General features: G+C 36.5%; 7 protein-coding genes, 3 long non-coding RNA genes and 4 pseudogenes across 48 annotated transcripts in view; 7 read left to right on the plus strand and 7 right to left on the minus strand.

Moving 5' to 3' along the window:
- Positions 1 to 1,056: 1,056 nt before the first annotated feature.
- Positions 1,057 to 4,133, minus strand: LOC137733903 (aquaporin PIP1-3). The gene is made up of 4 exons (XM_068473121.2): positions 3,705 to 4,133; positions 1,954 to 2,249; positions 1,449 to 1,589; positions 1,057 to 1,344 (listed from the first exon to the last, which is right to left on the minus strand). Exons 1-4 carry the CDS (start codon positions 4,030 to 4,032, stop codon positions 1,249 to 1,251), a joined length of 861 nt encoding a protein of 286 aa, XP_068329222.2. The 5' UTR covers positions 4,033 to 4,133; the 3' UTR covers positions 1,057 to 1,248.
- A 2,845-nt stretch (positions 4,134 to 6,978) lies between these two features.
- On the plus strand, positions 6,979 to 19,468 carry LOC137733905 (uncharacterized). Of its 32 annotated transcripts, XM_088696389.1 has the most exons (19): positions 6,979 to 7,367; positions 7,414 to 7,479; positions 7,703 to 7,826; positions 8,513 to 8,575; positions 8,725 to 8,795; positions 9,133 to 9,199; positions 9,308 to 9,366; positions 9,682 to 9,877; positions 10,207 to 10,256; positions 10,469 to 10,584; positions 10,679 to 10,763; positions 11,964 to 12,058; positions 13,676 to 15,908; positions 15,995 to 16,391; positions 16,496 to 17,368; positions 17,517 to 17,550; positions 17,676 to 17,844; positions 18,033 to 18,243; positions 19,232 to 19,468. In XM_088696389.1, exons 13-15 carry the CDS (start codon positions 13,681 to 13,683, stop codon positions 17,246 to 17,248), a joined length of 3,378 nt encoding a protein of 1,125 aa, XP_088552515.1. In that variant the 5' UTR covers positions 6,979 to 7,367; positions 7,414 to 7,479; positions 7,703 to 7,826; positions 8,513 to 8,575; positions 8,725 to 8,795; positions 9,133 to 9,199; positions 9,308 to 9,366; positions 9,682 to 9,877; positions 10,207 to 10,256; positions 10,469 to 10,584; positions 10,679 to 10,763; positions 11,964 to 12,058; positions 13,676 to 13,680; the 3' UTR covers positions 17,249 to 17,368; positions 17,517 to 17,550; positions 17,676 to 17,844; positions 18,033 to 18,243; positions 19,232 to 19,468. The 32 variants fall into 32 exon arrangements, with proteins under 32 accessions (XP_088552515.1, XP_088552503.1, XP_088552504.1 ...); XM_088696377.1 differs by having other exon boundaries at positions 6,979 to 7,479; XM_088696378.1 differs by lacking the exon at positions 7,703 to 7,826.
- Positions 19,469 to 22,201: 2,733 nt separating this feature from the next.
- On the plus strand, positions 22,202 to 26,112 carry LOC137733239 (uncharacterized). Of its 2 annotated transcripts, XR_015963961.1 has the most exons (5): positions 22,202 to 22,608; positions 22,789 to 22,849; positions 24,254 to 24,534; positions 24,765 to 25,003; positions 25,131 to 26,112. It is a non-coding gene; the product is annotated as an uncharacterized LOC137733239 (long non-coding RNA). The 2 variants fall into 2 exon arrangements; XR_015963960.1 differs by lacking the exon at positions 22,789 to 22,849 and having other exon boundaries at positions 22,205 to 22,608.
- Positions 26,113 to 27,268: 1,156 nt separating this feature from the next.
- On the minus strand, positions 27,269 to 28,644 carry LOC148695814 (uncharacterized). The gene is made up of 4 exons (XR_015964109.1): positions 28,490 to 28,644; positions 27,969 to 28,076; positions 27,745 to 27,858; positions 27,269 to 27,647 (listed from the first exon to the last, which is right to left on the minus strand). It is a non-coding gene; the product is annotated as an uncharacterized LOC148695814 (long non-coding RNA).
- Positions 28,645 to 38,464: 9,820 nt separating this feature from the next.
- Positions 38,465 to 40,250, minus strand: LOC148695815 (uncharacterized; annotated as a pseudogene).
- LOC137735819 (small nucleolar RNA R71) lies at positions 39,757 to 39,856 on the plus strand (annotated as a pseudogene).
- Positions 40,251 to 47,127: 6,877 nt separating the features above from the next.
- LOC137734325 (receptor-like protein EIX2) lies at positions 47,128 to 51,804 on the minus strand (annotated as a pseudogene).
- A 3,043-nt stretch (positions 51,805 to 54,847) lies between these two features.
- LOC137734617 (signal peptide peptidase-like 4) lies at positions 54,848 to 61,723 on the minus strand. The gene is made up of 14 exons (XM_068473860.2): positions 61,293 to 61,723; positions 59,520 to 59,678; positions 59,263 to 59,374; positions 58,929 to 59,048; positions 58,558 to 58,709; positions 58,251 to 58,433; positions 58,080 to 58,114; positions 57,722 to 57,884; positions 56,800 to 56,853; positions 56,378 to 56,470; positions 56,110 to 56,252; positions 55,691 to 55,761; positions 55,384 to 55,467; positions 54,848 to 55,242 (listed from the first exon to the last, which is right to left on the minus strand). Exons 1-14 carry the CDS (start codon positions 61,425 to 61,427, stop codon positions 55,133 to 55,135), a joined length of 1,614 nt encoding a protein of 537 aa, XP_068329961.2. The 5' UTR covers positions 61,428 to 61,723; the 3' UTR covers positions 54,848 to 55,132.
- A 3,387-nt stretch (positions 61,724 to 65,110) lies between these two features.
- Positions 65,111 to 72,219, minus strand: LOC137733461 (U-box domain-containing protein 33). 2 transcript variants are annotated; one of them, XM_088696399.1, is made up of 9 exons: positions 71,076 to 72,219; positions 70,585 to 70,706; positions 70,223 to 70,344; positions 69,908 to 70,012; positions 69,192 to 69,648; positions 68,903 to 69,040; positions 67,921 to 68,448; positions 65,735 to 66,499; positions 65,111 to 65,525 (listed from the first exon to the last, which is right to left on the minus strand). In XM_088696399.1, exons 1-9 carry the CDS (start codon positions 71,263 to 71,265, stop codon positions 65,343 to 65,345), a joined length of 2,610 nt encoding a protein of 869 aa, XP_088552525.1. In that variant the 5' UTR covers positions 71,266 to 72,219; the 3' UTR covers positions 65,111 to 65,342. The 2 variants fall into 2 exon arrangements, with proteins under 2 accessions (XP_088552525.1, XP_068328715.2); XM_068472614.2 differs by having other exon boundaries at positions 68,903 to 69,043; positions 71,076 to 72,142.
- A 10,731-nt stretch (positions 72,220 to 82,950) lies between these two features.
- Positions 82,951 to 83,991, plus strand: LOC148695816 (uncharacterized). The gene has a single exon (XM_088697404.1). It carries the CDS (start codon positions 82,951 to 82,953, stop codon positions 83,989 to 83,991), a length of 1,041 nt encoding a protein of 346 aa, XP_088553530.1.
- An 11,375-nt stretch (positions 83,992 to 95,366) lies between these two features.
- Positions 95,367 to 99,666, plus strand: LOC137734326 (putative recombination initiation defects 3). Of its 5 annotated transcripts, none has more exons than XM_088696653.1 (12): positions 95,367 to 95,521; positions 96,391 to 96,538; positions 96,770 to 96,923; positions 97,130 to 97,264; positions 97,544 to 97,596; positions 97,686 to 97,889; positions 98,156 to 98,227; positions 98,323 to 98,372; positions 98,547 to 98,700; positions 98,975 to 99,056; positions 99,187 to 99,289; positions 99,491 to 99,666. In XM_088696653.1, the coding sequence occupies exons 1-11, from the start codon at positions 95,457 to 95,459 to the stop codon at positions 99,285 to 99,287; spliced, it is 1,218 nt and encodes a 405-aa protein (XP_088552779.1). In that variant the 5' UTR covers positions 95,367 to 95,456; the 3' UTR covers positions 99,288 to 99,289; positions 99,491 to 99,666. The 5 variants fall into 5 exon arrangements, with proteins under 5 accessions (XP_088552779.1, XP_088552776.1, XP_088552777.1 ...); XM_088696650.1 differs by having other exon boundaries at positions 95,377 to 95,521; positions 97,683 to 97,889; positions 98,502 to 98,700; XM_088696651.1 differs by having other exon boundaries at positions 95,377 to 95,521; positions 97,683 to 97,889; positions 98,502 to 98,700; positions 99,193 to 99,289.
- LOC148695817 (uncharacterized) lies at positions 97,949 to 99,230 on the minus strand. Its single transcript, XR_015964085.1, has 2 exons — positions 99,090 to 99,230; positions 97,949 to 98,617 (listed from the first exon to the last, which is right to left on the minus strand). It is a non-coding gene; the product is annotated as an uncharacterized LOC148695817 (long non-coding RNA).
- A 10,139-nt stretch (positions 99,667 to 109,805) lies between the features above and the next one.
- On the plus strand, positions 109,806 to 111,192 carry LOC148695818 (uncharacterized; annotated as a pseudogene).
- A 14,634-nt stretch (positions 111,193 to 125,826) lies between these two features.
- Positions 125,827 to 128,323, plus strand: part of LOC137734046 (uncharacterized) — a 5,846-nt gene continuing 3,349 nt past the window's right edge. The window contains exons 1-4 of one of the 2 annotated variants that reach the window (XM_068473302.2): positions 125,827 to 126,900; positions 127,086 to 127,299; positions 127,570 to 127,637; positions 127,816 to 128,323. The exon at positions 127,816 to 128,323 is cut by the window's right edge and continues 1,155 nt beyond it. In XM_068473302.2, the coding sequence (XP_068329403.2) occupies positions 127,149 to 127,299; positions 127,570 to 127,637; positions 127,816 to 128,323 (727 nt within the window). In that variant the 5' untranslated portion in view covers positions 125,827 to 126,900; positions 127,086 to 127,148. Of the gene's footprint in view, positions 126,901 to 127,075; positions 127,300 to 127,569; positions 127,638 to 127,815 lie in introns of both variants that reach the window. The other variant, XM_068473303.2, reaches the window with a different exon arrangement.

Below are 128,323 nucleotides of genomic sequence, written 5' to 3' on the forward strand. Positions count from 1 at the left end.
GTTCATCATTCCTTAAAAATTAATAGGTAAGTCATAAGCTCCAAATATGTCAAAATCACTTTCATTGCAAACTCGGTGAGTCAGCACCAAATGTTTGTTTGCTACCTAGTCATTGTGAGTAGGATCTCCCTTGTGGGCTAGAACCGGACTCAATCTTTTCATACATCTAACTACCTTAATATCCAGCTTAGTTGTAACTTTCATTGCAAACTCAATTTGAATACAATCGATAGTACTACTCCTCTAATTAGAGGGAAGATTTAAATAAATCCGGGAACGCAGTCAAGTGAAGATAAAGCTCTTACCACTAGGACTAACCACCAATTAGCACAAACTCAATCCGAATTACCTAAAATTTTGGAAGTGCAACTCACTCTACACTATTAACCCCTCTTCATTTGTTCTCACTTGGAATTTGGACTGCTGATAGCAGAGGCATAGCTAAGATTTTCAAATAATGGGGTCATAATATCAACCAAAAAGCTTCATTGGGTCATTTTGTCGAGCACCTAGTAGGCACTTGTCAATTTCTGCCAACATATGCCTAAATTTTATGTCAACATATGTCGACGACTACTATTACTTGTACATGCTTGTTGAGGGTGAATGCAAGATATTGTGGAGTAATGTTGAAGTCTTTCAAGGCTTTTCAACTAAAACATTTCACACAAGAAGAGAGAAAATGAAGACAAATATGATAGAAGAAAATAGAAGAAGTAGGATAAGGATGTCGTAATTTAGTTTGCCTTATCTGTTTGTAGGGGTCAAATACAATATACAAGTAAATATACATAGAGTTTTTATAGTTATTGGGGTCAATGACAACCAATGACCTCATACTGACTCCGCCACTGGACTGATAGTCATCCTGTCAAGAACATCTTGTTGTCGAGTGTCGACTAACAGTCGTAAACGAAAGAAATTGAGTAAAGTGACCTTTTTAGCATACCTACATCTTGTATTATTATTTACTTGATTATCAAGCATGCTAATTTTGTTGATTAAACAATTTAAAGTGGGGTTTGCAGCTAAAGATTTCCAATGCAATAACGAGGATTAACATAATTACAAAGTATACATTAATTAAATAAAGCTTTCCATTAATGTAACAGGATAAATAACTTATATGCACATTAGCACCCCAAATACTCCACTCTCGACATTAAAACACTATGAACGAAATACACACAATCGCAGCATTTAGACAGGATCAGGCTCGATGGAGAGACACCGAAAGGGATTAATATGTCAATCCCTGGTCTTGAATGGGATGGCTCGGATGACTAGCTGATGGTAGAGTGCAGCAAGTGCAGCTCCGATGAATGGTCCAACCCAGAAGATCCACTGCAAACACACAACAAAATCATAGAAGATGTAAGACATATGTATTCTCGTCTGCAAATTTAGATCGATGCAACTTAATGACGTAACAGTTTAATTTTACTCACATGATCATCCCATGCATGGTCCTTGTTGTAGATGATGGCAGCCCCAAGGCTCCTAGCAGGGTTTATGCCGGTTCCAGTGATGGGGATGGTTGCCAAATGAACCAAAAACACTGCAAACCCAATGGGGAGTGGAGCCAAGATCTGCATTTCCATTCGTACGTAGAAACTTGTTTAATAACCGGCGGAAATGGAGGCTATAGACATAGCTGCTGCAGTAAGGATACCACTTGCTACTTCACGGAAGAATTTCGTGTGCCACTTAAATAATGTAGACAATGTTCTAATAAAGTACTCTGTGATTATCTTTAAGAATTTCATTAAGATCCAAAAATCACAGCGAGAAGATTGACTAATCAGAATGGTAAGTTTGGCACAAGGAAAAAGTTGGTAACCATGGCATTACGACGATCATACAAGTAGACATGCATATATACGGCATTTACAGAAAAATCCTTAAGAGAACAGCGTGTAAACAAGTACTCAATCAAAGGTGAGATACACTTACAGGGACATGAGAGTCTCTGGCATTTCTCTTGGCATCAGTGGCAGAGAAAACAGTGTACACAAGAACAAAAGTGCCAACAATCTCAGCACCAAGGCCGTCACCCTTAGTGTAGCCATGGTTCACCACATTAGCTCCACCACCGAGCAACTCATACTGGCTCTTTTGGAACCCCTTCACCACCCCGGCACCAGCAATTGCCCCAAGGCTTTGCATTACAATGTAGAACACAGCTCTGGTCAGGGAGAGCTTCCTTGCTAGGAAGAGACCAAATGTCACGGCTGGGTTTATGTGACCACCTGTCGAAATTATCAATAAATCGACGATTAATATAACAAATATGAAAATTAGTAGGGAAACAAGAGTCAGAATTGACAGAGAAAACTGGTAACAAACAAGAGTGAGAATTGACAAAGAAAACTGGTAACTAAAATGAACACACTTTCAAAATTTTAGTGCAAAGCAATTCATTTTTCCAGAAATTTGGATTTGTAAGGTAAAGTTATAACAGGCCAGTAAATCCAATAAGAAAGATGAGGAACAAAGTTTGCACCTTCAAATCCAAATTTTTTTACTCTACTATTCTGATTTTCTGCTGTAAAATCGTTAACCAAACAAGAATTGAAGAAAAATAATCCTATGAAATTTCAGTTAATCCGAATAATATAAAGTTCTAAACCTAAGCTCACTTTTTTCTTCTTTCTTTTGGTAAGTGGTTTCTTTATTTTTCACAAACCCTAGTAAAAAGAAAATCCACCAATCCTCCAGTAGGTTCTCTCAGAAAGCTAAAGTAAAAGAAAAAGAAACTTTCTTTCCCTCATTTTCCTGGGAACCAAACATCAACTTAAGAAACAACTCAAATATTCTTGTACATATCTGCACATATTTAACTCTACCCAGGAAGAAATTAGGTTTCCATCCCTATTTTTGCTACTCTATTGATTAAAACCTTATTCATTTTCAATTTTTTATCAATGTCCTTAGGTTTTAATAAACGTCATTAATTATTTTAATAATAAAATATTTTTTTATTTCTAAATATATTCATTTAGTATTATAAATGTTACATTTGGTATATTTATATTTATGGCTAAATTTTTTATCATATATTTTTATTTTTAGTTTGTACCCATTTTTAATTTGCAACCCATTTTTAATTTGTACCAATTTTCTTTTTAGTTTTAATTTGTACCCATATATTAATTTCTTTTTGTGCCCATATTTTTTTAAAGTTTTATTTGTATTTGTACCCATATTTTTCTAATTTATTGGTACCCATTTTCAATTGTGCTAAATGTACCGATGCTAATTATATGTATTTATTTTATGTTTCAAAATATATCAATAGTTATTTTTTTAAATATGTTAATAATTATGTGGGTACATTATTTTCTTGCTATAATTTTGTGAAGGACAATATTACTCTAATATTTATTTTTAAGTATTTATTACATTTTGAAAATATTATTTGAATTTGTTTAAATTTCATAATTTGTGGGACATTAAATGCATAATGCATGAGTTAAATATCTTAAATGATGTTAAGGACCTAATCAAAATATTTAAATAAACAAAATTTTAATCTAACAATTAAGTTGATTAAGGACCGCAACCAAAATGACCATTTAACCAAAAACTTACCAAAAAACACCACAGTAAAAGGAAGCATGCCAAGCAACAGATATAAACAAAGAACAAAACACGAAACGAGAGAGAGAGAGAGAGAGAGAGAGAGAGAGAGAGAGAGAGTATACCAGAGATACCAGCAGTGCAGTAAACAAGGGCAAAGATAGTCCCACCAAAGGCCCATGCAATGCCCTGACTACCCACAGAGGCGCACTTGTTGCGTGCTCTGGAAACCCCCATGACTGTGAGGACAGTGATGTACAGGAAGAGGAAGGTGGCTATGAACTCAGCAACCCCAGCCCTCCAGAAAGACCAGGACTTGAGCTCGCCGGGATCGAACAGAGGGGCCGGCGGTGGCTCCTTGTAGTCCTTGTCTGTCTGTGCGGAGGTCCCTATGGGCTGCCTCTCTAAGAATTTGTTGGCTCCCAGCTTCACATCTTCTTCTTTCCCCTCCATTTCTCTGGTTTTGGGTTTCTCTCTCTAGAACTCTCTGGTTTGGGGTTTCTCTCTCTAAAAAGGTTGGAAGGGTTTAGCTTTTGAAGTGAGGTTATGATGGTTGTGTAAGAAATGGAGTGAGATTTATAAAGGGAAACTGTATGTCTTTGTGTGAGCTGTTAAAAGTATGTTTGAAATGATGAAAAGACATTTTATTCCCTTCTTTTCTTTTCTTTTTATTAAAAAACATTCAATTCCACAATACCTTCACGTTTTATCTTCTACTCTTGTTATTCTTTTTTATGATCACTGACTAATTTTTAGGTCCTTCTTTAAAACTTAACTCTAAGAAAAATTAATATTGTCAAAATTTTATGTTAATTAAAAAATATCATTCGTCTATTTATTAAATTATTGTAAAATGACTAAACAATTTTGAACATAGCTATTTTTTCTTTTTTATTTTTTTTACAGATGATATAAATTGTCAATCATTGTGCAATATTGTAGAATGAAAATGAGTTTCAAAATATAGCCAAGAATGTTCAAATAAAAAAAAATTGCTTGTGTGTGAAATAAATTCATTTTCCCTCCTCCACCTAAAACATTTGCAATTTTTTGTTTTCGAATTGTGTTGCTAATTGATGAATAGAATCAACACCTTCCAGAGCAGAAAACAACATATGACTCAGTCTGACACCCTTTTTGGCATTTTAGTTGGTGAATTTTTTGGAACCATTCCTAAAATGTGTGCGCTTAATTTTTATTCTTAACCTTAAACTTTCTGCCCTTTTCTAGTATATACAAGTATTTAGTGATAATGGAATGTTTTCTGTGGATTTAATCAATCGGAGGAGGATTCTTTCTCTTCCGAATTTCTTTTACATTTTTTCTCCTTCTATTTGAACAGTTATAATTAAGTCACGTTAATATCTTATATTAATTTTTTTTACAAGGACAAAACGGTAAAAAACAAAGTATGAGAGTAAGATAAAGAATTGATGAGAATAGAAGAGGAGATAATCCTACTTCTAATCAAGAGATGTTTCTGGAAAGTGAAGAAAAAGGAGAGCTTTGCTGTCACCAATCCATGTTATGAATGGTGGGTGGGGTGTTTCCTTATCATTCTGCAGACCCGTTTGGAGTCTGGACAATTTTATCTTATCTTCCTCCACCTTTTCTTCTTCACTTTTATTTTTTCCTTCGCTTTTAATCCACTTTTCCAATATCTTAAAGCTACGTTTCCCTTGTATACAGTCTATTTACAATCTGTTTCATTTGTTAGTAGGAAAATTTAGGTTTGATTCTCATGTTCTAATATTAAGATTTTGCGTATACTCGGTTGTACATGTATTTGCATGTTATTATGTAAATCGACAATACATAATTTCACCATAATATACTACTTTTTTTTAGTAATCTGAACTATTAAGTATTACAGAAATAGACAGTCAAAATTAAATTTAGAATATACTATTTTTCTTACCGGTCAATCGTAAAATCTATTATCTAATAGTACAAACTACTGAGATAAACACATAGTATAGCACCAAATAAACTAAAAAAAAAGTGTAGAATGATACCGATAAGAGTAAAAAGAGGCAAAAGAAAGACCCGATTACCAAGGCATTTGTTTATAAAGTGATGAACAAATTATATTTCTTGCAAGTGCACGAATCGATATGATAGTATAACAAGCAAATACGAGTGTCGTACCCACATAGATTTGTAAAGTCACCTAACTAAATTCAATTTTATAGTACCCACTAGAATTAAAATAACGAAAACAATTAAACTACGAAATTCAAATAATTAATCAAAGAGAGGTTGATCAAGTAATATTAAGTGCAGTAAATTAAAGAGAATTTATGTAAATAATTTCTAAAACAATGGTTGAAACGCTAGGTATCCGACTTCATATCAATCCAATTCTATGTCATTAGATAACTTAGTAAGAGCAATTCAATTCAGGTTCTAGGGTTCATTCTCTCTTTATTTTGATTATCCGTTAGGAGTCCGGGTGTAACCAAGTATTCTCACTAGTAGAAAAACATGTTTGCACGACGGAATCTTGCGCGACGGAGAAAATTTTGTAGCGCAAAGTCAGTTTGCGCGACGGCACTTTGCACGACAAAGGAAGCGTTGCGCAAAACGCCTTTGCGCGACATAGGTGAACATACGTCGCGCAAAGCAGTTTTGCGCGACGCCGTCTTTCGTCGCCAAACTTTTGGCGCCAAACGAAAAAGGATTTACCACTTTTTTCGTTGACTTTGCGCGACGCAGGTGGGCATGCGTCGCACAAAACAGCTTTGCGTGACTCAGGTGGTCATGCGTCGCGCAAAACAACTTTGCGCGACGCCAGTATTCGTCGCTCAAAGATGTTTTGCACGACGCATGCCCACATGCGTCGCGCAAAGCTGTTTTGCGCGACGCATGCTCACCTGCGTCGCGCAAAGTCAACGACTTTTTTTATTTCATTTGATTAGTTTGGGAGGCAGAAACTGCAAACCCAGTTGCACCAGCTACCTCCATCTTCCATCTCTCTCTTCAAAATCGTCTACCAGATCAGGTTTGAATTGATATTAATTCTTTATGTTTTTTGGATTGCAATCCTTCCCTTGCTCTTAAACATGATGTAAACTGAATTAATAATATGTAGATCATTCATGTGATTCATTTACGAAATTGAAATTGTAAAATCAAGGGAGATAACTATCTTGTTGATTTTCTTTTTCTCTATACACCAGGTAGTTCTAACAATACTTTAACTAGTAAATGTGCTTTGAAAAATATTGTGTTACTAACCTTGTTTCTACTAGTGCTCTTAGCATATGAGTATTTCTAGGATCCTTTCCATGCTGTTACTACCAAAAATTAAGGAAATTATCTACCAGAAAGTAGTCATAGTATATGAGATAGACATTCATTTGATGCTTATCATATATACTAAAATCCGTAGGAGTTGGGTACTGTGGATGACCAGTGTCCGGACGGAACTGCCCTCGCTTCTCTGTTTTCTTTCCGTTTGTGTCCCTGTTTTACACGAGGCTGCTGGAAGCATCTTCCGTTTCTCTCTTTTCTGCTTTTTGTTTGTCTGAGTTCCATCTCTCTTCTCTCTCTCGCCATTCTTATTGTGCAAGCTGCATCTCACTCCCTTTTTTCCTTCTCCAGCATATTTTTGGTCTCCGTTATCAACGTCCGTTTGCTAAATTTTGTCAATCCGGCGAATCTATTCGTAGTGTTTGTCCTTTTTTCCATCTGGGATATTCGGTTGTGGCTGGAATTTTGGCCGATTTCCATCCCTTTGGGCGCGGCCTATCTTCAGATCTCTGCAGAATCAATCTTATTTAGCTAAGGTGTGTTTTATAATGATTGTTTAGGATTTTTTTCTAAATTTCCTAGAAACTCCAGACTTAGAGAGAGCAGTTGCAGTAGCTGTGACTACTATTTGTTTCTCTCTTGAAAAAGGTATGAACTCTGATTACTCTGTCCCGATCAAATCTTACAAAGTTTTCGGCTTTTTCCGATTTTAACTTCTGGGTTACTGTTCTTTCATAATTTCGTCATCTGGGCAATCTCCAATTTACGTATTTTTATGTGGTCGTTTGGTTTCCGTTTTCGGTCTGAAATATTCAAAATTTTATTTGAGTTTGCTGCGATTTATTCAATTGAACTGGGGTGGGTTTTTCAGAGATGGGAAAGAAGATATGAACAGAGAAAAAAAGGAGTTGAAAGGGAAAGAGAGGGGAGACAGAGATGGGGAAGTTGGAAAGAAGAAAAATGTTTTCGAAATAGGCGGAGAGGGTGAGGAAAACGTGGGTTCCTCCTAGCCTAACCTTTTATTTTGTTGGGAAATTGATTGAGATGATTCATTTTTCACGATTCGGTTTCACCCCTTTTTATTTTTTTTTCAATTATTATTATTATTATTATTTTTTATTTTATGAAATCCTGTTCAGTGAACTTATTTTCTAGGCGATTCAATTACCCAGATTGCCCAAATATAGATATACTGTTTGAGAAGGCAATTAAAAATTTACCCATTTCTAGAATACTTCTCAATTAAAAATTTACCCATTTCTAAAATATGACGAAAAATAGATTGTATATGGTTTGTTTTATAAGAAAGTATATTACCATCATCATGTCATTGCCTACTCTTTGGAAAATTTAATTGCAAGCTAAGTGTGAGATTAGGTATTCGGAATAGCAATGTTGTATAAAGAAGTCACTTATCCATAGAATTTTTGTAAGGTAAAAGATGCTTATTGGGGTCAAGAGATTTTAATAGTTCTCTTTACAGATTATTTGTGGTAGATATATTGTATTGTTATAGTTTAAGTAGAACTAAAATGTGTTAGATCATTTGGTTCTTGATAGTTTAATTTAAGTTTTCATTTCTTTTCCCAATTATGCAATGCTTTCAACGAAAAAAAGAAAGATCATTATAATACTATTTCTGTTTTGTGTATCTCATTTGTGACTGCATTTTCCATTGTAGATCATTATCAAAGCAATTTATATAAGGTACAAAGTGCTTTTGCTGAAATTGAAAAAAAAAAAGGTTGGCCAACTTACTAAGTAGTGTTCAGTTCACAATTTATAAATTTTTATTAATCGTATTGATAATTATTGATTTAAATAAAATAAAAAAAGGATTATTACAATGCTATTGTTTTGTATAACTTATTTATACTATGTTATCTATTGCAGATTATTGGCACAACAATTTATATAAGCTACACAGTGCTTTTGCTCAAATTGGAAAGAAAAAAAGAGAAAGTGTAAGTGATTGACAAGTAGTGTAAATTTTAGAATTTACAAATTTTTGTTAATCATGTTGATAACTGTTTGTACATATATATATATATATAAATATGTTCTGGTATTTGTATCACCTTTTAAAAATTTATGTATATCAAATATCATCATGTGTTAAAGTTGTCTTTGTATTTATGTCTTTTATACTATGATTAAGTCGGTTCTTTCTTTTTTACAATGAGATGTGATATTTTTTTTCTGTGATTTTGCGGGTTTTAGAGCCTTGAATTATGCATCCTAAACTGATACTACATATTGAATTGTTTACATTATACTAAATATTTTGTTTTTTAATATCAGGTTTGGGTGCCCTTCTCAATGTAGCAACACGAAAAATTATCTTCAATCGCTGTTTATTGGCCTCGCTGTAAGTTTATTGATCCCAAATTCTTTAGTCTAATAAATTGCATTTATCTTCTTTTATGTATTTATAAACATGCATGATCAAGGCTACTAAAGTTGCAAGAATTTCTAGGGCACCACTTAGTATGGGGGTGGAGTCAGTCGACTTGAATCCCAAGAGGTTTGACAAAGGTAGTTAAATTTTTTTTTTTTTCCCGTTTTGTTATTGTGTTATTCGGTTGCTCTTAATCTTGACAATGAATTTGGTTTTATAATAATATGTGAATTCTTGAGATTTTTCAAATTGATTAGATCACGCCTTTTACTTTTGTTTCAATACGCCAAAAAACGAAAAATTTCGGAATTAACAAGTGTAGAATTTGGCTGTGTAAATCCATAATATTTTATACTTTCACCAGGTTAACACTTTGGTAATGAATACAGTGCAATCTTTAATAAGATTTGTTATCATCCCTTCATCGTTAATATCCTTTTGCTATCTTGCAGATAGAAGCAAAGTGAAAAGTTTCGACTGCGGATTCCATGAGCATTTTGAAAGTAGTATGCTTTTCCATATGTGCTTTTTCTCTGATCGTGTTCTAACTGATCATTGCAGTTGAAAGATTTGACGGCTAAGTTACTAACAAAGCAAAGACCGAGCCATGGTGAGACACAAGCTTTCGGCACACCTTGCAGACTGGTGGTAAGATTTGAAAATTAATATGGTATTCCTATATTTTTGTTTCTTTTTCATTTCAGTTATTATTCTAGCTGATTTCAGTAGAGTTTGATTACTGGTTGGAGCTATAAGCTCTTTGTCCTGTTGTACCAATTAAAATTCGGGGCTTTTTAGACATGTTCCAAGTCATGGTTTAACCAAAGATTAGAGATAGTCTCGAGATATTCTTAATTGAAGTGATGTACTTTTGAGTTTTAAGTAGATGTTCCAAGTCATTGTCTAATTTAAGCATGCATGCTTAGCGTCATCCAATATACCTTATTCAAGGATTAAAATGTTCTGATTTGGTATAGGTAGTCTTGGTTTAGCAAATTGGCAGCAAAATTGCACTCCTCACTATGTTGTAAGTTCGACTGACTCATTCTATAAGAATTGTTTCAATTTATGTTTACGGTTTCCATTTAGTGTAATCCCGCTGCTCAGTTTCTGTTCAGAATTGATTTCTATTCCAATTTCGCAATGTTTATATTTTTCACCATGTTGGAAGTTTTAGGGTCTATGATTTTCATTTTTAGTGATGAATGTCCATTTATAGCTATTATTTTTTTAATTTAGATCATTCAAGTACGAAGCATTGGTGATGGAAATAAATTTGTTGCAATGAATTACAACTCATAAACAAACGTTTCCTGATGTGGTAAAATGGTTTTACCAAGTCTTTTTCCTTATAGGTAATAGATCATCTATTATTTATAATATGGACTGAATTTGTTTCCTTCATAAACAATTTCTGAAATTCTTTTTCTGTTTCTCTAATAATTTCAGTCAACGATGCTAAGCAAAATGAAAACAAGCCCATCAGATTAAGGAAGTTCAATCCTACTTATTGTTCCTTATTGTAGATAGTGTTGTAAGTACATTTTCCACATGTATGTAAATAGTATGGCATATCATATATACATTTAAAACTTTCTACATGTTTTGTACAGTTTGAAAACCCGCAGCACCGCGTGGGCACTCTTGCTAGTAAAAACTATGAACTTAATACAAATATTGTGTTCTTATATTAAATAAAAATGCTGAAAAAATGAATTTAAGGAGGAAACATGTAACATTATATATTATCAATCGTGTGTGGCTTAGAAGCTTCTTTAGCTTACATACAGAAAGTTGAGCTAAAACATTATCACCTAACTAACATTGTTGTTGATTTTTGCTATATATCTTGCTATTTGCAAGTGTTAGTGTTGTGGTGGGAAAAGATATGAGAGTTGATTGGACAAAACCAACGAATTTAAATTTGAATGCAAATATAATTGCTTAACCCGGATTGAACATTGGACAAATACATATGACGACTGGAGAAGTTTGAACTCTAGCAACCAAAGGCGCTACAAGAATCTTATGCATACGTTATATTTTTGGAAAGTGATTTCTACGCACATTATAAACTCCTATTAATTTATGGCCAATTATAAATTGAATAAATTAGAAAATTTTCAAACTAATCATATAATACTCAATTGTAAACCATATTTGTACTTCGGTTAGCTTTCTCGAAATACCATGATTAAGTGACAATTAATAAAACAAAGGAAATATTTCTATAAACATAGGAAACTAGCTCTCCATGGATATCACAGACAAATTAAGCCCTCCAAACCCCCTTATCCATGCATGTTCAACCCTTTTTCAATTATTATTAAGAGGAGGGGAGGGTACGAAACTATTACAATAATTTAGGGGAGGGGGGAGTTTGTATTAACAGTAGGTGAAGGAAGAAGAAAGAGATGAGCGGGACAAGAGAGAGAATGGGGATTTCAATTGTATTGCTTATTACATGATAAGGGTCAATGAGTCATACAATATGTTGTACAGCAACCCTACTTTACAACGAACTTGATCAATACAATCATAACAACTAGCATATGATTATTAGTTTCAAACCCGAGACGTATGGTAGTTCAAACACCTTGGGTGCACCAATAACATATGGCCTTGATTCTATCACATTTTCATGGGGTCTAATATTTTTTTGATAATGTCATGTTTCTGCAATACATAAGAACAATTAAATTTTACACAAGTGTCTTGTATATGTCATTTTCAGGGCAGTGTGGAGAGAAGGCCATTTAGTGGCTAATTGTTACAAGCAATTTTTTCGAATGCTACTTTGAAGTGGCAGCAAAGATTCGAACTCTGGAGGTAAACCATTTACTGGATGATTATTGGTACTGTAATTCTTCTGCAATTCTGGTGTCATAAAAGAGGTCAAACACACATTCATCATTTTCCCATTCCTAAGCATAATTATTATTTGGTGCTCTGGTCTAAAGTAGTCTCAAATATAGAGCAGTAGGTTGTTCGAAATACTATGCAACCATAAGGCACATAGTTCTACTTCCTCATGATTGAGAGTTGAGATACATATAAACACTAACTCATCTTTTAAACTTCCATTTCCAATTTGTTAATTTATGTATACGTTCATATATGTGTCCAGTTATACATGGTTTTCAAATTAGCAACTGTATACACACGACCCATCTTTTCATTAGAACCACATATATACTTCATATCAACTAAGACATGCAAAATCACAAATCCTATAAATTGACAAGATTAGGTAGTGAAAGCAACTAAGACGACAAAATTCATACAAGCTCTTCATCTAGTTGAAAAGTAAACTGTCTGCAAGTAAAACGGGACCAGGTTCCAGTATGTAACCTTCCTATTATAAATTTTTGATTTTAGGTGGAGAAAGGAAACCATCCAAATTTTCTGTTGTAAATAAGTTTTTCAACTTGATTTGAATCTTTTTATGAAACAAAGAACTTGGACCTTTTGGCTTTTGCAAAGGCATGCCACATCATGTTAAAGACATAAATTCCTCAAACCTCTCTCTATCTCTCCCTCAAAACCTTCTCTTAAATTATTAGTTCTTTCTTTTCACTTGTTACTGCCTTTTGTAATCAACTTTTTCACTGTCATTATTTACTCTGATTGGTGATGACAGAGGCATAGCTACTGTATCTCATATAAGAGTTTACCAGAAGCCGTGAAGCGAGGGAAAAATAATTTTCCCCATATATTTTTTATTTAGTTATTGGATTAAACAAAATAAAGGAGAACTAAGGACAAAATTAAGAGGTAGATGCGTAAAGTGAAATAAAAGGTGCATAAATCACTTATATTAAATGAAGTCTAAGAGAAATTTGACTACATTTGAGATGTCACAGTGTACATAAATCATTTTATTTTCTTCGCTAAATTAATTTTATCTATTTTATTTAGTTTTAGTAATTATCGTAATTTAGTTTATTTGTATGCACATATTTTTGTACATCACCTACAAAATTGTTTTGTGTTGTACGAAGTTAATACTACTTAACTTCGTACACTTTTTTCAAGAAAAGCTTAGTTTCCCATTTGAGAATTAGTTGGATTTCATGTATGGATGCGAAAGCATGACTACGGTCCAATTAATTCTTGAATTGTCCCATTTTTTGGACAGTTTGGGAATGCAAAGTTATGTGTTGTAGTTTGCGGTTCACGGATTAAGTTTCGATAGTGGAAATTTTGGTAACATTTCTTGATGTTCTTCGAGTACACGGTGGATATTATGTATCTACAGCGTGCACTTGAAGAACTGTAAGGAGATGCTGTCGAAATTAGCCCACGTCAAAATTTAATCCATTGGAATCGTAAATTACGGCACATAACTGTGCATTCTTGAATGGGATAGGGCCCTTACTGGAGGAATAAGATGACAAAATAATAGTTAAAGTTGTTGTAACTCTTGTACTTTTATTGGGATTGCAGACAAAATGGACAGACAGTGGATACATAATCATAATAGATGTGCTATTCAGTACTTGGATGGAATAGATGAGTTCATTAAATTCGCCACTAGACACAACCTAGCTTCAACTCATATCCGATGTCCGTGTAGGAGGTGTAACAACTCAATGTGGGAGACATTCGAAAATGTTCGATTTCATTTAATAAGAAATGGGATGATGGAGACCTATACTACTTGGTATCATCATGGAGAACGATTAGACCAAGCTTCGTCTTCATACGTGACACGAGTGGAGACTGTTGAATCTAATGTGGATCCTAGTGAACAAGTTATGAATATTCTAAATGACGTTGATCCATATGCCTCGAGCAACACCAATCAGGAAGGGGGAGATGACGGTCGTCCAACCATGGACAATGAGGCATTCAAAAGCTATGAAAAACTATTGAAAAATGCGAAGCAAGAATTATATCCGGGTTGCGATAACTTTTCGGTGCTCACAGCAATTGTGGAGTTGATGCATGGTAAGATCAAGTTTCATTTGTCAAACAAGTGCTTTGATTACTTTTTGGGAGTTATCAAGAGGATGCTCCCAAAGGAGAATTGTTTACCTGAAGATCATAAAAGTGCCCAAAAAGTGTTGAAGGGTCTCGGATTGGGATATGAAAAAATTCACGCATGTGTAAATAATTGCATATTGTTCTATAAAGAGAACAAACAGTTGGATAAATGCTCTGTCTGCAGTGAGCCGAGGTTTAAAATGACATCACAGAATAGAAAGACCAAGATTCCACAAAAAGTAATGCGTTATCTTCCATTGAAGCCTAGGTTGCAGCGATTGTACATGTCGATACATACCGCAACCAACATGAGATGGCATAAAGAAGGACGGGTAAATGACGATGTTATGAGGCATCCTGCAGATGGAGAGGCATGGAAAGAATTTGATCGGATGTACCCTGATTTTGCAGCTGACCCGCGCAACGTCAGATTGGGACTTGCCACCGACGGATTTAATCCGTTCGGGGTTTTAAACCAAATCCACAGCACTTGGGCGGTCGTTGTTTTTCCTTATAATCTGCCGCCTTGGAAGTGCATGAAAAAAGAATACATGATGTTGACTCTATTAATTACCGAAGATCCAGGAAAGTCCATTGATGTTTATTTGCGGCCATTGGTTGATGAGCTAAAAGATTTATGGGAAAACGGTGTTCCTACGTACGATAAGTATACTGGGCAGATGTTCACCATGCGAGCGGCAGTGATGTGGACAGTAAACGATTTTCCCGCGTATGCAATGGTTTCTGGGTGGATGACTAAGGGTTATTTGGCATGTCCAATATGCAAAGAGAACGTAACATCGTCTTGGCATGCGAGAAAAGTTTGTTATCTTGGTCATCGTAGATGGCTCCCTTGGGATAATGAGTGGCGTCATAATGATAAAGCCTTCCATGGCACAAAAGAGACTCGGCCAAGGCCAAGAGAGTGGTCCGGAGATGAGATTTTGGATCAATTAAATCGATTGGAATTCGGTCATTTCGGCAAAGGGGTCAGTAAGCCCAGACCAACTACACATCTGAACTGGACGCACAAAAGTATGTTATTTGAGCTCCCGTACTGGTCAAAGTTAAAATTGAGACACAACCTCGATGTTATGCATATTGAGAAAAATGTGTTTGATACTTTGGTCGGGACAATTCTAGACATTGAAGGAAAAACGAAGGACACGATCGAAGCCCGCCTCGATTTGGAACGAATGGGCATTAGATCACCCTTGTGGATGAAGAAAGTCGGTGGTACATTGAAAAAAAGGCATCCATTTTTTACAGTTAAGCCGAATGGGAAGAAAGAGTTTTTCAACTTTATTTCTTCTGTAAAGTTTCCAGATGGGTATGCTTCCAATATCTCGCATTGCGTGAACGTGAGGGGGTGTAAATTTTCAAACATGAAGAGTCATGACTGTCATGTGATACTCCAACGCCTTCTTCCGGTTGGTATTCGACACTTATTGCCTCTTGATGTGGTGAAATCAATCGTATTGTTGTCGAGATTTTTTTCGCAGTTGACTGCAAGGTGTTTGCGGAAATCGGATGTTAAACAATTGCAGGACGACATTGTAAACGTCTTATGCAAGTTCGAACAGATATTTCCCCCAGCTTTCTTTACAAGTATGATTCACGTGATGATTCACTTGCCAGATGAGGCATTGCTTGCAGGACCAGTGAACTGTCGATGGATGTATCCAATAGAAAGGTACTTACTTAAGCGTCTATATATATAACAGATTCATGATCAACGAACGCTTTGAATAATTTGTTGCATACCCTTTATTTGTGCAGATATCTTGGTGAGTTGAAAAAGTGCGTTCGAAACAGGGCAAAGCCCGAAGGATCACTGGTGGAGGCATGGGTTGCATATGAGTCACTTACTTTTTGTGCAATGTATCTTGAAGATGTTGAGACAACTTTCAATCGTCCTCAACGCAATAATGACGGTGATGTCAGAAAAGAGAAACTGTTTGTTTTTGCCCAAATTGCGCGACCATTTGGCGATCCTGTAAATGGCGAATCGTTTACCAAAAATGACATGGAGGTAGCGCATTGGTTCATACTCAACAATTGTGACGAGGCTTTGCCATACCTTGAAGAGCATGAACAATTGATGAAGCGGGAACATCCTTCACATTTATATGCCAAGAAGCACCGTGACTTGTTTCCTTCGTGGTTTCACGCACATGTAAGTTGTATGTGGTTTGAATTGAGCATATTTTCCAACTTGTTCATGCCTTTCTTTAAATTTGGTTACACTAATATGTTAACTTTTTGTATATGTCATATTAGATGAACAAATTGAAGGAATTGAATTCACCCTCATACGATGAAGAATTATATAACTTGGCGAGAGGACCGCTTCACGTTGAATTGTTCTCGGGTTGTCATGTAAACGGGATCAAGTTCTTGGGGGCAACACGTGATGACAAGTCGTCTACTCAAAATAGTGGTGTTCATGTCCCGCGTGCGGGCGACAGTGAAGACATTGATTTTTATGGCAAACTAACTAGTGTAGTACAATTGCTTTACAAAGACAGGTGTCAAGTGATACTGTTTAAGTGCCTTTGGTTTGATACAAACCCACATAACCGAACGAGTGTTAAGCGAGATCAGGGTTTACTATCAGTAAACACTACGACACATTGGTACGATGAAGACCCATACATTTTGGCAACTATGGCGAAACAAATATTCTATCTAGATGACCCTAAAGCCGGCAATGGTTGGAAAGTTGTTCAGAAGATTGAGCGAAGAGGGCTATATGATATTCCGGAACTAGATCATGATGGCAACGACGACATCGCTGACCAACAGTTATCATCTTCGATAGAAATTGGTGAAGAAACACTCCGAGATACTAATATTGTCCAAGAACCGTTTGACATACCTGGAGTACCCGAATTCAAAATATCAATTGACCTTGGTGATTTGCCTCAATACAATGCACCAGAAGAGGCAAATGAAGATGAGGATGAATGGGAATCCGAAAATGATAGTAGTGAGGATAGCGAGAGTTATTATTGTAGTTCGAATGAAGATTAATATAAACTTGTAAAGGCAAAAGCAGGTGGCTGGGGGTTTAACACCGCTTCTCATCTACCCACATTAATATTCCCAACAAATCGTCTGATCGTCTCCATTCTATAAAGATAAAGATATCATGTAAGTTTTATGTTTTATGTTAGTCTCATGGAAGGTTGTGATGTCTTTTCATTTGAGTTGTCTTTATTATATCTTTAATTACCTACTACCAAAGGTCTATTTACCTCTATGTCCGAATTATTGAAATTTATGGATGACCTCTTTGCAGGTTGTGGCCCAAACCATCCGATCATGCTTTGAAGGTATGTGTTTTCTGTTATCACTGTTAAGTGTTAACATAATTTGTTATTTTCTTTTTTTTTTTGTCCGACTACCAACATTTGTGCTGAGATCCTGTGAGTTTTATGTGCATTCATCTTTGACTCAGCCTCAAATGATGGTCTCAGATCTGGATGATGTATTTGTTCCATTGCCTGATGATCTTCTTGTTAATCTATCTGAATCAAGAAGTGTTGTGGAGTCTATGTTTCAAGACAACGTGAATGTGGAGTCTGCTTTTGGTCCAGCTCTTAAAGCCTCGCTTATGCTTATGGAGTGTGAGCTTCTTCACAAATAACAATTTTAATTTTACCTTTGGATAAAATTTATCACCAATTATAAAAGAAGTGTGTTAAGTTATGTATTCCTTGAGTAATTGACCATTAAGTACTTCATTATGCAGTTCCAAAAGTCTGGTTGTTCATTCACTTTGCATTATCTTATGTCCACGCGTGTGCTTTTATAGAGTAACCTTGGGGGAAAATTGTTAATTTTTCAAAATACACTGCCATCTCATGGTGGTGGTCGCTTAAAGTTGCGTGGAGATGATCTTCGTGTCTATGGCTCTGATACAGAGGATCCTTTCTACAAGCAGATGGTTGCGGAATTTACCAAGTTCCAAATAGGGGTGGATGTGTATGCCTTCAGTGACAAGTACACGGATATAGCTTCATTAGGTACATGTTTATAGTTTAATCATATTCTGTTTCACTTTCATAGAACCAAAGATCAAGATGATGTTTCTAGTTTAAATTATGGGAAGAAAATTTAAATTTTGTGCACTGGAGAAGCACGCTACTTTAATTAATTTGGCTAAACCTAATTCTAAATAACAGTGTCAACTTAAAACTCGAGTTCGTGTCTCATTTATCTCTCATAAACCCAGATAGAATCCCACTTACCCAATAAAGAGAAGTACGAAGCTGGTTTGGGGGATAATTGTTTCTACTGACCTATATATGCTACTAAATAAAATGTTAATTGACATATGTTTGAAATAAGAATTTATTCATTGGCCTAAACCAAATTTTCTAAAGTTATATTATGAAAAAATATTGAAAAGAAACTCAACCCTTTGTTCTTGAGGGGATTAGTGATTAGTGTTTAGGCTTAAGTATGTAATATGTATGTGACTACCTGCCCGTGCATTCCTAGTTGAATTCATTAACGCAGTATTTTGGGGTCGTTTGTTGCATTCGATCGTGACATGCACGTACTAGACATTCCTTTAATGGTTGACTTATCTTAATCCTCTAAAAGAAAATGAAACAGAAAATGAAATGGGTTAGTTTCCTGTACTGAACATTTTTTAAGAAAGACTCTGAATTTACATATTTGAAACTTTTACTATCTTGTTTGTAGTTCTTGTTTATCAGGGTGTAATGGTTGTTTGAAATGTGTTCAAAAAACTTTTATTGTCTTGTTTGAATTTACATATGTTCGTCAAGTGATTTATGGTGATGATCGATTGCTTGTTATGTAGTCTGAAGATACTGATGAACTTAAAATGCTACTTCTTAACCTTCCAGTTATGTCTTTACATCACATACTTGATATGTTATTCTCATATGATGTTTTGTAAGTTGGATTGAATTTTATGTCTCTAAAGTTGTTTATGATGAGTGTTTAATTTTCTTTTTTCGTCTCTTTTAAATTTTGGTTCAGGTTTCTTATATCTCCCAAAATTGGCCAGTTCAACATGTAGTTGCTAGCAAGCATGGAATGTACTTGGAAGTTACATACTTGCCACATATCGCCCATTTGATGTACACAGTCAAGTTATTTGGTGAATTCACTACTCCAAATTTACAGGTAATGGAATGTTTGCTAGCTTGTTTTGTAATGATTCTAATTTTATAGAATATGGTACTATTTACAGATAGTTGAGCACTTGTGATTTCATTTGCACGCTAAATGAGAATAATTTAGTGAAAATTATTCTCCATACGTTTTAAGTGATAAAATGACAAACAACTTTCTACAGTACGAGAACTCTCAATTATGATTGCAAATAGCCATCCCGCAGCAATGCGTTTTGTACTTGATTAGCTTCCGAGGGCATTTTAAACAATCACATTTCTTATTTATCAGGGTGTAATGAATTTACATATTTTTTAATTATATGAGTCGAGCTTGAGTGAGCTTAAAATGTACAAGCTTGGTAGATAACTTGAGTCGTTTTGAGTATACAATAAATAGCTCAAGTTAACTTGGTAGATAACTTGAGCTATTTTGCGTGACGCACGTGTGCCTAAGTCGTGCAAGTTTTTTTTTTCTTTCATTACATTTTTCTTTTTTAAGTAAGATGTGTTAAACTCGACTCTTGTAGATGACCAATTGGAACTTTTTCATGTCATCGAAATGTTACTCTTTCAAGTAACATCTTCTCAAATCTTAGCCTCTCCTCTATTTCCTCGCCCAAGAGGTTCTTATTCCATGCCTTTGTTTGACCGGCCTTCACAAACCTCCTGACATTCCACTCCAAGCACCAAACAGTATTGCTGTAATAACGAAAACTTGAATCAGACACACTACTAATTAAGGCAATCTCCAACTATGGAGGGCTACATAGGCCTCAAAAATATAATTTTTTAAGGAATAATAACAAACTAATTTTTTAAATTTTGAAACACAAAATATATTCAACTTAAAGTATATAACACAAAACCTTCAAAAACAAAATTAAGTATTTATTTTGTACTCAAAAGGAAAAAAAAAAAAAAAAAAAAAAAAAACTTGCGCGACGCATGTACCTACGTCGCGCAAGTTTTTTTTTTTTTTTTTTTCCTTTTTCTTTTTTTCCTTTTGAGTACAAAATAAATACTTTATTTTGTTTTTGAAGATTTTGTGTTATATACTTTATGTTGAATATGTTCTGGTATATGAAATCTACTTTCAAAGATTGGTAAATTATAAGATGTGTAAGGCTCGACTCTTGCAGATGACCAATTGGAACTTTTTCACGTCTTCGAAATGTTACTCTTTCAAGTAGCATCATCTCAAATCTCTTAGCCTCTCCTCTATTTCCTCCTTCAAGAGGTTTTTTTTCCATGCCTTTGTTTGACTAGCCTTCACAAACCTCCTGACATTCCACTCCAAGCACCAAACAGTATTACTAATAATGAAAACTTGAATCGGATACACTACTAATTAAGGCAATCTCCAACTATGGAGGGCTACATAGGCCTCAAAAATATAATTTTTTAAGGAATAATAACAAACTAATTTTTTAAATTTTCAAACACAAAATATATTCAACATAAAGTATATAACACAAAATCTTCAAACACAAAATCTTTAAATTTTCCGTCTTCAATCTTATTGGCTAAATCTTACTCTCTCTATATTTTTATTACGTACTTTTTAGTATACCCAAGTACCTTTTCACCATGTCAATAACTAACAAGCTCAAAAAGAAATGCCTAACTGCTTGGGGGTGGCACTTTTTAGGCCTTCTAGAGGCTGATTCGAGCCCCAAATACACCCATTTGTAAATGCTCTTTGGCAGGAGATTATTTTGTTCAATTTCAAGGTTAATATTGACCAAATTCCTTTTGATTGGAGATGGTCTAATTAACATCCCAAACACACAATATCACTACAAGTATAGCATAGACGTCTTTGGTATCCACTTGTGTAAATGTTTTAAATTGACGATCGAATTAATTCATTGTGTTCATATAGGGTTAAAGAGTGGAGCTGTAAAAAAACATCAAAATCAGAGTTACAATAACTGTTAAATCGTGATTTTTTCGATTATTGCCATCGAAAAGGTTTGTCCCGTTACTTGATATCTGAATGTTTTTTTTTTGCGATTTTTGGTGTACACGATCTCGAAGCATATACAAACAACTTTGACGGTTGGATCGTTAAAACTAGTTTCGTACAATGCGTATCACATCAAAACATTAGATTCACTAACATTTGGAGTTTATTTATACTTTCATCAAGTATAACATAAGATTTTGTGATATCCACTTGTGTAAACATTTTAAATTGACGATCAAATTTTTTTATTGTATTCATATAGGATCAAGGAGTGTAGCTGTAAAAAATCATCAAAATTGGAGTTAAAATAACCGTTAAATCGTGCTTTTTCGTTTATAATCGTCGAAAAGTTTTGTCCCGTTACTTGATCTCTGCATGTTTTTTTTTTTGCGATTTTTGGCTTATGCGATCTCGAAGCATATAGAAACAAGTTTGACGGTTGGATCTTTGAAACTAGTTTCATACGATGCTTTTCTTATGAAGTTCAACCGTATATATATTTACTAAGTAGATTTTAATTTATTTATTTATTTCGTACTTATAATACTTAAGAAATTGACTGATATATATGAAAAAAAAACATTATTGTGGGTTTTTGTTAGAAAAATATATTATTGTGGGGTTTATGTTTAAAAAAAATTGAATTTGAAAGGAGGAAAGTCACATTTTCGGTAATTTTTATAATACTTTTTTTTTCCAATTAAATACTTTGCGTGACGCCTTAGTATGATCGTCGTGCAAAACAACTTTGCGCGACGTCTAATTAAACACCTACGTCACGCAAGGTGTGATAATTTTGGCGGTATAATAGTGAAAAATAGGCGTTTTTTTTCAATTTTTCCAAAATTTTCCACTTTGCCCTCTTTATCTCCCTCAATTCGAACCCAAATGACAGCCCTTCTTTATCTCCCTCTCCTTCTTCTATTCGAACCCTCCTCCTTCTATTCAAACCTAACCCAACTGAACCCTCCTCCTTCTATTCGAACATAACCCAGAAATCTTGAACCATCCCTCTTTATCTCCCTCTTTCCTCTTCACAAATCTTGAATCCAGAATCCTGTCCCCTTTCTTTTCCCGTAGACCCCATATCTCCTTTTCTCCTCTTCACAAATCTTGAACCCCAAATCTTTCCTCTTCACAAATCTTGAACCCCAAATCTTTCCTCTTCACAATCTTGAACCCAAACCTGTCTTTCCTCTTAACAAATCTTGAACCCAAACGACAGACCTTCACGCAAATCTCGAAGCCGACGCGAATCAAGTCCCAAAATCAAGGTAAGGGTTTCTGATTTTCAATGGGTTTTGTTATTTAGGGTTTAGGCTCAAATTGCAAGTTGATTTCTGAGTATTTTGTTGATGTATGTGTGTTTTGTGTATGAACATGAAATTGGCTTTTATTAATCTGATTTTAATTAAGGATGCATATGCAGTGTTAATTAAGGACCTTTTTAACAGGCCGGCGGCTGATGAACTTAAAATGCCTTCAATGACAAGTACATGGATATAGCTTCATTAGGTACATGTTTATAGTTTTATCATATTCTGTTTCACTTTCATAGAACCAAAGATCAAGATGATGTTGACAGATAGCTTGGTTTTGACGAGTGTCCCTTTGGTTTTGGAATTGCTTGCCATCCGTTTTCTTTTTCTTTTTTAGACGATACCTTGACTGCATAAGCGGCAACAACTTCACTGGTATTTTTCCTTGATGGTTTTTACCTTATTAAGTGTTCTGTGTCTGTGGTATAGAACTCTCACTGTTTTCGATCAGGATTTTGCTTACTTTCTTGCTTTTTATCTTCATAATTTCAGAAAAAAGACTAATTATTTGGAAAAATTAGAGGCAGTCACCTCATACAGAATTTTGATTCCTTTAATGATTTATTTGGAAAATTTTCAGAACTAAAATGTATAAACTTTTGGTTCAGGGCTGAAAAGTTTCTAACAATGTTCTAAAATCCAACTAAGACCAGCCATGTGATACCCTGGCTTTTCCTATATAAATGGAGTATCCACCTACATGCACAGGGTGACCTAATTTATTAAGTTTTGGTCAGTTATATAAAGTCAATAACATTTATAAGGAAATATGGCTAATAACGTAGCCATATCATAATAAGCTTCATGGTCAAAATTTTCTCCAATGTTTTGTAATGATATATATATATATATATATATATATATCTAGTTGTTCTGTATTTATGTAGTTGTGACAAGATTGGGGCTTGTTGATGGTGTTATGTGTTCTGTAAGTTGGTTAACCCATGTTGCGTAGAAGTAAAAGCTTGAAACTTTTAAAATGTCGAACTATCATATGTGTTTTCTCTTCATAACCGTTTGTACATTTAAACTGAAATATTGTGTTCATCGAAACTAATGGTGCTTTCTACCTTCATTTACCTTCATTTGGGGAAATAAGGTTAGTTTAGTTGATTAAACGCCATTGAGATTGAAAGTAATGGTGATTTCTACTTTTATTTGGGGAAAATAAGGTAATTTATATTAATTTGAACATTATTGAGAATAAATTGTTTGAAAAAGTTTAGTGGAATCAGGATGGGTTTTTTTTTTTTCTTTTTTCCTTTTGGGTTTTTTTTTGGGGGGGGGGGGGGGTGGTGAACACATGTTTTTCCATTCTCTATCTAGTGGGGAGGTGTAAGGAGGACATGATTAAGTATGAAGAGAGTTGAATAATTTCATTCATAAGTTCTGGATTAAACGCCATTTAGATGACTTGATATAGCTCTCATACGTGAACTTCAAAGTGATGAAGTCCAACATGTGTTTCTGTACATTTGGTTTTCTTGTGTCCTTACTTCATGCTGCAAGAATGTATTCACTTTTATTAGTCCAAGTGGTGATTGGTTTCAAATGCAAGAAAGGATTAGTTTCTGATGTTATATTTTTATGGTTCAAAAAGTGTATAGATGTCGCAGTTGATCACTCGTCGTCGGAGTGTGACCAATGCGCCTCCCGCATTATCAGCATCTACTGCTCCACCCGTGAGTGCTCCATTGATTCAAGAACCTACACCCCTTGTTGAGGCTACTTCTACGACGTCTCAGGTGCCCGTCTCATCGACGTCATCAGTGTCGGTTCAGCCGCTCAGTGCACGGCGGCTTCACCGACGCCGCCGCGAGCCAGAGCCTTCTGATCACACTTCCTCGGCATCCAGAGTCGAGGGTGAGGCCTCCCAGCCAGGTACCTTTTTTCTAATTCTCACTACGTTGCATTTTTTTTTTCATTTTAAAATTATTATTTTTATGATGGTGAAAATATGTTGGATTGTAAAAATGTGTTGCAAGTTGTGAATTACTGTTATTTTATTATTTTAAGATTTTGGGAAATGCTATACTATTAGGGGAGGTTGTGTTGAATTTTTATTACAAATTTAAGCTTAAGGTTTTCACCATTTAAGTATTTTTGGCCAGCTAAAAAAAATACCAGGGGGCCTAGTCGAATGTTGAAGCAGAAATAAAACGTACGTTAGACCGCCTCCAAGATCAAGATTGTGTATGACCAGCGACATCGTGGAGCGGCTACCTCACAGCAGCATAGCTTCATCGCTAGTAGCTGTGGTGTTGTTATTCGAGACAATTGTCCTTTTCAGTGGGAGTCTTGGGCAGAAATTCCCGAGGACACAAAGGAACTGGTGCGACACGAGTTGTCGGTTAGTATATTAATTTTTAGCCTTTATCATTTTTTTAATTTTGTTTACAAATATTAAAAACCAAAATATATTATCTTTAATATTATTAAATTTCTTACTATTATTTTATTATTTTTCATATTCGTAGTTCATTTATGATCTTGATGACATATCCCTCGAGGCCATGGCCTACTTAGAGAAGACCTTATCAATCTGGTACAAACATTGGAAGAACAATTTTCACAATTATTTTAAGAAATGGGATAATCTGGAGATTGCTCGCTTACATGTTCCAAGCGAGTTGAAGGACCGGCCAGAGGATTGGGAGTGGCTCTGCAAGCATTTTACGGACCCAAATTTTGTGGTATGTACATAATATTTTAATAATAAGAGCAACTCCAGCGTTGGAGCCCTCCCCCTGGCAATGCATTATTCAATCCACCTAATGAACAGTAACTGCCCTTAATGAACAGTAAATAGCCCTGGTAATAGAATTTACATCTTCATCGTTACACTTCAATAGTCCTGGCAATAGGCAATAAAATATTAGTATTTTTATTATTTATAAAATAATACAAAATAATTTTAATTGTAATATCGGATAAGATTTTTAATCGTTCTCGTTGCGCCACGTGTCATTATCCGAAGTATTATTAAATAATACAAAATAATACAAAATAATTATTGGTGATGGAATTTTTTTATGTTTATGTTTATGTAATTCTTAGTATATGTAATTTTTTTATGTTTATGTTTTATGTAATTCTTAGTTTATGTATTATAAGAAGAAAACAGAGTCACACTTCGTGTGGGTTTTAATCTATGTAAAGGACTTTTAATTAGAACGTTGGACTTTTAATTATTTTATACAAGGACTTTTAATTAGAACGATGGACTTTTAATTATTTTATACAAGGACTTTTGTACGAGCCATACAGACAGCCGGCCTACAAGTCTCGCTACCAATACCTCATCTTGATCCACCTTCGACCTCAGAGCCACCTCACCCTCTCGATACTCAGTAGCCTGATGTTTTATACCTAGTTCACTTGTAGTTTTTTCTTTTTTGTTTGGACATCTTGTACGTACATTTTTATATATTTTATAATTAAATACTTTTGCTTGGTTAATCAATTATTCTTTACTATTTAATTGTAATATATTTATCAAAAAAATTTTTAAAAAAATTAGTTTTGAATAAAACATAAAAAAAAAAAAAAGGGTTTGCACGATGTAGGTCGCGTCACGCAAGGCAACTTTGCAAGACGTAGGCCTTGAGTTGCGCAAAGATCCTTTGCTCGACGTATGTCATGCATCGCGCAAGGCCACTTTGCACGACGTAGGTTATACGTCGCACAAGGCCACTTTGCACGACGTAGGTTATACGTCGCACAAGGCCACTTTGCTCGACGTAGGTCATGCGTCGTGCAAGGCCACTTTGCACGACTTAGGTCGTGTGTCGCGCAAAGACTCTTTGCTCGACGTAGGCCATGCGTCGCGCAAGGACACTTTGCATGACGTAGGTCCTGCCTCGCGCAAGTCCACTTTGCACGACGTAGGTCCTATGTCGCACAAAGACTCTTTGCTCGACGTAGGCCATGCGTCGCACAAGGACTCTTTGCTCAACGTAGGTTCTGTGTTGCGCAAAGTGGCCTTGCTCGACGTAGGCCATACGTCGCGCAAAGCATCTTTGCGCGACGCAGGTTATATCTTCATCGCGCAAACTCTACTGTCACCGCCTTGGCGCGACGGTTTTTGCACGACGAAGGTTGCGTTGCGCAAACCCTTAGGTACCGTTTGGTACGCAGACGGGACGGGACGGAACGGGACGGAACAGAACGGATGTTCCGTGTTATGTTTGGTACGTGCAAGACGGAACGGGACGATTGTTCCGTTCTGCGTTTGGTAGCGCATGGACGGAACGGAACCAAAAGATAAAAATGACTAAAATACCCATGTTCCGTTTGTTGTTTGGTACAATATTTATACGTGGAAAGGAATGAGACTTTTTTTTTTTTTTTAACTTGTTCAAATTTTAACACTATATGCTTATCCATTATTTGTTTTTCTTGGTCCAAATTTTATTAGGTATATGTTGTGTTCCACTTGCAAACCCCTTTAAAATTTGTAATTCTTCTATGATTTAGGTTGATGAAGTCAGACTTCCTTGAGCCAGTAAATATTGGAAGTGATGAGATGGTTAGCATGAATGAGATGGCTGGTTCTGTCTATATGGTCATGGTTGCCATGCAATGTTGAAAAATATATAAGTTTAATGATCATGCATGACCAGAACAAACAAGCATATAATTGCACCATAAGTTAACATACATCGTCATATAGGGCGGTAAAGGTAAACAATGCCTAAAAAATTACTAATTCTACCTCAAAGTAGTGCCTCTTGATCTCAATCTCAACATCAAGGCCAGTGAACTCACACAAATGCCTATGGGTAAAGGAGTCCTCAGCTCTAAAAACAGGACCAATCTCAAAAATACGACCGAAGTCACCACGTATAGCCATTTGCTTGTGAAGCTGCGGTGACTGGGCAAGGCAGGCATCTTGACCCTTGTAGTTGAGTCTAAAAACAGCAGCTCCACCTTCACTTGAACCAGCAATCAGCTTTGGCAAAAGAGCCTTCGAATATCAAGAACTGCCCAAAGATCTACACAACAATGCAACCGACATACAGAACTAAACTCTTAACGATTTTCTCTAGCTTTAAAAAGATAAATACTGCAAATGGTGGAAAGACTACTTACATTGCCAACTTGACTCTGAATGCGGAATATCCCCTGATTCGCAGGTGTTCGCAAATCAAGAACTCGGTTATTCAAGCAGGTATCCTGATTAACTCGAACAAGTGTTTCTCCGGCCTATAAACCCATCATACCACCCAACGAATATACATGTACTAAGAGAGAAAGTCCCAGAAAGCTTAACAAAGCTTCAATAATCCATTTCAAAATAAATCATCTAAATGTACCTGCAAAGCCTTTTCGATTTCGACATCACTCCGAGCAGCATCCTCAATGTTAATAGGTAAAACAGCAGCCTTACTCACACAATACAACTTCCCCACTTGAACCTCCACCTAATTAAGATCAACATCTCAATTATTTCAATCAAAACCCAATACAATCATAGGAACTTTCAATCCATTTCTTTCTTGTTTTTTTTTTTTTCCATTTTTTTTTTGAAGAACCTAATTAATAATATTATTTATTCATCAATTTCTTCTGAAAATCCATGGATATCATCACCATCAATCGCCCCAAAATCCCCAGCAGAAAAACAACCTTGTTTCCGCCCAAACCCCATCCACGGTTTTCATTGCCTAAACCCCAGCATGGCCCGTCCAACCTAAAACCCAGTGAAGAATGCACTCGCACTCCCAGTTGTACAAATCTTAACAAAACCCAGTAATTAACAAATCAAATCTGATAATTAACAAAACCCCGTAATTAACACAACCCAAATCAGCAACAAAAGACATTAATCGCATACTTGGGTCAATCTGCAGTGCGACGGTAGTGGCTCCGTGCTGCTGCGTGCTGGCTGGGTGCAGTCGACGGCTATGGGAGAGGATGAAGAAGAAGGATGAGGAGGAAGTCTACGGGAAGAGAGAGCAACAACAGAGAATGGATTTAGGATTTGGATGGTGTAAATATTGAAAAAGACGAGGGGTATTTTTGTCTTAAAATGTTATAAATTTGTGTCCCACGAACGTGGAACAAGTCGTTCCAGGGGCGAGAGGTGGAATAAAAAATCACCCAAAACTTGTCCCGTGGAACAGCATGTTCCACCCATTTTAGGCTCACCAAACGTGGTACGAAACGTCTCGTCTCACTCCGTTCCGTCCCGTCCCGCGTACCAAACGCTACCTTAGGCAACGATTTTCGACTTTGCACGACGAAGGTACCTACGTCACGCAAAGTGTTTTTTCTACTAGTGTCTTAATCATCAACTTAACCATGGTATCTAGTCTAAATCAATAATCAAAAATCCATTAAGTGCAAGAAGAACAAAGAAAACCAAAAAGTGTCTTAGCATGGCGTCTGCATCAACTACAACTCATTCATCCAAGAGAGCTATCTCAAGACTAAGCATATGGCGTCTACTATAACCTTGTCTCATACATCTAAAAATTCATATTAAAGGTAGCTAATCAATAACATAAACATAAAGAATGATTTAAGCATAATGAATGAAACTAGAAACCCTTGAATTGATAAAAGAGTAAAGTTAACTAAGACATAGAATTATCATGAAGGCTACATCGGATCCCTAATAAAGAAATTATTTCATCACGACCATAAAAAAAGTAAAGTTAACTAAGACATAGAATTATCATGAAGGCTACATCGAATCCCTAATAAAGAAATTAGTTCATCACGACCATAAAATTATAGCAAAACATAATCATGACCATCATAATCACAAAGTCTGAAAAGATGTAAAAGAAAACCCTTGCAGGACCGCTTGCGTTTGGCTTCCCCTTAGGTCAGTTGTCCAACAATATGATGAAGTGCGTCTCTTTCTTCCTTTCCATGTTGTTGCTCCCCTTTTTACAACCATCCAAGGAATATATAGTTAGGTTTAGGTTAGGCTTTTCTTTGCCACAATTATTGAATCCCAGCCCAAACAAGAATCCCAACATGTTTCCTGATTCAAACTGGACTCCACTTCCGCGTAGAATTCTTGAACTGGCCTTCTCGTATTAAAACGGGTATAACTTCTTCTAGAAGCATCCAAATCATGATCTGTAAACTTCTGCCGAAACTAGACATCCAGAGCTTTCCATGTATATGTGACACAACACCCAGTTCATCCTGATGAATTTTTTACGTCCCAACGAAAATGACAGTTCTGCGCAACACCTTCCAGCTCCAGTTATAATTTTCACACAGCAGCCATTAAGTTGTGGATTGAACAATTTAACATTTGATGATCGTTGCAATGCTTCTTGACTTCAATTCTTCTCAGTTTTGATCCTTTTTAGTCTTGAAATCACCAAAAGACTCCAAAGTCTTCTCCACGGTCCATTATCTACAAAATATGCACTAAATACATCAAACAACCAATTTCACAAGAAAACATAGCATAAAACATAGAAAATATGGGTAATATAAATGTATAAATATTGTGTTATCAATAAGGCCAAAGGTGACTTTGGGTAATGAGACATCCAACGGTATAGAACTTTCCCATCAGGTAAATGTAGGTGGAATTATTTCAAGAACAAGGCCCACAGGAAAAAAAAAAAAAAAGTTGTGAAATTTCTAATAGGAGAAATGTCATCAAATTTCATGTAAATATTATATAATATCACACATAAAACACAATGCGGCTAGTTTTACGTTTGAAAGATTTTCTGTAATATTTCTTGAAGTGGAATATTTTGCAACATAGAACACAACGGCTAGTAGGCTACATTCATACTTTAATTTTTATGAGAATTTTATTTTATTTTTTCCGTTTCCAAATTTAATTAACTATTTTTTTTTTTTAAAGGAATCAGCTAGTGGCTTCATCATGGCAATTCTTTTTCAAAGTCTAAAAAGACTTACGGTGGCATTTCAGCCTCCCCTGACCAATAATTTTTTTTTTTTTAGTACATCATTTTACACTAAGGAGAGGGCAGTTTGGCAAAGCCACGCAATGAAATCCTAATTTGGTATCAAATTCGCCATCCACGAGATTCGAACCTAAAACCTCTCACTTTCAACTGAAAAGAAATACCACCAGACTATAGTACTGAGTAGCCCCCGACCAATATTTAATAATTTCTATTTGATGAAGTTGGCAATTCTATAAAGCTAACAATTTGGACTACCTGCTCTAAAACTTGAACTCCAAGGCCACTCAGTACTACGGTTTAGTGGTATTTCTCTTCACTTGAAAGTGAGAGGTCTTGGGTTCGAATCTCTTAGATGGTGAATTCAATACTAAATTAGGTTGCCCATTGTATGACTTAGCCGAACTTCCCCTCCCCCTAATATAAACATATCGATGTACTAAAAAAAAGCAAAAAAATAAGAACTTAGAACTCCAAGTCTCCAAGAAGATGATTGCATTCTCAAAGTAATGGGCCCATCATATTAAGGAGAATTTTATAATGCTGCACCAATACACATATTTATATATGGATATGTAACATATTTTGTTTGCACCTGGAAAGTCTCGTTATATTACAATTGAAATTTAAGAAGTAGTGATTTTTTCACTTCCGTTTTTTCTTTAAAGCATGATTTGAAAAGTCCCTCATGCTAGAAAAACAAAGACCGCATGCATTTTGCAAAAGTCATTACACTATAGAAACACAATTTATGTACAAAATATGTTCAAATTACTCAAGGACGAAGTTCGAATAACATCACTTAGCAAATCTTGTGCACATTTTTTATTTTACAGTCTCTTATCAAACAGAAAATGTCACCGTTTGATAAGACAATGATATATGCTTTTTTTTTTTTTTTTGTTCATGCCATTGCATTATTAGTTAAGAATATCATAATAATTACAAATTTTTAATCTAAAACGCCACGATAAAGATAAGTCTGTTTTCATAAAATTGCTCAGCACACTGATATGCTTGTATACTCAGCATGTACATATAAATGAACCAAGATGCTTAGAAAAATTAAATTATTTTTATTTTATTCCTGTCGGGATTATTTTGTGGAATATTGTGAACTGTTCAATTTAAAATTGGCATGCCTTATCAATATATAATCATGACCAAACATTGATTAATTAATGAAAAAAAAATGCTCGTTGTGGTTATATTTAAAACTTTTAATCTTTTAGCCTGGAACATTTGATGACTTCTTTATGTAAGGAATGCAGCAGGAGAGAAACTCCATGTCTCACAAACCGAGTTGGTTATATTTTTCGATTTACATCCCTAAATCAACCAAGGAAGCGGAGTTGGTTTCAGAGTTATTATGCGAGTGAAAATTAAGTCCTTAAATAGTTATAAAAATATAAAATATAAAAAGTCCATATACTCATTAAAAATTGTTAGATTTTCATTCTACTATAAGATTCGAAGTTATTCTATTAAAATTTATGTCAATTTAAGTCACATGACTAACATGAGGTAGACTTTGAAGGGTAGATTGACAATTTTTATGAGTTTAAGATTTCTCTTTTCGAAAAAATAGTGTTAAAGGCATATAAGTTAGAAAATGACAAGATTACACTTTAAAGTTTCTCATGTAAATCACGTAACTTAAATTAATGAAAATATGAATACAGTAGCTTCAAAGCTTATAGTATGAATGCAATTGGCAATTTTTAATGAGTTTTAATGACTTATTTTTCAGGAAAAAGAAAAAAAAAAGAAAAAAGAAAAAAGAAGGTTTGGAGGCTTAATTTGCACCCATGTAATAATTCATAGACCAACTTGGTACATCAATCTATATATAAACACAAAAAGGCCTTATTGTCTTAGCAAATGAAGTAAAATGTTGCAGTGTGCAAGTAAAGTATGCAACCCTTAGCTAATTAAAAAATTACATACAACAGGAAGTATATTGTTCTGGTAAATAAAGTATTCAGTTTCAAGTAGTAAATAAAAACCTAATCAGAGAACTTGAGCATGAACTCATGCATGACCAAACCCCACACCGCGGCAAGGTAGTTGGTTGAGGCCCAACAAGTGATCAGCAATATCAAGTCTAAAAGAATCCGAGAATGGCAGGCCGAATGGGCGTAAATGATTAGCAATTGTTACAAAGTAGAACTCATATTAAAGGCCACCTCAATCAATATACGTAATATGAGCCGTCGTACGATATCATTATAACCACTATCGATCGATGGTTGAAGATCACCTTTTTATTAGATTTGGATTATGATTAAATTAGGTCAAATGTTTCGTTTTCATCTATTGTAACTAAGAAAAACACATTTTCTAATCCTAAGAGTGCTTGGATTGAAAAATTGTGAATCGATATAGGTTTTTATACTAGTTTGATCAATTTGTAGGGTCTAACTTCACTGCTATGTTAGCATTCAATGTTACTTTTTCTAGATTTTTTTATCACAAATGATCCCTGAAATTGACCAATCTCATCAAGATGGTCCCTAAAATTGAAAATCGATCAATGTCGTCCTTAAATATGGCGTCGCAAATCAATGGTATCCAAACACTCCTTTTTACTTCTTACATGTTCCTTGTTAATTTATGTTATTTGATCTTCTTTAACGACCACAAATTAAGAGTGTATGAAGTAAAAAGGGGTGTGCTATATATTTAATTTCCATAATTGTTTGATCTTCTATTCTAATTTTAGTCATTCCTTTTTTTGTCGCACTTAGTACTACGGCGCATTGGGAAAAAATTGCAACTTGTAATATCATGATTTTTTGGGGGTCATAATGTATCAAAATTGGTTCTCTTACTGATTTAAATCAATTCGCCGATTAATATCCACCCTACTTAGCACGAATAAGAGTTTCAATGAGATTTTCTCGTTCAACCAAAATTTAGTCTCAATGAATATAACTAGTAGAAAATTTTCATATGTTTTAAAAGTGCATCATCCATCTGATCAACAATAGTCATGTGATGAATTAGCAGGGAGAATCTGTCATATGCAAGCTCTAACTTAATATTATGGGTCCATTTGTTTGGCTTCACTAATTTTTCTTGCACAAGACTGGGCTAACCCTGAGTGTAGCCTTGTGTTTGTTTCACAAGGGAATGTGTTGAACTAGACTAGACTAATCTATCACACTATTACTTTGTTTCCTAGTTTCGTTTATTGAGAGGAGGGTTGCAGATGGACGTGCGGACATGGCCTCTTCGATTCACCTCTTGTCCACAGAACTTCGAGATCCCCTATCATGTGTCCCAAAGTCAATAAGGTACCTGTAGAAATGCAACTAGCTTTTGTCAATGGATGCTCATGGATTATGTTTCGCAAGGAACGATTAGTGCGAAGCCTAATTCCATTCCAGTAAGCACTAGCAACATAGATGTTAGCGAAGATTAGCCAAGCTTACGTCTTACCAAATGTCAATGGAACTATACACAACAGTGTATTGAAATTTTGATTATATGGATTCAAAGAGAGATGAATGCACTGAATGAATGAAGGAAATGGTTACTGCTACACTCTGCAAGTCACAAAGGAGCACTTCTCTTTTCATTGATTGCTTACACCATTCTCTCTCTCACACAAGTTATGTAGAGGGAATATTACTGTTAGAAACCAACTTGCTGGATCATTCTCACACTAAAACTTAATCTCAACCACATATCTAGCTAATAAGTAGGATCAAACGACACATGGCACTCATGACCTTACATATGAGATTCTTACACTTGTCATTCTTTGACACAAGTGAATACACCATTTAAAATCAAAACTTATTTACTAATACTTTCAGCTCACAACTTATAATTCAACACTCCCCTTTAAGTTTTGAGTTGATTTCACACCAAGCATGTCTCTGAGGTAGTTGGACCGATCCTTGGTTAGAGCCTTAGTGAATATGTCCGCCACCTGCTTATTTGTTGGACAGTACACTAAGTCAATTATCCCTTCTTGCAATGCATATCTTTTGTCAATGTGCTTTGTTTTCTGGAGTTGCCTCAGTTTGTAACTCCCCAAAGTCTTCAAGTACAAACTTGAGCCAAATGGCATGTGCAGTTGCTTCTGTGGCACTTATGTACTCTGCTTCTGCAGTGAAAAGAGCTACATAGTTTTGTTTCACAGAGGCCCACAAAAATACTCCACTGCTAAAGGAGAAAGCATAACCAGAAGTGTTTTTACCGTCATTAACAGATCATCCCCAATCACTATCATAGAATCCGATTAACATTGCACTCTTTCCCTTCACATACTTCAAACCATAATCCAAGGTGCCCTTGATGTATCTTAGCACTCTTTTAGTTGTACCAAAGAGCTTGTTTGAAGGACTGTGCATAAACCTAGCAAGGAGACTAGCAACATACATTATATATGGTCGAGTGGCAGTGAGATATAATAGACTTCCCACAATCCTTTTATAGTGTTCCTCACTTGCAGGTCCATTGCCATCATCCTTGCATAGCTTATCTGATGGAACAAGGGGTGTGAACACAGATTTACACTCACTTAGACCAAACTTATTCAACAAAGAGACTACATACTTCCTCTAGTGAATAAATATGCTTGAGTGAGTTTGCATAACTCCTATGCCAAGAAAATGATGAAGAAGACCCAAGTCAGTCATTTCATACTTAACCAACATATCTTCCTTGAATTCCTTCAACATCTCATTGTTATTACCAGTGTACACTATGTCATCAACATAGATAAAGACAATCATAATTTCTTAATCCCTTGTCTTGATGTAGAAAGTTGCCTCACTTTGACTTTTTACAAATCCAAATTATGCAAAATAAGTGTCAATTTCTCCATACCAAGCTCTAGGTACCTGTTTGAGACCATATAGAGCTTTGTGAAGTTTATACACCTTGTCATCTCTTCCTTTAAACATAAAATCATCAGGTTGTTCTACATAAACCTCATGTTCTAAGACACCATTTAGAAAGGCAGATTTGACATCAAGTTGATTGAGTTTCTAACTCTTTTGAGCAGCCAAATCAATAAGAGTTCTGATTGTGTCCAATCTTGCAACTGGGGCAAAAGTTTCATTATAGTATATTCCTGGTTTTTGAGCGTATCTCTTTGTAACAAGCCTTGCCTTGTTCTTTTGCATAGTTCCATCAAGATTGAGTTTAGTTTTGAACGCCCATTTAACTCCAATTACAGGCTAGTTAGTTAGCCTATCTACCAACTCCCAGGTTGCATTCTTCTCAATCATAGAGAGTTTATCCTTCATGGCTTTCATCCTAGACTCATCCTCAACAACATCTTTATACTTCTCTGATTCCATAATGCATAAGTTGCACTGAGCAAGTGCATAATCCAATTTCCTCCATTTTAAAGGAGTATGATCAATAGCTTGAATGTCTCTCACATCTTCACATATTCTACTAGAAGATTCACATGAATGTGATTGTGAAGTGATCTATGCATCATCAATATCACATGAGGTTTCTCTCTGTGTAGTAGGTGACAAGCTATTGAGATGATTGGCTTCATCTTCTGTGATCTCACTTCTTGCTACATCAACAAATTTCCATTCACAGTTAGGCAATGAAATATACTTCTCTGTGCTTTCTTGCCAATCTCAAGCTGAATTTTCATCAAATATAACATCTCTTGACAAGATCAACTTCTTAAAGATTGGGTCAAAAATTCTATATCCTTTCTCACACTTTGCATATCCAACAAAAACTCCTTTGATATTCTTTGCTTCAAGTTTATACCTTAGCTCAGATGGAATGTGAACATAACAAACTGAGCCAAAAACCTTCAAATGAGCAATACCTGGTTTCCTTCCACTATAGGTTTCAAAGGGGGTTATGTTGTCAAGGGATTTGGTAAGACATCGATTCAATATATAAACTGCAATGTGCATAGCTTCTGCCCACCAAATATTAAGGCATCCCTTTATCATGTAGCATAGACTTAGCCATTTCAACCATTGTTCTATTTTTCCTCTCCACCACTACATTTTGCTGTGGAGTGTGTGCAAGAGAAAGTTGTCTTTGAATGCCCTCTGTGTCACAGAATTGATTGTATTCAGCAGATAAGAACTCACATCCTTTATCACTTCTCAAACACTTCACCTTCAACCCATTTTGTAACTCAGTTGTTGCTTCGAACTTCTTGAAATAGGTGAAAGCATCAGATTTGTATATGAGAAAGTACACCTATATCATTTTAGTTGCATTATCAACAAGCAGCATGAAATACTTATTTCCTCAAGTGGATTCATTTCTCATTGGTCCACTCAAGTCAACATGGACCAATTTAAGTGGAACACTAGCCTTTGTGCTTGACCTCTTAGAAAACTTTCGCTGTGTTGTTTGCCATATTGACAGCCTTCACAGACTCCATCATACTCTTCTAGATATGGTAAACCATGAACCATGTCTTTATCTCTCAACAGTTGATTCCTCCAAAATGCAAATGACCTAATCTTATGTGTCAGGTCCAAGTGCAATGAGTAAGAATGGCTTTTAACATAAGCTATTTCTCTAGCATTAAAGATAGAGGATAACATCTGTTTCCTTTCATTTTCACACTGATAATCTGACAATCAAGTGAGTGACTATCAAACACACTACACAATATCCTACCAAACACAAGATAGTACCCATGTTCATCCATTTGTCCAACACTGAGCAAATTCTTCTTTAAACCAGGTAAATACATGACTTCTCTGATGTATTTCTTCCCTTTATTGGTTTCAATTGCTAGTGATCCTATTCCCGCCACATCTACTAACACACAGGTTGGCATTTGAACTTTCCATGCAACATTTATTTTTACATCAACAAGGAGATCTTGTCATATGATTGTTGCAACCATTATTTTTATACTACTCTCCATTAAACTTTGTTTCAGCAACAACATAATTTGCATAAAACAAGTTTCCTGTCACTTCCATTTGGTTTGCACATTTTGCTTTCTGAACAGCTTTTCCTACAGTGCATTCTTTGGCCCAATGTCCAACGATTGTGACATTTGGATTTTCCTTTAGATCTACATTCACCATAATGGAACTTCGAACACACTTTGCACTAAGGTTTTGCACTCTCTTGACCCAGGTTAGAGAATGAGTACCATTCTGTGCAGCATTAGTGAATGACTTTTGCTGAAACTTGGGATTTGAGTCCCACTTCTTACCCTTTTAATTCCAATTTCTCTATGGCTTGAATGTGCTAAACTGAGCACTACCTCGATTTTTCCTTTTGGATTAACAGTGAGAAAAGCAAATGCTCTTTTAGTTGCATCAATGGAATGCAAATCAAACCTCTGCTCTTGACTCTTCAATATAGCTACAACTTCTTGTAATTCAATAGATTCCAGACTCTTTGTATTTTCTATCACTAAGTATATAGGATCATACACCTTAGTGAGACTAATTAGCTCCTTCTGAACTAATATCTCATTTGAAAGAATCTTGGTCCATCTGGTTGCTCGGATCTGTTTTTGATTTTTGCACTTCAAGTAACTGAACTTTGTGTTGATGTGCTTTACTATCACACTCACGAATCACATTTAGAGTCTTTATAGGCCGATTGTCAGTTGATGATCTGGTCATAAATTTGGCACGAGGCAAACCATCTAATGCATCAACACGCATGCATTCTTGCTTATCACCTGGATGTGTGGTAGCTTCAAACAACCTAAAAACAACTGTTTGATCTTCAACCCGAAATGTTAAAGTTCCAGCTTCAACATTAATAAGAATCCGAGCTGTTGCCAGGAAAGGACGACCCAAAATGATGGGTGTTATCAAATCCTCATCCATGTCCAACACCATAAAATCAGCTGGTAAATATAGATTGTCAACCTTAACAATAACATCTTCAATGACTCCTCTAGGATAGGTAATTGAACGGTCAGCCAATTAAATAATGTTGGAGGTTGGCTTCAGCTCTCTTTCACCTAAACGTTTAAAAACAGAATAAGGCATTAAGTTTACACTAGCACCTAAGTCAATTAAAGCACTACTAAAATCACAATTTCCAATGGTGCAAGAGATAGTAAAACTCCCTGGATCTTTCTTCTTTGGAGGCAATTTATGCAATAAGACCGCACTGCACTGTTCTGTTAGAATCACTTTTTCAAAATCCACGAGCTTCTTTTTCTTTGTACAAACGTCCTTAAAAAACTTGGCATAAGATGAAATGTTTTTTATTGTATCAATTAATGGTAGATTAATCTAAACTTTAGCCAAAGTCTTCATAAAATCTGTCAACTGTTGATTTTTAGCTTTAGGCTTCAACCTTTCAGGATAAGGCATTGGAGGCACATAAACACGTTCTGCAGTTTTTGTGGTATCTTCTGCAGTATTTTCGGATCTGTCTTGTGGCTGCCTGCAAATTTTAAGCGTAGTTTTCATGTCTGTTGTCCTAACTTTTGCCAGACCGTAAAGTCCGTATAATGTTGCATTCTTCTCGTCCTCTTGGATTAGGTACTGTTTGGCTGGGAAAAGTACCTGATGCTCTTTCTGAAACTTGCAATGCAATCTGCTCAATTTGTTTTTCCATATTTTTCATTGATGCATGTAGATTTTGGATTTCTTGACTGGTAGTATTTGCTAACTTTTCAATTGCAATCTCCCAAGTAGCCTTAGGTGCAGCAGGTTGCTGTACCTGTTGTTGAAATTGTGGCTTTACATGCTGATCTCTATCCCACTTTAAATTAGGATGATCTCTCCAACCCGGGTTATAGAAATTTGAATATGGGTTATTTCGGGGACGTTGAAAATTGTTAAATGCCTTAACCTGTTCCGCTACAAACTCCGGATAAGCAGCTTTATGTGGACAGCTAAAAAAATCATGGGTTGTCATGCTACAAATACTGCAGGCAGCTTGTAAAGGCTGTTGTACAGCAACCTGTGAACCTGGAATTCTTTGTAATAACATGTCAAATTTTGCATCAAATCTTTCAAGGTTTTTCTCCATTTTTTCAATTTGTGCCGACACATGTGGAGAACCATTAGACATCTCAAAAACTGACCTAAATTGTGGCTACTCAATTGCCCATTGTTGTGTATCTGTTGCCATTTTTTCAAATAACAAACAAGCTTCTTGTGCATTTTTATCCTTGCACGAACCTTCGCATGAAGCGTTAACAAGAGTTTTTGTTGTCATATTTAATCCTCTGAAAAATATATGCATTTGATCAGTAATGTTAATACCAGAATGCGGACATTTTCTAATCAACTCTTTGAACCGTTCCCACGCCTCATGAAACTCTTCATTTGGTTTTTGGGCAAAAGATAGAATCTGAGTTTTCATGTCAAGAGTCTTTGAAGCTGGATAATACTTGCTTAAGAATTTTTCACTGAGTTGGCTCCAAGTGCTAATGCTTCCAGATGGAAGTGCGAGGAGCCATCTCCTTGCTTGATCTTTCAAAGTGTATGGAAATAAACGGAGCTTAATAGATTCAGATGAAAATCCTCTCACCAAAATATTCTTGCATCCTATTAAAAATTCTGCAATGTGCATGTTAGGATCATGAGTTGAGAACCCATGAAATGTAGGTAGAATATTCAACATGTGTTGCTTTATTTCGAATGTAAACCCTTCCTCCACTTGTGGATAAGTAATGTAACTTGGTATGTTAGTGGCATGAACCGTTAATGAATCCCCTAAAGGTTAACCAGCCTCTGGAATAACAAAAGCCATATTTTTTTCATTGTGCAGATCCTCAGAAAATAAAGACTGCAGAAAAGTCCCCTGCAAAAAAGGAATCCACTACAAAGTTTGTTCCCTTCGTCTCCTCCTTAAAGATTGCTCAGGTTCTGGATCAAATGGAATCAATTTTTGTGCTGCTGATCTAGTTCTGACCATGCACAGATTGTTGTAATCTGCAGTACTGCTGTAATCTATAAAATAAAATAAAATGAAATTTAAATTTTTTATTTTTTATTTTTTTGTGTTTATAGACAGCAATAACTAACTGTAAATCTGATTAGAATGAATTATTTTAAATAATCCCCGGCAGCGGCGCCAATTTCTTGATAGAGATTTTACCACAAACGCAAACGGGTTAAAAACTCCTATATTACTTGCAAGAATGACAAGGTTGTTGTAGTATAAACGGTTCTCGCAAGGTCGTTCTCCACAAGGATTATTAAATAATTTGAAACTAGCCAAATTCCAATTAATTATTATAAAGCAGAAAATTGAGATGATTGGTTTTATAATCTACTTAAATTCAAACGAATTTAATTAATAAAAATAAACTAATCTACAATATTAAAGATGAAAGGGAAAGAAAACTGTTCTGAAAAAAAAATCAAATTAAGAAAGCACTAGGGTTCCACCATCACCTAGCAATCTTATGTATTTTTACCAATTACTTATGATCTACACATGCCACTTTGAAGGTTAGGTTTTCCTAATTTATATTCTACTTGGAACCTCTAACATAGAACGTATATCTAACATGCAACCCGTCCAGACGTTCGGATCAAATCTGAACATGAAAGACTCATTATGTTTTATGAAAACCCTTTGAAAAACCATGCAACCCTTAAGATGTGGTGTTCATATTAAGTGAAATTACAATTATTAATCACTAGAAGCCAACATCAATTTCAGGGAACCTTCCGACCAAAATTGCATCAAATTACTTTTCTAAAGATCCTAATGGTGATCAGGCATTAAGACAATTAGATAGTTTTAATCACGGTGATCAATAATTCAAAGTGCACATGCAAACAATCATAAACAATTGAATAAAAATTACATATTCATGCTAAAGCTCAAGGTTTCGCCCTAGCAAAAGGAATTAGTTACGAATATTCATAATTGAAATCATAGAAAATATTATTAAGAATAAAAGGAATGAAAACACCTTAAAGTAGAAAATCTCCAAAAACCCTAGCCAAGTTCTCTGTCTCTCCAAAGTAGCATAAAAGAAAGCATCCCCCCAAACCTAGAACTGGCCAAAGCCTTTTAATATCTCTCTAAAACCAGCGCACAAACCCTAACAATCAAGTATTTTATTCCCACGAAGAAACTAAATAATAATAAAATAAAATAGAAAATAAAGTCCTAATCAAACTAGGAAAAGTTGCACAAAACTGTTCAGCCACGTTTTAGCCTCAAATCTCCTCTAAATCCGGCCCAAGATAGCTTTTTTTAAAGATAAGAACGTTCTGAACACATCTCCAGAAGGTCACGAACCCATCCGAGGTCATCTTGGTCTCCAAAAACGCAAGTTAAACCCAAAACGTCACTATTCCAGCACTGCGCATTGCTCCTTTATTTTATTGCCAGAAAATCATCGCTTGGTAGAAAAATCTGATATTTTGATACGATTAAGCCAAGTGACTCCTGAACGTCCTCCAATTAGAATTACTCCAAAATTCATCCATTTTGCCATGTTTTGCTTCAGAAGAAGTCAAAAGTCCTATATTAGAAATACAATTCAAAGTATCAAAATTCTTCTAAAATATTAACCAAAGTATACTAATAATAGGATAAAATATATAATATATAATATACTCATCAAATCTCACCAAATATCTTCATTTAACTAATCAGATCATTTAAATGAGTAAGATATCGGGATAAGGATTCATCATCACGCATTCTAGTGTATTCAAATTCTCTCTAAGATTTTGAAGTTTCACAGACCTTACCTGATCACCACCATGGTATTCTCCATATAACAAATCCCATGCCATTTTTACCAAGTATGCGTTTGCAATCCCAGGAAAGATCTGATCGAAAACTGCACTTTGAATGATGCCGAGAGCTTTTGCATCTTTCATGAAGATTGCAACCATTTTCTCATCATTTTCATCATCAATGTATGTGCCTTCCTCAGTCTTCATCTTCTTCTTCTTTGAATCAGGAGTCGTAATACCTTTCTCTACCAGATTCCATAGCCCATGTGACTTGAAAATGGTGATCATTTTAATTCTCCAGAACTCATAGTTCTCATTGAAGAAGATCGGAGTTCGAACTTCAGCACTCCCAGATCCAGCCATCGCGAGCTTAAGTGTACCCCAAAACACGTAGTTCTTAGATCACAAACAGACTCCGGTGAACTTCACTTGACCTTGAGTGAGCCTAGATATAGCTCAGAAAACCCAACGTTGGTGATGATTTAATTCATAATTCACGCGCAATTCTAATTGCAACCTAGCTCTGAGGCCAATAGAGGAGCACTTCTCTTTTCAATGATTGCTTACACCATTCTCTCTCTCACACAAGTTGTGTAGAGGGAATATTACCGTTAGAAACCAACTTGCTAGATCATTCTGACACTAGAACTTGATTTCAGCTACATATCTAGCTAATAACTAGGATCAAATGACACATGACACTCATGGCCTTACATATGAGATTCTTACACTTGTCATTCTTTGACACAAGTGAATACACCATTTAAAATCAAAACTTATTGACTAATACTATCAGCTCACAACTTATAATTCAACAGGTTGGCCATGGCCATCCATCGAGTTCAAAGCCACATATGTGATAAAAAGACCTGGAATTGCAAATCGCCAAGCAACCATTCATAAGTAGGCAATTGTCAGTTATGCTAAACATCATTGAATCCACTGACCTTTATTTTCCACAAGCAAACAGAAAACACCATTCCGATAAAATTTTGAATCTAGCTCAATCTCAATCGGATGCATTTTCTGAATGTCTTGTTTAGTAAAAAGAAAACAAGTGCAAAGTGCCCCAAATTTTAGCACATTTCTATACCTAAACCTTAAGTGGTCATTGCCCACACAAAGTAACCATCTCAGAGATTCTTATTTGCTAACCAATTGTTCCTGCGAAGTCACCCACACAATAATCACATTAATGAACTTTTGAGACAATGTGCAACATAACGAACCCTCATTTTTAGTAAAGGACGACCCCAAGCTAACAAGGCTCTCCGCTTTGCAAGGGTCGGAGGGAAACGTCTTTCGTATTTACAAAGAGACTTTTCCACAACTCGAACCCATGACCTTTTGCTTACGAAGGACCAATATTTGCGTTGCGTCAACTCTCGCCCTCAAACCCTCATTTGTAGGAATTGCTGGAAATTTGCTAGTACTCAGTTGTTGCTACTCTTATGTTGTTAATCATGAGTCCCATGGTTTTCATCGTTAATGATCTAGACTTCGTGATTAACACGAGAACTGAAATGCCTAATCAATCTTAGCATGTTTTCACTTTCCGTTAACGCAATTTAAAAAAAGGACATAATAGAATCGAAACATATTATCTGAAACAGTGGCATTCAAGGTTCAATTCTAGGAATGAAATAGGACATGATTTACAATATACTCTTATGTTTTCAAATTTTAGTGGATGAAAAAAAAAAATCACATAAAGCTGTAAGAAATATTTTGGAATCACAACAACAAGACATTAGGATCACGAATATAATGAATTGAATCCATATAAAATAAGGATGAACTAATTATATTGAACTGATATGTAGAATACATAAGACATGACTCTTCTGGATGACAATGGAATCTGCGTATGCATAACAATGTCTTCTACTCTCTCCAAATTATATGTTCATGCTATGAATGGGGTTTAGCACATAATATAATGATTATTGTAAGAGCAGGGACAATCCTTGTATAGCTGCTAGGATATCTCTCAATTAAGCCTGTTATTAAATGAGAAATACCATAATCACAATTATATGTTATATCCCACCGTAATAAGTCTTTACTAAATAGGGATCATGTAATAGGTTGATCAAAGGTTAAGACTATTGTTCTAACTATATTGGGCCATAAAATCACTTGGATAATGGTCACCTAATAATAAGTTACTCAAGAATCAAGTGATTGATTGACAAGTCATTGATACTCACAATTATGTTTACACGGGCAATATGTGGAAGAAAAAGTACTGGCTTGACCTGAGTGGTAATAACTTTGTCGATGGTGACTTTAGTTATGGAAAGCTCAAGGAAACAGAATGCTGGATCTCATTATGGTGCAACTTCCTTGCATTTTTTATGAACACAGTTCTAAAATTGAAGATGTGCAATGAGAAGATGAAATTTAATTGATACCTGCCAAACAATTCCAATTGTCATATGTTTTTCAATGTTGCAGAGTTTGCTTACAAACCAAATAGCTATAAGTATAGTGGTATTTATCTACTTTCGTTTGAAACTGTCCAAAGTTCAAATCCACTCTTCACTTGGGTAAAAAGATGAAAAAAGTTGCCCAAAAGTGTCGTCTGTGAAAGAAATGGGTAGACTTTGGGACAATGCTTGGCACTTTTCTGGATGTTTGTGTTGGTTCAGAAAAGACCTTGGTTTTTATTTTCTGAGGGTAATAGTTTTTGGCCAGTTTAAGCCATCTTTTTTATGCTTATAAAGAAAAAGAGCTATCGTTTGATCAAGACCATTAAATATCTGTTGTGAAATATGGTTCCGGCCGCCCACTCTTCCGGTTTTGCATGTCTTTGTTCTCTTTAGTCAGTATTATTTTGTTTTCTTAAAATGATGTATCATCTGGAAATTTCAAGTTAAATCTACCACCATGGTTCTACATGTAAATACACAATTGATAGAGATAAACCTTGTTCTTGCTGCTGTTACATATTTTCTTTAATCTTTGTTATGGGAGGTCAAAGATTTTGCTCAGAGGATAAATTCAGACTGGCCTGAAAGGATGCAAGAGATCCTATCTTTAGGTCAGGAAAGGAGCATGTACCATTTTTCATTAATGGAAATGATTCTTTCCAAATATATGCTTGTATGTTTTCTATCTTCTTATTCTTTTGTTCCCTTTTCAAAGCTTGTATCGTTGTTTTTTTTTTTTTTTTTTCCTATACATAATACTCTTGTCACATGAGTAAATCTGTGCTAAGATATTTTCGTTAATTTCTTTTGGTAAGTCTAAGGTTACAAACGCTTTATTTGTGTATATGTATGCGCTTTACATGTTCCTCATTTCAAATAGCTTTTGAACCTAATGACATGACATGTTCCTTATGACCAAGGGTGGAGGGCCAGTGCTAATCCCGCCGTTTCTGTGGAACTTATGTAGGCAACCCCATATGACGTTTGTGTTTTTTAACATTCCTCTTTACGATACGATATTCATATAAGTAGTTAAGAATGAAAGTGAGAACCTGTTTCCATATCTTCTACTTGTGGTTTGCCGAACTACTCATTGTTTCATCGGCCGAAGTATATTATGCATTAATTTTCTTTTTTCATATTTCTGCTTATTCATAATTAGCAGTTTTGTTTCTGTCATTTTATTTTCTTACCGAGAGGATTTGATATTGATATCACCCTCTTCCCTTTTCACTCAAGTTAGCCGTGCATTAGCTATTTGATTACTGATATTCCCTCACTCAGACAAGATTTATTCCACAAGCAATAGTATCATACCAATGCTAAATCTTTGATCTATATTTCAATTTCTTTCATTTTGGAACTCCCGAGTGCATATCTGTTTTATCCGCTCCTGAATCGTATGTTCGTCACGGAAGGATCCAAACCAGCCACAAACAATAAATTTAGAGCACTTACTAATTCTACTTCACGTTGCGTATCACTCATTATTTTCTCTTGTGCATACAGGAGCATATCCAGAGTGGAAACGGCTCAAACAAACCTCTATCGGCCCAAGGCTGGAACAATTTTGACCAGATGCTAACAGGCTTCCATGAGTTGCACTATTCTCTTTTATTAGGACCCAAACATATCTTCTTTTTTTTCTTCATAATTTAATCAACTTCGTTAGTTGGGGTAATTAGCTAGAGTTGGATTTTGAGCAACTGTTTGTATTCTAGGGGAATAAATATATAAAAAAAATTAATAATTTTGCCTTTCTTTTCATGAGCCAAAGTTGAAAGATCATAAAATATAAATTCTTTGTGCTTTTGTTAACAAAGCAGCTATACATAACGAACAACTAGACAGTCACTAGCCGAATCTAATCTTGTCAAGAGTTGGTTTTTAACGAAGATGTGGAAAGGCCAGTTCTGCAATGTTCTCAATGTTAATGTACCAAAGTCTCTGTAACTTGATTGATAAGTTCTTGCATGTTTCTCAAGGAAATTTACTGAATCAGTATAAAATGATACACTTAGTAAAAGGGGATAAAAAGGACCTAACTCATCAAAGATAATCTAAATAACGTCATGCCCCTAAATGAAGCACATTACTTTTCACTAAATCAAAGTCTCTGTAACTTGATTGATAAGTTCTTGCATGTTTCTCAAGGAAATTTACTGAATCAGTATAAAATGATACACTTAGTAAAAGGGGATAAAAAGGACCTAACTCATCAAAGATAATCTAAATAACGTCATGCCCCTAAATGAAGCACATTACTTTTCACTAAATCATAACTTCTAATTGCACTCTTCCATCTCCTTTTTCTCCAGCCGAAAGAGAGCATGGCTTCCGATCGGTAGATGCATGAGCTAAAAAGATTGAAAAAAAACACAGCATGTATTAGTCACAAATTTAAAGACAATGAGATAGACCAAATTGATAATAATCATGATGGTAATGATGCCATATCATTACACTACTTACAGTTTACACATCAACCATTCTTCATTGCGTGATCAACGCCACCTTCACATAAAGCCAATCATTACACAGTTCAAGAATTTGTAGTATGTGTATCTCCATGACCTGACGAATATCAAACTCCCACAAACTCCCCAAAACCCAACAACAAATCCAAGAGCTAAACTCATATAAAATCCCAGTGTTATAAACCCATCATTCTCTTCAACTTGATCCCTGAACACTGGTTGTTCCTCTGGATTTGCTTCCTCAGGAGAGCACAACTGTTAAAGTGGAATTCCACACAACAAAGGAATCCCATCAAAATCAGAGGGCTCATAAGTTTGGAGCTAAGATCCCATTGGATTTTTTTCCAGACAGGTTGTTGTTTGACAAGTCCAAGACACCAAGGTCATAAATTTGAAGAAGACTTGTTGGAATTCTTCCATAAATTTGGTTTCTTGAAAATTTAAGGAATTGTGAAGAAGCCAACTTCCCGATCTTTGGAGTGATTTGACCTGTCAAATTGTTTCTTGATAGGTTTAAAGAAACCAAACCAACAAGATCTGTGATTTCATTAGGAATCTCCCCAGTTAACCGATTGTTGGATAGATGAATACTCTTTACAAGCCCCAGAGTACTTATGTATTTGGACATTATGCCTTTCCATATCAAGGATGTTTCTTCATCATAATTAGTGTTGTAGACAGACACCGCTCCCACATTAACGTCATACGCATGACAGACGATTAGACTTAAATTTCATGTTTCAGCCAAATTAGTTAAATTGTTGAAGCATTTGGGTATACTTTCGAAGTTATTGTTTATCGAAAGTGTAAACACGAAAATCCTGCGACAAGTGACAAGAGAGCACGTGTACAAAGAATATTTGTATTAGTGTAATTTAGGGTTACAATCTCTTTAGAACTTGATCCTCTGATTCAATCTCCGAAATGTAAGGTGTAGTGTTGTTGATCCAAGGGTCACAATGACTTGATCTTGGATGAACGAATGCCGCAAGGTTTTGGCTTTTGGAAATGGAGGAACCAGCACATGTAAGGGTGCTTGGCAGTTCTTCATGGGTTTGACAAAGAACGCATAGGGTTTTCTAAGTCTTCTTGAGTGTTTAAGTGTTTGGGGGGTTTGAGTGCTTTAGAGCTTCAGAGTTTCAAAGCTTCAGCGTCTGGGCGTGAATGATTTTTTGGACCTCTTTCTTTGTCTTGGAGCCTTATATTTATAGACTCTTCAAGCCTTGACTACATATAGATTTGGCCTTGATTGTGGGTTTGATTAATTGACAAAAGAACCATGATTGTGGCCTTGATTAATTAACGAAAGAACCAGGACTCGATTTGTGGGCTAGTTCATGATTTGACTCCATCAATTAACATTTGATTTAATTAAATTAAAATCAAGTAATTCATTTCATGCCAAGTGTTGACAAGTGTCCTTCTTGATGACTCGTCTGATTTTGATGAGTCATATCCATGTGTAAGATTTGTGAGACACATGGTGCATGCCACGTATGCCCTAGCATGTCGAAATTTTAATGTGTTGGTGAACATTTATTTCACCGAAATTTTGATATCTACAAATGCCTTCACTTCAAGGTGCATCGTATGCATGTGCTTATCACATGTAGAATATTTGTTTTGAAGTCCCTCGCATAGTGAATGTATTTGACCACTATGCTTTGAAGTCCTTCAACATAGATGTCAATTCAAGGGCAATCGAGGCTTGATATGGAATTGAGCTAGAAGGTTCTTCAAAGGCCATAGAGGCTTGGTCTTGATTTTGGATGGAAATTTTTTCAAGGATCGTCAAGGCTTGGTCTTAAATGAAACAGGACCACGAGGAGTTTCACGTGGCTGGTGATCCTCATCTTTGGTAGTGGATGAATCAACACATGTTTGTTGTGCTTGTTGATTCTCCATGAGCTTGATGAAGAACAAGTGTTTGTTTTGGCCAGAGAGCTTTCTGAAGTCGAATTTGATTCAAGGGTGGTGCACACTTAATCTTGAAGAGGATTTGTGATTTCTTCCGTTGAAGCTTGTTCTTGAACAATCGAGACCACAAGTAGTGTGACGTGGCTGGTGATCTTCGGCTTTGTTGGGGATAAATCGACACATATTTGTTGTGCTTGTTGATTGTTGATGAAGAACACAAGTGTATGCTTTGGCCATAGAGCTTTTTGGTTTCCTCCAAAAGTTTGGCTTTGCTACATTTCTTTGGAGTCGAATTTCATCCAAGGGTGGTTGACACTTGATCTTGAATCAAACTTGTGATTTTTTCAAAGGTCGTTGAAGCTTGTTCTTGAACAATTGGGACCACGAGTAGTGTCACGTGGTTGATGATATTCGGCTTTGTTGGGGATGAATCGACACGTATTTGTTGCGCTTATTGATTCTCCATGAGCTTGATAGAGAACACGATTGTTTGCTTTGGCCAGAGAGATTTCTGGTTTCCTCCAAAGGTTTGGCTTTGCTACATTTCTTTAGAGTCAAATTTGATCCAAGGGTGGTTGACACTTGATCTTGAATCAGACTTGTCATTTCTTCAAGGGTTGTCGAGGCTTAATCTTGAATGAAATTGGACCAGGAAGAGTTTCACGTGGTGTGTGGTTTTCAGCTTTGTTGGGGATGAACCAGCACGTATTTGTTGTGCTTGTTAATTCTCCACGAGTTTGATGAAGAGCATGATTGTTTGGATGCTTGAGAGAGTTCTGGATGTTCAAGTTTCGACTTGCTTCCTTTTGCTCTCCCGCTCATGAATAAGTGCCTATTATTTATAGAAAAAGAATTGGGCTCAATTTGAAAGACCTAATTGGAGCATTAGGCTCACCATGCTTCTTTGTGCCATCGGGCATACATACATATGTACACACACGGGGCACCATCACCATTTTCCCCTTCTTTTTTTTTTCATATCTTCTTCCTTTTTGGAAATTATGTATCGTCTCTTATTTTATTTCTTTCTTTTCTTGCTTTACACACTCCATTGTCACTCAATTTTCTTCTTTACTTTTTATTACCATATTTGCCTCCACGCGGACTGCACGGATCTTCCTTCTTTATTCTTGATTTTAGACGGAAAGATTCACGCTCTTTGTTCCTGATTTTGAACAAGAAATCACGCCGCCTTTTGATCTTCTTTTCCTAATTTGGAGGATTTGATTAGGGTTTGACTTGTGAGGATTTTTTTTATTATATTGGGCATAACCTTAACAAACTCTTCACAGTCGTATCCATGGCTTCAAAAGTTGTTGCCGTATCCATGGCTTCGGGGAAGAAATCGCGCACCGTGTCGAAATTTCATCATCTTCAACATTTTTACGTTGCTTTGGAGGTTGATGAGAGCTTCTTTGCCTCCTCTTTGATTGATCAACTTGCAGATGAGGCGTATGTCTTTTGTGTCGCTTCTTTAGAGTGACCTTGATCCATCCTTCAACTTTATTTGGCTTGACTTACACGGTTTTAGAGCATGCCCCCAGCAATCGAGGTGATGATATTGAGTTAAAAGAGCCAAAAGTGACGGTGGTAATGTTTGACTCCACCACATCGTTTAGATCTAGCTCGATGATTCTTTCTTGGGCCAGCTTCATGATAAGATCTTTCAACACGAAGCACTTTTCCACTAGATGACTGATGAATAGTATCTTGGGTTGTCAGTGCGATTCATCTCTCCAGGCCGTTTGCACTCTAGAAACTCGATCAACTTCTTTTGGAGCAAATCTTCCAACATAGGAACGACGTCTAAGTCGGGAAAATGATTTTTTTTTCCTCTTCTACTCTTTTAAGTGTGTGTCGTGGCCTTTCTTGGACTTGACTTGACTCAGCCTTCTTCACACCCTTCTTGTCTTATATCGATGGCTCGAATGGACCAACACTTATCTCCATAGACTCCGTGATGGGTTTCTTTGAAAATGACATCTTGTGACCAATTGTATCATTCCTTTGATCATGGCTTTCGATGCTTAACTCCATGTCATAAGCTCAAGTGGCTACTTCAAAGGTACGAGGTTTGATCCCTTAAAGGATGTACTACAAACCCCAATGCATTCCTTGTATGCACATCTCTACAAAAGACAACTTCGAGAGATGATCCTTGCAATCAAAGCTTAATTCATGCAATGGCTGATGTAGTCAACCACTCGCTTATCCCTTTGTTGCTTTCTGTTAGCGAGCTCCATCATGCTGATGGTGTGACGTGTGTTGAAGAAGTGGTTGAGAAATTCTTTCTCCATTTGTTCTTAACTGTCAATTAACTTTAGTTCCAGGTCTGTGTACCAGTTGAATGCGGTGCCTCAAAATGAGCGAACAAATTGCTTCACAAGGTAACCGCCATTGCATGTCTCGATGTGTTGTTTAGGGTTGTCTTTTCTATCGAACTGCAGAATTTGGGAGGTTGGTACCTAGTTAGCATTCGAAGAGTATCAAGTTTCTTCGTGTACTGCTTGAAGTACATAAGTGAATTTTGGGAAGCACCTTCATATTGTGCTTTGATAGTGTTGGCAATCATGTCTTGGAGTTGTTGGATTGACAAAGACGCCACTGAAATGGAATCAAGCTTTAACTGCTTCTTCCAGTCAAAGGTGAATTCTTGACACACCTCTTGCTCTAGATGAGGTGTATATTTGCTTGACTCCTCACCATGCCTTTCTTCTAGCTTGCTTATAAGCAACGCTATTTGCATGTCTTTCTCCTCAACAATCTTTGTCAGCATCTCGATTGCTTGAGCTATTTAAGCCATTTGTTCATCAGCATAAATAACTCCCACCATCATCACCTACATGAAGCCTAGGTATGAGCGCGCTTTTAAGCTTACATTGAAGACATGTAATGGTGACCGCTCAGCTGGATTCTTGGATTTTGGCGAGCACATTTCACTACTTCAAGAGACGAGCTTCTTTGCCCCTTGTTAAGTAGTAGAGATGATCGGCTTGTGCTTTTGATGTACTTCACGTGATTTAAATGGATGCACCATGGCAACAATAGCCTTTGACTTGCTTCGGTTGATGAAGTTGATGGCTGGTTAATTCTCACGATGACCTTCATGTGATTTTGGTGGAAACATCATCGGAGTGGTGTATCGTGTTGCATTCATCTTGCCTCGTGAGACGATGCCAACCAAGTCGCGCTTCGTTGCCAAATATGTCATGTTCTTTTCTGCATGCACGGGTGCAACTTGAAGCTTCATTGAGGTCGTCGCTTGGATTAGAGATGAGTCACAACATGATGAAGAAGTATCCAAGCAATGGTTGCTAGTTAGCAATTCGTGGTATAACCCCGTGCTTGAGTTTGCGTCTGAATTCTTTGAAGCTGAAGAAGGCCGCTCATCAATTCGAGAAGTCCTCCTACGTGTTGCAGAAGCAAGCTTTGGTTCCCTGAGAGAAACTAGGCTGATGACAGGCTTGCACCTTTGACACTTCTCTTGCTCCCTTAGCAGCACTAACTTGGAAGTGGCTTGAAGCATGGTCACCGTCTTTGCCTTGCTTCGTGTCGTGATGCCAATAGATTTTTCACTTGTAACAAAAGTGCTAACGCTCATTCCTTTGGTTACGAGAGCAGCTTGTTCCTTTTTTCAAGCCATTGGTTTCAACGGTGTGTGAATTTTGAATGGAGAAAAAGATAAGAGGCAGAGATTGTCCCGCTAAGCATGCCAAATTTGTAAACACGAAAATCCTGCAACAAATGACAAGAGAACATGTGTACAAAGAATATTTGTATTAATGTAATTTAGGGTTACAATCTCTTTACAACTTGATCATCTGATTCAATCTCTGAAATGTAAGCTGTAGTGTTGTTAATCCAAGGGTCACAATGACTTGATCTTGGATGAACGGATGTCACAAGGTTTTGGCTCATGACAATGAAGGAACCGGCACTTGTAGGGGTGTTTGGTGGTTCTTCATGGGTTTGACGAAGAATGCGAAGGGTTTTCCGAGTCTTCTTGAGTGTTTAAGTGTTTAGGGGGTTTGAGTGCTTGAGAGCTTCAGAGTTTCAAAGCTTCAGCGTCTGAGCGTGAATGATTTTCTGGACCTCTTTCTTTTCTTGGATCCTCCTATTTATAGACTCTCCAAGCCTTGACTACATAAAGATTTGGCCTTGATTGTGGGCTTGATTAATTGACGAAAGAACTAGGACTCGATTTACAGGCCGATTCATGATTTGACTCCATTAATTAACATTTGATTTAATTAAATTAAAATCAAATAATTCATTTTTCACCAAGTGTTGACACGTGTCCTTTTTGATGACTCGTCCAATTTTGATGAGTCACATCCATGTGTACGATTTGTGAAACACATGGTGCATGCCATGTATGCCCTGACATGTTGAAATTTTAATGTGTTGGTGAACATTTATTTCACCCAAATTTCGATGTCTACAGTGATATCCATAATTTGAATGTGTTTTAGATCACATAACTGCAAGGGAATGCTTCCATAAAAGTAATTAGAACAAAGGATAAGGATAGCCAAATTTGGAAGTCCAACCCCTAACCATTCAAGTATCATTCCTGATAAGTTATTTTCTCCAACATCAAATACAGTTAGATTTCTACAATTCTTCAAGGATGAAGGCAATTGTCCCACAAATCCAATCTTGTTTAGCTTCAGTGTTTGAATTGAAAATAAAGAGCCCGCTATGGTAGGAATTTTTCCAAAAAGAGCATGTCACTCAAATCTAGAATGACTGGATTTGCAAAATGTGTCCAACAATCTAGAAGTTGTTCATAAAAATTGTTGCTTCAGAGATCAAGAAAGGTTAAATTATTAACACTGTTTGGAAAAGAAAAAAAAAACCCCCATGAAAGCTTATTGTTGGAGAGATCTAGAATTACCGATTTCGAAAGGAATGAAGGGATTGGTTCTTCCAATTATTTCCAACTCAAGTTCACTCGAGTAATGGAATATAAGAGAAACTTAAAACTTGCTTAACTTCAGAGTTCCGATTGAACCTGAAGTCAGTGAGTTCCCTAAAGGTCTTGTGTTATAGGGAGGGAAGCATGTACATTTAAGGCACATCACCCCATCTCCATTGGTTGATGTGGGATCTTACAATCCACCCTACTTAAGGGGAACCCGGCATCTCGCCGGCACATCCGCATCGAAAGGCAACTTCCCAAAAACAAAACTGTGAGGGAATGGTAAGCCTAGAGCAGACAATATCGTGCTACGGCGGAGCCGCTCATGGTTTTGTTTCTGGGAACTCACATGAGAACTTCCCAGTGGGTCACCCAACCTGGGAATACTCTCGCCCGAACTCGTTCAACTTCGGAGTTCCAATGGAATCCGAAGCCAGTGAGTTCCTAAAATGCCTCTTGCTATAGGGAAGGGAGCATGTACATATAAGACACATCATCCCCTCTCTGTTGGTCGATGTGGGATCTTACAATCAACCCCACTTAAGGGGAACCCGGCGTCCTCGCCGGCATATCCGCATCGAACGGCAGAGTGGCTCTGATACCATTCTGTCACATCCCAAACCGGCTCCGCAGTAGCATGATATTGTCCACTTTGGGCTTACCATTCCCTCACGGATTTGTTTCTGGGAACTCAGATGAGAACTTCGTAGTGGGTCACCCATCCTAGGAATGCTCTTGCCCAAACTTGCTTAACTTCGGAGTTCCGATGGAATCCGAAGCCAGTGAGTTCCTAAAAGACCTCCTGCTATAGGGAGGGGAGCATGTACATATAAGGCACATCACCCCTTCTCCGTTGGTCGATGTGGTCGACAACGTTGTAACATAATTAGCACAAGTATTGAAGCATGAAAAAGTTTCCAGCACCTAAAATTGCTTTTCGCAGAGTCACAGTTATGGTAATGAATCTGCGTGGAGTAGTTGGTATCAGACAGTCGTCTCCTAAGCTATAAGATGACACCCACTTACAAGAACAATGAGTCCGGATGTTATAAATGTCTCTATGTTATATCAGTTACAACCTTCGTAAATATTTGCTATCCTCTACAACTATGACAAGCAAAGTGGTTTTCTGAGTTGCTACTGCTCTAATCTGCCACACTACTCCTTTGTTTCCTAGTTTCGTTTATTGAGAGGAGGGTTGCAGATGGACGTGCGGGCATGGCCTCTCCGGTTCACCTCTTGTCCACAGAACTTTGAGATCCCCTCTCATGTGTCCCAAAGTCAAAAAGGTACCTGCAGAAATGCAACTAGCTCATGTCAATGGCTGCTCATGGATTCTGTTTCGCCACAAATATTCAGCGCGAAACCTATTTCCATTCCAGTGAGCACTAGCAATATAGATGTTAGTGCAGATTAGCCAAGCTTGCGTCTTACCAAGTGTGAACGGAACTATATACAACAAAGCTGGTTGGCCATGGCCGTCCATCAAGTTTAAAGCCACATACGTGATAAGGAGACCTGCAATTGCAAATCGCCAACCAGCCATTCATAAATAGGCAATTGTCTGTTACGCTAAACATCATTGAATGCATTGACCTTTATTTTCCATATACAAATAGAAAACACCATGCCGATAAAATTCTGAATCTAGCTCAATCTCAATCAGATGCATTTTCTGAATTTCTTGTTTAGCAAAAAGAAAATGAACACAAAATGCCCCAAATTTTAGCAGATTTCATACCTAAACCATAAGCGGTCATTGCCCACAAAAAGTAACCAGCTCGGAGCTTCTTATTTGCTAACCAATCATACCTGCAAAGTTACCCAACCAATAATCAGATTAATGAACTTTTGAGACAATGTGCAACATTACAAACCCTCATTTGTAGTAATAGCTGAAAATTTGCTAGTATCTTAGATGCTGCTCTCATGTTGTTAATTATGAGTCCCATGGTTTTCATCATTAATTGATCCAGACTTCGTGATTAATGCGAGAACTGAAATGCCTAATCAATCTCAGCATGTTTTCACTTTCCGTTTACGCAATTTAAAAAGGACATAACAGAATCAAAACACAGCATCTGAAACAGTGACATTCAAGGTTCAATTCTAGGGACTTCAAAGGGATGTTGAAGATATATTTGGAATCTCTTTTCAGACCTTAGTGAAAAGGCTACAACCAATCCTGGTAAGATAATATCACCAAATCCAATGATGCTGTAGCCACCCCAGGGATCAAACATCCGTGGGATTTTCAGTAGCATTGGTATACCGTCCTCTCCACTTTTATCACCACGAGCCACCTGTAAAGGAGAAAAGATTAATACTTAAATCTCTATCACTTCCAGGGCAGGTCTCCATAGTCAAAAAAGCAACCTTTATTTAGGGTGGCAGAAAGGAAGGAAGAGAGTTCTTATGATTTACTCACCACTATCATTACGCTCTCATGGAACCACCATTTAGAAACAAATACCCAGAAGATGTCGTATAAAAACGCACAACTCAGAAGAACTGTTCCAACCTGATTAATTAATGAGAGAAAAGTTGTAAAATAATCTAGAAAAGCTAGATATGATTGCCAGATGAATAAATAAAAAAATTCTGGTGCAATCTTTTCTCAACAAAATAAGTATACAATAAGGATTTAAGAGTATTTACTTAACCCAGAAAAAAAAAAATCAATATAGGTTAGTTAAGTACCTCCTTGCATTTCTTACATAAAATCCTCAAAAAAGGCAACAAATAACTGATGAACAACTAAAAATTCATATTATTCTCAACAAGAACCAGAAAAAAAAAAAAAAAAAAAAAAAAAAAAAAAAAAAAACCAACAAGGTTTTGAAATATCACCTTGAGATTCGGTATGCGAACAAGCTGAAGAACTGTGATTATCAGTGCAATACCCTGATTTTGTATGAGCATATGTTAGCGTCTACCAACATTTTAGAGATTACAAACTCACTTTGAAAGTGAAAGATAAATTGCACCTATTAATGTAAAGGATTATGTAAAGACAAAATGGGCAGTCCAAATATAGGATTTCTTTCTTCAGGTACTAAATAGTAATCAACAAGCAGTATATTTGGAGGAAAAAGGAGCCAACCAAATCAGCACATATCACATTTAGACAATTCTAAATACTAAAATTTTTTGCATAAGAAGATAAATCTGAAATTGCTAGCTAAGAGCAGACTAAGTAAGAATAATTAAAAAGGAAAGATGGAAAACAAAAACATGAACAAGCCATGTACAGAAGTAAGAATTCCAAATATCTGCCCACATATGTAGCACAGACAAACTGCAACAAACTTATTAATTTAGGAAACATTCACAGAATCCATCAATCCTTATGGGTCACCAGCTCCACTTGCCTACTTACGGGTTATGGACTTGAAAGGCCTTACAAAATAAAATACAGCGATGCCCGCAACATCAGGACAGGATAGTTCCACTCAGTCAAAGCAGACAAAATATAGCTGTCCAGTTTTGAGAACCCTTAACATACTTTTGCTTCCGTAAAACCTCCATGTGTTTACCATAAGAATATACAACAAAATTATGATACCCCAACCATTTTAAACTTTTTTAAGTATGATTTTAGACCTTGTCAGATACTTTTTTAATCAAAGTATCACCAGCTTGACTTGCTTACTCCAAAAACAAAACAACAGAAGCAAAATTGCCCTTGACAATGTTTGGATGTTCCAATGGAAATATATAACCACAATACCACATCAACACTAAAACCAAGAAAAGAGAATTAATTTCTTACAAGGATATCTTGACCAATCCAAGCAAATGAAATGCGGCGATACACTGCCCACAAAACAGCAAATGCTATGCAGAAGGGAGCAACAGCTAGCGTCAGATATGAAACAGCTCCAAAGATTGGCAGCCTAACATATGATTCTCCAGCACGTTTAAACCGTCTGAAACTATATTGGTTAACTGTCAGCTTCATACTACCAAAAAAAAATCATCTACACACATAAGGAACAGCTCAAAAGTCAAAATTATGCTTTTAACAAATCATTAGATCACATTCTGGAGTAAATAAGGGTCGGAGGGCAAAGACAGCCCTGTAGCTGTAAGGAACAAAAACCTTCAACAAAAGAACAAAAGTAGTATACCATGATAGCAAAGTCACCAAGCAAGTCTGCAGGCCCTGCAAACAGAAGGGACTGCAAGGTTCAGCATTAACCTCAGAGGAGGTGTGCATAATAACTAAAACAATTCATCTACACCTAAATAAAAGTTGTAATCATAGTGACAAAGTCTGTATTATAAAAAAGAGTGTGTACCTCTATCCCGCCAATGCAAAACAAAACCACCAGAATCTCCACAAACCAGAATGACATGAGTTTGTAAAACATAAACAAGAAGCATGAAGCAATCACAACAAAGAGGATTGCTGCTGTGGTGCTAATCTCCACTAAAGCATTGGAACGATCAACTTCGATAGGTAAAGAATCATCAGAAGCATCCTGCACAAAGAGGACCAAACCATATATGATTTGATCAAGGACTTAGTGAATTACCCTGAAAGAGTTCAAGCACCATGTAAAATAACTGCTAAAAATTACATAGCTGCTCTGGAATCAATATAACCTTCAATAGCTTCTCATGCTCAATAGCTGCTTCTCTTGCACTCCACACAGACCAATAAGAAGCAAACAAGATGGTACCAACAGCCATAAGCCACAAAAAAACTTCTGCAATATCAACCAGTGGACGCAAAGGAGAGTACAGCTGCACAGAAACTGAAGAGAGAGATTTCAAAGGCAATGACAGAGACAAAATAAAACTCACTCAGAATAAATAGCTGATAACGATATAAAAAAAACAAGATAACTATTTTTTTTAAACAAGATAAGGCTTGGCCAACTATAAACAGTTACGTGTATAATACAACAACAACAACAAAGCCTTTTCCCACTAAGTGGGGAGTTACGTGTATAATAGCAGAGAGAAAACCATACCCATGGAGCCGTTCTTTAAATCAGTTTCGAAGATTGCACCAACATCTTGGGGGAGCATGACAGCTGGTATGCCTATCTCGACATCAGGTTCATCATTTTCACAAACCATCTTGAAAAGTTCTGTAGGTCAGACAACAGTACTTTATGCAACAGAAACTTAACTTTACAATCAATTTTTACCACCGTTTTTTTCTATAATGGTAAGATCTTATTTTACTGCACTTGATATAATTTTTCCCCTCATAACTCATACGGTTGTATTGGAAATTCTTACCTAGGATTAAAAGGTTTACTCTAGGATTAAAAGGTTTTTATATCAAGAAAAGAAAATTACCTGTGCGGTTGTTTATAATGAGGATGGCTGAAGCATTAGCAGCTTCAGCCATATTTGCCTTGGTTGTGAAACTGCAATTTCCTCGGTGCACCAAAATGACCTCTTTAGCGAGCTACAAAAAATCCACACAACCCCCAATATGAACCCATAAAATGAATTAGCATATCTTACACCTTTAATTAGGAAGATGCTTAACTTTCATGGCTCTGAAACTCTTGTGTAAGTTAAGAAAACTGAAAATTTTGATCGAGTATTACCTTATTCTTGGGTAGGCTACAACAATCAGGGGGGTCTGCAAGAACCACTCTAGTGTTGGTGGCACGTTTTTCCTTCGATTCCAAGGTAGGTCCAAATCGAGCACCAACACCAACATACTCAGCGTCGTCTACGCCGTTGATCCAAGTTGGGACCTTTACCTATAGACCAAAACAGAATTTAAACGTAATGGCAAGGCTGTAGTCACAATATACATAAGTGAAGAAAACAAAGTGCAATGCCTCCCTTACAAGCTTAGGCTACATTTGACTAACTGTAACAGAGCTAGGGTAACAAAAAATAAAACAAATTCAACTATCCCAATATACTATCTTGGACTATCTTGGATCCTTAGCTGAATTGAATTTTCCACTAAACTTGTGGCAGCCAAAGAAATAGAAGCTTAGTTCTTACACGTAACTGTTTATGGTTGGCCAAGATATGTCCAATAAGGTAAAGACATGTCCAGGAAGCATTTGAAATAAAATATTAATAACTGCATCGAAATTCGTTTTCATTTTAGAACAACAAAGCCTTTATCCCACTAAGTGGGGTTGGTTGTATGAATCCTAGAAGACCACTGCACTCGGTTTTCCCCCAAGTCTTCGTTAGCTCCAAGTACTCCATGTGACTTTCTTACAGTCTCTATCCAAGTCTTCCTCTACCCCTTTTGCCTTGAGCCTCTGTTTCATAATTGCATTTTCTAACCGGAGCATTTGTAGGTTCGTTTCACAAATTCTTAATCAAAATCTCTATTTTATGATTGGCTGAGTCTGGTAAAAAATTTCCAACAATTGGCTGAGTAAAAATTATAATTTTCAAGGAACCTAGATGATTATTTTCTTAGAAACCAGATAAAGAATCAAATGAAAACTTGAAAAGATATGTTAAAATTTATTAAGTCAGAGCCTCAGAGGTATTGCCTAAAATCTAACCACCCATCTGGTAACGTTTCTGTTATGTTGTGTTTTCTTTTCCAAATTAAGGATAGCCGGAGAGATGAAAAAGGGAGATGGGAAAGGGAAGAGACTGAGAAATGTCATGAAGACACGAGGAAGACAGCTTAACTGACTTTAATTGTAAACACTAACAATTCTAAGAAAAATCTAATTCTAATTCTATTTGCAGTCTATCGTCACTCGTCCCTCCTCGACATCTCTCCTTTGTTAAGGACACAGAAAACGAGAGATAAAAATGCATCAAAGTAAAAATAACATCAAACAGACATATAAAATTCTGAGCAGAAAAGGATGAAATTTGTCTGCGACAGCTTTGATTGCTTAAACTACCGGATGACCGTGGCATTGAAATCGAAACTAAATTATCATTTCCAACTCCAAAATAGTTGGATATTCACATTTTAATTTTGTATTCACTAATCTGGCTCTATTTTCTCAGCAATCAAACAGCAAGCTCGAAATTCTTGGTCCCGAAAGCATCACAAAATCTTGATACTTAGAAACAGACATTCTAGTTTTTTCTTTCTCTCTCATTACTTACCTAATCAATATCTCCACTAGCAACTACTCGATCCCCACGCCGCTGAAATCAAAACTAAACTCTCACTTTGGAAATTCACAAGAAATTTCCTATCCCCTAATCCTGCTCCATTTTCTCAGCAACCAAACAGCAAGATTGAGCTTCTTGGTCCCCAATGCATCCTTCCCAAACAAAAATCCCATCTTTTCCCTCCCCAGTTTTCTCAGCAACCAACAGAAAATAAAAATTAAACTAAAAAAATAAAAAATTAAACTCAAAAAAGTCAGTGAAATTACCAGAACGAAGTTGTTGTCGCATCCAGGCCTCTTGGGAGCAATATTATCGTGGTGGACAATGTCCCCAGCTGAGCTCAGACTCAGACTAACCACCAGCACTCCCACCACCACCCACACACCTCTGTGTAAATCCATATTTATTCACAGCAACCAAACAGTAACAAATAGTATTTATTAGAACTTAATTTTAATTCTACCACCAAAAATCCAGAAGGGGGTTTAGGGTTTCAGAGCTGCAGAGGAACATGAAGAGGAAGAAGAAGACGAAGAAGATGATGATGGAAAATTGTGGGGGAATGAATGGCAAAAAGAGAGGGGGAGAAATATCGCGGATGGTGTCTGCGTTTTGTGTTTCCACGTTGTCGTTTTTGGGGTTTGGCCGTGTAGGTGGGTAACCGTTGAACAGGTTCGCTTTCGTGCATTGGCGGTGTTGAATGTGGGCTTGCTTACCGGCACTCTGAAGGCGTGCGCTGCACGCGCCGTCTGTGGACTGGGTAACTGTAGTCTGTAGCGGTTTACCGTGGAAATTAGACGAAAGAAAGTTGAAAAGTAATTTTTCTTTCTGGGTTTTGTGCTTTGACTGGGATTTGATTTCATCTTTTTTATTTGGGTTAGCGACCCCTTTAGCTAAGCCAAAGAGTTTTGGTGAGTAATCAATGTCATAAATTTCATTATCTATTTTAAGCAAAAATTTATATATATCTTACTGTTCTAAAAATTTTCGTTTAGTGCTATAAAAAAAAAAAAAAATCTTTTTAGGGCTACCTAGTGGTATTCCTCTTCACCTGTAAGGGAGGGGTCTTAGGTTTGATTCTCACCAAAAGTGAATTTGAACCACATTATTATTGTTAACCCAATATGAGACTTAGCGCACTCCCCCACCTCCTTAGTTTAGATAATATTGTTAGTTAAAAAATAAAAATTCTGCCTAGGCACCAGGCGGCTGGTCACCGCCTCGATTAGTTCCACAACATTTGAAAATTAAAAAAGTGCGCCTCAACCTACTTAAGCACCTGCCTAGCCCGTCTAAGCACCCACCCAACCTACATAAATCCTTCTAGGCACCCGACTAGGTTGCGACTTTCACTTAAACAAAAAATCAATAACTTTCTTTTTTTTGCATTCTAGTTTGTCAATAAAATGTAAAAGACTTGTTGAATACTTGGATGAACACTCATTATATGTTTGTTTCCCATGTTTTCAACATGTCCTAATACTTTATATGGGGTCTATATTTTGGATTGCAGCTTGTGATTGCAAAAGGTGTTACTACTCTCATTACTGAGATGGACTCTCTGTCTGCTGTTACTTTGCTTAAGCAGAATTCATCGGATAACTTCCATCCTCTTCATACAATTGTGACCAGTTGTTGGACAATGATGGATGGTTTGGCCAGATGTCAGTTGAACAAAATTTTTAGGGAGTCAAATAGAGTTGCTAATCAGATGGCGATGTGGAGTTTCAATACTGATTTGGGCAGCCTTGTTTTCCATGATCCTCCTGCTAGGATTGCTTCTGCTCCTATGGATGATGTACTTGGTATTTGTAAAACAAGATATGTTTGTTCTGATGGTTTGAGTCAATTTGTCTTTGGGTGTTTTTCCTCCTTATTTTACCAAAAAAAACACGTCCTAATACTTTATAATTTACATATCATTTTATTTTGCAATTTATGTATGTTGATATAATTATGTGTTTTTTTAAGTATAAGTAGACACTTATTTATACAATATATAATAAATTTACTTAAATCTGCCTAGTGCGCCTAGGCACCCGTCTAGTCACCTAAACGCTAGGTTCCAACTTACCACCTGACTAACACCTATTTAAAAGCTTGATATATTCCCAAGTTTTCTTTGTCAAAATATCTTAATGGGTGATTAATATTCTGAATTGCACCCATCTTACGTTTAGAGAAAACTTTACTGTACCATTTTCTTATAATACTCATCACGGAACTTCAAAAGAGTTCGCACGCATATCACAATTCACAAATCACCAAGTTATTTTCCTAACTTTAAAAGCGATTATTATCAAGATATGGTAATTTGAAACATAATGTTCATGGTTTGACCAAACAAAAATAAATTAGCTGCGCAGCAATACTTGAATGATTAAAACATAATTTACACTCACCTGTATGGCTTTGGTACTGTTCTCAGCAAAGATCTTAAGATATCAAATTGTGAATTTAACTTTTTAATTGATAATTATCAATATACATCAAGCAACGATCTTATGTTATCAAATTATGAATTTAACTTTTTAATTGATAATTATCAATGTGTATCAAATTAACAATAGTAATACCGTACAAAATGATTATTAATATATGTCAATTGTGTATTTGATTTATCAATTTTATTTTTATTCGATTCAAATTAACATCAAATTTATTTTGATTAGTTTAATGGTGGATTCTTTATTCCACTTTCAACCAATAAAAAAAAAGCAACAATTTTTAAAATAAATACAACCATTCAAAGCTCTACATTAATAAGAAAACAATATTGTACAATTCAGTTGGAGAATCACAAAATTTGACATAAGACTTCATATTGCCACATTAGTCATCAATTATAATTTGACTATTATAATTTGACATTTTTATTGAAGACGATCTTTGTTAATATCTTTATTGATCAAATATTTGGAATATTGTGCTATTAATCAGGTTGCTGCTAAGCCCATTAACAGGCTAAAATTAATAACGAAGGAATGGGTTACGAATTTTGAAGGAGTTTATGTGAACAGGGACTAGTTCTCCGTATGTTCCTTTGGTCATAGTTGTACTTGAGACCTCAAAACTTCTCTATGTTTTCCTCTCCGTATCAGATCTTCTTTCCGTTCGATGGTCGAAGTGTGTGAAATATAAAAATGGGATCGTGATCACCAAGAAAAACTGGACACTAAGAATTCAAAAGGGCGTGAGAGAGCATATGGACTTTTTTAACCGGTTACTGTCCGAACTGGTCTGAAGCCTCCGTAGGACCGTACAAATAAGATGGCTGTATAAATTATTACAGACTAGAGATTCCCTACATGCGTGTGCACCGTAAACGTAGCAACGTGTCAGAACATAAGGGGGCATGTCATCATAGTAAGCGGTAATAATATTATTCCTTCCGTCCTTTCGTCCTACCATCCACTGGCAAGCGAACACGTGTAGCAGTGCGCGGGGTTGCGCCCATCGGAGCACTGATGTTTCGTTAAACATACGGCACTAAAGCCATAATGTGGGGCCCACAAACGTTTTCACTTTTCTATGGTCAGCTCTCCACACATGCCATCGTACTTAATGGTGGGACCACACGTGCGGATGGACTGTTTTTAGTCACATGTAGTGGGCCCAACTCTGTTTTTTGCTGTGTTTGAGATGCGATGGGCCCTAACCTCACTGGGCCTTTGCATTGAGCGGCCCATTTGGTTGTCAAGTTCCTAAAGCACGTTTGCCAGAGCTTTTAAGCTTTATCTGAAACAGCCACTTAATACTACAGTTTAATGGTATTTCTCTTTAGTTGTAAGTAAAAAATATTATGTTCAATTCTCGCCAAATACAAATTTAAATAACATTATTCTTCACTCATTGTGAAGTTTAACCCACATTTTCCTCTGAATGTAGATAATATCGTTTGTAAAAAAATAAAAATAAATATAAAAAAAACCTTTATCCGAAATGAGTAAAGTTAAAAAGTCATTTACGTAAAGCACGTGACCAAAACCATGTTTGCAAGTGTTTTTTTTTTCTTTTTTGGAGTTCTGCAACTGCTTTTAAAATGATAAATAAAACGTTCAACCCAAAAAAAACAAAAAAAGTGTTTCTGTTATAAACATCGTTTTTCCGTAATCATAATCGTAACCAATGTCAAACATACATGATCAAGCAAGAATATGATCATTTTAAATAAGTATCAAAAAGTGTTGGAGCAAATACGTGCAGTCTTCTGTAAGCCACATAATTTATTTACACGTGAATATATATGTATGTATGTATGTTGTCATCAAAATATCTACGTTGAACAAAAATATCCAAAGAAATGGATAAAGAGATCAACGCTGTTGCAGCCACTCCTGAATTGCAGAACGAAGAGCGTGGTTAGGGACGAGATTCTTGTGTTCAAGCTTAAGATTTGTCATGGGCGATGTGTCGTGACCACTGTCCAACCATCCCTTCAAAGCTTCTGCTTCGTAAGTGAAACCGTCCGCTGCAACATGCGGATCCTGCATGACTTCCTGCAAGTTTGCATATAAGAGGAACGCACTTTACTGGACGACATATTCAGTTAATTAATGAAATTCTTCAAACAAATAAGAATGCTCGGAAACTATATTCCTTGTGGATCGATATGCCTGTGTATACATCAAGTATTTCTCAATCAATATAATATAGTCATTATGACAATGTTAATGCAATATATAATCAAATAATGAACAGAGCTTACCTGGAAAATGGGACAAATAAAATATGAAGGAGGTTGGAAATGCTCTTCAGTACCCAACAGGAATGATGATGAGCAACCACATGAAGCCCTCATGGGTTCAAGTACCCTCCAGACATCCGATACAAGGTCCGCCCTGCACTTCCGGCTCATCTCACAACACCTTAATGCCAACCGAGCCAACTGTTCAGCCTGTACAAATGGCCAATCCCCAGCCAAAGGATCTAAGAGCATTTCCAACTTTCCGGAATCTAATGCAGACTGCACTTCCTTTGTTATCCCCAAAGCTTGTTTCCCAGTCAGCAACCGTAGTATTATAATTCCAAATGAGTAAACATCTGACTTTGGCGTAAGCTCTCCTGATGAGAGGAACTCAGGATCCATGTATGCGAAAGTGCCCTTTGGTTGAGTTATGCAACCGAGTATTGTGTTGTTGCTTGAACCCTCCCCACGAGACAACAGACGACAGATTCCAAAGTCACTGAGTTTGCTAACAAAGTTAGCATCTAGGAGAATATTGGACGGTTTTAAATCACCGTGCACTATGCTGTGAGGTTTACTGGAATGGAGAAAGACTAGGACGGAGCACAACTCTGTGGCAATTCGTATTCGAGTCTGCCATGACAAAGGGGAAGTATTGTCCTTGCAGCTGAGTCGATCTTCAAGACTTCCATTTGGGAGATACTCATAGATAAGAGTACAAGCTTCTGGGCAGGCACCAATGAGTGTGACAAGATTGGAGTGTCTTAACTTACTTAATACATCCACCTGAGAAGCATCAACTAAATTTAGTAAATTGGCAAACATGCAAATTAAAGTACTTTCCAAGCAGTTTAATTCTTCCAATTTTAAGTTGTAAAATATATATTTGTAAACAAGACATCAAAGGAAAAAAACTGCCTAACATTGAAAGTTCTGGCATCTGCAAAGCAATAAAATCTAAAACATTTCACATGCTCAATTTTTAACTTCTGAACGGCGATGCCATCACATGCTATTGACTCTAAACTTACATAGTAAAGATAGAAATGCAACAAAGAGAGAGGACAGGTGATAGTATAGTAGAGGAAACTATATGAAAACCATATATAATTAGTGTAGTTTTCAGCTCATTGTATCTCATTCGTTACTTTCTCAACTTCATCTCTCCCTCATTCATCCACATTCCCTGCCCTTAAAGGTAAATAAATATGACATAATCCGACGGTCTCTAAATTATTGCATCAAAGAAACAAGAAATGCATCCTAAAAAAGGTTTAGTTTCTTGGCTAGTCCACTGGATGATCAAGAAATCACTAAGGTAACCTATTAAATGCATCAACCCAGAAACTACCCCAATATGTTCTTAGTACGTGGACAAATCAGGTTTTAAAAAATGCGCCTCGAGGCGGCCCTTGGAGGCAGGCGGCAGCAATTTCGCCTCTGTTTTTTTTTTTTGTGGAGTAGGCGGAAACTCGCCTAGGCTTGGTCGGGGCATGCGTGTTTGACTGAGAATTTTCAGGACCCTTCAGCAATCCAAAATCTTGCTTGAAATTTGAAATTTTCAGGGAAACCTCTGCTCTGGTTCTGTGTTGCAGCGGCGTCTTCATGAAGAAGACAACCGCACAAAGAAGAAGAGGGATTTTTATTTATTTATAAAGACTCGTGAAGATCAGTGCGAAGAAGAAGAGGGATTTTTTTTTTTTTTTATTTATAAATGACCTGGCCTAAAACAATGTCGTTATGGCCAAGTCTAATTTTTATTTTTTTATAATCACAGCAGGTCCCCTCCTTCCCCACCCAATACCCGAGTCTCTCTGCTATATTTCACCCAATACCCATTGCCCAATTCCTCAAACCTTAAATTCTCAATCCCAATCCCATATTTCAAATTTACCCCAATCTCATACCTCAATTTATTTCAAAATTCAAGTAAGCTTTTTAGTAATCTAATCTCAATTGGTACCAGAAAGTTTGATTGTTTGTTTTCTTGTTGGTTAATTTGTTTTACAAAGCATACTATTATATATATATATATATATATATATATATAAATTTGAGGTCCTGTGAGGCTTCGCCTCTCGCCTCAAGGCTTTAGCCTAGGCAGGGCTATCCATAACAATTAGACTCCTGATTATAAAATTTCACTTCGAACCCTAATATAAATTACTGCAAGTAAGGGGGAGCATACAATATTCAGGTTATCGTACCTCTTGCAGAAACTCAGAGGGGCCTTGCATACTCTGAGCATTTAGCATTTTTATAGCAACCTGGGTGTGACGTAGGGAACCTTTAAAAATGCTCCCATATCCCCCTTCTCCGATCTTCAGAGATGGGTTAAAGCCTTGAGTTGCTTCTTCAATCTCTGCAAATGAGAACTCAGAGAAGAACCGAGGCATGTGTGCGCTCGAGGCTTCTCCTTGTTTTTTCCTCAGCTCCTCAGCTTCTCTAAGTGCATTGTCACGCTCCACCTGCAACTCATCCCGTTCTCTTTTGTAATTTTGTAAAAGTTCCACAGCTGAGATAACCTTCTGCTCCAAGCTCATGACCATCTGATTAGACTCTGCAATTTGGCTCTCAAGTACTAATTTCTGATCTAGGGCAGCCCTCAATTCTTCCATGACTTCATCTCGTCGCTTCTTCATCTTTTCAAGTTCTTGTCTCTCTTTTGCCAGTGCTTCTTCCATTTCTTTCCTTTGTCTCAACTCCTCATTATATAAGACCTCTGATGCTTTAGCCTGTGAATACAACAATTCACAAGTTTCTGTTTACGGAGTTTTTGGCTATGAAAAAAGAACAGAGATCATGAAACATATTATGTTTTCTTTTCCAAATTACATGTAACCAATAATTTTATGCAGTTTAATGCAATGCCAAAGCCACTAGCACTTTAAGTGGTACAAGATCAACTAAAAGCATCAGAGAAATATTAGGGGGTTGGGGAAGTGTTGGCACATATGCCTCTGCCTGCAAAGGATCCTGTTCATATTCGCATCTTAGATGATCAAGTTCTATGATAGTCAACTGAACATAGCCAATTCTAGATATAACCTTATTTGATGAACAGTTTAATGTGTATGTTACATCTGTAAGTATTGGAGAACAGAAGAGAGGAAAAGATAACTTTTATGATTTATGTTGGGGGAAAATGGAAAGGGTAGAAGGAAGCACCAAATAGAAAAGAGTCTTTACCCTCCGTATAGCGTCAATGGCATCTTTTTCAGCTTTCACACGCCTAATTCCCTCCTGAAATGCATCTCTCTTTGCATTTTCAGCCTCTGACATCGCTTGTTCAAGATGATCGTACAGAGTATCATCTACATTTCCATCCTGCTAGACCATCAAGGGTTTTAAATTAACTCAGTTGATTCTTTCTAAGGTGACAGTTGAAGTACTAATTCCAGAATTTAAATTCAGCACATGAAACATGCAGATGGTTCATGAAAAATCTATGCACGCCCAAGGGTAGTTTTGCACTTACCAATACACTGGGAGGGGATGAGTGATTAAGATCTTTAAAATGAGAAAGTGAGCGTGAGTCACTTGACCCATTTTCACTTCCCTCAGCTTTCTCATACTCAATCAAAGCTAAATCGCCCAATCCAGCAGAAGAGCCTGTTGAATATCCTGAAACACTCCTACTTGATACCTGATCCCATTCCACAGGACTTGCTCCTGGTTCATAACTACATCTTGGAGTTGAAAACCCGTCAGTACCATCTGTGTAAGTGACATCTGTTGTGCTGCTTCCATTCCCTAAATTTATCGATCTTACCCTGCGGAACAAATCTTGAGCTGGATTGGTGAGTTTTGGTCGATTATTCCGCACGATTGTAACAGATCGTGATCTAAAGTGGTGCGGTGACTGTTCTATATCAGTGTTTGGACTTGGTCGCAGCAATGGAATCTCTGTATCAAGTCCATCTGAATTCCCTTCCCTATTTTATCACAGTATATGCATTAGTATTCATGATCATCAAAATCAAACAACAGTTCATGATTTAGAAGAAAATAGGTGTTGAGAAGAAATTTATTTGTACAGTTATAATTATAATAACCATTACGCAAACAATTAAAAACTATATGGATGTTTTGAAGCTTGGATTTTCTGTATGTAATGATAAATAACAGAAGTATCAAGAAAAAACCTTTTTCTTTAGTATTTTAGTTTTATTTTCTAAGAAGTTTCAAGTAAACCTGGTGTGTATAAGGTGCCCCTTGCAAATAAATTGTATGTGACAGGAAACAGGTGCTTGTTGGCGGACGTATATGGCTTTCTTGGACCTGAGGTCCATCATTTTCCTGCAATGTTAAATTGTGATTGAGCAATCTCAATGTAAAGGATTCATATATAAACTCTTCTGTTGGAAATCCCATCAGAAGGGGAAAGAAAACAAAAATCTCATCTATGCTGGATGTATACAAAATGCATCATTAAAGCACATCCGGGGTAATTAAACATTTGAAAATGTTCATAGGACTAAAAAAATAACAGACAAAAGGCATAAATACCTTGAATGGTGCTTGTCCGCTGCTGCTCCCATAACAAGTTTCCTGATCCCATGCAGAGAGATGAGTTCCACAATTCCCTTCTCAATACAGTCCATTTCAGGATGTATTTTTTCAGCCCGAATCTACATTGGGCAGTCGAAAGCAAAATATGTCATAAAACTTGGCATTTTACAAAGCATTTGAAAGGGATCTCCTAAACTAACAAAATTTTAAGTTTTGCAACATATGACAATACAAGAATACATTCTTTTATCCTACGATGTACTAACTTTGTAACCTGTTATCTTGTTATTCAAACTTCTTTAAGAAAAATTGCTCTATTTTGTACAAGAAAACAAGGGAAGAGGCAGAGGAAAAAATACCCCCATTTGGCGACATATATGAAGGTAATCATCGAGAATCTTATTCATGTGTTGCCTTTCTATTTCCCGATATGCTCGAACTTCCTGGTCCTTCAGTGAGCTTGCTGGGAACCTCGTCCCCACTGCAAATCAAGGAAACAGCAGAAAATTAAATCCAGTCAGAATTCCTAAAACAGAAAGGCAGAATAGAAACTTTGGCATACAAAGTATCTGATTCAAACCCCAGCCAACTCATGAAACATTTGATTGTGCCTAATTTACTTTATATATATATACATATACACACTTCTCTACTTTGCTTTAATTTTTGGCAAATTTCTCGAATTGCTCGTGCTGCCCATCAAACCAAAAACCATGGTCCTCAACAGACAGCGTTATCAAGCTAGTAATTGTGAGTTGAACAAATTATATCAACAGAGTAATTCCAACAAGTTACAAGATTCTTATTACAACATTCACCAAACAAAACATGTGTGTGACTGCAGACTTACTCAAGGGAATCATCTGAGCTGGCTGGTGAACATGAAGTATGCAGATTTTCTTCCCTCCTGAATTATGTACCGCCCACAACAGAGTTGATTTGCTATCTTTCACATCTTTTCCCACTGCAACATAGATCATATCTTCGATTATCTGCGCCACCGCCACCGGCTCCTCCACAATCTCTCCGCCACGAGCCATGTATGCTGAAATATCAGGTTACCTTATCTGTTCTGCTGGTTGAGCAATTGCAGGCACAGAACTCACTACAGCCATGGCCAAAAGCTATTGAAAATCCCAAGCATCAAAGCCTACCTATCTATGAATTTCCCTCTCAATCTTTCTCCAAAACTTTACATTCCTCTAAAACCCCTCTTTTTCCGGGACTTTTAGAACTTGATCATCAATTTCTCACTCTACCCACACAAATTTATCTCTCCACAAATTCAACTCACTCTTGCTCCTCTTCAAACTATATATCAAAATTACACTCTACCCAGAAATTAATACAGCAAGGGCAAGCAAATTCAACTCAGAAAAATAAACCCACTTCTCCAAATCAAGAAATTTACCAAAATCTCACACAACCCAGTCCAGATTTTTCCCTATAAACTCAAAATTTAACCAATTCAGCAAAGAAATCACCACCCAATCTGATAAATTGAACTTATTTCCCAATCCAGAAACTCTATGCCATAAAACTCCCACACCCAGAAAGCGGAATTCAACTCTCCACTCCCTAAAGTGAACCAAAAGGGCTAGTAGAAACAAATGGATGAACGAAGAAATACAAAGGGGGTAATGATTCTTGAAGGTCGCTATCGATATGATTAGGTCGTCTAAATTAGATTGCTTGTCTTAATTGTCCGTTGAAACAGGCTCCTACATTAGAAACAGTATATTAAAGATGGGATTCAAGGAAGTTACTTTAACAATTCCATGGCAGGCTCCAGTTTTGCTCGAGTCCACTCACTGCCTCGGCTCCCGGCGGCTCAACCCCTCTCTCTCCTCTCTCTCTCTCTCTCTCTCTCTCTCTCTGCTGACTCTGCTCGCATAGCTTCTTGAGGTTGAAGAGACCGGATCCACTGTTTGGGAGTGGGACCATAAATGAGGTGTCATTCCCGGTAGGTACTAATTTTTCAGTGTATTTGGACCAAAATACCACTTGATAGTTGAATGCCTATTTTACTATTTTAAGCCACCCTAATTCAGGATGGTATCTCAAAAAAATTTCAGGATGGTATAAGTTAAAAATAAGGGAGTTTTAACGAAAAATCTATAGTATTGTTCACTTTAACGAAAAATTATATTTTTACACTAAAAAGTCAATACTGATACTATTCACTTTACCCTTTATTTTGTCATTCTTATTAAAACTTAAAGTTTTCAAGCTCTGTTTATTAGTTTTCTTTAAAAATAAATGTCTATCCATCAAAGTCATTAGTTTTGTACATGTTTGTAAATTGTTGGGTGATAACTATTACGGAGACTCTCAAAGTGACGTTCACAGTTTAACGTTAATTTAAGTGTCAACGTCATAAAATATTATATCAAAAACATGAGATGACAGAAAATCCATAAAGAGTACTATTTTTTAGATTAACTCCATAGTAGTTCTCATTGTTGAGCTATTCTTGTCAAAGAATCTCCAATTATGTTCTCTGTTTTTAAATCAAATTTAGTTAAAAACTACAAAATTATTTTAGGAGCTCCTTCTAAATTTTACTCCAATCATACTCTCTAATTTAGGAAGTTAATATAATTTTCAACCCATAAAAAATAAGTTTTTCATAAAAGAATAGTTCCAATCATACTCTGTAATTTAGGATCTCAATTACGCAACCTATAGAAGATGTTCTCATTTGATTTTATGGTGAAACCTCAACTGCCTTCCATAGTTAGTAATTATACATGTATGTATTTTTTTTTTAAATACTTTCATTTTCCATACATGTTTTAGTAATTCGTTAAATTGCACAATTTTTTTGTAAATACGAACATATGATGCACGTATGATGCGAGATTTATACGCACACAAATTAAACCCTCTTTTTGTCAAATTGTAGTATATGTATAAGTAGGGATCGTTCTAGACCGGGGATTAGGAGGGATTGCAAAATCACTTGGAAACTGACTCAAAAACGTAAAATAAAGTTTAAAACACTATACTAGACTCAAAGAATGCAAAACTCAAAATAAGAAAGATTGTAATGACTAAACAAAATATGGGGGGGGGGGGGATTGTGTTTGGACGAGATTAAATTAAATGGACAGATTATAAATAAAACAGATTGTAAGACAAGTTGTGATAGAAAATATGGATGATGGAATGGCTAAGGGGTTTTTCTTCACACATGAAATATATGCAACGTCAATCACTTTCCAGTTATCACTTCAATAAGTTATGAACCTCGACACTCCAAGTTAATTAGGTCCGCTTAAATTAACCTTCAGATTTCCCTAGAATCATTGAATTGGATGAATATGCATCGCAAACAAATTATTGGATGAATATGCATCGCAAACAAATTATTCCTAACAAGTTCTCTATATGAACAGCATGATAAAGATACAAGTTAGAATCATTACGTTCTTTGGAAATCATAAGCATCGACAAGGCATTTGTAACTATGAAAAGCATGATACTCTTGCCAGGAATCTACTTAACATGATCGTGACTAGCGACCTTCACTACTTGTGAATATAAATTCATAACGATTAGGTGAAACAAACTTATATCCTAGCACCAAATTCAAGCATGCAAATTAAGCGTGCACTCTCAATCAACATACAAGAATAAGTTCTAAATCAAACGGTTAAGCAATTTGTATTCACGACTTATGCAACGATAACTGGAAGTAATCAACTTATTTCACATATATAATCATGGTTTCGAATACACCCTTAGCCATGGGGGGTTTAGTTCCTCATACGTACAAAACAAAGATAAGTAAATTTAACCATTGAAATCGAGGAAAAGAAACACCTAAACATTCCAACAACTCAAACTTGAATTGTATGAACATTTAGGCACTCTTCTCCTCCTCTTTGTTGTCGCACAAGATCTATGGATAGGTTTTGGGTTGGTGTTTGTATGGAGGAATGGTTGGATAGTGTTTTGGAGGGTTGGGGAGTGGTGGAAATAGAAGAGGGGTTGCTGGAATTGGAAGGGAACCCACGGCAAAGCTTGAATGGATGTGTTTTTGTGTTGGTTTGAGGTGTGTTTTTGTGTATGAATGCATGGGTTTTTATAGGGGGAATGGGAGAATATGTGGATGATTGTTTAAGAGTGAATGTGGCTGTTATGATTGAGAGTGCATGTGGATGAAATAATGATGGAAAAACAGTTAGGAAAAGAGGGAATGCATGTGGAAGTGTGGCTGCAAAGATGAAGAAAAGCTGGAAATGTTAGGGGGGAAAGCTGGAAATGAATGGTTAGGTACGGCTTAGGGTTGTTTGGGGTTGGAAATGCATGTGTTTGCATGTGAATTAAAACTAGAGTGAATGATGATGAATGCATGTGGATTAAAGAGGGAGAATGTGGTGTAATGATGAAGTGGAATGCTGAAAATGTAAGGGGATGCACGGCAATGGGTGTTGTTTGTGTGAAGTGTGTGTGAATGGTGGTTTTGCATGGCTTTGATGGATTGTTTGATTGGGCTAGAGGTTTTGCATGGCTCAAAGGATTGTTTGATTGGGCTAGGCCCTTTGTTTTATGTCCTAAAGTGCACACAAGGCTTCAATTTCGTCCATCCTCTTGGCTCCATGGTTAAGCTATCCAATCCATGCCCAAAAATGCTCCAAATAGCCTCAAAATGCACTTTCTTGCTCCCTTTGCCATTAGGACCTAAAAACAAACGAAAATAGCTTAAACTACTAAAACAACTATGAATTAACAACATAAATGCACGAAAACAAGCTAAGTAAGTTGCCTAAATATGCTCCTATCAACGTACATATGTACTTTTCACATTTAATACACATTATTTAACACGTTTTTAAATAACAAATTTATCAATAATGCACAATTTTTTGTCATGTCTTGTTTTGAAATACTAGCAAACATCATGAAAATGTAACTAGCAGCCCATCGCCCAAATAAAATAGGCTTATTTTTAGCTACACTTGCTGGAACTCAATCTTTAACCCATTTTGCCCTTTGAAATGTCAAAGTCGTCACATTACTCTTTAGAACTCGATTTTGATTTCAATTTGCTTCCTAAAACTCAGAACTCACCAGTTTACTCCTTGAAACTCAAAATTCGCTTTACACTGCCTTGTTTCTATTATTTTTTTAACAAACGATATTGTCTACACTGAGGGGTGAAAGAGTGAGATAAGCCTCATAATGAGCTAGCACTAATGTGGCTCAACTCCACCTTTAGGGATAATTGAACCTCAAACCTGAATACCACTACACCATAGCACTAAGTGACTCATTGTTTCTATTTTTCAATGAAACTAATGATAAGGTGTTGAAGATGGAGGGAGAAGAGATGAATGTATGGGCAACCATTAGAGAGAAATGAGAGAGGGATCGGAGAGATGAAATCTAGAAATTGTTATTGTTATTTTTCTTACTTTTTATTTTTGTTAATATGTTATACAATGTTTGGAAATTAAAATTTTTACAGTATATGTGACACCATTTGATTAGATATGTGAGTTTTATACTTGTGCCATGTCAGTCATAAGTGTGCCTTAATTATGCTACATAAGTAAACTTAACTGTTATTTAACAACATACATAGAAACAAACCAAAATGGAGTTAATATTGAGTTTCAAGGAGTAAAGCGGCAACTTTGGAGAGTCAAGGGCAAAGTGAGATCGAATTCGAAGTTTTTGAGAGTAAAGTGACGACTTTGAAGTTTCATATCATGGGGCAAAATGAGATCAAAATCGAGCTCTAGAGAGCAAAATAAAGACTTTTGAGTTTTGAGTTTCAAAAGACAAAATAAGATCAAAATCAAGTTTCAAATAACGTAGTTAAAAATAAATCAATAAAATAGTCAACGTCAACATATGTATGGACGAAACGTAAGACATATTGCAAAGGTACAAATATGGAATATCCTGTCGCATGTTTGTGATCCCTTCCCTTGAAAACGTCACGGACGGCTTTTGTCCACGCCATTTGGAGCAACAGCTGCCACGCCTTCAGTTTCACCGCCATTTTGACTCTTCTGCTCGACAGTCCCTCCTCCCTAATTATTGTTGAAATATCTCATACCAATTATTTTTATTTTTTAAAGAATAATTTAAATATCTTATTTTTGCTGTAATTAATATCGAGATCTTTTACCACACATGATAAATTGTTTAATTACTAAGTTTAAGACAATATCAATATTGTCGGTCATGAACTTTTGACACGTCTCTCTGATAATTTAATAATTGTTTCTGCACCGTAAGGCCTACGCCGCCCATCTTAAAATATTAGAATAAATTATAATTGAAAAACAATTATTCAACGCTACAAATTAAAAATATTGATCGTGGATTGTCCTTATGCACTTGTGTTTTACTGCGCTAACATCTTCATTATCTTCTTTTGCTTGTTAATTAACAATAAGACAATAATCCATCATTGATCAAGACTGAAGAGATCCATCCATGCCGGGTTCTTCTTCTGCTTCCTCCCATGCCAAAAACTCCAAACTAGAAAGTACATGTTCACCTAGTTTGCGGGTTACTTGATTCTTGACAACACAAAAAACCGAGAACTAAAAGGTACGTAACTATTTAACTAGTTTGCACATTACTTGAGTGTAACAACTAGAACGTTTGATGCCTCCCTGAAGTAAAACATGTTTGAAGGAGGTTTTTCAGGGAAGGGGTTCTCATTTATTTTTAAAAATAAGGATTAGTTGTGGGCTGCCCTCCCCCCACATTGAACCTCAATGATTCAGACTGTATATTTTTCAAGATTCTTGCAAAATATTAGCCAAATCAAAAATATTTGAGATATCTAATTGGGTTTAAAGAAATTAGCGAATACTTTGTTCAATAAGAAATAATGAAATTTCATCGTGATAATTAAATAGGTAAATATTTTCGGATTTAATTGAATTTTTGAAAGATGATCTATGAATCAAGACATACAAAATAGACGGTTCGGATCATTGAAGGTTGATATGGAATGGGTCCCACAAATAATTTGGATCCCTTTGCATAAAGGGCCTGCAAACCTGACCCCTCTAGAAACAAAAATAACAAATGTCGATGCAAATTTCCGCCGTCTCTTGCTTTGATGAAAATGCACCTGCAAAACAATCCACACCCTTTATCAAAGACCTAAGCCTCACAAGCCCACGAGGTGAAGGGTTAGGCCAATGGATCTCCAATGCCTAAGTAGTTTCTCTAAAAAGAGGAAGTGTTTAGGGCTTTTTAGGGGTAGCAAAAGCTTACTGAATTTGGTAGAATTTATGGCTAGAGGGCCGGCCATGGTGTAAGGTTTTTACCATATACATAGCGGCATCTTATTGGCGAATGTGTACGGAGAGATGTATTAAATATAGGACTTAGGTATTTAATTCTTATCTTTAATGTTTTGACTTTTCCTTACCAAGGGCAAGTGAGCTGTGAGCAATCGTATTCAGCTGCATAAACCTTCAGGGGTGTTGAGCTGCGTGTGGGAGTATCTGAGGTGTCTGCCCATTTAATGAAGACAATCTTGTCTTTCTTGAGTAAAAGTTCACATGTCGTCTCTAGAATTTTTGAGATTATTTTAGGCTCCAGAACAAAGATACAAGGAAAAGAGGTGGGGACATGAAACCTAACTTAATTTAAATTACATTACAAGAAATTTTACACTTGGGTACAAAGTGAGAGCACATTATATTGTCTATCTATGATTTTATCTTTTTTTATTTTGTTTATAATAGGGAATTGTTATTGGCACTCAAAAAATCTCATTTTGCACTCCAAATTTTCTATAATTAGAAAGAAAAAAACATTTGTGAGGAGTGTAAAATGAGATTTTATGAGTGCTAATAACACTTCCCTTATAATATGACAGTCTAATTATAAATAGAAATTTCATGAATTGAGCACAAAATGTGTTGAGCAGAATTCCTCATATCCTCGTGCTTGAGGAAAGTTGAACTATTTTAAAGGGAGAATTAGTTTAGGAACTTCTAGTATAAGGGTGCATTGTTGCTTAAAATGTGGTGGAAATAGTTTTATTGATTTGGACCTCATATGTCAAAACCCATTTCATCACGTCAAATGAATCAATTTTCTTTTTTTTCTAACAAATGATATTGCATACACTAAGGGGGTAGAGAAATGCGCTAATGTTCTCAACGAACTAGCAATAACGTGGTTCAAATTCGCCTTTGGCGAAAATTGAACCTAAGACCTCTCAATTACAAGTAAAGAAAAATATTACTAAACCGTAGTATGAGTGGCAGTCAAATGAATCAATTACTTTGGTGAAATAACCAAGAAACTTCATGAAGATTGATCATGATTTTTAATTATTCCTATTTACTAGTAAGTGAGAAGTCTTATGTTCGATTATTATTTAAGACGAGTTTGAACTACATTATTACTAGCCTATGTGAGGTTAAACCCCTCCATCCCTTTAGTATAATATCAGTTTGTTAAAAAAAATAAGAAATGTTTTTGACATGACAAAGTCCGTAGGTATAATAAGAAGGAAAGAAAAAAAAGGAAAAAGAAAAACTCACAGCCGCCAAATTGGATTTTGCTTTCACCTTGTTTGTTTGATGTCATTGAGTGAGTTTGAAATTCATGCACTCGATGGATACCTTCCAATCGGTTTGCTTTCACCTTGTTACGTACTCTTTATTTCACCTTGTTACGTACTCTTTATTTCATAAGTAAAGACATGGACCAATCGGTTTGTGGATAGTATTATGTGTCAATCGTCCTACTAGTATTAAAAGACCAAATCCAATGAACTTGTATACCGTTCAACTGATTATGAAATGTTTTAAGTTTAATTCACTCTTTTATTATCGACTATTTTAGTCGTCGATTAATTTAAGGTTACTTTCGTCTTCACTTGTTTGACATGTGGCTTTAGCATTAGAGACTCTTTTGTTTCTACATTGAATTTTTTTGGACATTCTGGTCTCCATGTTTATCTCCCTTCCTTTGATTTGTAATTTTCTTTTCCTAATCCTTTTGGTCCAAGAGCTTATACCCCTTTCCAACATAGCCTCTCTTTTTTTTTCTTTTTCTCCATGTAGCTAGATAAATTGCATGGTATAATAGAAAAAAATAGACCACTGAAATTGCTTTGGAATACACAAGTGGTGAATTTCTCTGGTGGTTAGAGTCTTCTTTTTCAATTTATTGCGAACAGGTTCAAACCCTCGTTTTGTAGTATAGATTAGTGTACAACATCACTTGTAAATAAAAAATTTGCATAAGATATTACTATAGTCATTAGCCTATTGCATTTTTTTTAAAGCAACGGCAGCAAACTTTCATTGATAATTAGAAGACCAGTACATCTCATGCCGGGAGGGTAAAGCTGCCAGTCATTAGCACAACACAACACAACATTTTTTTTTTTTTTAATTATAAACGATGTCACTACTTTAAGTTACACTAAAAAGAACTAGTAAAGTTTTTCATAATGTAGTGGGTTAAAGAGAAGACCTCATTCACCAACGTAATTACTAATACTAATACTCCACTTATAAATGCAACACAATCTAAGAAAGCATAAATACGCAAAAACAATCAGATACGTCTAGCGAGGTCCTTTACTTCTAACCTGAAAATACTTCATTCTCTGTTAAGAAAAAAATCTTAGATATATGATTTACTCTTTAATCCGAGTTAATCGACTTACTGTATGTTGATACCATTATAATTATTGGTTATGATGAGAAGATTCCACAATTTGTTATCAGTGACTTAGGTGAAGTCTTCGAGATGAAAGACACGGTGCCCCGCTAACGGAAAAAATCTTAGATATATGATTTATTCTTTAATCAGAGTTAATCGACTAAAATATCTTCCAATAAGGGTTTGGATTCCTGTACAAGTTGACTAATTGGTGATAAACTGACTCATGAAGGCAAAAGTAAAGAGAGAAAAGCATAAAAAAAAATATACATAAATAGCCAAAGAAAGGGACATAAGCATTTCCATTTGTTGATCAATGCGTCTGGTGATGAAACTTAATTAATTAATAACCTTAATTCGTCACCATCATTAAGCTTAGAGTAAAGGTTGATAAAAAATAAAAATAACAAAAATAAATAAAAACTGATTTAAGGATAAATTAAACATAAACAAACCGTGGTTTGTGAAATATAAATTATAGTTATAAATCATTAAAATTATTAAAATTATAAGATATTTGATGTTGCAGAAAGTATGTGCAGATTCCAGAACGAGTACATAATCCACATAAAGTACAGTTGGTCCATCACCATGCCCATATGTACATAGAGAGAGTTGCATACGAGTCCCGGATCCGGTTGTGAGGATCCCGAGGATTTATGAATTGTGTCTGTTTATTCTATATTTTGAGATCATAAATTATTTTAAATATTTTTATTTAAAAATAAACATAAATAATACTTGACAAAAATTGACTGCACGATATATGATGAACGGACACGATTCATGGATCTCCACTATCCTTGTGACATCCCGTTCCGAAGATATCAAAACGTACGTGTGAAAAGACACTTTTACCCCTAGTTCGTTCTTTTTACGTTATTGGTTGTTTTGTGTGGTGTTGGCATGTGTTGGGCCACACACACACACTGTCACTCTCCCAACTTCTCTGTCCCTTTCCCTGTCTCTCTCTCGAGTCCCCTCTTCACCCATTTCTCTTGAAAACGTACGGACACACACACAAAACCCCTCAAACCTTTACAGATCGAGGGAACCAAGACCATAGTCGAGCTCGTGAGGCTGAGAGGAGTCCAGTCGTACCATTTTCAGGTAAGGTTATCACCGTTTTCACGTCGATTTCACGAAATCAGTTTTGAGGTACTATTCATGCAAACGTAAATCCTCACGTTTTAGGGAAAATGAAGCTTGTAGGTGGCTTGGTGGAGTCCCCAGGAGTCTCGGAGTAGTTCGTTTGAAGGAATTGGACGACAGGAGCACTGTGTTCGAAGTTGGCCAGATTTGGAGTTTGGTGACAGATGAGATCTCGTGGTTTTTAATCCCTAAAAGTGGTATATTGGTGTTCTCCTAGGTCTAAGCTTTAATTTGGTAGTAAATTTGTGAAATTTGGTTGAGAATTGGAAGAGATATCAACGTTTGAAGTTTTCGCGATTTTCTAGTGCCGGCGACGGCACCGGAGGTTCGCCGAAGAAGGAGACGGAATATTCCGTCAAGTCTGACGGAATATTCCTGACGCCGTTAACGGAATCTGTCAAAACTGACGGAATATTCCTTACGGCGTCAGTTGACGCCGTCAGTGTGCTAGGCATGTGCCTGCGCGTGGCCGGCGCGTGGGGGCCCGTGCGACGGTGGAAAATTTTTCTAAAAATTTGGGTGTGATCCTGAGGTTGTGTAGAGCACGTTGGTATATTTATTTGTCCAATTTGAGCAATGTATGAGAAGTTATTACGAGAAGTTGGTTATGTGCTTTAAAATTAACGTTTTTATAGTTGTTTTGCATATAGGTGATACATATCCCGAGGACGAGCGTGGTCACTCGAGGCAGGGGGGTTACGACCCTTCCACATACCAGTGAGTGGGCTTTTAGTTTTCCGTATATACCTATATACTATATTTTTCCCAGAAATTGATTAAATGGTTATCAGTTATATGCCATGCATTACATTATCGTTAGTCACGCATCGTTGGGTGCATTAGTAGTTGCATATATATACATATGCATATTGGGTGCTGTGGACGCACAGGTAAGTGCCAGGTAAGTGTTATTCATGTTTATATTTCAGTAGTGGTTTGAGATGCTTAGAGAGCTCATAACTTGCACCCCCGGTGTTAGTGCTCCCGCCCAGAGTAGGGCACAGTCCTTCACGTGATGTTCACCTCCCGCACCACACGCTCAGCTTGGATCCAAGTTAGGTGCACAGTCCTGTCGTACATACCACTTTAGGTGGTTCCGACTCGTAGGTGACCCACGATTATTCGCACAACCTTCACGTGATCGTAGCACTCGAGCGTATATATATGTATTACACCCAAGCCTGTCGTACATACCACTTTAGGTGGTTCCGACTCGTGGGCAGGTTCAGTTATTGAGTTTGAGATTTGAGCTCTATATGCAGCCGTACAGGTCACGTTAGGTGACTCCGGCTGCCAGATTATATGTTATTGATATGATTTATACCTGAGCACTTGCATTTCATTCTGAGGTTTCGACATGGCATACTCTTGAGCATGATTGACATATCTATATACATACGCACATATGTTATTTTCTGGGAAGTATACAGGTTTTACGGCGAGGGGTTAGAATGTATTTTTCTAATTGGTTTTTGAAAAGCTTTGTTTTTGCCCACTCACGCTTTTGTTTTGCGCCCCTCCACGTTCTAGTTGCTTAGCAGTTTCGGTGGTTTCCCAGAGGGCTTTCCCGGCATTTCTGACAGACGCTCACCAGCGTAGGGTCACCTTCGGGTGTACTATTGTCGAATCATTTTTCTTTGGACTGCTGTTGACTTAATGCTCTGAACTTAGCGTCTCACTTACGCTAGCACTTGTTTTTAGTACTTTGTATGCTAGTTTTTAATTATTCGTACTTTTTATATTACTATTTTTATTAGCTTCCGCACGTGCACATGGTTACGTCACCTCCGTGTGACGGCCAGCACGCCCTGATCTCGGTCAGGGTGTGTCAGTTTGGTATCAGAGCCTAGGTTTGGCAGTCCTGTGTCTTTGTGAGTATTCTAATGGTTTTGGTGTCTTCTGTCAAAATTATGCCGCCTCGTCGGGAACTACGTCGCTCTGATGAGTCTAGTTTCCCCGATATTGCTCAGTTGGGGGAAGCTATTGCTACCGCCATTCAGTCGGCGATCCGCCCTCCCCAGAGGACTCATCTGGAGACTATGTACAATTTGAAATTGGATAAGTTCGAAGGTAATGAGGGTCACGAGGGCGCAGAGCGATGGTTAGAGCACATAGAGAAGACTTTCCGTGTTTTGCACAATCAGGGGAACCTTCGTGTTGAGAGGTGGGTCGAGACGACCTCGTGGTTTCTGGGTACGGAGTCTGCAGCCTGGTGGGAACAGGAGCTTCGTCGTTTGACTCCAGTGGAGAGGACTGATTGGAACGTTTTCAAAGATTTGTTCAAGAGGAGATTTGTGCCCCCTGAGTACATTGATCGTAAGAAGCAAAAGTTCACCGAGCTGAGACAGCGGAAGATGACGGCTAATGAGTACTATCGCAGGTTTACTGATTTGTCTCGTTACCATCCTGATGTTGCTGGTAATCCGGCGGAGATGCTTCGTCGTTTCCGCCTAGGTACTAAGAAGAAGTGGCGTTCGATGGCGACTACTACCCACTGTGAGACTTACCAGGATTTCTACGAGATATTGTTGAGGATTGAGGATTCTGAGAACATGTCAAGTGAGAGTGAGGAAGAAGAAAAAGATGGCAATCAGAAGAAAGATGACAAGGGTAAAGGTCAAGCGTCGCTCGGGCCTCGTAAAACTCAGAACTTCAAGAGGGGTGGTGCTAGTTCGAGTTCTTCGAGTGGTGGTTTCAGTGCCACTGGACAGGGACGAGGAGGTAGATTTTCTGGTGGTGCTCGAGGCCAGAGGCAGGGTGATGGTGGTCGAGGCAGAGCTCCAGTTTGCCGCAGATGTAACAACCGACATTTCGGCGAGTGCAGGCGTGGCAGCAGTGGTTGCTTCACGTGTGGGCAGATGGGACATAAGGCTGTGAATTGTCCCCATAGTCAACAGCAGAAACCGCAGCAGACTTTCATGCCACCACCTGCACCGATCCAGCAGATTTAGGGTCCGAGTAGTTATGGCCAGGCAGGTCGAGGTGGTGCCTACCACTACCAGGGTGATGCTGTCCCTTATGCTCCGGGACAGTATCAGTATCCCCAGGATCCCTATTCTCAGGGTGGTTATCCTCCGTATTCTGGCGGCTATATGCCGTATCCTCCAGCTTTAGCCGGCGGTTCTCAGTGGTACCAGGGAGGACAATATCAGCAGGGAGAGATTGCCACTAGTAGTGCAGGGTCTTCGAGGCAGTCGGGTCAGCCCAGTCAGGGGCGAGGTACTCAGGGACACGGTGGTCAGGCGAACAGAGGTCGCGGCGGACAACAGCAGGGCCAGGGGCGTATTCACAATATTTCTCTGCAGGATGCTCAGAACAACCCGGACTTGATTATGGGTACGTTAAACATTCTTGGTTATTTTGCTAGAGTCTTAATTGATTGCGGAGCTACACATTCTGTGATTTCTCATACATTTGCTCAAGTGACGCAACCTCGCCCCACACCTCTAGGGTACGATTTAGAGTTCGCTATGCCTAGAGGAGAGAGATGTATTGTAGATCGTGTGTACCCAGGATGTCCAGTGATAGTTGAGGGTGTTGTTTTGCCAGCCGATCTTATCCCGTTAGATATTGTTGACTTTGATGTGATTCTGGGCACTGATTGGTTGCATTTCTATCGTGCTAATATTGATTGTTATGGGAAAATAGTTACATTTCACCGTCTTGGACTACCTGTGGTTACTTTTGTGGGTGAGCAGAGTGGGGTGAGACATGGCGTTATTTTGGCTTTGCGAGCGAAAAAGTTGTTGTCTAAAGGTTGCCAGGGGTACCTAGCTCATGTGGTGTTAGATAAGGCTGTTCCTAGCAGAGTTGAGGATGTGAGAGTGGTCAGGCACTTTCCCGATGTTTTCCCTGAGGATTTACCTGGTTTACCACCAGATCGAGACGGGGAGTTCACTATTGAGTTGCTTCCAGGTACTAATTCTATTTCCTTGACTCCTTATCGTATGGCTCCCGCAGAGTTAAGGGAATTGAAAGTTCAGTTGTAGGAATTAGTGAATAAGGGGTTCATTCAGCCTAGTAATTCGCCTTGGGGCGCTCCATTATTGTTTGTGAGAAAGAAAGACGGAACTTTGAGGCTGTGTATCGACTACAGGCAATTGAATCGGGTGACGATTAAAAACCGTTATCCATTGCCTCGTATTGATGATTTGTTTGATCAGCTTCGAGGTGCTTGTGTGTTCTCCAAGATTGACTTGAGGTCTGGTTATTATCAGCTGAAGATTAGTAGGGATGACGTTCCTAAGACGACGTTCAGGACTCGTTACGGTCATTACGAGTTTCTGGTTATGCCATTTGGGTTGACGAATGCACCAGCTGCTTTTATGGATTTAATGAACCGGATGTTCCAGCCATATTTGGATAGATTTGTTATTGTTTTTATCGACGACATTCTGGTGTATTCTAAGTCGAATGCGGAGCATGTTCGACATCTTACTTTGGTGTTGAAGAGGTTGAGGGAACACCAATTGTATGCTAAGTTTAGCAAGTGCCAGTTTTGGTTAGATCAAGTTGCGTTTTTGGGGCACATCATTTCAGCTCAGGGTATTTTGGTTGACCCTTAGAAGGTCGCAGCTGTGGAAAGTTGGGAGCAACCGCGAACCGTCACTGAGGTGAGAAGTTTCCTTGGTTTGGCGGGGTATTATCGTAGATTCGTTAAGGATTTCTCTGTGATTGCTTTACCACTGACGAGATTAACGAGGAAAGACGTTAAATTTGAGTGGGATGATAAGTGTGAGTAGAGTTTCCAGCAGTTGAAGCATTGTCTCACTCATGCACCGGTTTTGGCACTCCCAGACGATAGTGGTGATTTCGAAGTTTATAGTGATGCTTCCTTGAATGGTCTGGGATGTGTGTTGATGCAGCATGGTAGGGTGATTGCTTATGCTTCACGACAGTTGAAACCTCATGAGTTAAATTACCCTACACATGATTTGGAGTTGGCCGCTATTATCTTTGCGTTGAAGTTGTGGAGACACTATCTTTATGGGGAGAAATGTAGAATCTTTACAGATCATAAGAGTCTTCAGTATCTTTTTACTCAGAAGGAACTTAATCTTCGTCAACGGAGGTGGATGGAGTTGCTCAGCGATTACGACTGCACGATTGATTATCATCCTGGTCGTGCAAACGTAGTGGCTGATGCACTTAGCAGGAAGTCTTAGGGCCGTATCACTGCGTTGTACGATAGTCGTATTCCTCTTTTGGCGGACTTGCGTGCTACGGGGGTGAGGTTAGAAGCAGAAGATCGAGAAGTGGCGTTACTTGCTAATTTCCAAGTTAGACCAATTCTAGTGGATCGGGTGCTTGAAGCTCAGGTAGCTGATAGAGAGACTCAAGAATTAACTCAAGCTCGAGATCAAGGAAGGAGAAGAGACCTCAGAGTTCGTGATTCGGATGGCATGTTGATGCAAGAGGGTAGAATGTTCGTGCCTAATAATTTGGATTTGAAGAAAGAAATTCTCGATGAAGCACATATCTCGGCTTACGCCATGCATCCAGGAGCTACTAAAATGTATCATACCATTCGACCATTTTATTATTGGCCGGGTATGAAGAGGGAGATAGCTGAGTATGTGAGCAGGTGTGCTGTCTGTCAGCAAGTTAAAGCGGAAAGGAAGAAGCCGTTTGGGTTGTTGCAGCCGCTTCCCGTTCGAGAGTGGAAATGGGAAAATATCACTATGGATTTTGTGTACAAGCTACCGCGTACACATAATGGCTTTGATGGCATTTGGGTGATCGTTGATCGGCTCACTAAGTCGGCACATTTTATTCCAGTGAGAGAGAAGTATTCTTTGGGCCGCTTAGCGGAGTTGTTTATCTCGAAGATTGTGAAGTATCATGGTGTCCCTGTGAGTATTGTCTCGAATCATGATCCACGATTTACATCGAAGTTTTGGGTGGCTTTTCAGGAAGCTTTGGGCATGAGACTGCTTTACAGTACGGCGTATCATCCACAGACGGACGGACAGTTAGAGAGAACTATTCAGACTTTGGAGGATATGTTGCGAGCTTCGGTGTTACAGTTTGGTGATGCTTGGCACCAGTGGTTGGATTTGATGGAATTTGCCTACAACAACAGCTTTCATTCGAGTATCGGCATGGCACCATTTGAGGCATTGTATGGTAGATCTTGTCGCACACCGTTGTGTTGGTCAGAGGTTGGAGAAAGAGTTTTAGTGGGTCCGGAGATTGTTGAGGAGACTACTCAGAATGTTCAGGTGATTAAGTCTAACCTGAAAGCAGCCCAGGACAGGCAGAAGAGTTTAGCAGATCAGCATGCTACGGACAGAGTGTACGAGGTCGGAGATTGGGTATTTCTGAAGTTTTCACCGTGGAGAGGAGTTGTGCGGTTTGGAAAGAAGGGGAAGTTGAGTCCCAGGTACATCGGACCATACATGGTCACAGAGCGAGTTGGTGAGGTAGCTTACAGGTTGGAGTTGCCTCCGGAGTTAGCTAGAGTGCATAACGTTTTTCACGTGTCTATGCTTCGACATTATGTTGCTGATCCGTCTCACGTGATACCTCCTCAACCGTTAGAGATTAATCCAGATTTGACTTATGACAAGGAACCGGTGACGATCATCGATTGGAAGGAAAAAGTTCTGAGGAACAAGACAGTGAATTTAGTGAAAGTTTTGTGGAGGAATCATTCAGTCGAGGAAGCTACGTGGGAAACAGAAGATCGGATGAGGGATTTGTATCCTCGGTTGTTCTTTGACCACTAAGGGTTGTTATTTGGTTGTTTTGAATTTCGGGACGAAATTCCTTTAAGGTGGGTAGGTTGTGACATCCTGTTCCGAAGATATCAAAACGTACGTGTGAAAAGACACTTTTACCCCTAGTTCGTTCTTTTTACGTTATTGGTTGTTTTGTGTGTTGTTGGCATGTGTTGGGCCACACACACACACTGTCACTCTCCCAGCTTCTCTGTCCCTTTCCCTGTCTCTTTCCCGAGTCCCCTCTTCACCCATTTCTCTTGAAAACGTACGGACACACACACAAAACCCCTCAAACCTTTACAGATCGAGGGAACCAAGACCATAGTCGAGCTCGTGAGGCTGAGAGGAGTCCAGTCGTACCATTTTTAGGTAAGGTTATCACCGTTTTCACGTTGATTTCACGAAGTCAGTTTTGAGGTACTATTCATGCAAACGTAAATCCTCACGTTTTAGGGAAAATGAAGCTTGTAGGTGGCTTGGTGGAGTCCCCAGGAGTCTCGGAGTAGTTCGTTTGAAGGAATTGGATGACAGGAGCACTGTGTTCGAAGTTGGCCGGACTTGGAGTTTGGTGACAGGTGAGATCTCGTGGTTTTTAATCCCTAAAAGTGGTATATTGGTGTTCTCCTAGGTCTAAGCTTTAATTTGGTAGTAAATTTGTGAAATTTGGTTGAGAATTGGAAGAGATATCAACGTTTGAAGTTTTCGCGATTTTCCGGCGCCGGCGACGGCACCGGAGGTTCGCCAGAGAAGGAGACGGAATATTCCGTCAAGTCTGACGAAATATTCCTGACGCCGTTAACGGAATCTGTCAAAACTGACGGAATATTCCTTACGGCGTCAGTTGACGTCGTCAGCGTGCCAGGCACGTGCCTGCGCGTGGCCGGCGAGTGGGGCCGCGTGCGGCGGTGGAAAATTTTTCTAAAAATTTGGGTGTGATCCTGAGGTTGTGTAGAGCACGGTGGTATATTCATTTGTCCAATTTGAGCAATGTATGAGAAGTTATTACGAGAAGTTGGTTATGTGCTTTAAAATTAACGTTTTTATAGTTGTTTTGCATATAGGTGATACGTATCCCGAGGACGAGCGTGGTCACTCGAGGCAGGGGGGCTACGACCCTTCCACATACCAGTGAGTGGGCTTTTGGTTTTCCGTATATACCTATATACTATATTTTTCCCAGAAATTGATTAAATGGTTATCAGTTATATGCCATGCATTACATTATCGTTATTCATGCATCGTTGGGTGCATTAGTAGTTGCATATATATACATATGCATATTGGGTGCTGTGGACGCACAGGTAAGTGCCAGGTAAGTGTTATTTATGTTTATATTTCAGTAGTGGTTTGAGATGCTTAGAGACCTCATAACCTGCACCCTCGGTGTTAGTGCTCCCGCCCAGAGTAGGGCACAGTCCTTCACGTGATATTCACCTCCCGCACCACACGCTCAGCTTGGATCCAAGTTAGGTGCACAGTCCTGTCGTACAGACCACTTTAGGTGGTTCCGACTCGTAGGTGACCTGCGATTATTCGCACAGCCTTCACGTGATCGTAGCACTCGAGCGTATATATATGTATTACACCTAAGCCTGTCGTACATACTACTTTAGGTGGTTCCGACTCGTGGGCAGGTTCAGTTATTGAGTTTGAGATTTGAGCTCTATATGCAGCCGTACAGGTCACGTTAGGTGACTGCGGCTGCCAGATTATATGTTATTGATATGATTTATACCTGAGGACTTGCATTTCATTCTGAGGTTTCGACATGGCATACTCTTGAGCATGATTGGCATATCTATATACATACACACATATGTTATTTTCTAGGAAGTATACAGGTTTTACGGCGAGGGGTTAGAATGTATTTTTCTAATTGGTTTTTGAAAAGCTTTGTTTTTGCTCACTCACGCTTTTGTTTTGCGCCCTTCCAGGTTCTAGTTGCTTAGCAGTTTCGGTGGTTTCCCAGAGGGCTTTCCCGGCATTTCTAACAGACGCTCACCAGCGTAGGGTCACCTTCGGGTGTACTATTGTCGAATCATTTTTCTTTGGACTGCTGTTGACTTAATGCTCTGAACTTAGCGTCTCACTTATGCTAGCACTTGTTTTTAGTACTTTGTATGCTAGTTTTTAATTATTCGTACTTTTTATATTACTATTTTTATTAGCTTCCGCACGTGCACATGGTTGCGTCACCTCCGTGTGACGGCCAGCATGCCCTGATCTCGGTCGGGGTGTGTCAATCCTCACCAAAAGAATCCGGAGAGGATCTTGTTGGGTTGCATACTGAGGAATTTAAAAGAAAAAGTAGTAAGCTAGTAGCACAGAGAAGGAGCCAAAAATATTTTTCAAAAATTCTGGAGGCGACGCGTGGATTTTATATCAAAAAAGACAGGATTGTCCTCATTGAATGGGCAGGGCTCTCAAATACTCCAATGCCCAGCTCAACATCCTGAAGATTCAAGCAGCTGACTACGACTGCGAGAAAAACTTGTGTGGGGCTTTGCTTGCCACTGGATTTTGCTGAGTGGCACTACAATCCAATTAAAACTTGCCACATGGCAAGTCTTAAATATTATCTTTTATCATTCTTTTATATTTAAAATTCTCATAATTATTTTTCCTACTAATTAATATACATCATGAGATTAATTTGATGTATATTTTTCTTCTCCCCCTCCCTCTTTCTTCCCAAATTTTCCCTTTTGGTACTTTTATGTTTTGCCGTAGAAGTCTTCAGTTTCTTCTCTCTCTCCCACTTCTACCATCATGTTAAAGATGGATAATCAATCAAAATAGTTGTACTTCAACCAAAATAAAGTGAAGGATAACCAATAAATTGTGAAAAGATCAACTCGATTGTATGGAGTGAGTCTGCAAGAATGTATTTAGAGTTTGCTACAAAATATTCTAATCCTTTATAGGAAAAACATAAACACGCAAATTACAACTCAGAGATATATAAAACAGGATGAGCTGTTGGGCAATGAAATTGTGCTTATAATTGAAGAAAAAAAAAAAAAGAAAAAAGAAAAGAAAAGAAAAGAAAAAAAACGAAAAAAAGAAGTATAGGTTTGGAGAAGATGACTTTGTTTTTGCCCCATATTCTTATGAAGAAAGGAAATAAAGAGGGGGAAGGAGACTGCACACGGCAGAGAAAACTGGGGAAGAAAAATAAGCGAGAATGAGAAGAGGAAAAAAAATGAAAAAAAAGGAACAAACAAATTTTGTTAAACATCAAGCCTGTGTTAGAATATATATATATATATCATAGTTTTATTTCATTATAGATGGAGAAGATGGTTTAATTTTTTTTTCCCATTATTCTTATGAAGGAAGGAAATGCACAGAGTGGGGAAGAAGCTGGCACTGGCAGAGAGAAAATTTGAGAAGAAAAAGGGAAGACAGAGGAGATCAGAGGAAAATTGAAATCTTAAATTAATCTTATATCAATTAATAGGAAATATAATTATGAAAGTTTTAAATATTAAAGAAAAATAATAAAAGATAATATTTAAGACTTGTCACGTTGCGAGTTTTGATTGAATTGTAGTGCCACTCAACAAAATCCAGTGGCAAGTAAAGCCCCAGACAAGTTTTTCTCCTACGACTGCTCAAGATTCCTATACTCGTGGCATGGAAAAGTCAAAGACATTAAATATAGGATTAGTCACCAAATCTTATATTTAATACATTCGTGATTAAAGAACAACTCAAATAGGTAAGGAATCCTCATCACCATCAATCAAGGATACTTACCTCATATCCTAAGATATTATCTCCTAATTAAAACACTCACTGTTCTTAGAGAAACTAACTTAGGTATAGAGACCCATTGCCCAAATTCTTGGGCGTGTGAGGCTTTGGTCTTTGATTAAAGAGGTTGATTGTTTTGTAGGTACAAATTCGTCAAGACTGAAAACGGCGGATTTTTGCTACTACACAGATTGATTCCACTTGTATGTATATTGATTAACAAATAAAGCTTACGTTAAAATCTCGTAAATAACAAGTTCAATCATTTTTTTTTTCTTACTCTTTAGTGTAAGTATATGGTTGATTAAAAAAAACACTAAATTCATCAATAATATGTGAAAACAATTTTCTTAGACCATTATACCAATAGTAATACCAACATGCTATGATACCCGCAGACATGAACCTAGCCAAATTGACAATAGTAGTGAGCTCCTTCTTCTACACCCAAATTTGATTCTCATTTTCAGTAGGTTAAATGAATTTAATATTGATTATCTTAATTTTTTGCTAAAACATATGTTTTGATATTTTGCAAAATTTTAATTAGCAGATATAATTGCATATATATACTATATAAATATGGGATAAGATCGAGAGACAAATATTTTTATACTTCTTTTTAGCTATTAGATTTTATAACATTCAAGAGTCTTGATTAAGAGTGATGTGAAGGATTTTGAACATTAAATGACGTGGATTATAATTAATAATATAAATAATAAATAAAACTAAAAATAATAAAAACTGGAAGAAAAAAAATAAGAAAGAACCGTAAGCGTTCGAACTTCAAATTTAAGGGGAGGGTAAGAGACCTCCATTGATTTGCCACATATGGATCTTCAACTGGTCTTTTTTTTCCTGATCTTTGGTAAAAAAAAAAAAAAAAAAAAAACCCTTCCTGATCTCTTTACTCTACAAGCCCATGCGTTATTACCATTTATCGGGGGATATGTTTTCCCGTTCAGATTGTTCTTACACTTGGCCAATGAGGGAAAAAATCGTTTTCCACAATCTAATTTATCACTCAAAGATATCAGGAAAAAAGAATTAGGGTTTCGGGTTTAGTTTTGTTTACCTGTGATTCAAAAGATCGAGTGATAGCTTGATACGCTTTGTGTGATTCTTATTTTTATATCAATTGAATCAAATCAACATAGAGTGAAGACGATGGATTCTCTCTTCTCCTTCTTACGTTCGTAGCCAGCCACTATTCTTGGATTTCAACATTGTTTTGATTTTTGTTTTTTTTTTTTTGAGTTTAAATCTATTAGTTGATTCTTATTCATAATATATAACCCATTGTTTATTTATTAATTATAATCCATGTCGTCATCCATGTCACTTAACGTTTAAAATTTTCAACATTACTCTTAATCAAGACCATTGTGAATGTTATAAAATCTAATGGCTAAAAAGGATTGTAAATATATTTGTCAAATTATTTGTCCCTTAATCCTATCCCTATAAATATATATACACCCCTATGAAATTCTAGCATGCTTGAAACTGCCCAGCCCATGTCTCAACCGAGTCCAGATTTTTCTGTGTTGATGATACAATGTATATGTTCAAAACTAAATCGTTTTAAGTGTTATACAAACGCTTTGAAAATGGATTTAATATATGAAATTAATATACTAATTAGTAATTAGAGCATTAACAATTGAGGATAATAAATGCATAGAAAATGGATTGAGTATTATGTTTGTTTCGTCTTAACCAACTTTTTTATGCCATTTAGTACTACGGTCTAGTGGTATTTCTCTTCTGAAAGATCTTAGGTTCAATTTTCGCTAAAGGCGAATTTGAACCACATTCTTTGGCGAGAATTGAACCACCGTCAAAGGCGAATTTGAACTGCATTATTGTTAGCCTATTGTGAGGCTAAGCTCACCCTCCTCCTCTTTAATGTAGATAACCACAATAAGCTAGTGCTAATTTCAGGGAACCTTCCGACCCAAAATTGCATCAAATTACTTTTTAAATATCATAATGGTCGCAAATCACTAAGACACTTAGATAGTATGGTGATTAATAATTCAAAACATGCATGCATAATATCATAAGTAAATTGGAAAGAAACTACATATTCTCACAAAAAGCTAGTGCCAATTTTAGGGAACCTTCCGACCCAAAATTGCATCAAATTACATTTTAAATATCATAATGGTCGCGAATCACTAAGACACTTAGATAGTTTAAAATGATGATTAATAATTCAAAACATGCATGCATAATATCATAAGTAAATTGAAAAGAAACTACATATTATTGTAAAGGCTCATGGCCTCGCCCTAGTAAAAGAAATTAGTTATGAACAATCATAAAACAAAATATTATTAAAAACAAGGAAAGAAAACACCTTGAAAATAAACTTCAAAAGCTCTCTATAGTAGTGCGTGTGTTCTCCTTCCCTTCTCCCTCTCTAATGGCTAAATAGCCTTATTTATACTATTACAAAATAAAACCCTACCTAGAAAATGTCTTAGAATAAAACTAGGAAACATAATAAATTATAAAAAAGAAAATAAAAGGTTTTCTATTTAAACTAAAATTCGGATTTCTCATAAAATCAGACTTTTGACCGACCAAATCAACTCCGATTTGGTCTCAAAAGGTCTCTTTTGAAAGCTTAAGTCATCCCCTACAAATCCTCAAAAGGAAAATCTTCCTCAAAATATGTCATCTTGATCTCCAAAATATCCAAAACGTCCAAAAACGTTAATATTGGAAAACTGCGCGTTGGGCCTTTATTTCATTGCCACGGTCAAACGGCTAAATAGAAAAATCTGAAACTTTGATACAATCATCTTGAAAGACTCACGAACATCCTCCAATTAGAATCACTCCAAAATTCGTATGTTTGGTTACTTTATGCTTAAGAGGAAGTCGAAAGTCTTACATTAAGAATATAAATTAAAGTATCAAAAATCTTTCAAAATAATAACCAAAATAAACTAAGATTAGGGTAATATATAATATAATATTGACTCATCAGTAACTATTTCAATCAGCCTCACTTCGGCCCTCAAAAATCATAGTCTCACAGTCGGATTACAAATTCAATTTAATTGGCCATGACCAATCACGTCGACCCACCAAACATGCCCTGAAGGAGTGAGGAATCTACTACGATGGATTTTGACATTGTCTCATCCCTTGCTTATGATTCAGTGCAATGCTGTAATGAAATTGAGGCCGCAAAGAAAATGAAAAACTTACACATAATAAATTGTCAAAATGTTCTATTGTCGGACAAACATTTACCTCACTAAATTGTGAATTAGAAAATTTTAAATATCAATCACATTTGAACATGTTGAAGAATTTTACGAGTATCGAGAGAGCTCAACTGCTACTTGAGGTGGGTCAGGAGTGATAACGTTTCAAAATTAACTTATGAATCTAGGAGGTGTTCAAGCACTCATCGAGAGCGTTCAACTGCTACTCGAGGCAGGTCTTGAGTGATATTTCAAAATTCAATTGTGAATCTAGGGGGAGTTCAAGCATGGAATTGGAGGGCTCAAAAGGGATCAAGTGCTACTCATGCCCTAAATTTCACTTGTGAATTAAAATTTTGAATTACATATTCAGAGACTAGAACCAACATAATCAATTGTTCCGATTTGGAAACTTGCAATACAAGCATCTTATGTAGCCAGTCTCCCCCGCTTACACTTAAAAGGCCTCCAAACTCATAAGCCCAAAATATTGGATGAATAATGGGCCTCACTAACAAAATTGTTTACTATAGTCCGGCCCATTAAACCAATCTAAGCAATTCTAAAACCCCTTTCCCGCCAGGCTTCATATATAAAGGATCCCTCGAGTACTTTTTTAAAATCAAAGGTCGATCTCTCTTCTAATCTCGTAGTTTTCCACTCCGCATTTTCCGTAGAGCCCAAACGACCTCAAAGTTGTACTGATTCGAGCAAATGAAGTTGAAGATCAACAAGGTCTGCGATCTCAGCTCCATCTCCGTCCTTCCTCCTCACACAAGGTTCGGTAATTTCTTTCTGAATTTTCATTATTCAATCGCAATGTGCTGTTTGGTTCTCGAGAAAACGCAGGAAAATGATTCACAAAAACGTCGAAGTTGTTGAAATCTCTAATTTCACTGTTTCAGGAAGTTTTCACTTAATCTAGCTTGTTATTTGATTTTTTTCTTTCTACTTCTTGTATTTAGATGACAAATTATCTAGGTTCGATCTCAGTTCTGCATCCTTTCATGCACGAGAGTTATGTTTGGCTCGCGAGAATATAGGAAAAATGCTGAGAAAATCGATTTTTGAATCTGAAGCGTCTTATCATCTCAGATTTTCACTTATTTGAGTAAACTGTGAGCTCGAATTTGATTTTATTCTTATGAAATTCAGGTTCGATTTGAAATTCACAGTATCTTTCGTTTGATTTGTATGGAAGTACGCCTAGGGAAATAAATTTTTGACCTGTGAAGCACATGGATCTCAATCGCTTCCGCCTCTAATTGGTTCTGTTTGATCGCTGAGAAAACATAAAAAAAGAGATTAAAATGATTGGATTCACAGATTTTGTTTCAGTAAGCGTTTTGTAACTCATTGTAGGTACCGATTTCACTTTCTGATAGGAAAAGGAAGTCTTTGCATTTCATTTTCTTTCCATGATACTCACAGCAACTAGCCTGTGGGAATTTGATTGTTCGAATTTGCTTCTGTTTCTTTGTTTCTTGCTCTTTTCAACTTGCGGCTGTTTATGTGAAGTTCTTGCAAAAGCGTAACAAATCAAATATGATTTCAAGTATTAACTGTGATTAGGCTAATACCGTGGATTTTCCTGAAATCTCTTGTTTTCGATATTCTAATATATATTTTCTTTTAAATTGTTATGTAGGAGACCAAATGCTGTACCAAATGGACAAACATCACAGCTTCGATCTCAACCATCAGACCAGTCATACTCTCAGGGACTCTCATCTCAGCATAACATGTTTTCTCAACTGTCTCAGAACTCCCAATGTGACATTCTCACAAACGATCAGGTTAAATCTCGTTTCAGCTTCGAGCCAAGTGTTAAGCTCTTATATGCTTGTTATTGAAGTGGAGAAAAAGAAAGCTTAATTTGTGTCTTCTTCATTTTAATTTGATGAACAGACAAGTCAAAGAAGTAGATAGCATTCGTTGTCATTTCTTTTACTCAGAACTTAGTTGGATTGATTATTAGAATTCGTTCTCATTCAAAGGTTTTGTTTCTGTTTTTATAATCTCTGCAGAGGTTTGGTTCTCAAGAACGAGCGAATTCTGCTAAGAAAGTTGCTTACTTACCCCTAAGTAGTCATGCACGTGATGAGAGTCAAGTGCAGATCTCAAGATCTTCCACCAACCTCATGCGCAAGTGGAGTTCCGCTTCCGTTTTAGATCGTGAATGTAAGTTTTATCCAAAGTTGGACAGGAATATATAGTGTCCAGAAAGGCCTTTAAAGTATATTGGTAATGTCTTTTTTGTTAAGTACTACAGAAGGTTGTTAAGATTAATTTGTAACTGGGTAAGCATAGCAGGCCAATTAAATTCTTGCTCTTTATGTATACCATGCCTATTAATTGGAAACCTAATGTATTACATGCCTGAGCAGGTCTGAATAGTGAGGAATTTGAACACCGGATTGGAGTGATGGAAACTTCATTAAATAAGTTCGGAATGATCTTGGATTCTGTCCAGAGTGATGTCATGCAAGTAAACAAAGGGATGAAGGATGTTTCTATGGAGAGTGAGTAATCTATTTCTGTACATACTGAATACATAGGAGTGGCTTTGAAGTTGAATTACTAAGCATAAATTTTAACTTGTTTGTTCCATTTTCTCATTAATCTAAGTGTTAAATTATTCTAACTTACCACCATTTTTAAATAAAGAACTTCATTCTGACCGATCGGACTTATACATTACTTGTTAAGGAGAAGAAAAACTAATCTCGACTGCACACATTGTCAAAAGTTTCAGATCATAATTAATTTGAATATTATTTTCCATTTCAATTTTATTTCAGTGGAAGTAATGCGGCAGAAGTTGATGGCTCAGGATCACTTATTGCAGTTAATGGTAATAGCACCCACATAAAGTCTCTGCTTAGTTCCTTCACGCGTCCATGATTCTGGACTTTCTAACCAAACTGATTTGTGGTGAAGCAGATTAAGGGGCAAGAAGATTTCAAAACTAGCCTTGACGGAGGCATCAAGTCTATTTCTGAAGAAGTGAGCAAAATTACCTATCAAGACAAATTACAGGAGATTTCCTTGGCGCTTTCAGCCTTACCAGAAAAGATAGGAGTCACTGAAGCAACTTTACTGAAATCACAAAACAAGCTGCACGAATCCTTTGTCAAGGAAATGCAGGTCTGTATGATGTACAATGGACAGCTCTGTGACACATGCAAACATATAAGGCTTTGAGATCATCAATTTTGAAATATCACATTTTCATTGAGATAACATAGAGCAACTCTTTAATAAATTGCAACTTTTTTTTTTCTTTCTGACGCAAGAAATGCTGATCTGGGTTTCCAGACATTTTCTATCGACCCATTGAACTTTCGGTTATAAAACTTTCGATGCCTAGGAGATTATTAAATCCTTTTTTTCTCATCTTTGTTTGCTTGCAGAAATTTCCTTGCAGCCAGAATCAGAGTACCTCCATTCAAATATGTGAAGCACCCTCTATAGTTCCACCAAAGGTGACCTACATTTCCATTTACACCACATTAACTTAGTCAAGCAAGCAAGGACTATGGTACCTTACTGGGAAGTTTTTTATATGTGGAAATTGCAGGGCGCTGCCTATTATGCCAGTGCACAAGGAAATCCACAGCCTATTAAAGGGTATGAGAGGAAGTGTATTTCAATTGTTTATTTGATACGAAAGAGTATTGTGTTCTTTATACCGTTTTTTGAAATATAGGTGCATTGATCACCAGTAGCACCATAACAGGGTATATTGTGTCATTGTAGTGTTTGGCCCTCTGGGAAATTTAAAAAGCCTCGTCTTGATTCCAGTTCAGCTGTGCCTCCGAAGGTTGGTGTACAAGCAGTTGTAGTTCCAAAGATTGAAACAGGAGGCTGGAAGTCTGTAAAGGTAAAAAGATCCACTGTGAGTGATAATGGGTTGCAGAAAGCACAAAAGCCTAGCAGATTTACTTCCATTCAACAGGTAGCCCGTAGTTTTGTTTCTCGCTTTACCTGTCTTTTGTGCTGATTATATAGAATATTTTATCTGATTTAGATATGTTTCTGGCGTTAAGGTGATTGACTTAATATCATAGGTGTGTGTTTGATTCATTCTACTAATGCACTAGAAGCAAAGTTACCCTTTTATCATATATGCTGCTTAAAAACCTGTTTGATTGCTCATTTGGGATACAAGTTACAGTTTAGTTGCCATATCTAGTTCCATGGCCCGTAACAGATGACAATTCATGATGCAGGAAAGAGAATGCACAGTTATCATTGAATCAGATGAGGAGATTGATGAAGCTTTTTCCTGCTTGTTTGGTGAGAAGGAAACAGGTACTTTTTCAAAGTAAAGGGTAAAAACTGTACCTCTTCTTGCATGTTGTATTTGTACTTGTATGCGCATTATGTATATAATCGATCTGCTCAAAGTGTAAGTGTAATCATATTCGTTTCCTCTGGAAAGGCGTAGATATGGCTGAGGAGGTAATGGAAGAGACCGACAGGATCTTGAGGAGGGCAAGAAGGCGAAAGAGAAAATGCAGCAACACTATAATTATTATCTGAAGGTACACTGTTACATCTTGTATAAAAAATATTCTAAACACCGTTGTCCACGCATTGTTTGATTGACTGAAATTCATGGATTAAATCGGGACTCATCGCGAGGCGTAAACTAATCAACGGCTGTCAGTTACACACGCACAACTCATAGTTGGATTCTCCTCACTTTCTTAGCTGATTTATTGTGCCTTTTGCTATCTGTACAGGCAGTGCATGTCTCCTCCCATGTGCTGGGGGCATAATCCATAACTGCAACATTAGGTGGTTGGTTCGCTTTTGGTATGTCCAATTGTTCACCTTCTTTTTTCTTCCCCTTTTCTATACTTGTACCTTCCACTCCAGATCTTACAACGTGAATAAAATTAACCAATTGATGTTCTTCTTCTTCTTCAAAAAAAAAAAAAAAAAAAAAAACCAATTGATGTTCCTTGGGACCCACATAGTTGCAGAAATTCTAAAAATGGTCAAATCACTTCACAAATTACACAATGTTATCTGGCAGTTCTTGGTTATATGCAGGCCCATATATTTTTGATGCGTTTGGGTTCTTAAAATGCTAAACTTGGGCTCTGTGTTATTTTAGAGCCCACAGTTTTGTCTATTTCAATTTCGTAAGGGTAGGATTTTAGTACTTTCAATTTAGTTTTTGGCGCACACATGTCGAGTGTGTAAATAAAATACTCAATTTGAAGCGTGTTTTTTAATCAATCAATTCGAAGCGTCATAAGTTAAACGGAAGTGGCAAAAACGTGGTAAAAAGGTTCTTCGTGAATAAGCCTCTTAAGACATATTTTATAATGAAAAAACATTTGAAGTTTTGTAAGTCTCATTCTCTTTTGTCATTTGGTGATTATAAATTTAAGGTCTCTTACTTTTGCATCTGATAAGAACGGAGGAGAATAAACAAATTTGTTTAAAGTCTTGAATTGACAGTAAGTGGCTATGTATTTAGGATGGTGCTATTTACACCCATTTCACTTCTCACTACTCTTTAATTTTTGATCTTCGATCTTATTAAATTTATTCAATCCGACGACTAAATGTTAAAAGACGTGTGAGAAACTAAAATGAATGTTAAAAATGTGTAACAAGAAAAAATAAGTTTATGAATAGCAATATCCTATATTTGTTACTTGAAAACTATAAATAAATCTATGAGTTCTCTGACTCAATTGTTATTGCAATTGACTAATATTAAAAGATGAAAAAAAGTCAAATCCCCTACCTCTGAGCCCTAACGTCCCTTACCTAACACATGCTTGACAAAAGATGCTTAGCTGCCTACGATGGTCCCTATCCAGCTCGACACAACCCGTAGCATCAACTAGAAACTGCCCCAATTTTTACCGTCGGCGGACGACTCTCCAGAACCAACACGTGCGACCAAACTAAGTACAACCTCTTTTAATTTTTCGAGAATAAGGACAAGATATTTGTTTTACAAACAAATAATCACATAAAATAAGTAAATCATCATTATCATTTGAGAAAGGATCGTATTATTCACACAAAATTTGTATTTCTCATGCGTTTTTATTAATTTATTATTATTATTTTTTTTTTAATTCATTTAATTTGACGGTCGAAATTAATTTTTTTTTTTAAAATAACAAAAGTATGTGTATCACTACTCTTAAAAATCCCGTAAACATAGGGCTCTCCAACAAGCTAAGTGTCACACTGCAATTTCCCAATGCTTTTTCTATCAGAAAGCACATCATTGTGATAGATCCTTATCTTCGTAATGAATTTCAAAAGGGACTGCAATGGATTACTTTAACGGATTATTATAAGGTTCTTTTTTATTCAAATGTGTTGAAAGGAAAGGTGATTTAGAATTCTAAAATGTTGTTTATAAGACAAGTTGCTTTTGTTTTGTTTCTCTAATATGACATATAACTTGTCTTATTTGGTTGGTTCTATGTTTAAATAGTTTACAAAGTTAGATTTCTAGTATATATGATGCCATTATAAGAATCTTTCAAATGCTATCCTCCATACCCATCAATCTTATTTTTATCAATTTCATGATGCAACGAGAAAGCTACCCATTGTGATGCTCGTCACATCTAACCACCACAAAAACGAAGGATTATTAGACAGGTGCTCCTGTACCACATCTTTTTCGTAAACTCAAGACATATAGAAGGGGACTCTCGACAATTGAGTTTGACAATCGACATGAATCTGTTTTGGTGGACTCATTTGTAAGGTGGTTCTATTTTTATTTTGAACGTACGAATGATGTGGAAGTCTCTGCCTAAATTTCTTTCATAACGGTTTCATTGCTTTTTATGGTGGAAAACGGAGCTAGGAGTTAAAAAAGTTAAATTAAACGGCAATAAATTTTAGGTTTAGAAATTCTGACTCGGCTACTTTGATAAAATTTTGACTCTATCTCTGGCTTCTTGTGACAAGTTCAGTCAACCTTCATCACCAAGGGAATACTCTTGAGATGTAAACATTTCCCAAACAAAAGATCCTATGGTGGTGGTCAATCATCGAAACAAAAATCAAAATCGTGGCGAACATTTCCATGAAATTTGTAGTTGTCAAAGTTATATTATGGGCAGGACTCCGATACTTCCTCTGGATCACCACTCCCCTCGTACATATCATATTGAATAAAGAAGTGAGGATCTTCGCTGGATTCTCTTTGTGAGGATTACGGAAATCCTCTAATTACATCTGTTCATTGTATATCGTGCGGTCATTTTTTGTCAGGTACTATTTATATTTAATTTTAAATAAAAAATTTACAATAATTTTTTACCGTACGATATACGATAAACGGATGTGATTGAAGGATTCCCAGGATCATCACAAAAAGAATCTGGCGAGGATTCTCCTGTTATATTTTGCCACCAAATCTTTCATTACTTGTCGAGTATACGTGTCATGCAAACGAATCATGAAAATTTTACTGTCAAGGCATTGGATTCTCAAAAGATGGAGGAGAGCACCCAATGCGTAAACAAAGAGTAATGTCGGGATCCCCAAATTTGTCACAAAATACTTACAAGGAGGCAAAATTACAAGTTTGGTGTTTTTTTTTTCTTTACGACGATATTGAACCAAGAGGAATCGAACACGTAACTCAGTTGCAAAGATAAAATGTTTTTAATTACTAGAGTTATAAGTTTCTTATTGATACATTCTTTTTAACAATAATCTTTTACACTAAATTATGAGAGATTTGAGCTAATTACATAATATGTTAAGTCATAACAATTATGTTCAAAGTTATCAATCAATTGAATCAAATATGAAAACTTACACTTACAAATAAAAAGTGATACCACAAAACTGATAACAAAAAGATACTAAAGTTTTATTTCTTCACAATGTTAATAACTATTTGGCCACTCAAGGTTCATTCTTTGTTCTTCCATGGTCGTTTGCTCACTTCACCCACCATTTTGGAAAAGGACTATATTTGAAATCTACGCCGTATGAAACTACTTTAAAGGACATTAAATAAAATAAAATAAACTTTGGGGACCATGATCATATAGTCATGAACTTCTTCTAAATATGAATCATACCAGTACTACCACCTATAGTGACTAATGTGATTCATCATTTTTTTTATTCTTATTGTCAGTTTTAAAATGAACCAGATCCTTTCCGGATCTAAAAAATCTGAGCTTAGGGATCAAATGATCCGGGCTATTGAAATTGGATTCAACGGCTACAATTATTATAACTTTTAGAGGGGCCCTCTGTTTGTAGCCGTTGAATCAAATTTCAACAGTTCAAATCATTTGATCCTTAGACTTAGTTTTTTAAGATATGGAGAGGATCTGGGTTCTTTTAAAATAGGTAGATGATATGAGTAAGTTGGGGTAATGACGCAACATATTAAATAAAGGATCTAGAATTTGGATTTTAGAGAGGTTTTTTTTTTTTTTTTTTTTTTTTTTTTTTTGAAGATCAACTGGTGACTTTATCATGGCAGTCCATTTTTTTAGGGGCCGAGAAAACTCACAGAGGCATTTCAGCCTCCCCTGACCACCATCGTATGATTCATTATCGTCAGTATTCAAACTCAGGACGTGTTGTTTGGCTTTCAGAATTTTAGAGAGGTTTTTTTGTTTTTTTGTTTTTTGTTTTTTTTTTTAAGACCAGCTGGTGACTTTGTCATGGCAGTCTATTTTTTTAGGGGCCGAGAAAACTCACAGAGGCATTTCAGCCTCCCCTGACCACCATCGTATGATTCATTATCTTCAGTATTCAAACTCAGGACGTACTGTGTGAAATACAGACCCTGAATTCGTCCCCAACCATTAAACCACCCGTGGTGGTTAGAATTTTAGAGAGATTCAAACACACCCTTAACGTGTGGTGTTACTTTAGATTAACACGTGTTCAATTTATATTGAGAATAACGTGAAAGCACGTATAACTGTTAAATCTGACACGTAAATAGTCTATATATGTTAGAATATAAACAACTAATGCAAAACTAATTGGCAATGAATAGCAAGCAACTTATTTAGGCCACACTTCTACTTACAACATGGGATACTCTCACCAAATATAAAATCCCTAAAGGTCGTATATTTCCTAAATCTGTTTTCAAGTTTAACTCCAATTTTTTCTATTAAAACATCAACATCCCATAACCTCTTAAACAATGACAATGGATCGTTCCCACCAAGTCCATCAAGGCACATAATCCGGATCTTTGAAATTTGATGTAACGGTTACAAATAAGGGTCCACTTTAAAAACTATAATAACTTTAACCATTGGATCAAATTTCAAAGGTCCAGATTGTGTGCCTTGGTATCCTTTCCTGACAAAAATAAATATCTTTGAATTTTATACTATTTTTTTAATTGACGATGGAACATTTAGGGTAAACCAAGTGACATCATTTGGTACGAGCTTTACATTATAACCTTAACACAAACGTAATTCTAATAAGATGATAGGAGATAATGGCCAAATTTGATAGTCCAAGCTCAACAATTTTATAGACACCTAATGAAACCCAAATTATCTTAAATTTGCACCAAAATAACCAACCAAACAAATAAATAAGTTGCACCAAATAACCCGTTACGTCTTTAAGCAACCATGCAACATTTATGAATTGAAACCTTTTTTTTTTTTTTTTTTCTTTTTGGAAGGGTTAAAATTAAAACTCTTGTGGAGCATTTGATTGATCAGACCAGAACTAAATTGAATTATTTAACACCAATTTTAGTTTGGACGAAACATGAGATTAATTAACAACAGAATAAGCTGGGATTATACGTTATTTATGTTGGCTTATTTTACACCATTTAAAATGAGGAGCCTAAATAGAACTAACCCAACTCAAGCCAAATCAATTCAAGCTAATCAAAATAGACGAAACTAAGCTAATCTTGTCACTTAGTACTATAGTCTAATGATATTTCTTTAAGTGAGAAGTCTTAGGTTCGATTCTCGTCAAAAGGTGAATTTGAACCACATTAATATGGCTCGTCCATTGTGAGGCTTAGCCCACTCTTCCACCTTCCAGTGTAGATAATATCGAAAAAAAAAAAGAAAAAAAAAACTAAGCTAATCCTATGTATGAAACATATCCTAATGTGCATCTATTTTCCCTCCAAATCAATAGAAAATGTTACAAGCAAGAAGGAAAGTTGAATGGTAAATCCAAAAGTACCAATTGTCTCCATTTGCATGCAAAGTTGGTTGGAAATGATTGTATTTGATGAGTGGTTCTTGTGGTCCTTGAAATTCCACTAACCCTTGTGCATCTTCAACTTGCAAGCAAGACAAAGCTGCGTCATTGTTTGCTCTCCCTGTCACTCTCCCTTCTCTAGCCTTCTTCTATTTGACTCTTTTATATATTAATACTAAACTAATTTTTGTTAATTTTTTGGTTATATGTGTCATTCAAGACTCAAACAATCATAAATAAATCAATCCCCATCATCGTCACCTTCGTGAAAAAAGTTGGAAAACTTACTGGACATTGTCGATCATACAATCACGTAATATTATTAATTTAAGTGTTATAATATGAGATGAATATTGTTGATCATGCAGTCACGTAATATTATTATTTTATTTGGTTGTATTTTTGCATATGGTCTAATATCCTATAGTCCAGGGTGTTGGGTTTCTACTCATGCGTTTTGATTCATTCCCCTTTCCCTTAAATTATTGTAATAGTTTCAAACTCTTTTCCTCCCCTTAATAATTATACATTCGAAGAAAAAAAAAATGAGATGCACGATATTGCTAATATTTCATGTTTCTATAGTAATAATGCTAATAATTAAATTAATAGATATACATTATATACTATATATGATTAAATTGATAACACTATAAGGAAATGTGACTGTTAATCAAATAAAATTTTGTTGGTATGGTTGTAAAACTTCTAAAGTTGTAAATAAAAACGAGTACTGTACTTTACAATATAAATATGTCACCTCAATTATATTATAATATGTAAATTAATAACAATATTAAGATGAATTATAAAAGTTATGAACAGATTTGGTGATATAATTCATGTTAGCTAGCTAGTAGTATTTCCTTAAAACAAAAACAATTCCCAACATGATCCAAAACTTGGACATTGTCCTTAATGGGCAATTTCCTTTGTCCAAACAATAAACAACTTGTTTTCCACTTGTGTGTTAGTTGGCAATTTGGCATAGTCAATGTGTCATTGTCATTGTGTGATCAGATAAAGAGGTCTTTGCCACACTGTAAGTTTAAATTTTTTGAACAAACGATATTATCTACACTAAATGGGAGAGGGGTGAGTTTAGCCTCACAATGGGTAGCAATAATGTGGTTTAAATTTGCCTTTGGCAAGAATCAAATCTAAGACCTCTCATTTACAAATAAAGAAAAATATCACGAGACCGTAATATTAAGTAGCACTGCAAGTCTAAATTTATAATTTGTAAATTTTACCCACCCCAACACCTAATAAGATGACTTTGGGATGAAATTATAATAATAAAAAGAAAAATTTCAACTCCAAGTTCTTGTCCTTTTACAATTGTCCATCCCTTTTCTAAACAACAAAATTCCCACTTGATTAATTTTTTAATCGATTTGTGCTACCCCCAACTTTTTTTATTATGGCCGTAATCAAGTTGGTTAGAGAAGTGAGCTCAACTCGTTGTACTTAAATTCTAATTGTTCTTATAAAATTTCGAGATTTTAGGCCGGCCGTTAGATTCTTTAGTTTTCTTGATCAAATTAAAAAAAAAAAAAAAAGATTTCAATCCATTGTTTGGATGCAAGCCATACACTAGGGTAGAATTTTATTTTTTTTTCCATAAATTTTTGTAAATATACGTGATGTGTGAAATGATTCAATGGACATTAGGGGAGAGGAGCAAGGTACTAGCTTGTCTCATATGGGCCCCTTTTTTTATTTTTATTTTTGGGTAAAACGATATATTTTTACACCAAGGGAAATGAGGAGTTTGGTTAAGCCACACAATAAGCAACCTAATTTAGTATCGAATTCGTCATCCACAAGATTTAAACATAAGACCTCTAATTTACAAATTAAGATGAATATTACCAGACTATACTATAATATTGAGTAGCTCATATGGGCTTTTGATTAAACAATAAAGGGTTTTTATCACAAATAGTCTTTGAGATTGATCAAACTTATCATTTTGGTCCCTTACTTTCAAAATCAATTAATGTCGTCCTTGACATTCACTATCGAACATCAATTTGGTCATTTTGTTAAGATTCCGTTAACTACTCACAAATCCAATGAAATGGTGACACATGGATTATACAAAAAAAGGATTTTTATCGCCAATGGTCCCTTGACATTGATCCAACTCCTCATTTTGGTCCTTGAGTTTTAAAAATCGATAAATTTGGTCCTTAACTTTCAATACCACACGTCAAGTTAATATTTTTGTTAAAGTTTTGTCTGCATCTTTTGTCCCACTAATTCAATAATATGGCACCGTTTGGATTAACTATAAGAAACTTTTTTATTTTTTTAAGATTTAAAACTAAAAGCAAAATAATAAACTAAAAACCAAAACTAAAAGAAAAAAAAGTCATCGTCGTCTTCATTAGGGTATGCTAAAAAAGAAAAGGAAGGCACTTTGACACCACTAAAGTACTTGGCCTCCTGAACTCACTCCTTATTCTCTCTAGTTGGTTATAATCCTATCAAATTTGAATTGAATTTGGATTCGATTTTATCGAATTTAGATTGAATTTTTTTCCAATTGCAGTTGTGGGATGCGATGTCAGTGCAGAATACTCGTTCGTTGGTTCGCTCTTAAAAAAAAAAGTTTCTTATATTTAATCCACGTGGAGCCATATGATTGGATTAGTGGGACATCGGCACATAAACGAAAAATATTGATGAAATTTTAATAGAATGACTAAATTGATGTGCATTAGTGAAAGTAAGGGACCAAATTTATCGATATTTGAAACTCAGGGACGAAAATAAGGAGTGGATCAATGTCAGGGACGATTTACAATAAAAACCCTTATTTTGTATAATCCACGTGTCACCATTTCATTGGATTTGTTGTGACATCCCACATCGCCCAGGGGAGTGATCTTTATATGTATATTCCTATCCCTACCTAGCACGAGGCCTTTTGGGAGTTCACTGGCTTCGGGTTCCGTAGGAACTCCGAAGTTAAGCGAGAAGGGGGCTAGAGCAATCCTATGATGGGTGACCCACTGGGAAGTTGCTCATGAGTTCCCAAAAACAAAACCGTGAGGGAATGGAAAGCCCAAAGCGGACAATATTGTGTTACGGTGGTGAAGTGACCCCGTGAAGTGATCTGCCCTGGGCCTGGATGTGACAATTTGATATCAGAGCCTAACCCTGGCCGCATGTGTGCCGACAAGGACGTCAGGCCCCTAAGGGTGGTGGATTGTGACATCCCACATCACCCAGGGGAGTGATCCTTATATGTATATTCCCATCCCTACCTAGCACGAGACCTTTTGGGAGCTCATTGGCTTCGAGTTCTGTAGGAACTCCGAAGTTAAGGGAGAAGGGGGCTAGAGCAATCCCATGATGGGTGACCCACTGGGAAGTTGCTCATGAGTTCCTATAAACAAAACCATGAGGGAATGGTAAGCCCAAAGCGGACAATATCGTGCTACGGTGGTGGAGCGGGCCCAGGAAGTGATCCGCCCCGGGTCGGGATGTGACATTTGTGGGTCCCACATACAAACTAACAGAATAGTTGATGGAATCTTAACAGAATGACCAAATTGATATGGGGTAGTGTATGTAAGGGACGATATTGTTTGATTTTGAAATTGAGGGACCAAAATAATGAATTTGATCAATATCATGAACCATTTGTGATAAAAACCCAACAATAAATCAACATTGAAGTTGGTAAAGTGTGCATGGTTTTGGTGGACCCAGCTGTTTTTCAATGCAATATGGCCTAATTGAACTGCCTTGAGGCCCAACTGCTCCTCACATTAATATGCATTTTCCCATGCAAATTCTTGTCCTTTTTTTTTTGTTAATAATTAAGGGTTGTAATTGTAAACTGAGGTTACTTTACATGCAGTAAATTTACAGCTGAGGTAAGTGACATGATGATTTGTAGTTCTAATATATCTTTTTTGAAATAAGGTACGATATTCATTAATAACAAATGGAATACGTACATCAATGAGAATATGGTGCAAATAAAGGGCCTCGACCATGGTGAAGCTATGTGAGGGTGAAGAGTGGCGGCCGCCCTTCCCCTTGTCGGAAAACCAGACTAGTTCAGCCCCTCCTTGTCTAATGATCTTGTACTGCTGCTGGGTAGCAGAGATGATTGCCTTTTTTTTTTTTTTTTTTTTTAACATCCAGACCGAAACGACGTCGTTTTGGTCCTGGTAAAAAAAATCAAACAAAACGACACCATTTTGTATATGTTTGAAAAAAAATATAGGGGGACCACATGTCCCCCGTTCCCTCTCAGTCTCTCTTTAAATCCTTTTCTTTTTCAACCTTTGCCAATCAGAGAGCAAAGCTGCAGCACTGCCCCCCCCCCCCCAAAATTCCCAACAACGGAACTGAAAACCACTCAATCCCATTTGGCTTTTTGCTGCCGCTAGCCACTCTCCAGCCGCCAACGTCCAGCCTTCAAAGCCACTTTTTAGGTAAAATTTTTAATTCCTAAATTTATAATCCTTAACCCTAATTAATTATTTAATACGAATTTTTGTTTAATTGGTATAGAATGATATAGTATTCACTAATATGGTTATTGATATGATTATATGATTATTGATATGAAATTATTTTTTAGGGTAAAAATTAAAATTTGAATTCTTGACTATTGATTAATTAATTGAATTATTACATAATGTATACAATTATTCATATGATTAGTTGAATTGAATTTTTATTTATTGAATAATTTGTATGCTTATTGGTATTGATTAATTGAATTGTTGGTTGGATTAGTTATTATGCATATTAGTATAGTCTACTCTAGGATTAAGAGTCTAAGAAATTTTTTTTTTCTTTCCGTTTTACAATTACGTAATGGAACGATACTATAAGAAATAATGTTTAAATCCTCCTTCAAACATTTCAAATAGTCATTCTCTTTCAAATATTCAGAGTAATCCCCCTCCTCCTTCAAATATTCCAAGAAGTCCTCCTTCGAATATTCTGAGTAGTTCACAACAAAGTGAGGCCGCTGAGTTGGATGAAATATTGGCTAATTTTCCTGCAAACCCTAGACATAGACGTCGACTGCTTGATTATCCACCTAATTATCGTGAAGCAATCCGTAAACACTATCTCCAAAATGATCATACCAAGAAAAATTAGCAACAATCGATGTTTTATCACCGGTTGGTTTGCTAAGTTTAAGTTGTCGGAGTATATTATATCAAAGGATGTTGCATTTTGCTGTTATTACTATCTTTTCAAATGTGATTTCGATGAAATGGGTAGCACTGGAAGTGATGTCTTCACTAAGAAAGGGTTTACAAATTGGAAGAAGGGACCCGAAAATCTTCGAGTTCGTGAGGGAGGTGTTGGAAATCTTCATAATAAAGCTGTACAACAAGTTAGAGATTTGATGACATAAAAATAACACATTGAAACATTTGTGATTAAGCACACCGATGAAGCTCACATTAATTATCATACTTTATAGAGTGCCTCACTTAAGTGCACAAGATGGTTGTTAGGACAAGGTTTGCCTTTTCGTGGCCATGATGAATCGTTGAAATAAAGTAATAAAGGTAATTATATGGAGCTTATGCAATTTTTTTCCAAGCATAATGAGAAAGTTAGGAACATTGTGTTTGAGAATGCTCCCAAAAATCTTAAGTATACTTCTTCCGATATTCAAAAAGATCTTGTCCGTGCTTATGCCATTGAAACTATAGATGCAATCACTAAAGATATGGAAAGTGCATTTTTTTCTCTTTTGGTTGATGGATCACATGATGTTTCAACTAAAGAGCAAATGGCATTGGTATTGTGTTATGTGAACAAAAAAGGATAAGCAATTGAAAAGTTTTTGGGTATAAAACATGTCTCATCTACAACTAGTAGCTTGCTTGAAGAGGTTATTGAGAGATTCTTTGCTATAATAAATTTGAGTATGTCCAATTTACGGGGACAAGGCTATGATGGAGCTAGTAATATGAAAGATGAGCTAAATGACCTTAAAACAAATATTTTCAATAAGTATCCTCAAGCATTTTATGTTCATTGTTTTGTACACCAACTTCAACTGGCTCTTGTAGCCGTTGCAAAGGGAAGTGAGGGTATCGCCATATTCTTCAACGATGCTAGTATTTTGGTCAATACTATTGAATCATCGTGTAAGCGTTGTGATGCATTTAGAGAGAAACAACTAGAACAAATTAAAAAGCTCTTGATATTGGTGATCTTGAAATGGGTAGAGGGTTAAATCAAGAGAGTAGTCTCATGCATCCTTGTGATACACGTTGAAACTCACATTATGGTACTATAGTTAGTATCATTGTTATGTTTGAAGCCCTGATGGAGGTGCTTGAATGGATTGAAGATGATACCAACCAAGACAATTTCGATGAAGCAAGTAAGTTATTCCATGGCATACAAACTTTTGATTTTGTGTTTCACCTTTTTTTTATGACTTATATTGAGAATTACAAATGAGTTATCACAAGCATTACAAAAGAAAAATCAAGATATTGTGAATACGATGGCGTTAGTAGGAGTATGCAAGCAAATACTACAATCCTTGAGAGATGAGGACTTTGGGGACTTGCTTGATGATGTACAAAAGTTTTGTGAAGAGCATGATATTATCGTTCCTAACATGGAGGATTTGCATTTCGTACCCGAAAATCAAGGCATAAAACTCCAAGACTCACAAACTTCCATTACTATCATGTAGACCTCTATTTTCAAGTCCTTGATATGCAACTAAAGGAATTGAATGATCACTTCAATGAGGTAACACCGAGTTGGTTCTTTGTATGGCTTGTTTGAGTCCGGTGAATAATTTTGAATCTTTTGACAAAGCAAAAATTGTTTGTCTAGCCCAACTTTATCCTCAAGATTTTGATCGTATGAACCTCATGAATCTTCCAATTCAACTTGACAATTACATTCACGATATGAAGATGCATAGTGAGTTTTTATAGGAACATATTCATGCGACTTTGTTAGCCTATTTCCTTGCATTTACTTAGCTAATTTCCATTTGTTATAGTGATTTAAGTTGTTTTCGTGTGTTTGTAGGTCCTAATGGCAAAAGAGGCAAGAAAGTACATTTTGGTGCATATTGGAGCAGTTTTAGGCTTATTATGGATGGCTTGCATATGGAGCAAGGTGGATGGACGAAATTCAAGTCAAAAGAGGCGAGGAACATGCTACAAATCTGGAAATACAAGTTCAAGAGAAAGAAGATAAGAAAAGAGCAAGAAACATGGAACATTATCTAAACAACCTTATCTTATCCAAACCTTATCCTAACCTAATCTTGTTCTACCTTATTTTTAGCTGCAAGGGGACCTCAAAACCTGACTTCTAGGAGTCTTATCTGCTCCTAAAAGGGTGCTGCACCCTTCCCCTTGATCCCTTCTAGAAGTCACAATTTTTGCCACAAAACACATTTTTTCTAGAATCCCTAGAAAGGTGGCGCATTCTCCATTTTCTAAAAGCTCTAGAACCTACAATCTTTTTCCCTTTCCTCCTTGGTCTTTACCGTGTAACCTTAGTCCTTTTCCCCTTGGATTGTGCAATCCTCTTCCCTTCAGAAATTGTGCAAAACCCTAGCCTATAAATACATGTCTTTGCCGCATATATCAATCATCCATTCACTCATACATTCAACCATCAAACACCTAATTCACCCTAGTGCCACAAGAAGGAAAGAAGGAGAAGAGGACTTGTGCAATCTGCCACCATCCAAAGGGAGTGCCGCAAGCTTGCCATTAGAGTGTGGAGTGTTTCTGGGTTCTTTCTATCCTTAGTTTTAGTTCAATGTTTATTTTAATTTGGTTTTCAATTATGATGAACATGTGGAGCTAATTTCTTTATAGTTGGAGGTGAATTCAAAGCCATGATTATATGTTTTATATGAATTGATTACATCAAGTTATTGTTTCTTGAGTCTTGAATGTGATTTGCTTATTTGGGTTATCAAAACTTGTTTATGTATGTTGGTTGAGGGTTGACACTTAATTTGCATGCATGAATTTGATGCTAGAGTATAAGGGAGTTTCACCTAATCGTTACGAACATATATTCATAAGCAGTGGGTGTCACTAGTCATGATTGTGTTAAGTAAATCCTTGGTATGAGTGCTTTTCATACGAGTGCCTCGTCAATGCTTATGGTTTTCAAAGAACTTAATGACCTTTGATATGTCTTTCTATCATGCTTTTCATAGTTAGGGAACTTGATAAAGATAATTTGGTTGTGATGCGTATCCCGTCCAATTTAATGAGTTAAGGAAAATCTGAAAGTTAATTTGTGCTTTTCTTGGTTAATTTGGGGCATTGTCATTCTTAGTCTAAAGGAATAATAATGGAAATTGGTTTGTATGCATATATCATGTGTGGAGAAGGACCCTCTAACTAGCCTTTCACCCATTCAATTCACCCAAATTCGTTTTTACAAAGTGTTTTATGCAAAGTTTCTGTTTTAAGTTTTAAATTTGTCCAAAACATTCCCCCTTTCATTGAGTCTTGTTATTTGAGTTTAAATATGTTTTCTTTTAGTCTTTTGAGTCAAGTTAAGTTTTATTTTCGTCAAAATCACTTGTTAGGTCTAGAATTGAGTCTTTTTTATTGTTTGTTGCTGTTTTGAGTTAGTTTTGAGTCTATAGAGTATAATTTAGTGTTTTTAAGTCTTATTTGTGTTGATTAGCATCCCTAGTTAATCCCCGGTCTAGAACGATCCCTACTTACATATATACTACAATTGTCAACAATAGGGTTTAATTTGTGCGTCAAGTTAATTTTTACATCAAATTTTGGCGCCGTTGCCGAGGATTGACAAAATTGCTAATTCGTCTTTGTTTTTGGTCGTGTGTCTTTCTTTGTTTTCTAATTTTATCTTGTTTGTTTGCTTCGTTATAGGTACTAGTTTATGACTCGTAGTTCTCAACCTGTTCGTGAGCATATATTGGAGTTTGACAATGACTTTGAACGAACGTTGAGGAGAAAGAGGAGGCGTCTAAAACCTAGTCCACCTAGTTCTGAGGCTGAATCTGAAGAAGAAGAAGTGGAAGAGGAAGAACAAGCCATAATCTGAAGAAGAAGAAGTGGAAGAGGAAGAACAAGCCATGGCTGTAGATAATCGAACAATCAAGGAACTTTCAGCCTCAGGATTAGACAATGTTGTGCCCTTATGCATTCTATATCCTATGACAGCTCAAGGCAAGACTAATGAGTTCGAATTGAAGCCTAGCTTGTTGCATCATATTCCCAAATACCATGGGTTGTCTGTGGAAGATCCAAACAAGCATCTTAAGGAGTTTGAAATGGTATGTTCAAGCATGACACCCATCAATGTCGATGGGAACATTTTGAAGATGAAAGCCTTTCTATTTTCTCTTTTGGAAAATGCTAAAGATTGGTTATACGAATTGGCACCTAGGACCGTCACTTCTTGGGAAAGCATGAAGCGAGCATTCTTAGAGAAGTTTTTCCCAACTTCAAGAGTCATTCTCTTGAGGAAAAGGATTAGTGGCATTTAACAAAACCATGGGGAGACTTTTCCAGCGTACTATGAGCGTTTCAAGACTCTAGTTGCATCATGCCCTCAATATCAAATGAAGGAAGAGCTTTTGATTTAATATTTCAACGAGGGACTCCTTCCAATTGAGAGACAAATGCTAGATGCCTCGGCAGGGGGTGCTTTGGTTGACAAAACACCGGTGGTTGCCAAGAGCTTAATTGCAAATCGAGCCTTAAATGCACAACAATACGAGGGAATTAGACAAAGAGACCCCCCACAGCAACAACAAGTGAATGAGGTAAGTGCAATTTCTGAAATTCAATCTCAATTAGCTAATCTCATTATGCTTGTATCTCAGGTTGTCGATGAGTCCAAAGTGCAAAAACATAGTGTATATGGCGTGTACACCATGCAAGGACACCCTTCTGAGCAATGCCCTCAATTGATTGAGAATGGAAGATGGGAATCTGCCAATACCATAGGTTATCAAGGCCAAAATCAACAAAGGAATGATCCATACTCAAATACATACAATCCAGGATGGAGAGATCGCCCAAATTCCAAGTGGAAGAAGCCTCAACAACTTCAACAACAAGGGGGATTTCGTCCACCACCCCCTGGGATGTTTCCAAGGCCATACGCACCAATTCAAAACCAACCACAATCTGCCCAACCAAAAACAGGTTCGGCCATAGATAATGATCAAATTATTCAATTATTAACCATTTTGGCGTAGGGAGTGCAAAATCAAGCCAAAAAGGTGGATGAATTGGAGAAGCAAATGGGGCAGATTTCAGAGTTCCTTGGGCAGTTTCGAGAACAAGGCAAACTTCCTAGTTCAACCGTTGTGAATCCAAATGGAGGCTTTGAAACCACCAAGGCCATTACATTGAGAAGTGGTAAGGCTCTTGGAAATCAACGAAAACCATCCAAACAAGGCCTCAACGAGGAGGAAAAGCTCTGCAAGAAGAGGAACAGGAATCAAGGGCCACGGCAAGGGAAGATCAAACCTTGCCACAGCCCCCTAAAGCCTCAAAACCGTCCCAAACCACCAAGGTAAGTCCAAATTCGAATTCTTCTAGTTCTATTCCACTAAATGTGCCATTTTCCAGCATGTTTAAGCAATCAAAGAAAGAAGAGAATGAGAAAGACATTCTGGAGACCTTTAGGAAAGTTCAAGTCAATATTCCGCTCCTTGATGCAATCAAGCAAGTTCCTAAGTATGCCAAATTCTTGAAAAAGCTTTGCACAACAAGGAAGAGGATTTCAAACAAGGAGGTGGTCCAGGTAAGTGAGAATGTTTCTGTGGTGTTACAAAGGAAACTACCACCTAAATGCAAAGATTCGGGTAGTTTTACAATTTCTTGTGTTATTGGCAATACTAAGTCTGAACATGCTATGTTAGACTTAGGAGCTTCAATTAATGTCATGCCTTACTCAATTTATGCATCTATGAACTTAGGAGAGCTTAAAAATGATGGTGTGATTATTCAATTGGCCGATTGTTCTAATGCATATCCGAAAGAAGTTTTGGAAGATGTTTTGGTGCAGGTTAACAATTTGATCTTTCCAGCGGACTTTTATGTGCTTGATATGGAAGATTCAGCCCATTCTACCCCACTGCTAATCCTCCTTGGTAGACCTTTCATGAAAACAGCCCGCACCAAGATAGATGTGTTCAAGGGAACGTTAACAATGAAATTTGACGTGGAAGTTATTGATTTCAATCTTTCTGAAACTATAAAATATCCTAAAGATGATCATTCTTGTTTTTCTATTGTTGTATTTGATTCATTGGTGCATGATTATCTTGACTCTTTGGAGAGAGATTCCCTTGAAACGACCATTACAAAAAGAATGAGACTAAAAAACAAAGGGGCAGGAAAGGACCATACTCACGGCATGCATGAGGAAGTCTTGCCGTGCCTACATGTGAAGAAGAGGCTGAGATGGTTGCTGCACTTGAGTCATTGTCATAACACCTTGGTAAGCCTCCAATCCCAATTCCAATTCCCATTTCTACTAACAAGTTGTTACCTTCGGTGATCCAGGCACCCATTCTTGAGCTTAAACCATTGCCGAATCATTTGAAGTATGTCTATTTGGGAGAAAAAGAGACGTTTCCGGTCATTGTTTCTTCATCCCTCACGGCAATGGAGTAGGAGAAATTGATACGGATGTTGAAAGAGCATAAAACAGCCATAAGGTGGACCTTGGCCGACATTAGGGGTATTAGCCCTACAACTTACATGCATTGCATACTTCTAGAGGAGGGGTTAAACCAACTCAAGAGGCTCAACGCCGACTCAACCCTCCAATGATGGAAGTTGTGAAGATTATGGCTCAACCCTTTTTCGAAGTGATAGGTGATAAGTGATAATGTTTCAAACATAATGTTTCAACTCAAGAGGCTCAACGCCGACTCAAGAGGCTCACCTATCACTTCTAATGTTTCAAACATAATCTTTGAAGATTATGGCTCAACCCTTTTTCGACTCAACCCTACTCTTTTTTTGCATGATTTTTGTGGGATTTTATCACCTATCACTTCTAATGTTCTTTCTCACTATTTTTAAGTGTTTTTAGTGTGTTTTGAAATGTTTTTATGTGTCTTAAACAGAAAATCCGAAAATTTGAAAAAAAAGTCGAAAAAGAGTTTTGAAAAACCCAAAAAGAGTTGTTTTTAGAGTCGTTTTTTGTGTGTTTGTGTCTTAGGGTACCTTCCAACACAATGATGAGGATTTGGTTTTTAATTGCATGACTATTAAAGAAAGTTACAAACATGGATGGAAGTTTGATATGCTCTTTGGTTTATGCTTAGTTGTAGTTGACATTTACGAATTCACATGTAATCACAAAAAGAAAAAAAAATCAGTTTTTGTAACATGCTTGAAGGAAGGAACTCAAACTAACGCTACAACCTTGAGAGACTTGAGCCTAAACTTTATTTGGAGAGTTATTAATCTTGATGTTTTTGTTTTCTAAAGTCGTTGCATGATCTCATTATTCTTTGCTTGGTTGCTACTTAGAATGCGTTTCATCACTATAATTCTAAATACTAGAACTCATGCCCGTTTCATTCAAAGCATGATATTGATTGCATAACATACAATAAGATGAAGTTGTTTAGTTAAAATCAGAGCCAAAAAGCCTTACCCTTTGCATATGTATTGTAGGTTTAACCCCTTTGAGCCTTAGTTAGCCTATTTTCTTTGTTAACCACATTATCCTTACCTAGCCTAGAATAGGAATATCCATACCCTTGTTCTTAAAGTATAGTGAATCATGACTTAGAGGGAATCCCTTTTAATCTACAATTTGCAGAAAAACAAGTGTGGGGGAAGGGGTTTTTCATGGAAATCTAGGAGGATGTATGATTGATGTGCCAAAAAAAAAGGGCACGAAAGGAAAAAAAAAAGAAAAAAAAAAGAAAAAAACGTGAAAAAGAAGAAAAAGAAGAAGAAAGTTTAAGAAAAGAAAGAAAAAGAGTTGAAAATAAGTGAGAATGAACTCACACGTATTGGTTGTTGAAGAAAGAGTCCAAAAGTTTGAATCTGACCCTATTCGTTATGTGAAGTTTCCCTTTGTGTTCAAAGTTGATTTCTGCATTCAAAAGTGAATTCTAAGTGTTTATTTCATTACTTTGCTTACTATTGCTTTAAGAACTTTTTGTTTATCCTTACCTTTCTTTGTTAGCCAATACCCTAGCCCCGTTACAACCCTTTGAATTCTATCTTGATTGTTATGTGTTTCAATATGTGGCGTTTAAAATTGGTTTGAGCATATGGTATCCCTGGTTCTCGCGTCTAAGTAGTCGCATTCCATTCATGAGATCATATACATGTCAATAATTCCAGAAAGTGTCTTATTTGATTATACATATGTGAGTATTAGTCTACATGTTTACATCAATCTTCTCACATATACTTAGTGTAGGGAGTGTATTTAGAAAATCTGTGTGAAAATAGAGAGTATATCCGATGAGAAATTGAGGGATTCTCTAAGGCATGTTACTACATTCAAAATATTGTTTTAATTTATTAAATGTCAGCTAGTGAGTGGTTACTACGGTGAAGTATATGCTCGAGGGTAAGGATAACTAAAATCTGTGGGAGTAGTGATTTTTAACATGTCATGTTGCATTGGAAGTCCCTGAGACAATTGTTGGAAGGTTTAGGGTTTGTTTTGTTTTCTTCGTTTTGCTTGGGGACTAGCAAAAGCTAAGTGTGGGGGAATTTGATAGGAGCATATTTATGCGACTTTGTTAGCCTATTTCCTTACATTTACTTAGTTAATTTCCATTTGTTATAGTGATTTAAGCTATTTTCGTGTATTTGTAGGTCCTAATGGCAAAAGAGGCAAGAAAGTGCATTTTGGTGCATATTGGAGCAGTTTTGGGCTTATTATGGATGGCTTGCATATGGAGCAAGGTGGATGGACAAAATTTAAGTCAAAAGAGGCGAGGAGAATGCTACAAATCTGGAAAAACAAGTTCAAGACAAAGAAGATAAGAAAATAGCAAGAAACATGGAACATTATCCAAACAACCTTATCTTATCCAAACCTTATCCTAACCTAATCTTGTTCTACCTTATTTCTAGCTGCAAGGGGACCTAAAACCTTGATTTCTAGGAGTCTTATCTGCTCCTAAAAGGGTGCCGCACCTTTCCCCTTTATCCCTTCTAGAAGTCCCAATTTTTGCCACAAAACACATTGTTTCTAGAATCTTTAGAAATGTGGCGCCTTCTCCCTCTTCTAGAAGCTCTAGAACCTGCAATCTTTTTCCCTTTCCTCCTTGGTCTTTGCCGTGTAACCCTAGTCCTTTTCCCCTAGGATTGTGCAATCATTTTCCCTTCAGAAATTGTGCAAAACCCTAGCCTATAAATACATGTCTTTGCCGCATATATCAATTATCCATTCACTCATACATTCATTCATACATTCAGCCATCAAACACCTAATTCATCCTAGTGCCGCAACAAGGAAAGAAGGAGAAAAGGACTTGTGCAATCTACCACCATCCAAATGGAGTGCCGCAAGCTTGCCATTGGAGTGTGGAGCGTTTCTGGGTTTTTTCTATCCTTAGTTTTAGTTCACTGTTTATTTTAATTTGGTTTTCAATTATGATGAACATGTGGAACTAATTTCTTTATAGTTGGAGGTGAATTCGAAGCCATGATTATATGTTTTATATGAATTGATTACATCCAGTTATTGTTTCTTGAGTCTCGAATGTGATTTGCTTATCTGGGTTATCAAAACTTGTTTATGTATGTTGGTTGAGGGTCGACACTTAATTTGCATGCATGAATTTGATGCTAGAGTATAAGGGAGTTTCACCTAATCGTTATGAACTTATATTTACAAGTAATGGAAGTTACTAGTCATGATTGTGTTAAGTAAATCCTTGGTATGAGTATCATGCTTTTCATAGTTACGAGTGCCTTGTCAATGCTTATGGTTTTCAAAGAACTTAATGACCTTTGATATGTCTTTCTATCATGCTTTTCATAGTTAGGGAACTTGATAAGGATAATTTGGTTGTGATGCGTATCCCGTCCAATTCAATGAGTTAAGGAAAATCTGAAAGTTAATTTGTGCTTTTCATGGTTAATTTGGGGTATTGTCATTCATAGTCTAAAGGAATAATACTGGAAATTGGTTTGTATGCATATATCATGTGTGGAGAAGGACCCTCTAACTAGCCTTTCACCTATTCAATTCACCCAAATTCGTTTTTACAAAGTGTTTTATGCTAAGTTTCTGTTTTAAGTTTTAAATTCGTCAAAAACATTCCCCCTTTCATTGAGTCTTGTTATTTGAGTTAATCTGTTTTCTTTTAGTCTTTTGAGTCAAGTTAAGTTTTTGTAGACGTCAAAATTTCGGTGAAATGAATGTTGACCAATAATTAAACTTTCAACGCTCACGTGTCACATAAATTTTACATGTAGCGTGTGACTCAACGAAAAATCGAAATAAATTGGAAAGGTCATCAAATAGGACACGTGTCAATACCTGGCATAAATGATTTATTTCATCTGATTATTTAAATCCAAAAATCAAGTTTTGGAATTCTATAAATAGGAAGCCAAGGCATTCATTTTGGGAAAGAAAGAAGGAGGAGAAATTTACATACACACCAAAACCTTGAAGCCTTGAAGCTCTAAAGATCTCAAGAAAATCCCGAAGGATCAAGAAAGCACTTTTCGTTCTTCGTCAAATCCTCTTTCAAGATCAAGCCCCAACGGCCCTTGAAGAACTCCCACCAACTCAAGATCAAGCCCCGACGGCCCCTTGAAGAAAGTGTCCATCGTTCATCATCCGTTCATCCCAAGATCAAGCCCCAACGGCCCTTTGGATCAATAACACATCAACAAATCCACACATCCAATCGTTCTTCAAGATTAAGCCCAAAAGCCCTTGAAGATCCGCTCATCCATCAACCTTCAAGATTAAGCCCAAAAGCCCTTGAAGAAATCCGCACAACTATTCTTCAAGATTAAGCCCAACGCCCCTTGAAGATCCATTCATCAACTGTTCATCCTTAGATCAAGCCCCGACGGCCCTTTGGATCAACAGCTCATCCACAAACCTACACCCTACGAAGATAGAATCAGAGGATCAAATTACAAAGAGATTGTAACCCTAAAAATCATTAATATAAAAAATATATTTTGTACACGTATTCTTGTTTCTTGTTTCAGGAATTTTTCGTGTTTACAGTTTTATTTTCGTCAAAATCACTTGTTAGGTCTAGAATTGAGTCTTTTTAATTGTTTGTTGCTAGTTTGAGTGTTTTGAGTCAGTTTTGAGTCTATAGAGTCTAATTTAGTGTTTTTAAGTCTTATTTGTGTTGATTAGCATCCCTAGTTAATCCCCGGTCTAGAACGATCCCTACTTACGTATATACTACAATTGTCAACAATAGGGTTTAATTTGTGTGTCAAGTTAATTTTCACATCAAGTTTTCATCATTGAGAGGAATTGGTGATCTTGCAAAGAAGTTGGTGAAGACTGGGAGGTGTGCAATCTATATGTTAGTGTATAAGCTTCTTACATTGGTTTAGATGTTACCAGTTGCAACCGTTTCAGTGGATTGAGTTTTTTCTGCTGTGAAGATTGTGAAAACACCATTGCGTAACAAAATGTGAGATCAATGGTTGAGTGATAGCATGTTTGTTTACCTTGGGAGAGATATATGTGCTATTGATAATAAGCCTATTATGCGATGTTTTTATGATATGAAACCTCGTCGGTAACAATTGTAATTTGTTTGTATTGATAAATTATGGAAGACATTACTATATAAAAGGATTTGGTTGTCGCTATTCTTTTGAACCTCGCACTCTTTTAACTTTGCCCCTCCCCCCGTCAATTCCTGGTTTCGCCACTGGGCCTCGATAAAAATCATGTCGAGGTTTTCAACACGGTTGAAAGAAAAAGAGTATCCTGCACCAACATAATTAATTAGATTTGTAGTTCAATATCGAAAGAAAAAGAGTATCATACACCAACATAACTAATTAGATTTGTAGTTCAATATTAAAATACTTATATTCATATTCATGACAAATACAAGATGTATCTTATATTCAGACAATTTCATAACTCAATCGATCGCTTAAATGTTGTTAATTAAAACTATTATTTTTGGTCAAACAAAGTAAGTGCATACGTGGTTGTTTTTCTTCATTAGGAGGGATGTTTCGACGTGTAATCTTTTTCGACATTTAAAAAAGAAATAATGCAAAACAAGTGACTTATTAGATTAACGGATTGAGTTTAGATGATTCGTTAACTTAACAAATTGAGTTTGGATGACCAGTTAAATTAATGTGTCGGGTTGAACCCGATCCAAATCCAATAAATTCGACCTGTTTACAGGTCTATGTATTGACTATCGCCAAAGTTTACACAAAAATCTAAAACACTTTCACATGTATTTAACAAAACCTAAAATTTTCCTTGGTGATTATTTGGTGTAAATTTTGTTTTTCATATTGATGTTTCTCTTAGTATTACAGATACTTTTTTTATGTTGTATATTGCTTAAGTTCTTAAAGTTATTATTAACTTCGCTTCTTTTCAACAAAAAGAAAAGACAGAACTTTTCTGAGGGTCAGGGGGTGGTACTTTCTTCAGAGCCAGACACCTTCAATTAAAATTCAAATTTTAGCCTTCATTTGATATAATTACTTGACAAAGCGTTAAAATTGGGTCAAAGGTACTTATATTGTCTTAATTCAAATTAGTTTCGACCTCTATCATTCACTTTATGTTAGTAGAAATATAAAATATTTTGAGGTATATGATCAAGCCATTATCCATGAATATACCAAATACCAATTGATAGGATATGCAAATAATAATGTGTAGGGTTTTTATCAATGTTGGTCTCTGAACTTAGACATTTCAATTAAAATGGTCCTCGAAAGAGAAAATCTATCAATTTGGTCACTAAAAATGGTTCTCGGAAATTAATATGGTAATTTATGTTAGCTTTTCGTCAATTGTTCTGTTAGTGTGTTGATGAGACATATGAATGAATCTCACTTATTCAATTGTATGTCGCCATGTAGATTCATCATAATTTTTTTTTTTTTTTTATGATTGAAAAACTAAAAATGACCAAACTAAAAAAAAAAAACAAAAAAGAAAAAAATCCTCCTCAGAATCTCTACCATTGCTTCCTTCCCTCTCTTTAATATATGGATGGATTCAAGTCGTTATAAAAGAAGGCTGTAGTGAGACATGAACAAACTGTCTATCTGGTTTGTTTGAAAGATTATATAATCCCACCATTCTAATTAATATATCTTTCGGACTTGAAGCCAGACAGTTAGTTTGTTCACGCCTCACTGCTGACTTCCATTATAACGACTTGAATCCATCCATATACTAATGATACGAAGGACGAGTGGAACGTTTTACCACCAAACCACTGACCCAGCTTTTAATATTCATTCACTGTTTTATTCTAAAGTACCTTTCTCTTTTCTTTTCTTTTTTTTTTTTTCATAGGAAAATATGTAACACCGTTAAATTTGCATGCAAAACTGCGTTTCGGTATAGATAATGCGCAATATTTACAAAACTTTGTGGATTTGTATTAGAGTTATTCGACTCGTGTCCAGAAGCTCTCGTGTGTACTCAATTTTCTTTAGCGTTGATTGTGTTAATAACTTATTTCTATGGTTTGATTACTATAACCAAAATTTACATATTCTTTTGTACAATATTTACTTATTAGATCTTAGAGCTGTAGTGTATTAAACATTTATGCAGATTTTTGTTGAGCTTTTAAAGTGATAGATCTTCATGGATTTAGCAAACTTTACTACTCTAGACTCCATAAAATTTCATCGACTTTTAATATATATACTTTTATGAAAGGTAACAAAGTTAAATGATAAACTTTTGCAGAATTCTATAGAGTTCTATGCTATATTTTAGAATTTTGTGGATTGTCATGAATTTTTTAATGACCAATTTATTAATAAACATTATTATGTTTTAGTTTTCATTATCAAAATGGTGATCATGACCATGACAAAATAGTCTTACAAGGTGATGGAAGCAGTCACGTGTTGATTGTTGGCAAGAAGGTGATGGTAAAGTTGGTGTTTTTGGTGGCTGCAATAATAGCATGGGTGGTGCTTGTGGCGGTGGGTGATGTTCGAGTGGTGGACGACTAAGGATGGGGCAGTGGTGATGAGGTTGTGATGGTGGTGGTAAAGGTGAAGTTCATTGTGATGTGTTGGTGTGTTCATAATAGGGGTGGCGATAATATTTATGGTAATTATGGCGGCGACGGCAATGGTGACAGTGGTGGTGGTTGGGATGGAGAAGATGGTTAAGGTAAGATAGTGGTTTACATGCGGTGGAAGTGGTGAGATAGTCATTGCGTTATGATGGGTGGTGGAGTATATCCTAAAAAAATTGAGAAAAATGAAATTCATCAGAACCTTAATATTAAAAAATAACTTACCATAAAAGTACTCAAAGTCCATCAAAATCCATGAGTTTTGAAGGTCGTTTAAAGTAAATGAAATTTTGAAAACACCTGAAATTTTGTAGACTCACAAAAAAGTCATAATTGAATACCACAAGAATTTCATAAGCTTTTTAGAGATCGTAAAAAGTCTTTATTCCATTAAACTCCATATGTAATATGCCCCAGTGTCGAATTGGTTAATCATTATATGTGTTAGGTTTTGAGTAACCAATAAAAGAAGTCTAAACTCGGGGTTTATTTTATACTCTAATTAAATAATAATCTACCATGTCAACAAATAAATGCTATCAAAGTTGAATAAAATTGAGTACTATAAGTGAGAATATGTTTATGCTGAACTCATGATATACAATAAAGAACAATGGAATATCGACTTTGGACTAAAAGAATAGAGGAAGCTGCTATCAAACTACCAATGAGAGAAAAAAATTGGATGTCATCACGGACTATGCCGCCCTCAGACATTACTTCTGCAAGGTTTTGCCTCTCATTTGGTCAAACATTGATGAAATATTTGATAACAATAATTACTAAAGATAGTATAAAACAATGTTCAGTTGTATTGTATTTGATTTGATTAAGAGTATTTGCCTTTAAATTTGAACGATTTCTTTACTTGAGGTTTTGAGTTCCATTAATCTTTCTTAATAAAGAAAATTATAACATTGGTCATTGAATTTTACTTAAATTGAACTTTGGTTTTTAAACTAAAAATTAAAGAGCATTAGTGTTTGATTTTGTAACAATGTGAAGTAATCTTGTATTGGTAAATAGTACATTTTTGCTCATCCCTTAAAGTGGGGAGTGCTCACCCCACATTAGTTTCTGTAAGATTAGTTTTGTTTATTGATCTAAGATTATGAATATCGAAATTTAAACTAATTTAAGAGAAATCAATGGGGGTAGCATCTCACTCATATTTTTGGGTGAATAAAAATGCTCTTTTTGGGTAAATCCTTTAAGCTTCAGTCCCTTGTCTTTGACCAAGCGAAAATTCATACACCAATTTCTCTTTTTAATACTTGTTTGGCTGGTGCTGTACACACATTTTTTTTTTCCTTTCGACGTATTTTATAAATTTTTGTCATTTAATCATCTTTAATTTATTCAATCTGATTATGAAAAATTAAAAACAAGGTAAAAAACAATATCCGTGACTAACATCACCTTACTTGCTTTTCTCGGATGAAACTAAAAAAAAAAAAAAAAAGTCTCGTTTGTATCAATGTGTCCGTGTGTTTGTCTCAACGCTCAGAAACTCTCTCTCAGAAGCGTACACGACACAACTTGGTACACACATTTTCCCGTACAGCTCCAAAGTAAAGGTTTTTAGGGAAAGAGAAAGTCAGAGAGTGTGGGGAGTGGGATGGTGGTGACGGGTGAGTAGTGGCGACTTTGATGATGGTCTGGAACAGCAGAGGAGAGAAAATGGAGAGAGAGAGAGAGAGAGAGCCCAAACTTTTCTTCAATACAAAGCCTCCCCTCAATGGAATGGACCCCATCAAAAATCAATCCTAACCCCAACTGTCACGTACTCTTCTTCTACTCTCTCTCTCTCTCTCTCTAACCCAACGCCACCAGCAAACATTGTAAAGCTTTTGTCTTTCCCTTTCCCACCACCACTTCCCTCTTCTCTCCCTCCACTTTTCTCAGTCTTTAATGGCTGCCCATTTCACTATGCTCCTTAAAAAATAGTGGGTCGGTGCTGGATTACCATTTCCACCCCATTTTTTGCTGTAAAAAAAGATGCCCACTTAGCAAAAAAATTAGAGAAGTCTTTGTTTTTCACCATTGTTTGGTTCAATTTTCTTGAATTTAATCTGGGTTTTCTCCAAAATTTCTCATATTTTCATCACTGGAGATAATTCTGCAGAAAAAAAAAATATTGGGCTGGATTTTGGGTGTTTCAAAAGGGTCGTTTTCAATGCTGCATTGCACTGAGCTGAAACTTTCATGCTGTGCTGTTGTTTTTTTATTAAGAAAAACAAAAAACACCAGACGCATGCCTGCAATTGTCTGAATTATCAATTCCATCGTGCAGAGCTCATGAATTTTGGATCGAATTTCTGAAAAGTAGAATTTGGGTTTCTCTCAAACTTTTGTGCATCTCAAGCTTCTGATCAATTCTCCAATATCATTGCTTACTTTTGTTCCCTGAAATTTGAGGGGTAAAATTTTTACCTTTGACCCCATTTGTGATGATCATAAGAATTGAGGAGGCATAATTGTCTTTGATAAGTCTTTAAGGCCAAATTGCAGTAAATTTGAGCTTTTAGGAGTGAAAAAAGAAGGCTTTTGGTATCTTAAGCTTCACTCTGTGAGAAAACTTGAGGAATTGGAATTGGAATCTGTTTGGTTTATGCAACGGACTTTTTATCCAGCTGCATTTCTGTTCTTTCGCTGTATCGAATTCGAGCCTCTGAATTTGAGGTAATTCCTTCATGCATGCCAAATTTTAATGATCAGAGTACCATCAGCATCTTGTATTTGATCCTTCTTGGAGTCAAATTTTGCCATGATTTGGTAGACATTTCTTTATCTTTGAAGTTTTATGTATCATTAAACTGCTGTTTGTTGAGTTTTTGGTTTTGCTGTTTGTTGGGAGTTTCTTGTAGCCGGGAGAGTGACAGATTTTGGATGAACAAAGCCTGTTAAAGTTAAATATTCATCCCTTAGTTATGGCAAAGAAGTCCCAGAAACGCTCTGTGCGGTATGAGAAAGATCAGTTGGGCTGCATGTGGGGTTTGATCAGTATCTTTGACTTCCGGAACGGCCGCCCCACCTGGAAGCTGATTTCTGATAAGAGGCATGGAAGTAAGCAAGCTGTTGGTAAGAACTCAGAATTCACCTTTAACTGGAAGTGGTATTTTCAACATCCAAGGTTTTTTTCTGCTATTTGTTGCCAAGTTTTTTCATGCTGAATTGAAGTCACTCTGTGTTTTGGGCATTCTCTGGACAATTTTACTTAGTTGACATGTTTATCTGATGGGTTTTTCTTACTCTAGCCTAAAATTAGGTTGATCTTTAGTAAATTTGATTTGGAATCATCAAAAGGGCAATATTTCGTGTTGTCGTTGAATTTCTATTCTCTTTCTGCAGGTAATGGAATTTCAAGGAATAAGTTCAAGAGTTTGAGCAATTTGGATGAAAACTTTCAAGGCACCCTTGTAAGTGTTGTTAACTTGCATGCATATATACCCAACTGAGCTTGTACTTTGAAATTATATGCTAGTTTCTCCCAAGAAGCAAGAGTGAGGCGGGGGGAGGGCTGAGCTGGGGAGTTTATGTAGTTATGCACTAATTGAGTGATTGTGTAACTTATAGACTCTTACTAAAATGATTCAGGATGACAATGAGAGCTCGAAAGCAATAGTGGCAGTAGATGCTTGCAAGCCTAGTGTGAAGAAACTCATGGAAGAAGAAATGTCCGGTAAGCAGGACATGAAAAAGGAGAGAAGCAATGATGTAGTGGAAACTAAACAGTCTGATTCAAGCCAGAGCAGAAAGGACCACAAAAGATCAAAGAAGACTCGCAAGAAAAGTCGTGATATGGACAACCATAATTTGAATGCTTTTGAGAACTCAGAATCTGGATGCTCTTGCAATCAGAATCGAGAGCAGAAACCTAGAAGTAACGTTGGCATGGATGAGATAATAGAAGAGGTATGTTGCCAGATCCATCAGAAATATATTAATGATGCGAATCATGATGTGAATGGTGAAACTCCTGCAAAACCAAACTACAAGCATTCTGATTTCGAAGAGAAATTATGCGTGGCAATCAAGGAATTCACGAATCATAAGTTTACTGATGGGAAACAGCTTACGGAAGATCAGAAAATCCACCACATCA

Source organism: Pyrus communis, chromosome 7 (assembly GCF_041283825.1).
Source record: "Pyrus communis isolate YQ-2024b chromosome 7, ASM4128382v1, whole genome shotgun sequence".
NCBI lineage: Eukaryota > Viridiplantae > Streptophyta > Magnoliopsida > Rosales > Rosaceae > Pyrus > Pyrus communis.

Coding starts and splice junctions, on each gene's coding strand:
- LOC137733905 (XM_088696377.1), top strand. CDS start 13,681: ATGGACAGACAGTGGATACATAATCATAATAGATGTGCTATTCAGTAC. Junction 15,909..15,994: donor TGGATGTATCCAATAGAAAG/GTACTTACTTAA, acceptor TTATTTGTGCAG/ATATCTTGGTGAGTTGAAAA. Junction 16,392..16,495: donor CTTCGTGGTTTCACGCACAT/GTAAGTTGTATG, acceptor ATGTCATATTAG/ATGAACAAATTGAAGGAATT.
- LOC137733903 (XM_068473121.2), bottom strand. CDS start 4,032: ATGGAGGGGAAAGAAGAAGATGTGAAGCTGGGAGCCAACAAATTCTTA. Junction 2,250..3,704: donor CTGCACTGCTGGTATCTCTG/GTATACTCTCTC, acceptor TAATTTCGACAG/GTGGTCACATAAACCCAGCC. Junction 1,590..1,953: donor CCAGAGACTCTCATGTCCCT/GTAAGTGTATCT, acceptor ATGGAAATGCAG/ATCTTGGCTCCACTCCCCAT.
- LOC137734617 (XM_068473860.2), bottom strand. CDS start 61,427: ATGGATTTACACAGAGGTGTGTGGGTGGTGGTGGGAGTGCTGGTGGTT. Junction 58,710..58,928: donor TTTAAAGAACGGCTCCATGG/GTATGGTTTTCT, acceptor CTCTCTCTTCAG/TTTCTGTGCAGCTGTACTCT. Junction 56,471..56,799: donor TTCGCATACCGAATCTCAAG/GTGATATTTCAA, acceptor TTAATTAATCAG/GTTGGAACAGTTCTTCTGAG.
- LOC137734326 (XM_088696650.1), top strand. CDS start 95,457: ATGAAGTTGAAGATCAACAAGGTCTGCGATCTCAGCTCCATCTCCGTC. Junction 97,265..97,543: donor GAAGGATGTTTCTATGGAGA/GTGAGTAATCTA, acceptor ATTTTATTTCAG/TGGAAGTAATGCGGCAGAAG. Junction 99,057..99,186: donor GTTTGGTGAGAAGGAAACAG/GTACTTTTTCAA, acceptor TCCTCTGGAAAG/GCGTAGATATGGCTGAGGAG.
- LOC137733461 (XM_068472614.2), bottom strand. CDS start 71,265: ATGGCTCGTGGCGGAGAGATTGTGGAGGAGCCGGTGGCGGTGGCGCAG. Junction 69,649..69,907: donor GGGCACCTTATACACACCAG/GTTTACTTGAAA, acceptor GTGATAAAATAG/GGAAGGGAATTCAGATGGAC. Junction 66,500..67,920: donor CCTCTGAGTTTCTGCAAGAG/GTACGATAACCT, acceptor GATGCTTCTCAG/GTGGATGTATTAAGTAAGTT.
- LOC148695816 (XM_088697404.1), top strand. CDS start 82,951: ATGCCGCCTCGTCGGGAACTACGTCGCTCTGATGAGTCTAGTTTCCCC.